The sequence below is a fragment of the Muscardinus avellanarius genome (assembly GCF_963383645.1).
Source record: "Muscardinus avellanarius genome assembly, chromosome: 18".
NCBI classification, from domain to species: domain Eukaryota; kingdom Metazoa; phylum Chordata; class Mammalia; order Rodentia; family Gliridae; genus Muscardinus; species Muscardinus avellanarius.
This window is the reverse complement of record NC_137804.1, coordinates 45,703,596-45,841,363: the sequence shown is the minus strand read 5'-3', so window position 1 is coordinate 45,841,363 and position 137,768 is coordinate 45,703,596. Positions and strand designations below refer to the sequence as shown.

Below are 137,768 nucleotides of genomic sequence, written 5' to 3'. Positions count from 1 at the left end.
TCTACCTCCGGGCTACACTCCCACGTAAACCTATTATTTATCTTTTATTTGGAAACAGGGTCCCACTAAGTTGCTGAGAGCCTCACTAAGTAGCTGAGGCTGGCTTCGAACCTGTGCGAGCCTCCTGTCTCAGCCTCCCAAGTTCTGAGATGACAGGTGTGCCCCACCACGCCTGGCTGCCCGGCATCTTTATCGTTTTATTTTGAGACAGGGCTTCCTGCCGATGGGCTGACTGTAAGCAAAAGAGATTCCAGAGGGCTTCAGAATGCCCACGGGGCTTTCCGGGCCGCCACTCACAGTAGACGGTGATGGAGGTCGACGCGGAGGTCTGCTGGCTGCCGCAGTTGGAGAAGCAGATGGGGTTGCTGTCTTCGGGCACGTCGCTCAGCTCAAACACCTGCCAGCTGGGCCCACTGGCCACCTCTCTCTTGATCAGCTGAGTCTCCAGGCCCAGCAGGGAGGGGTGCTCGCAGGCGGCGCTGCAGTTCACCTGCAGGGAGCCCCCGCGGGGCACGATGGCTTCTGGGGGGAACACTGACGTTCCCGCAACCCCAGGGCCTGCAAGGGGGAGACCGGGACAGGCGTGACAGGTCACAGCATCACACGGAGACCGAACCAAACAAACCCCCTGCCTGCCGTGTGGCGGCCAGAAAGAGGCAGACAGCCACTTAATGCCTGGTGTTGAGCCGGGTGGTGGGCACGGCTGGCATCCCAGTACTCGGGAGGCTGAGACAGGAGGATGGGGTTCGCAGCCAGCCTCAGCTACTTAGTGAGGCCCTTTGCAACTCAGTGAGACCCTGTTTCCAAATAATAAAAATAGGGCTGGGGTGTAGCTCGGAGGTAGAATGCCCCTGGGCTCCACTCCCAGTAACACACACACACACACACACACACACACACACACACACACACACAGATATTGGGCTGGATAAGAAATGGGAGGATTTTTTTTTTTCCAGTGCTGGGGATGGAACCCAGGGGCATTCTACCTCCAAGTTACAGCCCCAGCCCTATTTTTAATTCTTTATTTGAAAACACGGTCTCACCGAGTTGCAGAGGGCCTAAGTAGCTGAGGCTGTCCGGGAACCTGCCATCCTCCTGTCTCGGCCTCCCAAGGACCGGGATGACAGGCGTGCACCAACACTCCCGGCTCCTTGGGAGGATTCTAACAGTTGGAATTTCACGCGAGGTCAGTCCTCTCCTCCTTCCCCAGCAGGCCACCACCCGCTCTCCCTGGCTGGGCTCAAGAGGGAGGGCGGGCTGGGAGGTGCTGGGGCAGCCGCCGCTCAGTCCTTGGCCCCTGAGTAAGCAGCTCTGGAATTCCCCCCAGTGGAAGCAGCCTGGACTTCCCCAGGGGCAGAAGATGAGGAACAGAATATTCGTGGGAGGGGACAGGTCCCACACGGACCCTGAGAGTGTCCTCAGGCCACCGGCTGTGCTCCCAACACCACCCAGGCGCTATAAGGTTCCTGATTTTTCAGCTGAAAAGCTGGCTCCGAACCGTGCAGTAGTTCTGGCCACCCATCCCAGCAGGGAGCAGCCTGGATCTGCACTCACACATGGTGACTTTTGTTTTTTTCCCCCAGTACTGGGGATGGAACCCAGGGACATTTTCAACTTCCGAGCTACGCCCCAGCCCTATTATTTTATTTTTCTTCTTTTTGCAGGTTTGGGGATGAAACCCAGGGGCATTTGACGTCCGAGCTACACTCCCTGCCCTAGTTTTTATTCTTTATTTTGAAACAGGGTCTTACTAAATTGCAAAGGGCCTCACTAAGTAGCTGAGGCTGTCCGGGAACCGCGATCCTCTAGTCTCCGCCTCCCGAATGCTGGGAGAATGCTGGGATTACAAGCGTCCCTGTTTTTTATTCTTTATTTTGAAACAGGGTCTCACTAAGTCGCAGAGGGCCTCGCTAAGTAGCTGGGGCTGTCCGCGAACCTGCCATCCTCCTGTCTCAGCCTCCCGAATGCTGGGATGACAGCGTGTGCCACCGCGCCTGGTTTACCCACCCTCTCCTCCTCGGTGCTGGAGATTGAAGCCAGGGACATTCCACTTCTGAGACACACTCCCAGATCTTTTTACTTATTTTGAAACGCAGACACGCTAGGTTGCTGGGGTTGGCCTTGAGCCCAGGATCAAACGGTCTCAGCCTCTCAAATTCTTGGGTGATGGCTGGTGGCTGCTGACTTTTTTTTTCTTTGCTTACAGAGGATGGAACTCAGGGGCATTCTACCTCCGGATGACAGCCCCAGCCCTATTTTTTATTTTATTTATGTATTTATGTATTTATTTATTTATTTTCGTGGTACTGGGGGTGGAACCCAGGGGCTTTTCTACCTCCGGGCTATACTCCCAGGCCTATTTTATACTTTATTTGCAAACAGGGTCTCCCTAAGTAGCTGAGGCTGGCCTCGAACCTGTGGGGTCCTCCTGTCTCAGCCTCCCAAGCGCCCACCACACCCGGCTTGGTCTTCATTATTTGCAAACAGCGTCCCGCTGAGTCGCTGAGGGTGGCACTAAGTAGCCGAGGCTGGCCGCGAACCTGCGATAGCCTCCTGTCTCCGCCTCCCAAATTCTCCGATGACCTCACCCATGCGGCTAATGACTTTTAATCTGAGCCTCTAACTCCAGGTTCCCCAAAACTGCCCTCTGGGTGGGAAAGATGGGCTTCCCGGCTGGCAGGGGTCCCGTCCTCCGGCGGAGACCCCACCTCCTACTTACCCGGGAGCAGAGCCCGCAGCAGCGCCAGGATCAGGGGCAACGCGCCGGCGGGGGCCATGGCGAGCCGGGCGGGAGGGAGGCGGGCGGGCGGGCGGGGAGCCGCTCGGCCTTGCACCGCCCGGGCGCTCCCGCCTTTATAGCGCCGCGGCGGGGGCGGCGCCGCCTTCCCGGAAACCTCGCGCCTTCCCCTCCGGAACGAGGGCCCGCGCTTCCGGGCCGAGTGCCCGCTGGCCGGGGGGTCCTCCCTGTGGGGGGGGGTCCTCCCTGGCGGCCCCGGAGCAGGAATTTCCAGACCCGAGCCGGGGCGGCGGAGGGCGCGGCCGCCACTGAACGCCGCCACCGCCTGGGCCGTCGGGGCCCGTGGGTGTCCCTTGCACAGAGGGGTAAACTGAGGCTCGGAGCGGGGGAGGGATCTGGACCCACGTCTTCTTGGCTCTCCGGCTTATGCGGGCCTCTAATGCAGAGGACGAGCCGTCCAGGGCGTGGGGGTGCCCCGGGATCCTTTTTTTCTTTTTTTTGGTACTAGGGATTGAACCCAGAGGCATTCCACCTCCGAGCTGCACCCCCAGCCTATTTATCTAATTTATTTATTTATTTATTTATTTATTTATTTATTTATTTATTTATTTATTTTGCGGCAATGGGGATGGAACCCAGGGACATTCCACCTCCGAGCTGCACCCCCAGCCTATTTATCTATTTATTTATTTATTATTTCTTTATTTTGCGGTAGTGGGGATGGAACCCAGGGAATTCTACCTCCGAGCTGCACCCCCAGCCTATTTATCTATTTATTTATTTATTTATTTATTTATTTATTTATTTTGCGGCAATGGGGATGGAACCCAGGGACATTCCGCCTCCGAGCTGCACCCCCAGCCTCATTATGTATGTATGTATGTATGTATGTATGTATGTATGTATGTATTTATTTATTTATTTTGCGGTACTGGGGATGGAACCCAAGGACATTCTACCTCCGAGCTGCACCCCCAGCCCTATTTTTTATTCTTTCTTTTGAAACGGGGTCGCACTGAGTTGCAGAGGGCCTCACTAAGTAGCTGAGGCTGGGCTCCAACTGCGATCCTCCGGTCTCAGCCTCGGAGTGCAATCGTGCGCCACCCCGGCCGGCCCCGGGATCCCTTCGGGGGCCCCTCTCCACCTAATGGCGCCTCCCCCTGGGGCTCGCCCCCGCCCCGCAGACGCCGGCCCAGCAGGTCCAGACGCCTCCCGGCTCCCGCCCGGGTCTGAGGTCGCGCCCTCCCCCGCCGCCTGGCTTCCCCTTTCGGCCTGGATCCTGGGGGCGTCCACGGGGCTCCCAGAAAAAGGAAGGAAGCGCGTGGCTCTGACGGTGGAGCCCCCGCCCCGCTCCAGGTCCCGCAGGGAAACTGAGGCGACGGCGCAGACCTGGACGACGGAGAGGACCGGGGGCGCGGGAACGCTCGCGGGCGGCGGGGAAACTGAGGCAGCCCAGCCCCGAGCTGGCGCGGGGAGGGACCCGCACCTGGGCGAGCTGCGCGTGTGACCCTGAGACTCGCGTCCAGGCTACCGCTTCCTGTTGTGGGATGCTGGCGGCGTTGCCATGGCGACCAGCGAGGGGCCGAGGAGGTCGCGCCGCAGAAGGGGAAGGGAGAGGTCGGGAGGATGCGCGGGCCCTTCCTCCCCGACGCCGCGGCTGCGAGTCACTCTCCATCCCCAAAAACGTCCCCGCGCCCTGCCCGGGCCGGTCCCGAGGAATTCCCGCGGGGATCTTTTTTCTGGGGCTCCCGGGTCCCCGGCCCGGATCGACCTAGGCACAGTCACGAGGTGCGGTCAGGGGACCCCCGAGGTCTGGGAAAGTCCTGCGCCCGGTTCCGGCCGGGCTCGCCGGGTCCGCGGGTCCAGCCCGGTGCGCGGCCCGCCGGCGCCCCCGCGCGGCCAGAGCTGGACCTTCCGAGCTGGAGATGGCGGAAAAATCCCTGCCACCCTGCTACTTAGGGAGACCCTGTTTCCAAATAAAATCCAAAATAGGTCTGGGAGTGTAGCCCGGAGGTAGAAAAGCCCCTGGGTTTCACCCCCAGCACCGCCAAATAAATACATAAGGCTGGGGGTATAGCCTGGAGGTAGAATGCTCTCCTTGGTTCCATCCCTAGTACTGCAAAAAAAAAAAAAAAAAAAAAAAAAACAGGTTCTAAGGTGCGAAGCGTCTTACTAAATTGCCGAGGCTGGCTTCGAACCTGTGATCCTCCTGTCTCCCAAGTACTAGGATGGCAAGGGTGTGCCACCAAGCTCAGCTGAGAAATAGATATTTCTTTTTTTTTTTTTTTTTTTTTGTACTGGGAACTGAACCCAGAGGCATTCTACCTCCAAACTACACCCCCAGCCTGATTTTCTTTCTTATTGGAAACAGGGTCTCATTGGGTTGCTGAGAGCCTCACCAAATTGCCAAGGCTGGCTTCAAACCTGGGACCCTTCTGTCTCAGCCTCCCAAGCGCTGGGATGACCGGCGTGCACCACCACGCTCGCTCGGCTGGGAAACAGGTACTCATCAGCCTACTGCAGTGTCCAGGAAGGGCCAGGCTTCCTCCCCGCGGCGGGCAGTCTCAGGCAGCCAAGAGAACCCACTGCATACCAAAGCCCGATTTTTTATTCTTTATTTTAAAACCGGGTCTCACTGAGATGCAGAGGGCCTCACTAAGTAGCCGAGGCTGGCTGCGAACCGCGATCCTCCGGTGTCAGCCTCCCGAATGCTGGGATTACACGCGTGCGCCACCATGCCTGACACCCAGCCCTATTTTTTAATTTTTATTTTGAAACAGGATCTTACTAGGTTGATAAGAATCTTACTACTTGCTGAGGCTGTTTTTGAACCTGTGGTCCTCCTGTCTCAACCTCCCAAGTTCTGAGATTTCAAGTGTGCACCACCACCAAGCCCAGCTCTCCTCCCTCCTCCTCCTCCTCCTCCTCCTCCTCCTCCTCCTCCTCTTCTCCTCCTCCTCCTCCTCCTCCTCCTCTTCTTCTCCTCCTCCTCCTCCTCCTCCTCTTCCTCCCCTCCTCCTCCTCCTCCTCCTCTTCTTCTCCTCCTCCTCCTCCTCCTCCTCCTCCTCCTCCCCTCCTCCTCCTCCTCCTCCTCCTCTCCTCTTCTCCTCCTCCTCCTCCTCCTCCTCCTCCTCTTCTCCTCCTCCTCCTCCTCCTCCTCCTCCTCCTCCTCCTCTTCTTCTCCTCCTCCTCCTCCTCCTCCTCCTCCTCCTCCTCTTCTTCTCCTCCTCCTCCTCCTCCTCCCTCCTCCTCCTCCTCTCCTCCTCCTCCTCCTCCTCCTCCTCCTCCTCCTCTTCTCCTCCTCCTCCTCCTCCTCCTCCTCCTCCTCCTCTTCTTCTCCTCCTCCTCCTCCTCCTCCTCCTCCTCCTCCTCCTCCTCTTCTTCTCCTCCTCCTCCTCCTCCTCCTCCTCCTCCTCCTCCTCCTCCTCTCCTCCTCCTCCTCCTCCTCCTCCTCCTCCTCTTCTCCTCCTCCTCCTCCTCCTCCTCCTCCTCCTCCTCCTCCTCTTCTTCTCCTCCTCCTCCTCCTCCTCCTCCTCTTCTCCTCCTCCTCCTCCTCCTCCTCCTCCTCCTCCTCCTCTTCTCCTCCTCCTCCTCCTCCTCCTCCTCCTCCTCTTCTCCTCCTCCTCCTCCTCCTCCTCTCCTCCTCCTCCTCCTCCTCCTCCTCCTCCTCCTCCTCCTCTTCTCCTCCTCCTCCTCCTCCTCCTCCTCCTCCTCCTCCTCTTCTCCTCCTCCTCCTCCTCCTCCTCCTCCTCCTCTCCTCCTCCTCCTCCTCCTCCTCCTCCTCTCCTCCTCCTCCTCCTCCTCCTCCTCCTCTTCTTTTTCTGCTTCTTCTTCTTCTTCTTCTTCTTCTTCTTCTTCTTCTTCTTCTTCTTCTTCTTCTTCTTCTTCTTCTTCTTCTCTCTCTCTCTCTCTCTGTTTTAGGGATTGAGCCCAGGGCTTCTTTACCACTGAGCTACCCCTCTTTCTGTTTCTCATTTTCTGACAGGGTTTTGCTAACTTGCAGAGGGCCTCTCTAAATTGCTGAGCCTAGCCGGGCGTGGTGGCGCACGCTTGTCATCCCCGCGCTTGGGAGGCAGAGACAGGAGGATGGCACGGGTTTGAAGCCAGCCGCGCTGACTTAAGAGACCCTGTTTTCAAATAAAAATGTATAAAAATAGGTCTGGGAGTGTAGCCTGGAGGTAGAAGGGTTTCCAGGGACCCCGGTACCACAAAAAAATAAAATAAAATAAAAATAAAGAAAAGATAAAAATTGCTGAGGCTGTCCATGAACCTGCCACCCTCCTGTGTCGGCCTCCCAAGCGCTGGGGTAGCAGTGTGTGCTAGCAGGCCCAGGCCTTCTGCTTCTTATTTTGTGACAGGGTCTTGTTAAGGTGCTGAGGTCTGGCTAAACGGTTAGACTAACGCTAACTTTCCATCCTCCTACCCCGGCCTCCGGAGAAGCTGAGATGGCGGGCGCTCGCGCCAAGCCTGGCCACGTACCAATTGTTTGAAAGCACATTCTGGACACATTGTGTCTCGCGGAGGGCGCCCGGCCGAGGCAGCTGACTCATCCCTTGTGCCAGTCCGCGTGGGAGCGGCTGGCCTCACTTCCCTGAAAGTTCTGATGCGGAGCCAGGCGGGTGGCGCACGCTCGGCATCGCGTCCCTGGGAGGCTGAGACGGGAGGATCGCAGGTTCGCGGCCAGCCTCAGCTACGTAGTGAGGCCCTTTGCGACTCAATGAGACCCTGTTTCTGAATAAGAATAACAAATAGGGCTGGGGGTGTAGAATGCCCCTGGGTTCCGTCCCCAGACCTGCAAAAAAAAAAAAAAAAAAAAAAAAAAAAGAACTTTATTGTGGGGTGTGACTGTCCAGGCTGGGCTGTGTGGTGTCAGGACAATCGGGTCTTTTCTTGGGTCTTGATGCACCCCTGGGGCTGCTGATAGCAACTGCAGGGATGCTGATAACAGTTTGGCCTAGCAATTTTTTTTTTTTTTTTTTTTTTGCAGTACTGAGGATGGAACCCAGGGGCATCCTACCTCCGAGCTACACCACCAGCCCTATTTTTTATTCTTATTTGGAAACAGGGTCTCACTGAGTTGCAAACGGCCTAAGTAGCTGAAGCTGTCCATGAACCCCGATCCTTCTGTCTCAACCTCCCAAATGCTGGGATTACAAGCAGGCCCACCACGCCCGGCTCTGATTTTTTTTGCTTTTATGGTGCTGGGGATAGAACCCAGGGGCATCCTACCTCTGAGCTCCACCCCCAGCCCTATTTTTATTTTTTTATTTTGAAACAGGGTCTCTCTAGGTTGTGGAGGCTGGCCATGAATCTACAATCCTCCTGTCTCAGTCTCCCAAGTACTGGGATTACAAATGGGTGTCATCTGTATCGGCTCAATAGCTTTTCATGTGTGTGGCGCTGAGGATTAAACCCAGGGGTGCTCTACCCCCAAGCTACACCTCCAGCCCTATATTTTTCCCCCAATACTGGGGATTGAACTCCGCTGCATTCTACCTCTGAACTATAAGCCCAGCCTTTTTTTTTTTTTTTTTTTTTTTTTTTTTGCAGTACTGGGGATGGAACCCAGGGGCATTCTACCTTCAAGTGACACCCCCAGCCCTATTTTTTATTATTTTTGAAATAGGGTCTCACTGACTTGCAAAGGGCCTAAGTAGCTGAGGCTGTCCTTGAAGCACAATCCTCCTGTTTTAGCCTCCCACATGCTGGGATTACAAACATGTGCCACCACACCAAGTTTCCTATTATTTATTTATTTAGTTTTATTGGTGGTACTGGGGATGGAATCCTTCTACCTTTGGGCTACACTCCCAGACCTATTTTATATTTTTTATTTGGAAACAGGGTCTCTTAAGCCAGGAGGCTGGCTTCGAACCTGCGCAAGCCTCCTGTCTCCGCCTCCCAAGCGGGGGATTACAAACGTGCACCACCATGCCTGGCCTACTTTTTTATTTTGAAACAGGGTCTCACTAAATTTTGGAGGGCCTAAGTTGTGAGGCTGGCCGTGAACCTGTAATCCTCCTGTCTCAGCTTCCCAACTACTGGGATTTCAAGTGTACGCCGCCATGCCTGGCTTTATTTATTTGGAAATAAATTCTTGCTAAAATGCTGAGGCTCGCCTCAAACCTGAGGTCATCTCACTCTCCCAAGTACTTGGATTTCAGGCGCGCCTCCCTCTTTTGATTTGATCTCGTCTGAAGAGCAACAGGAAGGCATTCCAGAGCTGTTTCCCGGGCGGGGTGGGAGGCCCAGCAGTGGGGAGGGCACCACGCCCGTCGGCACAGCCCGGGCACCGTGCAGAAGGCGGCGCTCAACAGCTGTCTTAGTATTTATTTCTAGACACGCGATCTCCTTGTGTCTGGTACTAGGAACCGAAGCCATGGCTGTTTTACTTGGGAGCCACGTCCCGTCCCTTTTTGTGTGGCACTGGGGACGGAGCCCAGGGGCACTCTACCTCCTGGCTGTGCCCCAGCCCCAGTTTTATTCTTTATTTTGAAACGGGCTCACTGAGCTGCAAAGAACCTAAGTAGCTGAGGTTGGCTGCGAACCTCGATCCTCCTAACTCAGCCTCCAGAATGGTAGGATTACAAGCATGTGCCACCAGGACTGGCATTCTGCTCAGAGCTCCACCCCCAGAGCGTTTTCTTTCTGTCTCACTAGGTTGCTGAGGCTGGCCTCCCACCTGCGGCGAGCCTCCTGCCTGGGCCTCCACATACTGGGATTCCAGATGTGCCCGGGCACATTGGCTTTCCTGGGAGGGACGCGAGCCGGCGAGCCGTCGTGCGGAAGGCAGCCGCGCTCTGCCCACAGCGGCACAGCCGACCCTCAGGGCAGCACCAGCGCTCAGGAGGGCGCCGTGCCAGCAGGGCCGCATTCCTGCTCCAGTTCCAGGGTGACTCGCTGGGTAAGTTTATTCTGGCAATTTCCATAATCAGCCCCAGGCCGCCATCCAAGAGGCCCCTTGAGGAGAGGCTGGGAGCGGAGCCAGGGCTGGAGGGGCCCCGCAGGACAAGTGGCTCATTCCAAAACACAACAAGCTGTTCTGGACTCTTGCGTGAAAAATATAAATTTATTTACTTATTTTTTGTGGTGCTGAGGGTGGAGCCCAGGGCCGTCACCTCCAGGCTATACCCCCAGACCTACTTTCATATTTTATTTGGCAACAGGGTCTCACTAAGTTGCCGAGAGCCTCACTAAGTAGCTGAGGCTGGCTTCGAACCTGTGCGATCCTCCTGTCTCCGCCTCCCAAGCGCTGGGATGACAAGCGCGTGCCACCACGCCCGGCATAAAGTTTATTTTAAACCCAGCAAGAGAGCACTGGGGCAGGAGTCCAGGCGGCCGTGCAGAGCTGCTTCCGGGCGAGGCGGGCTCAGGGAAGGTCGCTGTGGGGCAGGCGCAGGGGGTAGAAGGGCGTGAAGCGCGCGTCCTGCCACAGCAGCTTGTCCTCCAGGAAGGCGGCGGCGGGCAGCGTGAGCACCAGGCTCTGGTGTTTCAGCATGCTGTGCACGTTCAGGCCTGCGGCGGGCGGGCGGTCAGGGGCCTGCGCTGCCCACAGCCCGGAGGCACAGGCTGGGGCCCAGGGGGAAGGGGAGCCCGAGGGCGGGCAGCAGGGCCTGGCCAGGTGAGGCTGGACGTGAACGGCGCTCCTCCCGTCTCGGCCTCCCAAGTGCTGGGATGACCAGCGTGCGCCGCCACGCCCGGCTGATTCTCTTATTAGAAACTGGGTCTCACTAGGGTTGATGGGCCTCACTGCTCGCTGACGCTGTCCTCCTACTCGCGACCCTCCTGTCTTGGCCTCCCAGGAATTGCGATTACAGGCGTGCGCCAACACGCTGGGCTGCAGCTCTATTCTTTGGGTACTGGGACTTGCAAAGGTGCTAAGGCTGACCTCAAACCTGCACCCCTCCCGCCTCAGCCTCCCAAGTCCTGGACTATATGGGTGTGCACCACCTGGCTCCAGCCCGCGAGCCCCGTAGCAGGACAGGCGTGCGCGTGTCCCGCGGGTCCGGGAGGTGGCCCAGGTCTTGGCTCACCGACAGCTGGGATCAGGTTGAAAGTCTTGAGCCTGGAGGTGGCCTCCGCGATGTTCTGCGGCGTCTGCTCGTGTGTCCTGCCAAGAGGCCCAGGTGAGGCTCGCTGGAGCCCAGGTGTCCCCGCCCCGCCCGGCCCAGTGCCTCACAGGTCCACGAAGAGGACGGAGTCTCCCCAGCGGCGGTAGCGGGCCAGCTCTGTCAGGTACTGGGGGTCTGTGGTCGGCAGATCCAGGGAGTCGACAATGTGCAGGTCATCCTGGAGAAGTAACGGAGCCCTGAGCCCGGGCCCGGCCCCGCTCCCCAGCCCCCGGCCATTCCTGGGTCCCGGCGGTGCGGGCAGTACCTGGGACAGCTTGACGGTCAGCGCCACCCTGAGGCCCAGTGCGCGCACCTTCATGGGTAGCATGTAGTAGTAGCTGGTGGGGCCGCGGGGGCCATGGGCAATGCCCCCTGCAGGAAGAGGCGGTGAGGAGGGGCCTCACTGGCTGGGAAGGGTGATGGGACAGCCTGGGACGGTCACCTCCCAGACCCACAGGACAGCAGCCCGCAGCACAGGCCCTGATGCCATAGTTCCAGGAGGCCAGTGCTGTGGGGCCAGCGAGGTGGGAAGGACACGCCATGACCGAGCAGGCCGAGCGTTCAGGGATCACCGGGGGCTGGGGAGCCCCAAGTGCAGCAGAAGACATGACAGACCACCCCACCCCCACGCCGCCTACATCCTCAGGGCGGACAGAGGCTGGACCACGGAGGGAGACAGGGCAGTGCCAGGTGCCATTAAAGGGCTGGTAGCACCCAAAAATGACTGGGTGGGCTTCTGGGAAAAGCAGACCCCTGAAAGGCGGGGAGGCGTGGCCAGGTACTCAGGAGCCAGAGCCTGAGCCGGCTATGTCCAGTCAGAGGGCATGGGGGCAGGATCGAGGGGTCTGTACCAGCAGGGCCTGGGGTGGCCCGGCAGGAGCTTGGCTCCATGCACCGGCAGTGGCAGCCAGGCAGGTGAGGAGGGTCCTCTAAGTGCCAGGACTGTGCCATGAGGGCGAGGCAGCCGGCGGGAAGGGCCGCAGCCATGGTCTTTCTGTGTGTGGTACCAGGCACTAAACCCAGGGATGTTCTTCCTCTGAGCTGCACCCCAAGCCCCCCTTTTTCTTAAAAAAAATTTTTTTTGCAGTACTGGGGATGGAAAACAGGGGCATTCTACCTCTGAGCTGCACCCCCAGCCCTATTTTTTATTCTTTATTTTAAAACAGGGCCTCACAGCCGGGCGTGGTGGCGCACGCTTGTAATCCCAGCATTTGGGAGGCTGAGACAGGAGGATTGCAGTTCACGGACAGCCTCAGCTACTTAGTGAGGCCTTCTGCAACTTAGTGAGACCCTGTTTCAAAATAAAGAATAAAAAACAGGACAGGGGATATAGCTTGGAGGTCAAATGCCCCTGGGTTCTATCCCCAGACCCGCAAAAAAAAAAAAAAACCCCGGGTCTCACAGAGTTGCAAAGGGCCTAAGTAGCTGAGGCCGTTTGCAAACCGCGATCCTCCTGTGTCAGCCCCCCAGATGCTGCGATTGCAGCGTGTGCCACCACACGGGCTTTTATTTTGAAACACGGTCTCGCTCAGTTGCAGAGCCTCACTAAGGTGCTGCGGCTGGCTGTGAACCCGCGGTCCCTCCGTCTCAGCCTCCCAGGTACTGGGTATCCAGGTAGGCGCTGCCAGGCTGTGGCCATGGCTTTGAGAGAGGACCAGCAGGACAGGACGGACCTCTCTCCTCCGGGGGGCCGGTGGGATCACAGCCTCCGTGGGCTGATGAGCTGGGGTCACGGGGCTGAGATGGACGGTGCCAGGTGTGGGCAGCTGTGCGTGCAGCGGCCAGCCCCCCACTCACCTCCTCGCCAGAGCGGAGAGCGGATGCTGCCGTGCCGGGCCCGCCCGCTGCCCTTCTGCGGCCACGGCTTCCTGCCGCCGCCACTCACCTCGGCCCTCGTCTTGGTCTTGGCGTAGCTCTGAGGGTACAGAGAGAGGGGGTCAGGGCCGGGCAGGTAGCACTGCGGACACCTGGCCAAGGAGTCTGGCGGGAGCTGGTGGCCGCTGGGGAACCGCACAGGAAAGAGACGGGGACTTCGGGGGGAGAGCGCTGGAGGGCGGGAGGGCAGCCGAGCGCCTCATCCCCCGGCCCCACGGCACTCTGGCAAGGCCCCGCCCGGCTCAGAACAGGAGCAGCTCGCCACGCCCCTGCGCACGACACTCACGATTCTCTTGAAGTTCTTCTGCCAGATGGCGACCTGGTGCAGGACGTCCAGCCTGGAAGCAGGGGGGGGGCGTGAGAAGCCACCTCTCGCCTATTTACTTACTGTACTACTGGGATTCGACCCAGAGGCATTCTGTCTCCAAGCTACACCCCAACCATATCTTATTTTCACTTTATCTTTATGGCACTGGAGATTGAACCTGGGGCATTCTACCTCTGAACTACACCCCCGAGCCCTGTTTTATTTTTATTTGGAAACAGGGTCTTGCTAGGTTGTTGAGAGTCTCACCACTGCGGAGGCTGGCCTTGAACCCGTGATCCTCCTGTCTCAGCCTCCCAAGCACTGGAATTACAAGCCTGTGTCACCACGCCCGGCCCTTATTTTATTTTTTGGTGTGTGTGTGTGTAGTGCTGGAGATTGAATCCAGGGACATTCTACCTCCAAGCTATGCCCCCAGCCCTATTTCTATTTTTTATTTTATTTTATTATTTTATTATTTTTGGTGGTTCTGGGGGTGGAACCCAGAGGCGTTCTACCTCCGGGCTACAGTCCCAGACCTATTTTCTATTTGGAAACAGGGTCTCATTAAGTTGCTGAGAGCCTCACTAAGCTGCTGAAGCTGGCTTCGAACCTGTGATCCTCCTGTCTCTGCCTCCCAAGTACTGGGATTACAAGCGTGCGCCACCACGCCCGGCTTCAGCCCCTGTTTGTTTGTTTTTGCTTTTTTTTTGGTGGTACTGGGGTTCCTGGAAGCCCGTCTATCTCCGGGCTACACTCCCAGACCTATTTTATTTTTGGAAACAGGGTCTCCTAAACCAGCGCGGCTGGCTTCGAACCTGCGCGATCCTCCTGTTTCTGCCTCCCAAGCGCGGGGATTACAAGCGTTTGCCACCACGCCCGGCTTCAGCCCCTGTTTTAAAACAAGGTCTCACTAAGTTGATAGGAGCCTCACTGAGTTGCTGAGGTTGGTCCTGAATCTGTAATTCTTTTTTTTTGGTGGTGCTGGGGGTGGAATCCAGGGGCTTTCTACCTCCGGGCTACACTCCCAGACCTATTTTTTACTTTATTTGGAAACAGGGTCTCACTAAGTTGCTGAGAGCCTCACTAAGTAGCTGAGGCTGGCTTCGAACCTGCGCCATCCTCCTGTCTCAGCCTCCCAAGTGCGGGGATTACAAGCGTGCGCCACCACGCCCGGCTTGAACCTGTAATTCTTTCTCCCAAGCACTACGATTACAGGTGTGCACCACCATCGCCAGCTTAAGGCATGGTTTTTAAGCCAGCCGGGCTCCAGGGTTGTGTATCTCTAACACCCTGAGGATGTCACCCTACTGCCCTCAACATCACACAGCCTTGGAGCAGGGTACACCAACATCCTTCTTTGGCAGGTGAAGACACAGGTTCAGGAGAAGGAACCCAGGTCATGCCATTCCTCAGCTGGGGCTCTCACCTGGTTCACCAGCCGCCCCCGCTCACCTGGGCGCTGTGGCGAAGACATCGGGGTGCAGCTCGGCCAGGCCCACACGCTCCAGCTCGTAGCCCCGCAGGGACTCGACCCAGGCCTGCACTGGGCGCCGAGACGCGGGTACCGGGAGTTGGCACTTGCGCAACACGGGCTCCTGGGAACCTGGGGCAATCAGAGGTCAGGGATCGGGGTTAAGGATCGGTGATCAGCCGGGCCCGGTGACGCAGACCTGTCATCCCAGTGCTCGGGACGCTGAGAAAGGAGGGTTGCAGGTTTGAGGATCGACTCGGCAAGTAACCCTGGCGACATGCTGTTTCAAAACAAAAAATAGAGCCGGGCGTGGTGGGCACGCTTGTCATCCCGGCGCTGGGGAGGCCGAGACCGGAGGATCGGGGTTCGCGGACAGCCTCAGCGACGTAGTGAGGCCCTCTGCAACTCAGCGAGACCCTGTTTGAAAATAAAGAATAAAAAATAGGGCAGGGGGTGCAGCTCGGAGATCGAACGTCCTCTGTACCCAAAAATAAAATACCCACCGGAGGCGCCCGGTCCCCGCCCGCCTGGAGGTGACCGCGGGCTCACCCGCACTGGCCCCGGGCTCCCGGGTCTCCGCCGGCCGCGCCGCCTCTCCCGCCAGCGAGCTCAGGGCCTGCCATCGGGGGCGAGAGTCAGAGCCGAGCCCACCTTGGTGCCCGCCCGCCCCCGGCCCCCGGCCCCCGGCCTCACCCTGCGCAGCGCCGGCCGCAGCCCGGCCCCGGCGCCTGCCCGCGCCATCCGCAGCATCGCGGCCGGCTCGGAGGTCGGCGCCCCGCGATGACGTCACACCGCCGCGACATCGCGCAGGCGCCGAGGTCGCGCATGCGCCGCCGCCCCGCGCGGGAAAGCGGGGTGTGTGCGAGCGAGGGGAGCCCGGCGCCGCCCAGCTGCCCCCGCCTCCGGCCCAGAATTATCCTCCAGCCCCTGCGCTGCGGCCCTACTAAGGACCCTCTGCGGGGCCCGGGAACGCGGCCCCTGGGCTAGAAGCCTCGCGCTCCCGGGGGCCTCTTCCGGATCGCTTCTAGACCAGCCAATGAGCGTGAAGCTTGCCGCCCGGGGGCGGGGATTTACAAGAATTCAGCCAATAACCATTGGGCTCTTAGTGTCGGTCACACCTGCCGGACCACACCGTCCGTTTAGGCGCCAAGAAGTTTTGGTGTTACTGTGGTTTGAACCCGGGTGTGTGTGTTTGTTACTGGGGATTGTGTGTGTGTGTTTGGAGGGGGATACTGGAGCTTGAGCCCGGGTTGTATGGTGTATGTGTGCCCAGTGGTGTTCCACCTCTGACTTACACCCCCAGGCTTTTTTTTTTTTTTTTTTTGGCGGGTCTGGGGATGGAACCCAGCGGCAGTCTACCTCCTATCGACACCCCCAGTCCTATTTTTTTGCAGTGTGTGGTACTAGGGGTGGAACCCAGGGGCTTTTCTTTTTTTTGGGGGGGGGAGGGTCTGGGGCTGGAACCCAGGGGCATTCCACCTCCGAGCGACAACCCCTGCCCTATTTGCTATTCTTTATTTTGAAACCGGGTCTCACTGAGTTGCAGAGGGCCTCACTAAGTAGCTGAGGCTGTCCTCGAAGCACGATCCTCCGGTTTCAGCTTTCCAAACGCTGGGATTACAAGTGTGGGCCACCACGCTGGGCCTTTATACTGTATTTGGGAACAGGGTCTCACTAAGTAGCCGAGGCTGGTTTCGACCTGTGCGATCCTCCTGTCTCAGCTTCCTGAGGACTGGTATGACAAATATGTGCCACCACGCCCGGCTTGTCCTTACTTATTTATTTACTTTGTGGTACTGGGAATGGACCCCCCAGCTGCATTCTACCTCCCATCGACACCCCCAGCCCTTTTTTTTCTTTTTCTTTTGGTGGTACTGGGGTGGAACCCAGGGGCTTTCTACTTCCGGGCTATACTCCCAGACCTATTTTATACTTTATTTGGAAACAGGGTCTCACTAAGTTACTGAGAGCCTCACTTAGTAACTGAGGCTGGCTTTGAACCTGCGCGATCCTCCTGTCTCAGCCTCCCAAGCGCGGGGATTACAAGCGTGCGCCTCCACGCCCAGTCCCCCAGCCCTATTTTTTATTCTTTATTCTTTTGAAACAGGCTCTCACTAAGTTGTGAAGGGCCCCAATAAGTAGCTGAGGCTGTCCGCAAACTGCGATCCTCCTGTCTCAACCTCCCAAATGTTGGGATGACAAGCGTGCGCCACCACCACGCCCGGCTCCTTTTTTTATTTTGAACAAATGTCTCCCTAAATTGCTGAGAGTCTAAATTGTTGAGGCTGATCTCCAACCATCGGCCTCCTGTCTCAGTCTCCCAAGAAATGGCATTACAGGCATGTGCCACTGCCCCTGACCCATTTTATTTTCCTTTGAGACAGGGTCTTCTGAGATTGTCCAGGGTGGCCTCCAATTTGCGAGGCGATCCTCCTACCTCAGTCTCCCAGGCAGCTGCAGTTAATTATTCCGCAGAAATCCTGTAGAGCCGGGCGTGGTGGCACCCCCTTGTCACCCCAGCATTTGGGAGGCTGAAAGAAGGATCGCAGTTCCCGGACAGCCTCAGCTAGTACTTAGGCCCTTTGCAACTCAGTGAGACCCTGTTTCCAAATAAAGAATTAAAAGTAGGGTTGGAGTTAGAATGCCCCTGGTTTCCATCCCCAGTACCAAAAAATGCTTAGATTCCCAGGGCTGGGGAAATGCCTCCGGAGACCGGAAGAGCAGGTGTGTGTCTCCCTCCTCTAGTCCGAGTTCTTGTTCTCACATCTAGGGCTCCGTGAAGCAGAGCAGCGTGGGGAGCCCCTCAAGCCCCCTCCCAAGTGCTCAGGTTTAGGTAGTTTTCCACATTCCCCACACGACCTCCAGGGGGCGCCGCGAGTCCACACTGGCCCGCGGCCCACTGGGCGGCTGTGCCCTTCTGCGGCTCTGCGTGGCCACCCGCGAGGACGCCGGGCAGCCCAACACCAGTTTCTTTCTTGTCTCCTCTCTTGTTTATTTACTTATTTTTTAAAGAATACTGAGAGTTGCACTCAGGAGCATTCTACCAACAAGCTGCACCCCCGCTTTTTAAATTTTCTTTTTTTTATCTATTTTTAATTTTAATTTCTTTTTTTGCAGTACTGAGGATGGAAGCCAGGGGCATTCTACCTCCGAGCTACAACCCCAGCCCTATTTTTTTTTTATCCTTTCTTTTGAAATGGTCTCACTGAGTTGCAGAGGGCCTCAGTAATAGCTGAGGCTGTCCATGAACCGCCATCCTCCTGTCTCAACCTCCTGAATGCTGGGATGACAAGCGTGTGCCACCACACCTGGCTGTCTATTTATTTATTTATTTATCGGTACTAGGGGGGCATTCTATCTCCAAGCTACACTCCTAGCCCTATTTTTAAATTTTTATTTTAGGATCTTGCTAGGTTGATGTCTCCCTACATGCTGAGGCTGTCCTCGAACTTGAGAGCTTACTGTCTAAGCCTCCCGAGTACTGGGGTGACAGGCCTGTGCTAATAGGTCGGGCTTAGTACTGTGTGGTATATATATTTGGGTTGATTTATTTATTTTACTTTATTTTACTTTTTGTATTGCTGGGGATGGAAGCCAGGGGCATTCTACATCTGAGCTACACCCACAGACCTATTTTTTTACTCTTTATTTTGAAACAGGGTCTCAATAAGTTGCAGAGGGCCTCACTAAGTAACTGAGGCTGACTTCAAACCTGTTCGATCCTCCTGTCTCAGCCTCCTAAGCCCTGGGGATCCAAGCATGCCCCACCGCGACCGGCTCCTGGCCTTATTTTTTATTGTTTTTTTTTTTTTTTTTTTTTTTTTTTTTTTTTTTTGCGGGTCTGGGGATGGAACCCAGGGGCATTCAACCTCCAAGCTACACCCCCTGCCCTATTTTTTTATTCTTTATCTTGAAACAGGATCTCACTAAGTTGCGGAGGGCCTCACTAAGTAGTTGAGGCTGACTGAGAACCGTGATCCTCCTGTCTCAGCCTCCCCAATGCTGGAATTACGAGCGTCAGCCACCATGCCTGGCCTATTTTTTTTTTTTTTTATTCTTTATTTACTTTTTTTTTTTTTGCAGTACTGGGAGTGGAACCCAGGGGCATTATACTTTGGAGCTACACTCCAGATTTACTTTTTTATTCTTTTTCCCCCCAATACTGGGGATGGAACCCAGAAGTATTCTACCTCTGAGCTAAACCCCTAGCCCTATTTTTTTTTTCTTTATTTTGAAACAAGGCCTCACTAAGTAGCATAAAGAAATGCTGGAAATAAATCTCTACTCTGTCTCAAGATGGGAGCTCAGCGAGACAGTTTTGCTGTCTGTTGAAAGGGTCTCAGCGGCAAGGGAGCCAGGTCTGCGAGGGCGCTACCTGAAGCCCGCCCAGTTTGGATATTCCTAAAGCAGATGTCTGCCCTGTGCACCTACTGGTGGGCGTGTGGCTTCAGAGTTTTGACAGATGGCTAATTCATCTAGAACAGGATGCTAGGGCACTGGTTAGCATTTGCAATTTTTGTGTGTGTGGAGGTCTGGGGATGGAGCCCAGGGGCATTCTACCTCCGAGCTACACCCCCAGCCCTATTTTTTTTTCTTTATTTTGAAACCGAGTCTCACTGAGTTGCAGAGGGCCTCACCAAGTAGCTGAGGCTGGCCGCGAACCACTCTCCTGAACCTCTAGCCTCCAGTCTCAGCCTCCCAAATGCTGGGATCACAAGAGTGCGCCGCCGCGCCCGTCTTTATTTTCTTTTTATTTATTTATTTTTTATTTTTTAATTTTTTGGTGGTACTGGGAGTGGAACCCAGGGGCTTTCTACCTCCGGGCTATATTCCCAGACCTATTTTCTATTTTATTTGGAAACAGGGTCTCACTGAGTTGCTGAGAGCCTCACTAAGTAGCTGAGGGTGGCTTCGAACCTGCGCAATCCTCCTGTCTCAGCCTCCCAAGCGCGGGGATCACAAGCGTGCGCCCCCACGCCCGGCTTTTTATTTTGAGGCAGGTGTTGCTTGCTTGGTGCGAGTCTTACTATTTCCTGAGGCTGTCCTCGAACCTGCGGTGCTCCTGTCAGCCTCCCAAGTCCTGGGATTACGACTAAGGTCGCCCACGCCTGGCTAATGCCCACCCTTTGGCTCCCACACAGATGGGATGACTTGTTCGCCTGGGATGCCATCCGGGCCCAGCTGCGTTTCTGCCAGGCAGGATTTCACTTGCTGCGCAGTGACCCGCAGCGGCTGCAGGCTTGGACCGCCATTGGCTGCGCGGCTCCGCGCGGCGGCTGCTGCTGTCACAGTAACGTGCAAGAGATGTCTTCCGACGGCCTTTGAGTTTGCTTCCTTTGGCAGTGTACCCAGTGCGGCGTCGCTGGATCATATGGCAGTTCTATTTTTAGTTTTTTGAGGAACCTACATACAGTTTTCCATAATTGCTGTAATAATTGTATTCTTTCGGGGCATAAGAGTTCCCTTTTCTCTAAATTTGTTTTTTTTTTTTTTTTTTTTGCTCTTTTTTTGCGGTACTGGGGATGGAACCCAGCGGCAGTCTACCTCCAAGGCACTCCCCACAGCCCTTGCAATTTTTTGTTTGGAAACAAGGTCCCAGTAGGTTGCTGTCTCCCTAAATTGCCGAGGCTAGTCTCTAACCTGCGATCCTCCTGTCTTGGCCTCCAAATACTGGGATCACAGGCTTGGGCCACCACACGGGGCTCAAGTCTATGATTCTACAGGCCCTTGTAGCTTTTAGCTTTTATGTGGTGAACAGTGGAACAGCCCTTACTTGCTTAGTCATTTATTAGGCGCCCACTGTGTACTGCCAGGGTTATCTCTGAGATACTCAGGTCCCCTGCAGAGGGGGAAGGGTCATCGAAATGGGGGGGCACTTGTAAGAGGAATTCCTGCAGGTAGGGGGTAGTTTTCAGAATGACAGCTACACCCTGAGGCGCAACCGGAATCCCCCAAGTCCCAGGGTCCCAGGCATAAACCCTGGGCCTTCTGCAGGAAGGGGGTAAGTGCTCTAACGCTGAGCCACACCCCCAGGCCTGAACCACACCCTCAGGCTGGGGTCTCTCAGGACTTTGACCAGGAGATAAAGTGTCAGGAAGAGAACACAGCAGTTGCAGAAGCCAGGCCGGGGGAGAGGCCCAGGGCTGTGGCTTTCCTGGCCAAGGCTTCCTCTGCAGTCCTGCCTCAGGGCCTTTTCACTGCCTTCCTGCTGCCTGGAACATACTTTGCCTGGCTCACCCCCTCACCTCCTTCGATTCATCAGTCAAATATCACCTCCAGGCTCCAGCACCAGCCCTGTGTATTTTTTTGTTTGTTTGTTTTAAAACAAGGTCTCACTAAATTGCCAAGGATATCCTCAAACCTGCAATCCTGTCTCAGCCGCCCAAATTACTGGGGTTACTGGAGCGCGCCAGCCAGCGTGCCCAGCTTTGTGTGTGTGTGTGTGTGTTTGTGTTACTGGAGTTTGAACCCCGGGGCATTTGCCTTTGAGCAATTTGCCTTATTGTATTCTTATTATTAATTTGTATTTATTTAGATTATTATTATTATTATTATTTTGCAGTACAGGGGATGGAACCCAGGGGCATTCTACCTAGGAGCTATACCCCAGCCTGATTTTTTATTCTTTTTTTTTTTATTTATTTTTTGGTGGTACTGGGGGTGGAACCCAGAGGCTTTCTACCTCTGAGCTATACTCCCAGACCTATTTTCTATTTTATTTCGACGCAGGGTCACACAAAGTTGCTGAGAGCCTCACTAGGTAGCTGAGGCCGGCTTTGAACCTGCGCGATCCTCCTGTCTCAGCCTCCCAAGCACGGGGATGACAAGCGTGCCCACCACGCCCGGCCTATTCTGTATTTTGAAACAGGATCACTCAGTTGCAAAGGGTCTAAGTAGCTGAGGCTGTCCAGGAACCTCCCAAATGCTGGGATGACAAGCGTGCCCACCACGCCCGGCTCGTATTTTTACTTGAAGAGGGTCTCACTAAGTTGCAGAAGGCCTCGCAATGCTGCTGAGGCTTTAAGTGAATTCCTCACTGGTTGTCTTGATTCAGTCTCAGAATCTCCACTCCAAGCCGGGTATGGTGATGCAGGCCTGTAATCCCAGCACTGGGGGGCTGAGACAGGAGGACCGCAGGTTGGAGGACAGCCTCAGCAAGTAGTGAGAACCTCACCAGCCCAAGGAGCCCCCATTTTCACATAAAACTAAAATAAAGCCAGGCATGGTGGCGCACGCTTGTAATCTTTTTTTTTTTGGTGGTACTGGGGGTGGAACCCAGAGGCTTTCTACCTCTGTGCTATACTCCCAGGCCTTTTTTAATATTTTATTTGGAAACAGGGTCTCACTAAGTTGCTGAAAGCTCACTAAGTAGCTGAGGCTGGCTTAGAACCCGTGCGATCCTCCTGTCTCAGCCTCCCAAACTTGGGGATTACAAGCATGTGCGCCACCACGCCTGGCTCACACGCTTGTAATCTAAGCATTCAGGAGGCTACAACAGGAGGATCCTGGCTTGCAGACAGCCTTAGCTATTAGTGAGACCCTTTGCAACTCAGTGAGATTCTGTTTAAAAATAAAGTATGAGCCGGGCGTGGTGGCGCACGCTTGTCATCCCAGCATTTAGGAGACTGAGACAGGAGGATCACGGTTCATGGACAGCCTCAGCTACCTAGGTCCTCTGCAACTTAGTGAGACCCTGTTTAAAAAATAGGGCAGGGAATGTAGCTCAGAGGTCAAATGCCCCTGGGTTCTACCCTCAGACCAGCCCCAAAATAGAAAGAATGGAAGGAGAAAAAGAGAAAGAAAAATAGGGCTAGGGATGTAGCTTAAGGGTAGAATGCCCCTGGGTTCCATCCCCAGGATGCCAAAAAAAAAAACCTAAAATGGTGCTATGGGGGTGGTTGCTTGGAGGTAGACCCCCCGCCCCCCACCTCCATCCCCAGTGCACACAGAAAGCTCAAAGCAAAAGCAAAGGCCATCCGGTGCTTCCCATCGCCGGCTGGGCCAAGCCGCCACAGGGGAGGTGCAGCCGCGTCTCAGATTCAAGAAATACATTCAGCCCAGCCATCCCTTGTTAGCTCACAGTTGCTGGGCACCAGTGCAGCCATCACCGCAGCCACAGAGGACGCCGGCAGCGACCTGAGCGCCGGGCCCTGCGGGGCGCGCCCCATCTGCACCTGCCCACTGTCGCCATTTTTATTTTTATTTATTTATTTATTTATTTTTTGGTGGTACTAGGGTTCCTGGAAGCCCTTCTACTTCCGGGCTACACTCCCAGACCTATTTTCACATTTTTTTTTTTTTATTTGGAAACAGGGTCTCCTAAGCCAGCGCGCGCGGCTGGCTTCGAACCTGCGCGATCCTCCTGTCTCTGCCTCCCAAGCGCGGGGATGACAAGCGTGCGCCACCACGCCCGGCAAGCCATTTTTATTTTTAATATGTTTTTTGGTCCTGGGGATGGGACCAATGGGCATTCTACCTCCAAGCCACACCCCCAGCCCTATTTTTTATTCTTTATGTTAAAACGGTCTCACTGAGTTGCAGAGGACCTCACCAAGTAGCTGAGGCTGGCTGCGAACCTTGATCCTCCTGTCTCTGCCTCCCGAATGCTGGGATTAACAAGTGTGCGCTGGGCTCCAAGTAAAACCTACCAAGCCGGGCGTGGTGGGCACGCTGGTGATCCCTGCGCTTGGGAGGCGGAGACAGGAGGATGGCGCAGGTTCGAAGCCAGCCGCGCTGGTTTAAAAGACCCTGTTTCTAAATAAAAAAGTATAAAATAGGTCTGGGAGTGTGGCCCAGAGGTAGAAGGGCTTCCAGGAACCCCAGTACCCCCCCCACACACACACCTATCAAGACCCTGGGCTCAATCCCCAGAGGCCCCAAAATAAATGTTCCTGGGTTTACTGTCTGTCTCTCTCTGTCCCCCTCTCTCTCTCTCTCTCTCTCTCTCTCTCTCTCTCTCTCTCTCTCTCACACACACACACACACACACACACACACACACACACACACACACACACGGCTAAGCCACCACCCCCTTTCCCGGCTTGGGACAGTAACCGGCCCCTTCCGCAGCACGAGCCAGCTGTTTCTGTTCCGCAAGCTTAGGAGGGGCCGCTGAGTCGCCCTCCCTCCCTCCCCGACTGGCTCCCCTCCCGGACCCTGGGGCAGCGCCTCCCCCAGGCTCCAGGGCCTCGCCAGCACCTGGCACCAGGCCTCCCCCAGGAGCCTCCCCACCGTCCCACCCACCCCGCAGCTGGAAGTGGGCCCCACGGGCAGCCGAGCCCAGGCAGCCGCCCCCAGCAGCTCCGGGCCTCTCTCCCCCTCTCTCCTCGCAGCTCCTGCAAAAGCAGAAAGGGGAGGGGGCAGCAAAAGTCTCTGGAGTTAGGGATCTGCAGGGGGCGTGGCTAGAGAGGTCGGAGGGCTCCCCTCGCCTGCATCACCGAGAACATTGAATCCCTTCATTAAGCTGGGCGTGGTGGGCACGCTAGTAATCCCTGCACTTGGGAGGCTGAGACTGGAGGCTCGCGATTTGCGGACAGCCTCAGCTACTGAGGTCCTCCACAACTTAGTGAGATCCTGTTTCAAAATAAAGAATGAAAAATAGGGCTAGGGGTGTTTTTCGGAGGTCGAATGCCCCTGGGTTCCGTCCCCAGTACTGCAGAAAAAGAAAAAGAAAGAAAGAAAGGAAAGGCGCTCCTCTTGGCTAAGGGTGGGTTCCAAGGCCAAGAGCCCCCCTTCTGGTAAGTAATGTCATTTGGGGGTTTTTCCTTCCTTCTCCCGCCCCCCAGTAATGTGAGATGAAATCTGGGCTTCACACATGCTAGTCAAGTGCTCTACCACTGAACTGCATCCCAGCGCTTTCTGTTTTTATTTTGAGACTGGTACTTGTGAAGTTGCCTGGCTGGTCCTGGACCTGGAATCCTGCTACCTCAGCCCCCTGCAAAGGCCCAGACCCTGCAGATAACCTGCTTGTCTGTGGTCTCTTCTTCTTTTTAATACTGGGGATGGAACCCGAGGGGCATTCTACCTGCAAGCTACAACCCCAGCCCTATTTTATTTTATTTTATTTTATTTTATTTTATTTTATTGCGGTACTGGGAATTGAACCCAGGAGCATTCTACCTCCAAGCTATACCCCCAGCCCTATTTTTATCCTTTTTTTTTTTTTTTTTTGGTGGTACTGGGGTGGAACCCAGAGGCTTTCTACCTCCGGGCTATACTCCCAGACCTATTTTATACTTTATTTGGAAACAGGGTCTCACTGAGTTGCTGAGAGCCTCACTAAGTAGCCGAGGCTGGCTTCGAACCCCCGCGATCCTCCTGTCTCAGCCTCCCAAGTGCGGGGATCACAAGCGTGCCCACCACGCCCCGCCCTATTTTTATCCCTTATTTTGAAACAGGGTCTCACTAAATTGCAGAGGGCCTCACTAAAGTAGCTGAGGCTGGCTGCAAACCTAAGACCCTCCTGTCTCAGCCTCCCACGGACGAGGATTACAAACACGCACCTCCACGCCAGCTTGTGACTCTCTTCCGACTTTCTTCCCCTTCCCTTGCAGTGAGGGGCCCCAGGCCTGTAGCAGCTGGGCCTCCATCTCGGCGCCCCCTCCGCTCCCAGCCCGCACTTCACAGAAAGCCACTAGATACTCATGAAGCGGGATCCACCCAGGTGACTTTATCACATCCTAACTACCACCAAGGCTCCACTTCCCCAGAAAAGTAGAGGACTGAGACCGAATTCAAGTTTGAGACCCTAATGGCAATTTAGCCAGACGGGGTCTCAAAAAAGGCAGCTGGGTGTTGGTGACACTTACCTGTCAGTTGGCTGAGACAGGAGGCTCTTGAGAGGTTCAAGGCCCGGGTGTGGTAATTTAGTAAGACTATTTCAAAATTAAAAATTACTGGGGTGTGGTGGTGCAGGCCTGCAATCCTGGTACTTGGGTAGCCGAGACAGGAGGATCACAGGTTCAAAGCCAGCCTTGGCAACTTAGTGAGGCTCTCAGCAACCTAGTGAGATCCTGTTTCTTTCCTTTTGGGATGGAACCCAGAAGCATCCTACCTCCGAGCTACGCCCCTGCCCTATTTTTTCATTCTTTGTTTTAAAACAGGGTCTCACTGAGCTGCAAAGGGCCTCACCATGTAGCTGAGGCTGATCCCAGCAGTACAAGGGAGGCCAGACTGGAAGGTAGTAAGTTCAAGGCCAGACTCAGCAACTCAGTCAGACCCTGTTTCAGAATAAGAGCTGTAAAAGGGCTGGCGTGTAGCTCAGAGGCAGAAGGCCCCGTTCCGCAGTATAGCTCAGTAGCAGAGCCCTTGCCTAGCATGCGTGAGGCCCTGAATTCTACCCCAAGCTCCACACCAAAAAAAAAAAAAGAAAAGAAAACCGTGGTGTGGGGAGCGACGACAGGACCAACACCTACCTCTTGGCCCCCGGGGCTCCTGGACTAGCGCCCAGCGCGCACATAGCTGGGCCTTGGCGCCAGCGCCACTAAGGAGGGCCCTCACTGGGAGCCTCTTCTATTTCTCCTGTCTGGGAGCCCTCCAAGAAAAAGGGGCCCCCCTTTCCTTCCTCAGCCACTGTTCCCTTACTGGGGGGCCCAGAGCGGGCCGCGCCCTCTCCTTGACCTCTCTGCATTACCAGGAAGTCCTGGCCCGGGGTCTCTCTGTGGACCTGCCAGGACCGCAGCGGCGCCCAGAGGTGGATGGGATGCGGAAGTCGCCTCCCCCGGGGACATCACCTTTGTCTGGGCCGCTTTCCCCTGGCAGACTCCGGATGTGTCTGTGGCCTTGAAACGGCCCCCACCCCCAGGTCCCAGGGGAGAGGGCAAATTGCTGAGCCAGCCAAGGCGGGCGTGGGGGGAGAGACTTCCTCCCCAGCCTCTAGGTCCCCACACGGGAGGTCTGAGATTTCCGCTCCACAGCTCCGTGCAGGGGAGGACCTGGTTGTCTTCGCGCCTCTTCCCCTGCGGGCTGAACACCTGGTTTCTACACGCTGTTCCGGCAATGTCTCGGCCTTGGCAGAGGGTGAGTCAGGCTGTGCTGAGGCCCAAAGGGACCCCAAGGTCTGGCCTACTACCAAATAGGCTCAGTTATCTAGCTCGGAAAAAAGAGTCAAGTCTCAAATCACCACATGGCCCAGCCCGGCATGGTGGCACACTCCTCACATCCCAGTCCTTGGGAGGCTGAGACGGGGGATCGCAGGTTGCAGGACAGTCTCAGCAAGTAGTGAGGCTCTCAGCAACCTAGTGAGACCCTGTTTCAAAACAGAAATAAAAGGCCGGGCGTGGCGGCGCACGCTCGTCATCCCCGCGCTTGGGAGGCTGAGACAGGAGGATCACACGGGTTCGAAGCCAGCCTCAGCTACTGAGTGAGGCTCTCGGCAACTTAGTGAGACCCTGTTTCCAAATAAAATAGAAAATAGGTCTGGGAGTATAGCCAGGAGGTGGAAAGCCTCTGGGTTCCACCGTCATTACCACACACATAAAAAAATAAAAAAATAAACCAAAATAAAATAAGGCTTGGAGCGTATCTTTGAATGCCTCTAGATTCAGCCTCCAATACCACAAGATAGATAGATAAATAAATTAATTAATTAAATGCATCACATGAGCAGTCACTCCGACTTCCCTTATCTCCCCCATAAAACCTCCAGGACCCTATATTAAAACCCTCTGGCGCTGTGTGTGGTGGTGCACGCTTGGAATCCCAGCATTTGGGAGGCTGAGACTGGAGGGTTGCACTTCTCGGATGGCCATGGCTACTACTTAGTGAGGCCCTTTGCAACTCAGACCCTGTTTCAAAATAATAAAAAATAGGGCAGAGGGGATAGCTCAGAGGTAGAGTGCCCCTGGATTCCATCCTCAGTACCAAAAAGAAAGAAAGAATGAGAAAGAAAGAAAGAAAGAAAGAAAGAAAGAAAGAAAGAGAGAAAGAGGGGATAGGGCTGGGGTATAGCTGGGATAGAATGCCCTATCCAAGGAATAGGGGATAGGATGAAACCCCAGTACCACAAAAAAAGAAAAGAATTAGCAATATAATCTAAATTTCCAAACAGTTGCCCAAGGTCCCCCTTGAAAAGCCAGATCCTTCTTATCAATTTCCCTGCCCGCAGGTTCTCGCCCTGTGGGTACCAACTGTGACTAGCGTCTCAGGCCACGTCCCAGAGACAGCCTGGAGGTCCACATGCAAATGTGTGTGTATTTATACAATCATAAATCATAAATCAGAGTGGCCCATAGCAGTAACAGCACGTGGTGTTTTCCGTTAATTACATTGAAGACAGTTTCGCATCAGTACACACATGTATTCTATATATATATATATATATATATTTGCAGGTCTGGGGATGGAACCCAGGGGCATTCAACCTCCTACACCCCCTGCCTTTTTTTTTTTTTTTTTTTTTGGTGGTACTGCGGATGGAATCCAGGGGCCTTCTACTTCTGGGCTACACTCACAGACCCATTTTATATTTTTAATTTGGAAACAGGGTATCTTAAGCCAGCCAAGGCTGGCTTCGAACCTGCGCGATCCTCCTGTCTCAGCCTCCCAAGCGCGGGGATTATAAGCGTGCGCCACCACACCCGGCATTCAATTTTTTTATTCTTTATTTTGAAACAGGGTTTCACTGAGTTGTGAAGGGCCTCACTAAGTAGCCAAGGCTGTCTGCGAACCAGGAGCCTCCCAAATGCTGGGATTACAAGCATGTGCCACCACGTCCGGCTTTATTCTTTATTTTCTGAAACAGGGTCTCACTGAGTTGTAAGGGGCCTCACCAAGTAGTAGTTGAGGCTGTGCACGAACCTGCGATCCTCCTGTCTCAGTCTCCCAAATGCTGGGATTACAAACGTGTGCCACCATGCCCAGCTAGGATAGGATTCTATTTTGCTTTAACTGTGTGTGTGTGTGCGCGCGCGCGCGTGTGCGCGTGTGTTATGCCAGGGATTGAACCCAAGGGGCATTCTACCCCTGAGCTACACCCCCAAGCCCTGTTTTTGACTCTTTATTTTGAAACAGGGTCTCACTAAGTTGCGGAGCGCCTCACTAAGTAGATGAGGCTGGCTATGAACCTGCGATCCTCCTGTCTCAGCCTCCCAAGTACTGGGATTACAGGTGTGCACCACCGCGGCTCTTTATGTTTTATTTTGAAAGGGGTCTCACTGAGTTGCAGAGGGCCTCGCTACATTGGTGAGGCTGGCTGGGAACCGCGATCCTGCTACCTCAGCCTCCCTCCCAAGTACTGGAAGTACTGGACTTGTGGTATGTGCCACCTTGCCAGGCTCTTTTTTGTTTTGAGACAGAGTCTTGCTAAATTGCCCAGGCTGACCTCAAACTCACGATCCTCCTGCCCCAGACTCCATAGTCACTGGGATGACCAGCGTGCACCACTGGGCCCAGCTTCAGTTCTAATTTTCTTTTTCTTGCTTTCAGACGTTTTGATGAAGGTACACTCTACCCCGAGAAGAGCGTTAACCAGCCGCTCCCTCCTTTTTATTGGTTACCCTGTCTGGGGATCCAGCAGCCTTAACTTTTTAATTTAGTTTATTGTTGGAATAGAACATGTAGAAACATGTCTCCATAGGCAAAAGTCCCAAGGATTCAGATGCTCGCAGCAGAGGGCCCCTCCTCGCATCCCGCCGTCCCCCTCTCAGGCCCTCTGCCAGCACATTTACAGTTTTTTTTTTTTTTTTTTTTTTTTGCGGTACTGGGGATGGAACCCAGGGGCATTCTACCTCCGAGTAACACTCCCAGCCCTATTCTTTAGTCTTTATTTTGAAACAGGGTCTCACTGAGTTGCAGAGGCCCTCACTAAGTAGCTGAGGCTGGCCGCGAACCACGATCCTTCTGTGTCGGCCTCCTGAGTGCTGGGATGACAAGTGTGCGCCACCACGCCCGGCTCAAGTTTCTTTTTCTTTACTGTTCTGGATATCCTTTGGGCACACAGACTATCTGCCCATGGAGACAGGAAGGTTCAGTTGGTTTCATGCCCACCTCTACTGTCTGGCACACAGTAGGTGTTTAATTAGAACATGAAGATATACGTATATAAGCAGATAACAAATATGCTAATAGAAATGGGTTTTTTTGGTCTCACTGGGAATGGAACCCAGGACCTTATTTGGGGGGGGTATTGAGAGGTTGAACTCATCCTACCTCTGAGCTGCGCCTCTAGCCCCCTTTCTTTTTTTACTACTTTTATTAATTTTTTATAATGTTATTGAATTATTTTGAAACAGGGTCTCAACATTGCCGAGGAGGCCGCTCTCCCATCTGCCATCCTCCGGTGGTCTCAGCCTCCCAAGTACTGAGATTACAGGCCTGCACCACCGCCTGGGGCTGAACGCAGGGCCTTCAGCATGCTGGGCGCCCTGCCGCTGAGTTACTCCCCGGTCCCTGGTACCCTTTTTTTTAATTTTTGCAGTACTAGGGATGAAACCCAGGGGCATTCTACCTCTGAGCTACACCCCAGCGCTTTTTTTTTTTTTTTTTGCCATACTGGGGATGGAACCCAGGTTCATTCGACCTCTGAGCCACACCCCTTGCCCTATTTTTTATTCTTTATTTTGAAATAGGGTCTCACTGAGTTGCAAAGGGTTTATGTAGCCGAGGCTGTCTGCCAACCCGATCCTCCTGTCTCAGCCTCCCACATGCTGGGATGACAGCCATGCTGGGCTCTCTGGTGCCCTCTTTTAAGGCTGAACAGGAGGTCCAAGAAAGGGAATGTTTTTCTCTTGTTTTGTTGACTGAGGAGCCAGTACGTGTATCTCTGCACTTGAAGGGATGAAGGGCTCCTCCCTTGTCAGACCCAGGTGCTTGCCTGTCTGTCTGTCTCTCTTACACGCGCACACACACCAGTAAGTGAAGACGATGTTTAGACGGGGTGGGCGGCTGTGAGTCCAGGTCCCCAGGAGAGAAAGGCGGCGCCTGGACTCTGGGCTCTTATCAGGGCAGAAGACAATCCCGTCTGGGGGCCGGGCGTGGCGCGCGGCGGGGCCTTAGCTGTGGCGAGGACACCCATGGGCGCCGACTGCCCGGGCGCGGTGGACGCTCGGGGGTGCTGGGGGCTCCCCGGGGGGCAGAGCCGGCGGGATTGGCGGGATTGGCGGGCGGCCGGTGCAGGTGGGGGCCACCTGGCTGGGGCGTGACGTCACGGGGGCGTGACGCCACGCCGGCGGTTCTCACGGGTGGGGGCGGGGCGGCGGACAAAGGGGCCCCGGCGGGCCGGCCACATCTGGACGCTCCGGAAAGGGGCGGGCGGGAGGCGGGGCGGGGGCGGCGCCGTCCGGGCCCCCAGCCCCGACTCCAGCCGCGGCGGCCTCCGGCCAGGCAGGGCAGGGACCCGGCCGGCCTAGCCAGGTGAGCGCGGGGGGCTGGGGGGGCCGGGCAGGGTCGGGGTCCCTGGGGACCCGGCCGCGCACCCCGGGGTGCCGGCAGGAAGTTGGCGCCGGGCAGCGGCGGACCCGGCGCCCGGCTGGGGGGCGCGGAGACCCGCGGGCGCGCCCTCCCAGCTCAGCCCCGGACGCCCGCGCCCCGCCGCTGCCTCAGTTTACCCGCGGGGGCGTGGCTTCGCCCGGGACCGAAAGGGGCGCGGGCGGGCTCCCGCCGGCCCTCGCCCCCCGGCCGGCTGACTCACCGGGGCTTTCCACGCCCGCCCTGCCGGGGCGCAGCTGCCGCGGGGGCGCCGGGCTGGGGGCCGGGGCGGGCGGGGGGCGCCCCCCGGGCGGCGCGGGGTCCGCGCGTGGACGTCCCGGGGCCCGAGGCGCCGCCCGCCGGGCCGGCCGGCGAGGATACCGCGCATTCCTGGGCCAGATAAGGCGGCCCGAGCGGCGGGGCGGGCGCCCGGTCTCCATGGAGACGGGGGGGGTCCGCGGCCGGGCATCTCCAGCCCCTCCGCTTGTGTTGGGTTCTGGGAAGGCCCACCCTGGGGAGCCCCCTGGGGTCCCCTTCCTCGGTGGGTCCATTCATTCCTTGGCCAGTTCCTTTTGTTTTTCTGGGTCCTGGGGGTTGAAGACAGGGACCTTCTACCCCTGAGCTACACCCCAGCCCACTGTGTGAGTGTGTGAGTGTGTGTGTGTGTGTGTGTGTGTGTGTGTGTGGTACTGGGGATGAGACCCTGGGGCATTCTACCTCCGAGCGACACCCCCAGCCCTCTTTCTTATTCTTCATTTTGAAACAGATCCCCACTGAGTTGCAAAGAGCCCATCCTCCAACCGCGACCCTCCTGGCTCAGCCTCCCAAACTCTGGGATGACAAGCGTGCCCACCACGCCCGGCTCCCCCCAGCCCCTTTAATTTTTTTTTTTTTAATTTATTATTACTGTCTTGAAACAGTCTGGCTCAGTTGCCGAAGCTGGCCTCCGAGCTGCGATCCTCTTGTCGGGCCTCCTAAGTGTTGGGATTTGGGGCCCAGTCTTTTTTTTTTCTTTGCACCCCCGCAGGCTGGCGATGGGGCTGAGGGCATTGGTCTCTAGTAATTTACGTGGTGCAGTGGACGCCAGACATAAAACAAGAGGATACTTTATTTTTCCAGTACTGGGGATTGAACCCAGGGCATTGAATCTGCTTCTGAGCTACACACCCCCAGCCCTTTTTTTTTTTTTAACTGGGAATGGAACCCAGAGGCATTCTACCTTTGAGCTACACCCCCAGCCCTATTTTTTTTTTATATATTCTTTATTTTGAAACAGGGTCTCACTAAGTTGCAAAGGGCCTAAGGAGTAGCTGAGGCTGGTCGCGAATCACCATCCTCCTGTCTCCACCTCCCAAATGCCGGGATTACAAGTGTGTCACGCCCAGCCCCCTTTTTTTTTTTTTTACGAAACAGGGTCTCCCTGCCGTTGCAGAGGGCCTTGCTAAGTTGCTGAGGACGGTGGGGAGCCTGCGATCCCCCTGTCCCAGCTTTCCAAGTACTGGGATTACAAACCTGTGGCCGCCACCCCACCTCCTCCGGCTAAAACAAGATCATTTCTGGTAGTGGCAAATGTTATGAAGATAAATGGACGGCCCTGCTGCGATCGCAAGGGGCTGGGCGAGGCTGGTGTTCAGACAGGCTCCTTGGAGTGAGTGACCTTTCCGTAGAATCCTGGGAGATGGGGCCGAGGCCCAGGATTTGGAGGAGGGTGCGGCGGATCCAATAGCAGCAGCAGCTGTTGGGTGCCAGTGGCCCTGTGAGGCCGTGTTCCCCTGCTCCCGCTCTCTCCAGGACGGAGTGGGAGGAGCCTCAGTGGCTGGAAACCCACGTTTTGGGCCCTAGGGAGCTGCGGGTGTGTTGTAGGGCTGGAGGTGACTACTCGTGGGGTTTGGTTTGGGTGGTTCTAGGGCTTGAACTGAGGGTCATTCTGCCTTTAAGCTACACCCGCAGCCCAGTTTTATTTTTTTTTATTTTATTTATTTATTTATTATTATTTTTTTTTTGGTGGTTCTGGGGTTCCTGGAAGCCCTTCTACCTCTGGGCTACACTCCCAGACCTATTTTATATTTTTGAGACAGGGTCTCTTACGCCAGCGCGGCTGGCTTCGAACCTGCGCGATCCTCCTGTCTCTGCCTCCCAAGCGCGGGGATTACAAGCGTGCGCCACCACGCCCGGCTTAGCCCAGTTTTATTTTACTTTTTAATTCTTTTGTGGTGCTGGGGATAGAACCCAGGGATACTCATACTCCAAGCTACGCCCTCAGCCCTATTTTTTATTCTTTCTTTCTTTATTTTTTTGGTGGTACTGGGGGTGGAACCCAGAGGCTTTCTACCTCTGGGCTATACTCCCAGACCTTTTTTTTTTAATTTGGAAACAGGGTCTCATTAAGTTGCCGAGAGCCTCACTAAGTAGCTGAGGCTGGCTTCGAACCCCATGCGATCCTCCTGTCTCAGCCTCCCAAGCCACGGGTGGGGATTACAAGTGTGAGCCACCAGCCTGGCTTTTATTCTTTATTTTGAAACAGTATCTCACTAAGTTGCAGAGGGCCTTGCTAAATTGCTGAGGCTGGTGGGGAACCTGTCTGAGCCTCCCAAGTACTAGGATTGCAAGGGTGCACCACCACGCCCGGCTCCCAGTTTTATTTTGAAACAGAGCCCACTAAATTGCTGAGGCTGGCCACAAACCCGTGATCCTCCTGTGTTAGCCTCCCGAGTCCTAGGTTTACAGGAATGGACCGCCACGCCGGGCTCAGTGTTAGGTAAGCGCTGCCTGAGCCCGGCGTGGCGGCACACACCTGTAATCCCAGCACTTGAGAGGTTGGAGGACAGACTCAGCAAGGTGTGAGACACTCGTCCACCTATGGAGACCATGTTTCAAAAAATAAAGAACAAAACGGGGCTGGAGAGTGCAGCTTAGAGGTAGAATGCTGGTGGGTTTAGTCCCTGAGTAAATAATAAAAAAGGGTGTGAGGGTGTAGGTTGGACATAGAATGCATCTGGGTTCAATCCCTTCCCAAGAACAGTCCCTCAGTAGAGAGGATGTAGAGGGCCTGAGAGCCAGGAAGAAACCAGAAGGACCCCATGGATCGCAGGACTTGGCGAGGGCCGCGCGATCTGTGGGTGGCTAGCCGGAACTGACCGCACCGTCTGCGTCTCTGGGACCAGAGGGGGTAGAGAGAAGTGGAGGCCACTGGGCCTCCCTCCAGCCTCCCTCTTGCTCATCTGCAGCCGCACAGCGGAGTCTGAACCTCTCTCTCTTCCCTTCTTTCCGAAGCCTGTCACTTGTACCGCTTGGCCCCTTTGCAGGCTGCACGTTGAATCCCCTGTTCTGAGCCCACCACGGTCTCTTCCTGAGTCTCGGGAAGGGAGTCAGCGCCACGCTGCGGAAGGGTAACAGGAGACGGGCTTGGAGGCTGGCGCAGGAGGCTGGCCTCTACTTGCCTGGAGAGTGACCCTTCTGCCAGCCCCAATTCCTGGACCTCCTTCCTCTTTGTGGTGGGTGCTGACTTGCCTGAATTCCTGCCTGAACGAAGTTCCAGTCGGGATTAGGGGAGCAAGAATACAGCATGGACCTCAGTGTCCCCTTGTTTTCTTGAGGGATATTGGAGTCAAGCCAGTTGGTACTCTACCACTAAGCAACACCTGCAACCTTTTTTTTTCTATTTTTTTTTCTACCTTATTTAATTGTATGCGGCACTAAGCATTGAACCTGGAGCATTCTACCTCTAAGCTGAACTCCTAGCCCTAATATATATATGTATATATGTATATGTATATGTACATATAATTGATTTATTTTTGCGGTACTGGGTACTGGGGATGGAACCCAGGGGCATCCTACCTCTGAGCTACACCCCTAGCCTGATTTTTTATTCTTTATTTTAAAACAAGGTCTCACTAAGTTGCGAGGGCCTCACTAAAGTAGCCGAGGCTGTCTGGGAACCGTGACCCTCCTGTCTCAGCCTCCCAAGTACTGGGATGACAAGCGTGCACCATGCCCGGCTTTATTTTTATTTGGAAATAGGGTCTTACTAGGTTGATGAGAGTCTCACTACTTGTTGAAGCTGTCCTGGAACCTGCAATCCTCCCTTCTCAGCCTCCTAAGTACTGGGATTACAGGTTCACACCCCCATGCCCGGCTTAATTTACTTAATTTTTCTTTTGGTACTGGAGTACTCCACCTCTGAGCTGCACTCCCAGCCCTACTTTATTTTCTTTCTTCCTTTTTTTCTGGTACTGAGGATTGAACCCAGGTGCTTTCTTCTACCTCTGAGCTATACTCTCAGCTCCCGCCCCTTTTTTTCTTTTGGGGTACTGGGGATGGAACCCACCGGCATTTTACTTCTGAGCTACACTCCCAACCCTATATTTTATTCTTTATTTTTGTTGTTGATGCTTTTTGTTTTGCAGGTCTGGGGATGGAACCCCAGGGGCATTCTACCTCTGAGCTATTTTTTATTCTTTGACCCCCTGCCCTATTTTTTATTTTTTATTTTGAAACAAGGTCTCACGGAGTTGCAGAGGGCCTCACTAAGTAGCTGAGGCTGTCCTCAAACCGTGATCCTCCTGTCTCAGCCTCCCGAATGCTGGGATGACAAGCTTGCACCATCACACCCGGCTTCCCCAGCCAACCCTATTTTAATTTTTGTTTTGTTTTGGGTATGGGGGATTGAACCCAACACTATTCTACCTCTGAGATAGTCCCCAGGCCTTTTTATTTTTTTATTCTTTGGTACTAGAGATTCTCAGCTGCATTCTCAACCCTATTTTATTTTTATTTTGAAACAGTGTCTTGCTAGGTTGATGAGTCTCATTACTTGTTAAGACTGCCCTAGAACCTGCGAGCCTCCGGTCTCAGCCTCCCAAGAACTGTAATGCAGGGGTGCAGCCAGCACCGCAGGGCTCTGCTTTTTAACCCTGAGATAGGATATTTCGCCAAGTGGCCCAGGCTGGCCTTGAACCTGCGATCTTCCTGCTTCACAACCTCCCGTGTCTTTGAGATGACAAGTATGCACCATCGCGCGGCCTCAGTTTACCCTTCTGCCTTCCCCCCACAGCCCCCTTGGCTTCCTGGGTCTGCCAGAGGTGGGAGGGGTAGAGACGACAGGCTTCCTCCCTAGGAAATAAGAGAGACTTTCTGATCAGTCCCCGGGGTGCGCGGGCTGGACACATTTCTTATTTCTCCAGGAAACGGCAGTAAATCTTGCTGGGCCAGGCTCCCACGTGAGCTGCAGAGAGGGCGGCCGCGGGACAAACCCTGGGCTTCTTGCCCACCGCCCCGCGCTTCCCAGGCTCGCTTCAGCGGGACCTTGATTCTCAATTATGAACCCCAGGAGGGGCCAGCGCCCCGGGGCAGCCCGGGGGCGTCCGATGGGGTGACGCAGCGGTCAGGCCGCGGTTCCACCCGCCCCCCCGAGGGACGTCCACTCTGCCCTGCGCCGTCGGAGAAAGAACGAGGCTCCAGCCGACTGTACAGGCGGGTAATAGGCTTAACCCTAGAGCGCCCCCCAATCGGGCCAATCAGAGGCCAAGGGCGGAAAGCTCCGGCCAATAGGCGGGTCGCTCGGTGCCCGGGATTGAAAATGAGCCAATGAGCGCGCGGGCTGCTTCCGGCCCGACGGCCGGTCGGGTTAGACGGCGCGGCCGCAGCGGGCAGAGGGCATCAGGGCGCCCGGGGCCCCGTCCGGCTGGGAACAAGGGACCTCTGTGTGGCCGGCGGGGCGGGGCGGCTGTCCCTGAGGACGCGCACAAGCTCTTCTCTGTTTCCAAACTAGGACGGATGTCCCTCCGCCCTGCAGGAGCAGCTGGCTCTCCGCGGGCAGGAGGCCAGGACGCCCCTCCGAGGGGCACCCGGGAAGTCGAGATGCCGGGGGACCCCCACAGCCCCCGTCACGCCCAGGCTGGCTGAGAACCGGCCCGACCGGCCAGCTCGGGAAGGCGCCCCGGCGCGCACGTGGCCCGGGCCCGGGCGCTTGCAGGGCCGGGGAGGAACCTTAGCCCTCCTCCCCGCCATTTAGCTCAGGGCTGGCCCCGGCCCCTCCTTGGAGGCCATCCCACCCCACCCCCAAGCTCCCCGGTCTGCGCCTCCCAGCCTCCCTTCCCAAACAGGTCTCCTCCCGCCCCCGCCCCCACCCAGGGCTCAGTTTTCCTTGGAAGGGGGGGAGTGGGCGGGTGAGTCAAGTTTTCATGGAAGCAAATGCCTTTCCCCCCTTCCCAGCGGGGCCGCGCACCCCCTCGCCGCTCACATGACGGCACAGCTGCCGCCCCATCTTCCCAGCCAGGACCTCCCAGACCGGGCTCTGGCGAGCCCCCTCCTCCGGCCCAGCTCCCCCACCCAGCTTTCCCCACACCGGATGTGACTAGGGCTCTACCCTCTTTGTTCCAGGGGCCTCCGCACATCTGGACTTAATCTTGGCCAGGGAGGGGGTGCCAGCGGCCGGCCCACCCCCCCCGGGACCCTCCGTTCCAGGGCAGAGCTCAGAGATGGTGCTGATGAGAACAGGCTGTTGGGAATCTCTTTCGGATGACTGAGCCGGCCAGCATCCTCTCCTGGGCGGAGGGCCACCGGCCCAGACCCTGTGTGCGCGCAGGGAACTGCAGGGCTGTAGGGTTAGCCGCCGCCTGTTGACAGCTTACTATACACCCAGCCAGCCTCAGGCTTTTTTGTTTTATTTATTCATTTTTTTAGGGTACCCAGGGGCATTCTACCTCCAAGTGACACCCGCAGCCCTATTTTTTATTCTTTACTTTTGAAACAGGGTCTCACTCGGTTGCAAAGGGCCTCACTTAATAGCTGAGGCTGTCAGCGAACTGTGATCCTCCTGTCTCAGCCTCCCCAGTGCTGGGATTACACGTGTGTGGCACCATGTTCGGCTTTTTATATTACTTTTAATGTACTTTTTTGAGATGGGGCCTTGCAGTGTTACCCAGGCTGGTCCTGAAAGCCCAAGCTTAAGCAGTCCTCCTGTCTCAGCGTCCCAAGTATTGGAACTCCAAGTGTGCACCATGGTGTCCAGCTTCCTGATTGATTGATTGATTGATTGAGTGGTGCTGGGAGTGGAACCCCGGAGTATTCTACTTCTGAGCTACACCCCCAGCCCTATTTTTTATTCTTTATTTTGAAACAGGGTCTCATTGAGCTGCAGAGGGCCTCGCTAAGTTGCCGAGGCTGTCCTCGAATCACTGTCCTCCTGTCTCAGCCTCCCAAATGCTGGGATTACAAGCATGCATCATCATGCCCAGCTTCCTGCACCCTTTAGAAGGACTTTTCCTAGCTGGGTGAGAGAGTGCACACCTAAAATACCAGCTTCAGAGGCTGAGACAGGAGAATCGTAGGTTTGAGACCAGCCTCAGGAATTTAGTGACATCCTATTTCAAAATGAACAAGGCTGGGGAGCTGAGCGCGGTGGCGCACGCTTGTCATCCTAGCATTCGGGAGGCTGACACCAGAGGATCGCGGTACGCGGACAGCCTCAGCTACTTAGTGAGGCCCTTTGCAACTTAGTGAGACCCTGTTTCAAAATAAAGAATAAAGCATAGGACGGGGGTGGTGTAGCTCGAAGGTCAAATGCCCATGGGTTTTAGCCCCAGATCGTCAAAAAAAAAAGGCTGTGGGTACAGTTTGAAGGTAAAATGCCCCTGGGTTCAATCACCATTACCAAATAAATAAGTAAATAAAAAGCTTGTGCCCTCTTCCTGACCAAGATGAAGTCTCTTGCCTATAATTCCAGCAAGTTGGGAGACTGAGGCGGGAGGATTCAAGTTTGAGGCAGCCTCAGCAACTTAGTGAGACTGTTTCCAAATAACAGTTTAAAAACAGGAGCCAGGCGTGGTGGCGCACGCTTGTAATTCCAGTACTTGGGAGGCTGAGACAGGAGGATCTGGGTTTGCAGACAGACAGTCTCAGCTACTTAGTGAGGCCCTCTGCAACTCAGTGAGATCTTGTTTCAAAATAAAGAATAAAAAATCGTGCTAGGGGTGTGGCTTGGAGGTAGAATGCCCCTGGGTTCAATCCTCAGTACTGCAAAAAGAAGGAAGGAAGGAAGGATGGATGGGTGGGTGGAAGGATGGATGGATGGGTGGAAGGATGGATGGATGGATGGATGGGTGGATGGATGGGGTGTGTGGCTCAGTGATCGTATACTCCTGGGTTCAATCCCAGTACCAGAAAGAAAACAGAATAAATTTTAAAAGTATAAGGTATTCCTGGCAGCGAAAGCAGGCCTCGTCCACCCAGCACAGCTATACTGGCAGCGTCTGGAGTGTTAGGCAACCCGGCCGCAGGTCAGAGTTGGGGTGGAAGCAGACTCGCTCCGCATTGCCCCCAGGGTCCGTGACCTTGAAGACAGTGTGACCTCTGGAGTGCTTGAAGCTCAGGGCCGCCCGCCCCGGTGTCTCCCAAGTTCTTATCTTGGGAGCACCCGTGGCCCGAGGGCTCAGACCCAGCCGGGAGTAGGGCCAGTGGGCGGTAATGAGCAGGGCTTGGCACTATCGCACAGGCCTCTCCCTGGACCCGGTCAGCAGTGGCCGAGCGCTCCTCAGCGAGCGACCCTCGGGGCCTACCCTCGGCTTGTTCTTTGGGTAGGTGACAGTTTCCAGAAGTTTCTTCTACACCCTTCATGCCATTTGGGGGAGCTTCTGTTGTTTTCTGTTTTTGTGTGGTCCTGGGGATTGAACCCAGAAGGGTTCCAGCTCTGAGCTACCCACCCTCCAAAGTATTTGTTTGCAGTACTGGGGATGGAACCCAGGAGCATTCTACCTCCAAGCTACACCCCCAGCCCTATATTTTATTCTATTCTATTTATTTAATTAATATTTTTGAGGGTCTGGGGATGGAACCCAGGAGCATTTGACCTCCGAGCTACACCCCTTCCCCTGTTTTTTATTCTTTATTTTGAAACCGAGTCTCCCTGAGTTGCGGAGGGCCTCGCTAAGTGGCTGAGGCTGTCCGGAACGGTGATCCTCGGTCTCAGCCGCCCAAATCCTGGGATTGCAAGTGTGCGCCACCACGCCCGGGTTTATTCTTTTTGTTTTGAAACAGGGTCTGAGTTGCCAAGGGCCTCGCTAAGTAGCTGAGGCTGTCCGCCATCCTTCAATCTCAGCCTCTCTGGTGTTGGGATCACAAGCTTGCGCCATGTCTGGCTCTCCAGTCTCTTTTTTTAATTATTAGCTTTTCCTCAAAACAGGGTGTCACGAGGTTGTTAAGAGTCTCACTGAATTGCTGATGGTGGTAATAAATCTGTGACCAACCCATCTCTGCTTCTTGAGGACTAGGATTACAGGTGCGCACCACTGTGCGGAACCAGTTATTTTTTGTGTGGTGTTGTACGATGCATTGAACCCAGGAGTGTTCTACATCTGTGCTACACCCCCAGCCACTTTTTAAATTAATGTTCTTTTGTCTTGAAATAGGGTCTCCTGGAGCCGGGCATGGTGACACACACCTGTAATCCCAGTGCTTGGGACGCTGAGACAGGAGGACGGCAGGTTCAAAGCCAGGCTTAGCAACTTACTGATGCTCTTACAATTTCTTGAGACCCTGTTTCAAAATAAAAAACAAAGCTAGAGCCGGGCGTGGTGGCGCACGCTTGTCATCCCAGCATTCGGGAGGCTGAGACCAGAGGATCGCGGTTCGTGGACAGCCTCAGCTACTTAGTGAGGCCCTCTGCAACTCAGTGAGACCCCGTTTCAAAATAAAGAATAAAAAATAGGGCAGGGGGTGTAGCTCGGAGGTCGAATGCCCCTGGGTTCCATCCTCAGACCCGCAACAAAAAAAAAGGGGGGGGGCTGGGGATGTTGCTTGGAGGTAGAACGCCCTCAGGTTCCATCCCTCGTACTTAGAAAAAAAAAGTTCTCCCTAGGTTGTTGAGAGTCTCACTACTGGTGGAGGCCGTCCTCGAGCCTGCAGTCCTCCTGTCTCAGCCTCCCAAGGACTGGGAGGACAGGCCGGCTCCACGTGGGGCTCGGTCTGACCTGGAGGACCACTCCAAGAGGCTCACGGCACTGGCCCAGGGCCCCTAACCTGCCCACCCTGCGTGTTTCTCTCTGCAGTCCCGACAGCCCCATGGCCCCGGCGGGCCTCTGAGCCCCAGCATGGGCGGCCTGTACTCCGAGTACCTCAACTCCAGCAAGGTCCGGGAGCACTACAATTACACCAAGGAGACGCTGGACACGCAGGAGACGCCGGCGCGCCAGGTGGCGTCGGCCTTCATCGTGCTCCTGTGCTGCGCCATCGTGGTGGAGAACCTGCTGGTGCTGGTGGCCGTGGCGCGGAACAGCAAGCTGCACTCGGCCATGTACCTGTTCCTGGGCAACCTGGCGGCCTCCGACCTCCTGGCCGGCGTGGCCTTCGTGGCCAACACCCTGCTCTCGGGGCCCGTCACGCTGGGGCTGACGCCCGTGCAGTGGTTCGCCCGCGAGGGCTCGGCCTTCATCACGCTCTCTGCCTCGGTCTTCAGCCTCCTGGCCATCGCCATTGAGAGGCAGGTGGCCATCGCCAAGGTCAAGGTGTACGGCGGCGACAAGAGCTGCCGCATGGGGCTGCTCATCGGGGCCTCGTGGCTCATCTCGCTGGTCCTGGGCGGCCTGCCCATCCTGGGCTGGAACTGCCTGGGCCAGCTGGAGGCCTGCTCCACCGTGCTCCCGCTCTACGCCAAGCCCTACGTGCTGTGCGTCGTCACCATCTTCTCGGTCATCCTCCTGGCCATCGTGGCGCTGTACGTGCGCATCTACTGCGTGGTCCGCGCCAGCCACGACGACGTGGCCCTGCTCAAGACGGTCACCATCGTCCTGGGCGTCTTTATCGCCTGCTGGCTGCCGGCTTTCAGCATCCTCCTGGTGGACTACTCCTGCCCGGTGCGGGCCTGCCCGGTCCTCTACAAGGCCCACTACTTCTTTGCCTTCGCCACGCTCAACTCCTTGCTGAACCCGGTCATCTACACGTGGCGCAGCCGGGACCTGCGGCGGGAGGTGCTGCGGCCCCTGCGGTGCTGGCAGCGGGGGCCCGGGGGGGCCCGGCGGGGACGCGGGGCCCCTGATCACCGCCTGCTGCCCCTCCGCAGCAACAGCTCTCTGGAGCGGGGCACGCACATGCCCACGTCGCCCACTTACCTGGAGGGCAACACGGTGGTCTGAACCGAGGGTGGGCGCCAGGCGGCCAGCCAGGGCCGCGCTGGTGAGCTCAGCCCGTGGCCGGGGCGCCCGGCACCCTGTCCCCGCACACCTGGCGAGGCGTTCCTGCCAGGTGACCAAAGGGCAGTGCCACGCGGGGATGGTGCCGGGGCCGCCGCAGTGACGGACACCTTGAAAGGACCAGCAATATAGCAGGGGGGGGCTCAGTACAGGAGCAGCTTAGCAGTCGGTACAAACGATCCCCCACCCCTGCAACTCTGAATTTGTGTGTGTGTGTGTGTGTGTGTGCGCGCGCGCGCGCGCGCGTGTCTAAATTTGTATGTGTGTTTGTGTGTGTGTGTGTTACTGGGGAATGAACCCAGGGGCGCTCTACCTCTGAGCTACACCCCCTACCCCCCCCCCCGGCCCTATTTTGCCTTTCTTCTTTGGAAACAGGGTCTTGCTGAGTTGCTGAGGCTATCCTCCAGACTTCCATCCTCCTGTCGTCTCAGCCTCCCGAGTACTGGGATGGTTTACAGGGGCGTGCCATGGCGCCCGGCCGGATTCACAATTTCCCTCCGCTGCTGCCTTCTCTAGACAAGCCCAATGGCCTTCTCTAGACAAGCTCTTTGGCACCAATGGCCTCCACCTGGCCCTCCCGGTCCTACGTCCACAGCTTGCCCGGGCTGACCAGCTGCCGGAGGACACTGCGCCCCTCAGCTCTCCTGTGCCGGGGGAGGAAGCCGCGTGGAGTCGGGGCTGGGAGGGGCCAGGGCGCACCCCCATTCTCAGTTCCGTTGGCCAGTTGCACTATTTGGGGTGCAGAGAAAGCCCTCAGCCCTGGAAACACCAGTTTGGAGGGGTGCTGGAGAGGACCTTGGGCTTCTGGTAGGGCAGGGTAGAACTTGAGGAAATTCTACGGGAGATGTTTGCGCATTTTCTTAAAACCACTTTCCCTAAGCGGGTCCTGGCCCCCCTCCCTCCCCAGCCCAGGTTCCTCGGGGCCCTGGGGCCTCCTTCAGTTCTCTGGTCTGGGGCACGGGACGGGGGGTGACCGAGGACTTTTCCGAGGGGTGCTGTCCGCTCCTGGCCCGGAAGGACTTTCTGAATCCTGTGGAGAGATACAAGAGCTGTTTCCTGTGTTGCGGTACGAACTCTATTTATGTGTGTCTGGGCCAGCGAGGCCGCCGTGCGCGGCTCCCCCTGCAGGGGTCCGAGTCTGTCTCCTGTCCACGGCTGCCCAAGGGCGCTCTGGCCCTGCCAAGACCCCTTCGGGACTGCCGGCTCCTGCCTTAAATCAGTATGTGAATGCGGAGGCTGGGAAGGAAGGACTTCTGGGGGGCAAGGAGCCATCGGGCTCGCCTCCCCTCAGGCTGCCCCCCAGATACCTCCCCCCATGCCAGAGACCCGGACCTGGGCCAATAAACGGTTCAATTTTTCTTCCTGGTGGTGGTGGTGTCTTTTGAGGCCTTAAGGTGACTGAGTCCACATCGGGGACGCACTCGGCTGGTCCGGGCGGGCCAGGGAAGGTGGCTGCGACTCCGGCCGGTCATCCTCTCTGGGTCTTCCCCATTCCTCGCCCCCAGGCTGGAAGAGCGGCCGGCCTCTGAGGTAACAAAGCTTGTGATCCCAGTGCCTGGGAGACAGAGACAGGAGGATCCGGGTTCTTGGCCAGGCTCAGCTACTTAGTCTCTCTGCAACTTAGTGAGACCCTGTTTCAAAAATAAAGAACAAAAAATCAGTCCAGGAGCCGGGCGTGATGGCGCACGCTTGTCATCCCAGCATTCGGGAGGGAGACCAGAGGACCGCGGTTCGAGGCCAGCCTCAGCTACTTGGTGAGGCCCTCTGCAACTCAGTGAGACCCTGTTTCAAGATAAAGAATTAAAAAAAAAAAAATAGGGCTGGGGGTGGGGCTTGGAGGGAGAATGCCTCTGGGTTCCATCCTCAGGAACACACACAAAATAAGCTTATGATGTGAGTTCAGGGGAATTACGTGAGCGGTTTAGGATACAACTGCAGTTCCAGGCCGGATTCGCCCCCCACAGGGCTAGGAATTAACTCAGGGCATTCTACCTTCAGGGTATACCCCAAGTCTATATTTTTTTTTGGGGGGTGGGGGTACTGGGGCTTAAACCTAGAGGCATTCTATCTCCAAGGTATACCCCCAGTCCAATTTTTATTTTTTCTTATTTGAAAATGGTCTCACTAGATTTCTGAGAGCCTCACTACACTGCTAAGGTTGGCTTAGAATACGCGACCCTCCTGTTTCAGCCTCCCAAGTACTGGAATTACAAGCATGCGCCACCATGCCCAGCTCTATATTTATTTTTGTGGTATTGGGCATGGAACTCAGGGCCATTCTACTTCCGAGATACATCCCCAGCTCTGTTTTATCCTTTTATTTTGAAACAGGGTCTCGCTAAGTTGCCGAGGGCCTCGCTAAGTAGTTGAAGCTGGCCTCAAACCTGCAATCCTCCTGTCTCAGGGTTTTATTTTTTTAATTTTATTTGGAAACAGGGTCTCACTCAGTTGTTGAGAGCCTTTCTAAGTTGTTAAAGCTGACCTCAAAATGTGATCCTCTTGACTCAGCTTCCTAAGAACGAATATTACAGACATGTCCCGTCACACCTGGCTGCCTGTCTGGGTTTCTTTGGTGGGGGCACTGGGAACTGAATCCGAGGGCATCCTACCTCTGAGCAACACCCCCAGCCCGATTTTCTATTCTTTGTTTTGAAACAGGGTCTCACTGAGTTGCAAAGGGCCTCACTAAGTAGTAGCTGAGTCCGGCCACGAACCTGGATCCTCCTGTCTCCGCCTCCCGAATGCTGGGATGACAAGCGTGCGCCAGCAGGCCCGGCTCAGGTCTGGGACTTTGACGAGAGTCCAGGCTCCCAAGCTGCAAGCCCAACGGGAAACACCGGCTTTCTAGGACAGCGGTGGAGAAGAGGCGTCCAGGGGACAGAGGCCAAGGGACAGCCCCCCATGGGAAGCCCCCTCCTCCAGCACTTCAGAGAGGACCTCTGTGTGGCCACAGCGCTGAGGAAGTGCCAGAGTCCACCCGGAGTCAACAAACCCTCCACAAATGTCTCCTCTTCTGGGGGAGCTGTCTGCGACACCAGCTTCTCACCCCAGCTCTTCACCGGCTTATCTGATAGCCATAAATTATATATATAATTATATATACAAATTATATATCAATTTACTCGTCTCCCCATTAAAATATGAGCCATTTAAGTATAGGCCTGCGCGGCTGTCTTACAAGTGTGTCTCTGGTGTCCCTTTTGTTTCCTTTTTGCTGCACTAGGCATTGAACCCAGAGACGTTCTACCTCTGAGCTAAACCCACGGCCCGATTTTATTTCTTATTTGGAAACAGGGTCTCACTAAGTTGTCAAGGCTGGCTTCGAACCTGCAATCCTCCCTTCTCAGCCTCCCAAGTACTGGGGGTACAAGCTTGTGCCCCTATGCTGGGCTCTAGTATCTTTTTTTATTTGGTAGCTCTGGAGATTCAACCCAGCAATGATCTACTTCTGAGTCACACACCCAGCCCAGGGTTTTTTTTTTTTTCTGATACTGGGGATGGAACCTAGGGGCATTCTACCTGTAAGCTACACCTCCAGCCCTAGTTTTTATTCTTTATTTTGAAACAGGGTCTCATTGAGTTGGAGAGGGCCTCACTAAGTAGCTGAGGCTGGCCTCAAACCTTGATCTTCCTGTCTCAGCCTCCCAAATGCTGGGATTACAAGCATGTGCTGCCACGCCCAGCCCTATTTTTTATTCTTTATGTTGAAACAAGGTCTCACTAAGTTTTGGAGGGCCTCATTAAGTAGCTGAGTCTGGCTGAGAACCACAATCTTCCCGTCTCAGCCTCCCAAGTACTGGAATTACAAGTGTGTGGAACTCTGCTCAGCTCCCCAAACCAGTTTAATTTTATTTATTTTTTTGTGTGGTACTTGGGATGAAATTCAGGAATATTCTACCTAAAAGCTACATATCAAGCCCTATTTTATTCTTTATCTTGAATCAATATCTCACTAAATTGCTGAGGACTTCACTAAGTTACTGAGGCTGGCCACGAACCTGCAATCCTCCTGTCTCAGCCTCCCAAATACTGGGATTACAAGTGTGGGCCACCACACCCAGCTAGTTTCTGGCATCTTAAACAGTATTGAGGAGCTGGGCGTGGTGCACACTTGTAATCCCAGTATTTGGGAGGCTGAGACAGGGGAACCACAGGTTTAAGGTCAGGTTGACAACTTACTGAAACCCTGTTTCAAAAAAAAAAAAAAATTAAATAGGGGTGGGATTGTAGCTCGGAGGCAGAGTGCCTGTGGGTTCAATCTCCAGTACCGTGGAAATAAATAAATAAATAAATAAATATTAAAAGGATGGTGGGTGGGCCAAGTATGGGGTGATGCTTGTCATCCCAGCACTTGGTTAGGCTGAGACAGGAGAATCATAGTTTGCGGCCAGCCTCAGCTACTTAGGCCCTTTGCAACTCAGTGAGACCCTGTTTCAAAATAATAAAAAATAGATGCGCCGGGCGTGGTGGCGCACGCTTGTAATCCCAGCACTCGGGAGGCGGAGACAGGAGGATCGCGCTGGTTCGGAGTCAGCCACGCAGGCTTAAGAGACCCTGTTTCCAAATAAAAAAGTTAAAAAATAGGTCTGGGAGTGTAGCCCGTGGGAGTGTAGTCCGGAGGTAAAAGGGCTTCCAGGAACCCCAGTACCACCAAAAAAAAAAAAAAAAAAATAGGGCCGGGGGTGTAGCTCGGAGGCAGAATGCCCCTGGGTTCCATCCCCAGTACAAAAAAAAAAAAAAAGAAAAAAAGAAAAGAAAAAAATGGATGCTGGGCACAGTGGAATATACCTATAATTGCAGTACTTGGGAGTCTGAGACAGGAGGATCGCAGGTTCGAGGACACCCTCAGTAAGTAGTGAGACTCTTATCAACTAAGCCAGACCCCCTTTCAAAATAAAAATAAAATAGAACTGGGGTGTAGCTCAGAGATAGACCACCCATGGATTAAAACACTAGTACCAAAGAGAAAACCGCTTGATTACTAGGGCAGCTGGCCGGCCTTGGGCCAGGTGTGGCCCAGTGGTCAGCGCTTGCATAGTATGCCTGAGGCCCTGGGTTCCGCCCCAGCACCGCACAGCAAACAAAAACAGAATCGAGTTGAAAGTGTGGTCCTGGTGTCATGGGCAGCACGGGAACTTCTGTGGGTTTTAGGCTCCAAATTATTATTATTATTATTTGGTGGTACTGGGGTTCCTGGAAACCCTTCTACTTCCGGGCTACACTCCCAGACCTATTTTTATTTTTTATTTGGAAACAGGGTCTCTTAAGCCAGCACAGCTGGCTTCGAACCTGCGTTATCCTCCTGTCTCTGCCTCCCAAGCGTGGGGATGACAAGCGTGCGCCACCACGCACGGCTAGGCTCCCGAATTTTAACGTGCCATTCAGAGAAAAAGGGAAAGATATTTATTTATTTATTTATTGTGTGTGGTGCTAGGGATAAAATCCAGGGGTTTTCTACCTCCAGTCTATACTCCCAGACCTATTTTATATATTATTTGGAAACAGGGTCTTACTAAGTTGCTGAGAGCCTCCCTAAGTAGCTGAGGCTGGCTTCAAACCTATGCGATCCTCCTGTGTCAGCCTCCCAAGTGCTGGGATTACAAGCGTGCGCTACCAGGCCCGGCTTTACTCTTTATTTTGAAACAGGGTCTCACTAAGTTGTGGAAGGCCTCACTAAGTTGCTGAGGCTGGCTGTACTGCGATCCTCCGACTCAGCCTCCCAAATCCTGGGATTACAAGCAGCGTGCGCCACCACGCATGGCTTATTCTTTATTCTGAAACAGGGTCTCACAGAGTTGCAAAGGGCCTCACTCATTAGCTGAGGCTGGCCATGAACTGTGATCTTCCTGTCTCAGCCTTTCAAATGCTGGGAATACAAGTCTGCACCACCATGCCTGGCTCCCATCTTATTATTTATTTTGAAACAGGGTTTTCCTAAATTGCTGAGTCTCAATACATTGTTGAGGCTGGTCTGGAACATGGGATCCTCCTGTTTCTGTCTCCCAGATACTGGGATTAATGACTGGTGTGTAGCTTTTAATAACCTGAGTGCCTTGGAGAACCAGGTGGGGCCCACTGGCAGTCACTTGAGGGCTGGGAGCTCAGCAGGTGAAACTCTTAGGGTGAGTTGGTCAGAGCAGGCCCGGCCCCTATTTATACCCTCTGTGGGCGGAGGGCAGGGCTTTCTTCTGTGGTTCCTCGGTGGACCTGGTGTGCCTTGACACCCTTCTCCACAGGTAGGCAGCCCCGGAGACCTGACTCCTCTAATTTTCTAGGCTAAGATGGCCTGGGGCCCCAGACCCACCAGAGGAGGCAGGGACAGTGGGAGCGGCCTGGGGAAAGAAGTCCACCCTGGACCTGGCAGATAAAAGTGGGGAGAAAGCTGCGCGTGGTGGCATACGCTGGTCATCCCAGTACTTGGGAGGCTGAGACAGGAGGATCTCAGGTTTGGGCCCAGCCTCAGGTACTTAGTGAGGTCCTCCACAATTTATGAGACCCTGTTTCAAAATAAAGAAAAAGTGGGCCTGGGGGGTGTATCTCGGTGGTAAATACCCCTGGGTTCCATCCCCAGCACCACACACACACAAGGCGGGGAGAAGTACTGGTGACTTGTCTACACAGTTCCCAGTCTGTGCTCTCTACTTATTTATTTAGTGGGACCGGAAATGGAAGCCAGGGCCTTTCTACTCCGAGCTCCACCCCCAGACCCATATTTTCTTCCCAGCCCCATTTTTTTTTTTTTTCAGTGCTAGGGATGAAACCCAGGGGCATTCTACCCTCAAGCTATACTCCCTGAACTAGTTTTTTATTCTTTATTTAGAAACAGGGCCTCACTAGGTTGCAAAGGGCCTTATTAAGTAGCTGAGGCTGGCTGCAAACTGATTCTCTGATCTCAGCCTCCCGAATGCTGGGATTACAAGCTTTTACCACCACGCCCAGCTGCCCCCCCTTTTTTTTTTTTTTCTTCGGGTCTGGGGATGGAGCCCAGGGGCATTTGACCTCTGAGATACACCCCCTGCCCTATTTTTTTTTTTATTCTTTATTTTGAAGCCAGGTCTCACTGAGTTGCAGAGGGCCTCACTAAATAGCTGAGGCTGTCCGCGAACCGCGATCCTCTGGTCTCAGCCTCCCGAATGACCCATTTTTATTTATTTTTTAATCTTTTTTTTTTTTTTTACTTATTTTTCTACCTCTGGGCTATACTCCCAGGCCTATTTTATACTTTATTTGGAAACGGCCTCACTAAGTAGCTGAGGCTGGCTTTGAACCTGTGCAATCCTCCTGTCTGTGCCTCCCAAGCGCTGGAGTTAGAAGTGTGCGCCACCACACCTGGCTTTATTCTTTATTTTGAAATAAGGTCTCATGAAGTTGTGAAGGGCCTAAGGCCTCACTAAGCGGCTGAGGCCAGCTGCTATTTTTTTTTTAATTCATTATTTTTTGAGGTACTGGGGATGAAACCCAGGTGCATCCTATCTCCAAGCTACACCCCTGCCCTATTGTTGTATTCTTTATATTTTGTGTCTCAGGGCCTCACTGAGTTGCAGAGGGCCTCACTAAGTGGCTGAGGCTGTCCACGAACCATGATCCTCCTGTCTCAGCCTCTTTATTTTGAAACATGGTCTCACTCAATTGCAGAAGGCCTCACTAAGTAGCTTCTCCTGTCTCAGCCTCCCGAATGCTGGGATTAGAAGGTGGGCCACCACGTCTGACCCAGCTTTTTTTCTTTTTTGGTACTAGGCATGGAACCCAGGGGCATTCTTCCTCCAAGCTACACCCCAAGCCCTATTTTTTATTCTTTATTTTTGAAACAGGATCTCACTGAGTTGCAAAGGGCCTCGCTAAATAGCCGAGGCTGGCTGCTAACTGCGATTCTCATGTCTCAGCCTCCCGAATGCTGGGATAACAAGTGTGCGCCCCCATGCCCGGCTCCCAGCTTTATTTTTATGTATGCATACATTTATTTGTGGTACTGGGGATGGAACCCAGGGGCATTCTACCTCGGGCTACAGGCCAGCCCTGTTCTATTTTTGTTTGGAAAAGAGGTCTTGCCAGATTGAGAATCTTACTACTTTTGAGGCTGGTTCATTCTGCAATCCTCCTGTCTCAGCCTCCCAAGTACTGGGATGACAGGTGTGTATGCTCTGTCTGCTCTGGCTTCCGGAGAGTTCTTGAGGCCCTCTGGGGTCGCTGTAACAGCGTCCCTGTTGGATTCTGAGCCGGGCAGCTGCTGCCCAGAGCTCCCGCAGGGCCGGGTCAGGATTCCTCTGGCCCGCGGTGACTCAGCTTTGGCCTAATGACTGACTGGGGCTCAGGACGCTTGGCCGCGCCTCCACCAGCCCCCATGCCAAATTTGGCCTCCTGGACCTTGGTCTGGCTGACTGCTGGGCCTAGGGAGGGGTGCTCTTGCTGGAGGCTGGCATTGGCTTGCAAGGTTTTTTTTGGGAGCGGTTTGCAAACAGCACTTCAGACTCTGAGAAGTGGGAGCTGAGTATGTCCCCACAAAAACAAAGGGCTCCTGAGTTCGCTTTTTGTGTGTGTGGTACTGGGGTAGAACTCAGGGCTTTCTACCTTCGAGCTACACTCCCAGACCTATTTCATATTTTATTTGGAAATAGGGTCTCACTAAGTTGCTGAGAGCCTAAGTACCTGAAGCTGGCTTTGAACCTGTGAGATCCTCCTGTCTCAGCCTCCCAGTTACTGGGGTTGCAAGCGTGCACCACCATGCCCTGCTGGCTCCTGAGTTCTTAAGGGGGCTCCCTGTGGGTTCTCTCAGGGGACAGCCCTGATTATTCTAGACTGGGCGGGGACAATGGTCCCAGCACCTGCCCCAGAGGATTCTGGAAGCTCCTGGAACCCTCCCCATGGCTTTGCCTTTTTTTTTTTTTTTTTTTTTTGGTGCTGGAAACGGATGGAACCCAGGGGCATTCTCTCTCCAAGCTACACCCCCAGCCGGATTTTCTTACTCTTTATTTTGAAACAGGGTCCCACTGAGTTGCAAAGGCTTCAGTAAGTAGCTGAGGCCTCGATCAAACCTCGATCCTCTGGTCTCTGCCTCCGGATTGCTGGGATTACAAGGGTGTGCCACCACGCCCAGCTGACCCTATTTCCAAATAAAAAATAAAATGGGCTGGGAGTCCAGCTCAGACTTAGGCCCTCTGCAACTCAGTGAGACCCTGTTTCAAAATAAGGAATACAAAATAGGGCTGGGGGGTGTAGCTTGGAGGTAGAATGCCCCTGGTTCCATCCCCAGTACTGCAAAAAAAAAAAAAAAAGTACAATTCAGGAGTTAAGTACATGCATATTGTCGTCTAACAGGTTTCTGGAACTCTCATCTTGTGAAACTGAAACTGCATCTTCATTGAATAATATCCTCTTTTCCTTCCTCCCTCATATCTGGTGACTGGCATTCTCCTTTTTCTATGTTTGTTTGTTTTTGCCTCTTGCAATGCTCAAAATGGAACCCGGGGGCCTCCGTGCCTGAGCTCCGACTCCAGGTCTCCGTTGGCCTCAGACCTGTGACCCCCCTTCCCCAGCCTTCAGAGCAGCTCGGGTCACAGGTGTTTGCCAAAACCTGACTGTCTCTAACATTGGGGCCACTTTAGATACTACATATTAGTGGAATTGGGTAAAATTTGTCTTTTATAACTGATTTCACATCGTAGCAATGAGATTCCTTTTTCCTTGTCATCGGTTGAATAATATCCCATTGCATCAGCCGTTTTTTCTTCCTCTTTTAATTTTTTTTTTTTTTTACTGGGGATGGAAACCAGGGGCATTCTATCTCTGTCTCCGAGCTCTACCCTCAGCCCTCTTTTTTATTCTTTATTTTGAAACCGGGTCTCACAGAGTTGCAGAGGGCCTCACTAAGTAGCTGAGGCTGGCCGCGAACCGCGATCCTCCCGGTCTCAGCCTCCCACAGGCTGGGATGACGAGCGTGCCCACCGCGCCTGGCTGCTGAGTCTGTTCTTGAACCTGTGACCCTCAGCCTCCCAACTCCCAGGATTACAAGCGTGTGCTACCAGGCCCAGGTTTAACTCTATTTTCAGTGTTTTTGAGGAAGTCTTGTACTGTTTTCCAGTGTCTACGCCATTTTCTAGATCTGCCAACTCTGCACAAGTATTGTACTTTCTCTACACCCTCAAGAACACTTGTTATAATTATTTTGTGGTACGTGGAACTGTCTCGGCTTCAAAAAAACTTTGATGACAAATTATGTACCACCATGGCCGGCTCCATTTAGTATTATTTATTTGTTATTTTTATTTATTTATTTTTATTTATTTATTTTTTGGTGGCACTGGGGTTCCTGGAAGCCCTTCTACCGCCAGGCTACACTCCCAGACCTATTTTATATTTTTGAAACAGGGTCTTTTAACGCCAGCGCGGCTGGCTTCGAACCTGCGCGATCCTCCTGTCTCCGCCTCCCAGGCGCGGGGATTACAAGCGTGCGCCACCACGCCCGGCTCCTATTTTATATTTTTGAAACAGGGTCTCTTACGCCAGCGCAGCTGGCTTCGAACCTGCGCGATCCTCCTGTCTCCGCCTCCCAAGCGCGGGGATGACAAGCATGCACCACCACGCCCGGCTTTATTTTTTATTTTTTAATATTTTTTGTGTGGTCTGGGGATGGAACCCAGGGGCATTCGACCTCTGAGCCACACCCCTGGCCCTATTTATTTATTTTGAAACCGGGTCTAACTGAGTTGCAGAGGGCCTCGCTAAGTAGCTGAGGCTGTTCCTGAACCTGTGATTATCCTGTCTCAGCCTCCCAAGTGCTGGGATTACAAGCGTGCCCACCATGTCTGGCTCTATTATTCTATTATTATTATTACTACTACTAGTACACCACTACTATTACTACTACTATTTTTTTTTTTGCAGTACTGGGGATGGAATCCATGGGCATTCTACCTCTGAGCTCCACCCCCAGACATATTTATTTTTTTATTTTTGGTGGTACTGGGGGTGGAACCCAGAGGCTTTCTACCTCTGGGCTATACTCCCAGACCCTTTTTTATATTTTATTTGGAAACAGGGTCTCTCTAAGTTGCTGAAAGCCTCACTAAGCATCTGAGGCTGGCTTCAAACCTGCGTGATTCTCCTGTCTCAGCCTCCCAAGCGCTGGGATTACAAGCGTGCGCCACCACGCCTGGCTCTGACCTATTTTTTGATTCTTCATTTTGAAACAGGGTCTAGCTGAGTTGCAAAGGACCTCACTAAATAGCTAAGGCTGGCTTTGAATTTGCACAATTCTGTCTCCCAAGTGCTGGGATGACAACCATGCACCACCATGCCAGACTACTACTATTATCATTATTGTGAGGCCGGGCGTGGTGGCGCACGCTTGTCATCCCAGCATTTGGGAGGCCGAGACAGGAGGATCACGTAGGTTCGAAGCCAGCCTCAGCTACTTAGTGAGACCATATTTCCAAACAAATATAAATTAGGTTTGGGAGTGTAGCCTGAAGGTACAAAGCCCCTGGGTTCCATCCCCAGTACCAAAAAAAAAAAAAAAAAAAAAGTAAATTCTCGTGCTGGGGTATTCTACTTCAGAACTACACCGCAGCCCTGTTTCAGTTTTTAGATTGAAACAGGCTATCCCTAAGCCTTAGTGGTGCAGGAAACGGCACGGTGTTTATTGTCGCCTGGGTGCAGTGATCCTAAGAGGCGCACGGTGGCATTTCACTGTGGTTATCTGCAATTCTCCCATTAGTGATAAGCAACCATCTTTTCATAGGGATTGAACTCGGGGGTGGGGCGGCTTCTATCTCTGGGCTACACCTCTAGATCTATTTTATTTTGAAACAGGCTAGCCAGGCACAGCGGGGTATGCTTGCAATCCCAGAATTTGGGAAGGCGAGACCAGAGGATCACAGGTTCAAAGCCAGTCTTGGCTACTTAATGAGGCCCTCTGCAACTTAGTGAGACCCTGTTTTAAAATAAAGAATTAAAAAAAAAAAAAAAAAGCCGGGCGTGGTGGCGCATGCTTCAGGCTGAGACCTGAAGATCGCGGCTCATGGCCAGCCTCAGCTACTTAGTGAGGCCCTCTGCAACTCGGTGAGACCGTTTCAAAATAAAGAATAAAAAAATAGGGCTGGGGTATAGCTTGGAGGTAGGATGCCGCTACTTACTGAGGCCCTCTGCAACTTAGTGAAACCCTGTTTCAATATAAAAAATAGGGCTGAGGGTGTATCTTGGAGGCAGAATGCCCCTGGGTCCAATCCCCAGATCCCCCCCCCCAAAAAGGAAACGGTCTTGCTAGGTTGATGAATCTCACGACTTGCAGAGGCTGACATGGAATCTGTGATCTTCCCGTCTCTGCCTCCAAAGTATTGGGATTACAGGCATCTGCTACTGCGCTCGGCTCAGCAGTCTGAATAGTAACCCCTTGTGAGGTGCAGCTTTCAGGTCTCTCCTCCCTTCCTGTAGCTTTGTGTGCGTGTGACTTCAGCTGGATGAGACCTGCGTTGTCTGTCGTTTTTTTTGTTTGTGCCTTTGGTGTCATCGGCAAATCCAGTATCATGAAGCTCTTCCTAATTTCCTCTAGTTCTATGGTTTCTCGTCTTGCATTGAGGTCTTTAAACCGTCTGGACACTTCTTTTTTTTTTTTTTTTTTTTTGGTGGTACTGGGGGTGGAACCAGAGGCTTTCTACCTCCGGGCTACACTCCCAGACCTATTTTATATTTTATTTGGAAACAGGGTCTCACTAAGTTGCCGAGAGCCTCTCACTAAGTAGCTGAGGCTGGCTTCGAACCCGTGCCATCCTCCTGTTTCAGCCTCCCAAGTGCGGGGATTACAAGCGTGCGCCATCACCCCCGGCTGGACGCTTCTTGTATACCGTGTAAGTGGGTATATGCGTTCGTGTTAAGTTCCTCCTTGACACGTGGCTATCCAGTTTCTCCAACACTAGTTCTCTAAGGGGCTACCCTCTCCTGGAGTCCGGTGTTATCTTAACCCCCCACCGTGGAAGTGGCCTTTCTGCAGAGCCAAACCTTCGGCGCTAACCACGCATCCCGCGTATTCTCCAGCCTTCCTGGGCTCGGTGCTATTAGCCCCGATTCACTGCGGAGGACGCGGAGGCCAGGCGAGCAGCCTACAGCGGGGCAGCCGGGTGGACACTGGACCGGACCTGGGCACGCAGGAAGAATGAATGGAGGCTGCCCTGGTGGCCCCGCCCCGCCCCGCGCATGCGCAGCTCGCGCCCGGCGCCGGCCCGCCCCGCGCATGCGCAGCTCGCACCCAGCCCGGCCCGCCCCGCGCATGCGCCCTCCCCCGCCCGGCCGCGGTGGTACGCGCCGCCCCTCCCCGCCGCTTTCCGCGCGAAAAGCCGCGGCCGCCTGCGCCCGTAGCCGCCTCTGCTGCTGCAGCTTCCGACCATGCCCGCCCGCACCGCCCCGGCCCGGGTGCCCGCGCTGGCCGTCCCGGCCGTCTCGCTGCCCGACGATGTCCGCCGGCGGTAGGTGCCGCGGGGCCGGGGGGCCGCGGCTGGGGCGGCGGGTGGGGGTCGCGTCCCGCGGCCGCCCGGGCCGCGCTGACAGCCGCTTGCGCATGCGCGGGCCGCCGTGGCGCGGCGGGCGGCACTTCCGGTCGCGCTCCCCGGGCCGTTTGGCGCCAAAACGGGCCGAGGTCCGCGGCGGCCGCCCGGCGGCCCGGTGGGGGCTCCGCCTCGGGCGCCCGCGTAGAGGACGCGCCAGGGCCGGCGGGGTCCGCCCTTCCCGAGGCCGCCCGCGGGGTGGCGAGGAGGCGGGCAGCCCGCACGCCCCCGGCCCGCCCCGGCCTCCACTTCCGGTGCCCGGCCGGCGCGCTGGGCTCCGCGGGCGCCGCCTCCGTCCCGCGGCCGGGCATCCCATGGCGGCCCCGGGGACGCGGCCGGCCCAGGTGGCGCGCCGGGTCCTCCCGGGGGCTCGCCATGGCGGGCTGCGCGGTCCCCGCCCGCCGGGAGCCCCGCTCGGGAAGGAGCTCGGCGCGCAGCGCGCGGGCCGGGGGTCCTCCCTGCCGCCCATCGGCGCCCGCGAGCGCCCTGGGCAGCAGGGACCCGCTGGCCGGCGCCCCCGGCCCTCTGGAGGGTGGCAGGGGGAACTGCGGGAGCCCTGGTGCCGGGGTCCCGCGCCCGCCGAATTCGCCCTCCCTGGGGCTCCCTGTTGGCGGGAAGACGCGCGCCCCCGTCGCAGGACATCAGTTCCTTCCTGCACACTTGGTCCAGGGCGGGTGTGCGCTGGGCGCGGGGACCCTGGCCAGGCCTGGACTTCTCCAGTCGCCACCGGGAACCCTTCTGTGCCGTTCCTCTATTCTCATGGCGTCGTTCATCGTGGCAGTGCCAGACTGCTGCTGATTGTGGTTTTGGGGGGACAGGGTGGGGAGGAGAGGGTGTTAAATTCACATTAACTCACAGTCGGCATACCTCTTTGTGTGTGTGTGTGTGTGTGTGTGTGTGTGTGGTGGTGGGGATTAAATCCAGGGGCAGTCTGCCGGGCGTGGTGGCGCACGCTTGTCATCCCCGTGCTCGGGAGGCTGAAACAGGAGGACCGCACAGGTTCAAAGCCAGCCTCAGCTACTTAGTGAGGCTCTCAGCAACTTAGTGAGACCCTGTTTCCAAATAAAATAGAAAATAGGTCTGGGAGTATAGCCAGGAGGTGGAAAGCCTCTGGGTTCCACCCCCAGTACCACCAAAAAAAAAAGTAAATCCAGGGGCATTTTATCTTTTGAGCTACCCCCAGGATTTAAATTTTTTAAATTTAGAAGCAAGTTCTCACTAAGTTGCTGAGGGCCTGCTAAATTGCTGAAGCTGGCCGCGAACCTTCCACCCTCTTGCCTCAGAGGCCTCCCAATCCCTGGGATCACAGGTGTGTGCCACCATGCCCAGCTCGGGCCCACTCTTGATAAGTCCCCCTCCACTGGCACGATGAATCGGACAAGCAAGATGCTGCTTCTACACGCGGGTTAAAAGTAGTAGTACAGCTTCCAAGTGGTACTGGGTTAAGTGAGAATGCGCCTGGCGCTTAAGGCTCACCTGTGGCCTTTATTTTTTCCTGCAGGAACCCAGACCCTCTCCCATACCAAGCGTCCAAATGGCCCTTTAAACGTAGATTTGTAAACAGGTATAACTTTTCTGATTTAAGAAAGTTCATGGAGAAACGCTGACTAGAAGAGCGGCACCTCAGCATGGTAGAATGCTAGCCCAGTGGGGCGTGGTTCTCATTCATGGGGCGTCTCCCATTTTTGCTAGCTTGTTTCTGTGCCTACTCTTGGGCATTGGGGATCGAGCCCAGGGGCATCCTGTGAGCTATACCCCCAACCCTTTCTACTTTTGGGGGAGTTACTGGAGATTGAGCCCAGAGGGCTTCTGTCTCAGCTGCACCTTCAGGCCTATTTTAGTTTGTTTTGAAATAGGTTCTCAGTGCTGGGCTTGGTGGCGCACGCTTGTCATCCCCGCGCTTGGGAGGCGGAGACAGGGGGATCGCGCAGGTTCGAAGCCAGCCGTGCTGGCTTAAGAGACCCTGTTTCCAAATAAAAAAGTATAAAAAAAATAGGTCTGGGAGTGTAGCCCAGAGGTAGAAGGGCTTCCAGGAGTCTCAGTACCACCAAAAAGAAAAAAGAAATAGGGTCTCCGTTGTGGAGGCACCTTCCTAAGTTGCTAAGACTGGCCTCCAACCTGCAATCCTCATGTGTCAGCCTCTCAAGTATTGGGGTTACAAGTGTGCACCGCCATGCCCAATGTGGTAGCTTCTTTTTTTTTATTGTGGTACTGGGGATGGAACCCAGGGGCAAATGACCTCTGAGCTCCACCCCCAGTCCTATTTTTTATTCTTTTATTTATTTATTTTTTTTGTGGTACTGGGGCTGGAATCCAGAGGCTTTCTACCTCCGGGCTACACTCCCAGACCTATTTTTGGAAACAGGGTCTCACTAAGTTACTGGAGCCTTACTAAGTAGCTGAGGCTGGCTTCGAACCTGCGCGATCCTCCTGTCTCAGCCTCCCAAGCGCAGGGATTACAAGTGTGCGCCACCACGCCTGGCTTTTTTATTCTTTATTTTGAAGTAGGGTCTCACTGAGTTGCAAAGGGCCTCCCTAAGTAGCTGAGGCTGTCCGCGAACCGCGATCCTCCTGTCTCAGCCTCCAAATGCTGGGCTTACAAGCGTGAGCCACCACGTCTGGCTGGTAACTTTTTAAAAAACTCATAGCTCGCCGGGCGTGGTGGCGCACGCTTGTAATCCCGGTGCTTGGGAGGCAGAGACAGGAGGATCGTGCAGGTTCGAAGCCAGCCTTGCTGGCTTAAGAGGCCCAGTTTCCAAATAAAAAAATATAAAAAAGGTCTGGGAGTGTAGCCCGGAGGGAGAAGCGTTTTCAGGAACCCCAGTAACACTAAAAAAAAAAAAAAGAAAACATAGCTCAGTCAAGTTTTATACTACTAAAAAAAAAATACTACTAAAAAAAATTTTTTTTTTTTTTTGTGGTACTGGGGATGGAACTCAGGGGCCTTCTACCTCTGAGCCTATTTTATATTTTATTTGGAAACAGGTTCTCACCAAGTTGCTGAGAGCCTCACTAAGCTACTGAGGCTGGCTTCAAACTTGTGATCTTGTCTCTGCCTCTCAAGCACTGGGATTACAAGCATGCACCACCACGCCCGGCCTAAAGTGTTTTTAGTGTTTGGGTTTTGAAGTTTTGGACTTTTCTTTATGTATGTTTGTGTGTGGTACTAGGAATTAAACCCAGGGGTGCTCAACTTTGTGTGTGTGTAATACTGGGGGTTGAAGCAAGGTGCATTCTACATTTGTGCTAACCCCCAGCCCTATTTTATTTTTATTTACTTTTATTTTTAATTTTTTTGCAGTACTGGGGATGGAACCCAGGGCCATTCGACCTCCAAGCTACACCCCAGCACAATTTTTTTTTTTAGATTAAAAATATTTTTTTTGGGGGGGCAGGTCTAAGGATGGAACCCAGGGGCATTTGACCTCCGAGCTACACCCCCTGCCCTATTTTTTATTTATTTTGAAATGGTCTCACTAAGTTGCGGAGAGGCTCACTAAGTAGCTGAGGCTGTCTGCAAACTGCGATCCTCTGGTCTGTTTCCTGAATGCTGGGATTTCAAGTGTGCACCACCACCCAGATTTTTAATTTTTTATTTTGAAACGGTTTCACTAAGTAGTTGAAGCTATTCACCAACCTGACACTCCTGTGTCAGCCTCCCAAGTACTGGGATTACAAGCATGCACTACCATGTCCGGCTATTTTATTTTCATTTGGAAACAGGCTCTCACTAAGTTGCTGAGCCTGACCAGGAGCCTTTGCTCCTTGTCTTGGTCCCCTAAGATTGTAAGCATGTGTCGCCATGCCCGGCAGCCCCAGCCGTTTTTGTATTTTGTATTTTAAAGAGGGTCTAAGCTGCCGAGTAGAATTCCGTTGTGTAGCCATCCATCATTTTGTTTTCCACCCGTCTGCTGGGCACCTCGGAGGGTTCCACAGTTGGGCGGCTGTGCGTTGTGCTGCTTTGAACGTGGCTCTTCACGCATTCCTGTAAGTTTGCGCTCAGTCCCCTTGGAGAGACCCCAGGAGTGCTGGGGTGCTGAGTGATTAGGCCTCCTACCTGCTGCCGCTCTTCATCAGCCAGGCATTCGCTGATCAGATCGAGCTTCTGGGATGAGGTGAGTCCGGCCTTAGCTCGCGTTCTGTGGCCGCAGCTGACTTACCTGGTTCTTTCCTGTGGTGGGTTCCAGCTGTGCAGACTGCTGGGGTTCTAGTCCCTTCCAGCTGTGGGCTGAGTCACCTGCCGCCTTGTGCCCTCTCTGAAGTGGGAGTGGGGAGGACATCCCTACAGTGGATATGCAGACCAGCGGAGCGCGTAGGGGCCTGCCGTAGATCCCCCTGCCTGGAGGCGCTCATGCCCTGTTCCCACGTGGTCAGCTATCTATTTCCTCGATTTTAGGGGAGCAGGACGTAAGCCAGAGGGTACAGATGTCCTAGTACTTGGGAGGCTGGATGGGAGGATCCTGGGTTTGAGGCCAGCCTCAGCAACTTCGAGTCTTAGCAACCTAGAGAGGGTGTTTTCAAACAAAAAATAAAAAGGGTGGAGGGTGTGGCTTGGAGGCAGCACGCCCCGGGGTTCAGGCCCCTGCCCAGCGCACACAGGAGTGGCCGAGCAGTGGGTGTGGGGGGAAGGACGAGTTGCTTGCTTGCTTGTTCCAGCCGCGTTCTTTGGCTGGCTTCTTGGAGGATGACCTGGACTGCGTCTCCTGGTGCCTGGGCCCCGCCCCATCTGATCTCTGCCTCTTTGGCTTGGCCAGTGTCTAGTCACCTTTTTTCTTAATGTGGGGGTGCTCTACCACTGAGCTACACCCCATCCATCCCCTCGTGGGTGCGTGTACTGGGGATCGAACCCCAGGGCATTCTGCCTCTGAGCTACACCCCAGCCCTTGTATGTTTTCATTTTGAAACAGGGTCTTGCTATATTGCAGAGGGTCTTGGTGTGTTGCTGAGGCTGTCCTCAAACTTGCCATCCTCCTGTCTCAGCCTCTTGTGTACTGAGATCCAGGTGTGTGCCATCATGTCTGGCTCCTTCCTTCATCTTTTTTGTGGTACTGGGGATTGGACCCAAGAGCATTCTACCTGTAAGCTGTACCCTTGGCCCTAATTTTACTTATTTATTTTTTGCGGTACTGGGATGGAACCCAGAAGCATTCTACCTCTGAGCTACGCCTCCAGTCCTATTTATTCTTTATTTTGAAACCGGGTCTCACTGAGTTGCAGAGGGCCTCACTAAGTAGCTGAGGCTGTCCCCGAACCGCGATCCTCCAGGTCTCAGCCTCCCTAATGCTGGGATGACAAGCGTGCCCACCACGCCCGGCTTCATTCTTTATTTTGAAACAGGGTCTCACTAGGTAGCTGACTTGGCCTTAAACCTGCAGTCCTCCTGTCTCTCAAATTCTGGGATTATAAGCATGTACCACCATGCCTGGCTTTTTTTTATTTTGAATCGGGATCTCACCAAATTGTAGAGGGCCTCACTAAGTTGTTGAGGCCGATGGTGAACCTTTGATTGTCCTGTCTCAGCCTCCCAACAACTGGGGATCACAAGTGTGCACCACCATGCCGAGCTTGACTTTTTAATTCTGAAACAGGGAGCCAGGCATGGTGGCACATGCCTGTAGTCCCAGTACTTGGGAGGCTGAAGCAGTTTGGAGGCCAGCCTCAGCAATTTTGCAAGGCCCTCTTTCCAAATTCAAAAGTGTCGGTAGTATAGCTGCGAGGTACAAGGCCCCTGGGTTCAGTCCCCAGTACCAAACAAAACAAATGAACACAAACAGGGTCTTGGTAGCGGAAGCCGGCCTTGTCTGTCTCCCTGGGAGAGCACTCGGGTTCGCACTGTGGTTCCTGCCTTGGTGGTGGTTATGCTATCTTGCCTCCCTGGTAGGACTCCTTCAGGGAGGCCATTAGGAATGAATCCCTGCTGTTGTACGAGTGTCTTCCCCGGGGTCCTGGTCGGCTTCCTTGTTCTTGTTTTGTGGTGCCGGGGTGGAAGCCAGGGCCCTGCTGTTAGGCCTGCCCCTCCTGCTGCCTCCCGCTGGCACGAGCTGGGGCCCTCAGTTGGGGTGCTCTCAAGCAAATCCCTGGGCAGGATCGCCGCATCTCCAGGGAGCTTCGTTGCCGGCTAAAACTGCGGTGCCCGGCCGTCTTGTGCCCAGGGGCAGAGGCGCAGGCCTTTGAAGGGCACCTTGAGGGCTGCTCGGCCACCTGAGCCTTGTCCGCAACCTGAGGGGCCTCTGCTCGTAGGCACTGCCAGCTGCTGCCTGGAAGCTTCTTTTTGTGGTCCTAAGGATTGAACTAAGGTGTCCTGCCTCTGAGCCCTACCCTTAGTCATTTATGTATTTATGTATGTATTTATTTATTTTTGTGGTGCTGGGGGTGGAACCCAGGGGCATTCTACCTCCGTGCTACACCCTCAGCCTTATTTTTTTTTTTTATTCTTTATTTTTGGAACAGGGTCTTGCTGAGTTGCAAAGGGCCTCACTAAGTAGCCGAGGCTGTCTGCTAACTGCCATCCTGTCTCAGCCTCCCAAATGCTGGGATTACAAGCATGCGCCACCATGTTGGCTTTGTTTTTTTCTTTTTTTCCCCCCTGATACTGGAGATGGAACCTACGGGCTTTGTACCTCTGAGCTACACCCTTAGCCCCAATTTTTAGTCTTTTTTTTTTTTTGGTGGTACTGGGGTTCCTGGAAACCCTTCTACCTCCGGACTACACTCCCAGACACCTATTTTTTATATTTTTATTTGGAAACAGGGTCTCTTAAGCCAGAGAGGCTGGCTTCGAACCTGCGCGATCCTCCTGTCTCTGCCTCCCAAGCGCGGGATTACAAGCGTGCGCCACCATGCCTGGCTAGCCTTTTTATTTTTGAAACAGTCTCTGTGAGTTGCAAGGGGCCTCACTAAGTAGCTGAGGCTGTCTGCAAACCGTGATCCTCTGGTCTCAGCCTCCCAAATGCTGGATTACAAGCGTGCGCCACCACGCCAGCTTTAAACCTGAGATCCGCCTGTCTTGGCCTCCCAAGTTTTGGGACCATAGACCTGCATTCCCCTGTCACTAATCGTCTTCACAATGCTAAGTCCTTTCCCGGCCGCCCATGGAGCTAGAATGTCTGCCTGCCGGCAGCCACGTCCAGCCACCCGTCTGGTTGCCTACAACAGGGCCTGGCATACAGTAGGCGCCCAGATGTGAGCGGAGCTTGAAGTAGGAAGCGGGTCCCCTGGCCAGAGCAGCTGCTGCTTGGCAGTGGTCCTGCGGTGCCCGTCGGAGGTGTTTCTGGCTTCCTCGCCTGTTCTTGGCTTGGTGGAGGCCGTGGGAACGCTGTCCTTGGGCTGCCGGGCCTTGAGTGCCTGGGCTGCCGCTGGGAGAGTCTGGGATGGCAGCGGCTGCCGGCCCGGCTGGTTAGACCTGTTCTGCCCACGGTGCCGCAGCAGCGCTCCTCTCCCCGCTCTACCCTGGTGTCTTCTGCTTCCCTTCTGCTTTTCCTCCTACCTCCACAAGAGGCGAGCCACTGCCCTTCCATAATCGGACTGACTTTCCAGCCAAACTGAAGACAGTTCTGCGCTTTGAACAATTAGGTGCAAATACCCTGGAGACGGGCTCTTGGAGGACCCAGCCAACTTAACTGTGTGTGTGTGTGTGTGTGTGTGCGTGCGCGCGCGCGCACTCAACACGCACTCCTGGGGGTGGGACCCAGGGGCCTTCTACCTCTGAGCTACACCCTCTTGGGGGTGGGACCCAGAGGCCTTCTACCTCTGAGCTACACCCTCCAACCCTTTTTTATTTTATTTTTTTGCGGGTTTGGGGATGGAACCCAGGGGCATTCGGCCTCCAAGCTATACCCCTTCCCTATTTTTTATTCTTTATTTTGAAACCGGGTTTCACTGAGTTGCAAATGGCCTCACTAAGTGGCTGAGGCTGTCCAGGAACCGTGATCCTCCAGGTCTCCCGAATGCTGGGATTACAAGTGTGCGCCACCATGCCCAGCCCTATTTTTTATTTTTATTATTATTATTTTTTTTGGTGGTACTGGGGTTCCTGGAAACCCTTCTACCTCCGGGCTACACTGCCAGACCATATATATATATATATATATATTTTTTTTTTTTTAAATTTGGAAACAGGGTCTCTTAAGCCAGCGCGGCTGGCTTCGAACCTGTGTGATCTTCCTGTCTCCGCCTCCCAAGCGCGGGGATTATAAGTGTGCGCCACCACGCCTGGCAGATACCTGTTTTCTTTTTTCTTTTTAATGCTTTTATTGGTGCATTATAATTATACATCATGAGATTAAACATGCACCTGCTGTATCATCTCCTGTATTTCTCTGTCCGATAGAGGTATTTGTGTTCTATACCTCTGTTAGTGCATTGTAAGCGTACATCATAGTGGTGTGCTTTGCAAACATATCCAAGTTAGTCAGGAAGCCAGTCAGGAGAAGGGACGATGGAAAGCATGAGATGGAAAAGGTCTAGATGAGCGATGTGGACATACATGCCTCTACCGTCTTGTGTCAGTCAAGGTGTATGACCACATAGATTCCTTTTTATTTGTTTTTTAAATTTATTTTTATTTTTTAAAAATTTTTGTGGGTCTGGGGATGGAATCCAGGGGCATTCGACCTCCGAGCAACACCCCCTGCTCAATTTTTTATTTATTTTGAAACCGGGTCTCACTGAGTGGCAGAGGGCCTCACTAAGTAGCTGAGGCTGTCCGCGAACCGCCATCCTCCGGTCTCAGCCTCCCGAATGCTGGGATGACAAGCGTGCCCACCGCGCCTGGCCATAGATACCTTTTTAAAAAATATCTGCCCTGCTGTGGAATCCGTGTTCTCTTTCGTCATCACCAGACAACTGGACTCTCAGAGGGGGCCTCGTCCGGTTCACAATTGACTTCTCGGTGTAGGCGCTGCGGAAGGTCAGGCTGGACGTGAGGGGCAGGCCGCCGGGTTTAACACTTGGGTATTGAGCTGGGTTTTCACATGCCTTAAAACAAGCCGGGCGTGGTGGTGCGCGCTCGTCATCCCAGTGCTTGCGAGGCCGAGACAGGAGGATCACAGGTTTGCTGCCGGCCTCAGCTACTTAATGAGGCCCTCGGCAACTTAGTGAGACCCTGTCTCAAAATGAAAAATGCAAAATGGGGCTGCGGATGTTGCTGGGAGGCAGAGTGCCCGGGGCTCCATCCTCGGTACCACACACAGGAGTCACGTGCTGATTCTTAGTCAGCGGAGCTCCTCCGGGAGTGCTTCATTCTTCTCTTTTCTTTCTTTCCACCAGACTCAAAGACTTGGAAAGAGACGGCCTAACAGAGAAGGTAATCTCTGGTGTATTTTTTTGGGAGGGGGGGAGGATGATATTGTGGATTCAACAGAGGTATTCTACCACCAGGCTAACCCCCAGACCTATTTCTTACTCTTTTTTTTTTTTTTTTTGGTGGTACTGGGGGTGGAACCCAGGGCCTTTCTACCTCCGGGCTATACTCCCAGACCTATTTTATACTTTATTTGGAAACAGGGTCTCACTAAGTTGCTGAGAGCCTCACTAAGTAGCTGAGGCCGGCTTCGAACCTGTGCGATCCTCCTGTCTCAGCCTCCAAAGCGCTGGGATTACAAGTGTGCGCCACCATGCCCGGCTCTATTTCTTACTCTTTTATTTTGAAATAAATTCTCACTAATTTGCAGGGGGCTTCAGTATGTAGTGGAGGCTGGCCGCAAACATGCAATCCTCCTGTCTCAGCCTCCCAAGTACTGGGATTACAACTGTGTGCCACCACGCCTGGCTTCCTATTTTGTTTATTTGGAAACAGGGTCTTACTAAGTGGCTGAGACTAGCTTCAAACCTGCGAGCCTCCTGTCTCCGCCTCCCAAGTACTGGGATTATTTTTTATTTTTATGTTTTTTGGGTGGTACTGGGGTTCCTGGAAGCCCTTCTACTTCCGAGTTACACTCCCAGACCTATTTTTATATTTTTTTGTTTTTTATTTTTTATTTTTTTGGTGGTACTGGGGCAGAACCCAGGGGCTTTCTACCTTCAGGCTGTACTCCCAGACCTATTTTTTATGTTTTATTTGGAAACAGGGTTTCACTAGTTGCTGAGAGCCTCACTAAGTAGTCGAGGCTGGCTTCGAACCTGTGTGATCCTCCTGTCTCAGCCTCTCAAGCGCAGATATTACAGAAGTTCGGAGCCAGCCACACTGGCTTAAGAGACCCTGTTTCGAATTTGTGTGATCCTCCTGTCTCCACCTCCCAAACGCAGGGATTACAAGCGTGCGCCGCCACGCCTGGCCAAGTACTGGGATTATAAGCATGTGCCACCACACCTGGCTATCGCTGGTGTTTTATTTTTTATTTTTTGCGGTACTGGGGATGGAACCAAGGAGCATTCTATCTCCGAGCTATACCGCTGCCCTATATTTTATTTTTTTTTCTGTGGGTCTGGGGATGGAACCCAGAGGCAGTCGACCTCCGAGCTACACCCCCTGCCCTAATTTTTATTCTTTATTTTGAAACAGGTTCTCACTGAGTTGCAGAGGGCCTCACTAAGTAGCTGATGCTGTCTGTGAACCGTGATCCTCTGGTCTCAGCCTCCTGAATGCTGGGATTATAAGTGTGTGTCACCATGCCTGGTTTTATTCTTTATTTTGAAACAGGGTCCCACTGAGTTGCAAAGGGCCGCGCTCAGTAGTAGCTGAGGCTGTCTGTGAACTGCATTCGTCCTGTCTCAGCCTCCCAAAATACTGGGCTTACAAGCATGGGCCACCATGCCTGACTTTTAGTGTTTTAAATTATTTATTTATTTTTGGTGCTACTGGGGGTGGAACTCGGGCTTTTCTACCTCCAAGCTATACTTCTAGACCTATTTTTATATTTTTAAAATTTGGAAACAGGGTCTCACTAAGTTGCTGAGAGCCCCACTAAGTAGATGAGGCTGGCTTCTGACCTGCACAATCTTCCTGTGTCAGCCTCCCAAATGCTGGGATTACAACAAGCGTGCGCCACCGCGCCCGGCTGCTTCCATGCCTGGCTGCTTGTAGTGTTTTAAAAAACGTGTTTTCATATTTTAATTTTCGGTAGGTCTCTAGGTTCCCCAGGCTGGTGTGAGCTTTGGGCTGCCATGATTCTCTGCCTTAGCCTCTGGGGCAGCTGGAACTGCGCGCTCACAGCACTCCACCCTGCTTCCGCTTTAGGTTTTTGTGGTGCTGGGGGTTGAATCCAGGGGCATTCTACTTCTGAGCTACACCCCAGCCCTTTGTGTGTGTGTGTGTGTGTGTGTGTGTGTGTGTGTGTGTGTGTGTGTGTGTGTGTTACTGGGGATGGAAGCCTTCTACCGGGCTACACTCCCAGACCTATTTATTTATTTATTTATTTATTTATTTATTTATTTTGTGGGTCTGGGGATGGAACCCTAGGGGCATTTGACCTCCGAGCTACACCCCCTGCTCTATTTTTTATTATTTATTTTGAAACTGGGTCTCTGAGTTGCAGAGGGCCTCGCTAAGTAGCTGAGGCTGTCTGTGAACCACGATCCTCCAGGTCTCGGCCTCCTGAATGGTGGGATGACAAGCGTGCGCCACCACGCCCGGCTGGGTCTTTTTTTTTTTTATTCTTTATTTCTTTTGGGGTACTGGGGATGGAGCCCAGGGGCATTCTACCTCAAGCTGTGCCCCAGCTCTATTTTGTAGTCTTTATTTTGAAACAGGGTCTCACTCAGTTGCAAAGGGCCTAAGTAGTAGTATTTTTTCATTTTTGAAACAAGGTCCCGCTAATTTGTTGAGGGTCTTGCTAAATTGAGACTAGCCTCAAACTTTCAGTCCTCTTGTCTCAGTCTCCCCAGCTGGAATTGTCTAAGCACATTTTTTGTCTGAGGTTGGCGAGTCCTTAGGTGGGGAACCCGAGGCCACTGCGTTTAGCGTTTCGGGAGGGACAGCCCTGCCCGGCTTCCAGCCGTCATGTGCCCCGGCGGCTTAATTCCTGGTGTCAGTCCATTAGTTAGTAGCATGGAGATCTGGAGACTGCTAAACATTTATCCTTTCCTTAGGAGTGTGTGAAGGAGAAGTTGAATCTCTTGCACGAATTTCTGCAAACAGACATTAAGAATCAGTTATGTGACTTGGAAACCAAACTGCATAAAGAAGAGTTATCCGAGGTCAGTCGGCCCCCAGCCCCGCGGGAGGCCGCCGTGCCTGTGGCCGCGCAGGAAGCACGCGCGTCTCCTTGTCTCTCGCCGCTGGTTTCCATTCACTGCTCCTTAAATTATCCTTTCCCGCTGTAGGAGGGCTACCTGGCTAAAGTCAAATCCCTTTTAAATAAAGATCTGTCCTTGGGGAATGGCGCGCATGCGCTCAATGGAGAAACGAACGGCTGTGTAGAGAATGGGCGCCAGGCGGGCGGCGGAGACCGCACGGTGGGGACGGCAGAGCGGAGCAGACCCACGCCCGGCGCCAGGCCGCGCGCGCCCCGGAGAAGCAAGTGCGGCGGCCAGACTAAGCGTAAGCACCTCGACCCGGGCCGCGCCCACGGAGGCCGGTGCCCCGCGTGGACCGGCACCCACGGCTGCCGAGCCCCTGGGCCCGAATTGGGGGTTGAGCTCGGGGGCATTCCACCTCCGAGCTCCACTCCGAGCCCCGTCTTATTTTTGTTTTGAAATGGCCTCGCTAGGTTGATCAGAGTCTCACTACTTGCTGAGGCTGTCATCAGAACTGTGGTCCTCCTTTCTCAGTCTCCTAAGTATCGGGATTAGAGGTGTGCACACTGTACCCAGCTCAAATGTGCTTTTTTTTTTTGGTACTGGGATCGAACCCAGGGGCATTTTACCTCCGAGCTATACCCTCAGTCCTATTTATTCTTTGTTTTGAAACTGGGTCTCACTAAGTTGCGGAAGGCCTCACTAAGTAGCTGAGGCTGGCCGTGAACCTGTGGTCCTCCTGTCTCAGCCTCCCAAGTCCTGGGATGACAAGTGTGCACCACCACGCTCAGTTTCTGTATGCTTTTTTACTCTTCTACCTCCGGGCTACACCCCCAGACCTATTTGATATTTTTATTTGGAAACAGCGTCTCCTAAGCCAGCGCAGCCGGCTTTGAACCTACGCGGTCCTCCTGTCTCCGCCTCCCCAGCGCGGGGATGGCAGGCGTGCCCGCCGCGCCCGGCCCTCTATGTGTGCTGTTTAACTAGGTCATATTCACGGAGTTACTTGACCCCCGAGGGAACTTTTCACCTTTCCAGTGCTCTGAAGGTGATCTGCATTCTCCGAAATTTGGCTTTTGGCCTTCTCCCGGGCTGTACGACATTCTCTCGAGTTGCTGGGCGGTGGCAGCTCCCTTTGGCCACGGTCAGCAGGTGTTAAATCTTGGCATCAGCGGCGGACGAGCTGGCTGCTGACTAGGGTGAAGGCCCAGAGGCGCTCCATTCTTGGCCTGCAGCTGTCTGCGGGGCTTTGGTCATATTGAAGGGGCCGGGGCTGTGGGCTCAGCTACTCATGTCGGCTTTTTCTTGTTTTCTTTTTCTTCCCCTTGTTAAACAGCCAAAGCTGCACCTAGTCCCAAGGTCACAAGGAGAGCAACCAGGCAGACTACCATCATGTCTCATTTCAAGAAGGGGTCAGTATGTGGCCAGCGGACCGCTGCCTTTTCTCAGGGCGAGGGTTTGGGGAAACATGAGCAGCATTGGATTGGTAGGGAGTTGTTTGGTGCCTCTGACTTCTGTGTTGCGGAGCTTCCCCTCCCAGGATGAAGCCCAGGGCCCGGCCTGTGCCCGGCGAGGGCTGCAGCTGTGCCATGGCGCTGGCTGGCAGAGGGCTTCACCTTTACCTTCTGTTGACTGGCCATCCACAAGCCCCTGCTTTTTTTTTTTTTTTTTTTTTTTTTTTTTTTTTTTTGCGCGAGTCTGGGGATGGAACCCAGGGGCATTTGACCACCGAGCTATAGCCCCTGCCCTATTTTTATTTTGAAACCAGGTCTCACTGAGTTGCAGAGGGCCTCACTACGTAGCTGAGGCTGTCCATGAACTGCGATCCTCTGGTCTCAGCCTCCCAAATGCTGGGATGACAAGTGTGTGCCACCACGCCCAGCTTCCCCGGCCCTGATTTTTTGTTTTTATTTTGAAACAGGGCCTCGCTAAGTAGCTGAGGCTGTCTGAACCACGATCCTCCTGTCTCTGCCTCCCAAATGCTGGGATTACAAACATGCACCACCACACCTGGCTCACAAGCCCCCTTCAGAAGGCCTCATCTGGCCCTCAATTTTTTCTTTTTTTTCTTTTTGCTAATAGAGGTTGAACCCAGATGCATTCTACGTCCAACCTATACCCCTATCTCTTTATTTTGAAACAGGATCTCACTGAAGTGTTGCTGAGGCTGGCCTCCAGCCTGTGGTCCTCCCATCTTAGCCTCTCATGTACTAGAATGGTAGACATGCCCACCATGCCCAGCCATCTTTTTTCTTGTAGTGCTGGGATTTGAACTCAGTAGCACTCTACCTCTGAGCTGTACCCGAGCCTTATTTTTATTTGGACAAAGGTCTTACTAAGTTGTGGAGGGCCTCACTATGTATCCTTGGCTGGCTGTGAACCTGCAATCCTCCTGTCTCAGCCTCTCAGGAACTGGGATTACGAGCATGCAGCACCATGCCTGTCCAGATTTCTTTTGTGTATAGTGTTGGGGATGGAATCACGGACCTCAGGCATGCTAAGCTACTCTAGCACTAAGCTGCACCCCAAGCCCCAGCTCTTTTTTGGGGGATGAATTCTTCAGAGATGAATTCTTCAGAGATGGTGCTGTGTCTCAGAGGTGTCTATTGGCTTTTCGGGACATTAACAGGCATCCTTCAAAATTAGATGCTTGATTGCTTAGGGTGGGCAAAATGGCGACAGTCTGAGTCCGTTATTCAAAGAAACCTTACATTTAAGCCTCTCAACATGCCGGCAAGGAGGGCCTCTCCTGGGCGGGGAGGGGCGCTCAAGGCTGGTGTGGGGCCCTGAGAGTGTCTCTGGGAAGGAGGAGCGCAGGGCATGGGCCAGCGTCTTCCGGAACTAACTCGCTTCGTCCTCCGTCACAGCCTCGTCAAACGGAAGCCTCAGGAGGAGCCTCAAAGGAACCGCGACAGCTCTGAGGACGACAGGGACCAGGTGCGCTCGCTCACGGCCCTCTGCCTTCCGCCTGAGGGTTGCGTGGGCCTCTGTGGTCTGTCTAAAGGAAGCTGACGAGTCAGGGCTCCCCAAGTAGGAGAGAGAGAGGGAGAGAGAGGAGAGAGAGAGAGAGAGAGAGAGAGAGAGAGAGAGAGAGAGTGAGTGTGTGTGTGTGTGTGTGTGTGTGGTTACACACATACTATACATGTATGGGAAGCATGTAGAAAGCTTTTCTTTTTTTGTGCAGTACTGGGATGGAACTCACGCATTCTACCTCTGAGCTATACCTCGAGCCCTTTTTTTTTTTTTTTTTTTTTCGGTACTGGAGATGGAACCCAGTGGCATTCTACCTCCGACCAACATTCCAGTCCTGTGTTTTATTCTTTATTTTGAAACATGGTGTCACTTGAGTTGTAAAAGGCCTCACTAAGTAGCTGAGGCTGTCCGTAAACCGCGATTCTCCTGTCTCAGCCTCCTGAATGCTAGGAGTACAGTCGGTCCTATTTTTTATTCCTTATTTTGAAGCAGGGCCTCACTAGTAGCTGAGGCTGCCCTTGAACCTGCGATCCTGTCTCAGTCTCCCAAGTACTGGAATTACGAGTGCCACCACACCCAGCATCTGGAGAGAGAGAGAGAGAGAGAGTGAGTGAGTGTGTGTGTGTGTGTGTGTGTGTGTGTGTGTGTGTGTGTTTACTGTGGATGGAACCCAGGGGCCTTCTACCTCTGAGGTACACTCCTAGACTTTGTTTTTTATATGGCATAATTGCTGAGAGCCTCACTAAGTTGCTGAGACTGGCTTTGAACCTGTGAACATCCTGTCTTGGTCTCCCAAGAACTGGGATTACAAGTGTATGCAACCGTGCCTAGCTAAAATTTTGTTTTGAAACAGGGTCTACGGGCCGGCCATGGTGGCGCATGCCTGTAATCCCCGTGCTTGGGAGGCTGAGACAGGAGGATCGCACAGGTTCGAAGCCAGCCTCACCTACTTAGTGAGGCTCTCAGCAACTTAGTGAGACCCTGTTTCCAAATAAAGTATAAAATAGGTCTGAGAGTATAGCTCAGAGGTAGAAAGCCCCCCTGGGTTCCATTCCCAGTACCACCAAAAAAAAAAAAAAAAAAAAAATAGAAGAAAAAGAAAAGAAACAGGGTCTTGCTGGGTTGGCTGGCCTCAAACCTACAATTCTCCTGTTTCAGCCTTCCAAATACTAGCAGTATAGGTATGCACCACCATTTCTGGCTTTTACTTCTGTGTTACTGAGAATTTTTTTTTCTTTCGGGTCTGGGGATGGAACCCAGGGGCATTTGACCTCCGAGCTATACCCCCTGCCTTATTTTTTATTATTTATTTTGAAACCGGGTCTCACTGAGTTGCAGAGGGCCTCACTAAGTAGCTGAGGCTGTCCGCGAACCGTGATCCTCCAGGTCTCAGCCTCCCGAATGCTGGGATGACAAGTGTGCGCCACCGCGCCCGGCTTACTGAGAATTTAACCCAGAGGCATTCTACCTCCGAGCTACACCTCCAGGTTGATTTTCTTATTTTGAAGCAGGGTCTCCCTAGGTTGATGAGTCTCACAACTTGCTCAGGCTGTCCTCGAACCTATGATCCTGTCTCAGCCTCCCAAATACTAGGATTACAAGCGTGCACCACCATGACCTGCTTACTACCTTTTTATTTAATTTTTTTGTGGTACTGGGGGTGGAACCCAGGAGTTTTCTACCTCCAGGCAATACTCTCAGACCTTTTTTTTTTTTTGGAAACAGGGTCTCACTAATTTGCTGAAAGTCTCACTAAATAGCTGAGGCTGGCTTCGAACCTGTGCGATTTTCCTGTTACAGCCTCCCAAGCCCAGGGATTACGAGTGTGTGCCACCACGCCCAGCTTACTATGATGTTTTTGTACCCCCCCCTTTTTTTTTTCTTTCAGGGTACTGGGGATTGAACCCAGAGGTGTTCTACTTCTTAGCTATTCCCCCCAAGTCCTTTTTTAATTTTTCTTGTGGTGCTGGGGGTTGAACCCAGGGGCATTGTACCTCCAAGCTACACCCCTAGCCTCATTTTTTATTTTTATTTGGAAACAGTCTCATTTGGCTGCTGAGAGTCTATTTGCTGAGACTGTCTCCAACCTGCAATCCTCCTGGCTCAGCCTCCTTAGTCCTGAGAGTATGAGCAAGTGCCACCACACACAGCTTATTTTTATCCCTTTTAGGGTCGGTAAACATGGTAGTCTGGAGATGGAAAATGTGGGAACTCAGGTGTGGCGGTGCATGCCTGGAATCCCAGTGCTTGGGAGGCTGAGTTGCAGAGGGCCTCACTAAGTAGCTGAGGCTGTCCTTCAACTGTGATCCTCCTGTCTCAGCCTCCCAAGTGCGGGGGTTACAAGCATACGCCACCACGCCTGGCTTCCCAGACCTATTTTTTATTCTTTATTTAGAAACGGTCTCACTGAGGTTGCAGAGGGCCTCACTCAGTAGCTGAGGCTGGCCACGAACTGCGATCCTCCGGTCTCAGCCTCCCACATGCTGGGATGACGAGCGTGCCCACCGCGCCCAGCTTGGTTCTCTTTTGAAGCTAACATTTTGTCCTCTTGTTTCCCACATGCAGATGGAGAAGAGACGGAGAGTTGCATCCAGTCGGCCGTAAGCATAGTTCCTGTGCCTTGACTTCGTCCCAAGCACCATCACGATGCTGGAGAATTAATTACTTTCCTGCAGAGTTTTAAAAGACCTTTTATACTGTGTTTCCCGGCAACAAGAGCTGGGTTAGGGATGCAGAATTTGGGGTCAGATTATCAGCTACTAAGTCAGGTAGAATTCGCCACCTTCAGTGGAAAGAATGAGTGGAGGGCGCCTGGCATTTTTCTTTCCTTTAATTGGAGCCTGATTTAAAGGCTCTGGTGCAGCCGGGCGTGGGGGCACGCTTGTCATCCCTGCGCTTGGGAGGCTGAGACAGGAGGATCGCACGGGTTCGAAGCCAGCCTCAGCTACTTAGTGAGGCTCTCAGCAACTCAGTGAGACCCTGTTTCCAAATAAAGTATAAAATAGGTCTGAGAGTGTAGCCTGGAGGTAGAAAGCCCCTGGGTTCCACCCCAGTACCACCAAAATAAATAAATGCTCTGGTGCTAGACACGGCGCGATGCGGTCTTCGGCCGCTCTGTAGCCGGGGCCTGCTCTGGGCGGAGGCCGGCCTCGGGACTCTTGGTCTCGGGAGGGAGCCTGTGCGAGGCCCACACAGGTACCTCTGGTTTTGCTCCACAGAGTTGGCGAGGGTTCTTCAGCAGAGCCAGGAAGCGTGACGCCGCGAAGCCGCACGGTGAGCGAGGCCGGGAGGAGTGAGGAAGCACAGCCTGCCCTCCAGCCGGGCGCACGGGCAGGGAAGGGCAGTGCGGAGGGCAGAGCGCCTGGCACGTGGGAACGGGCTTCGCTGTGCAGGCGCGCTGGCGCATGCCTGCCATCCTAATACTTGGGCGGCTGAGGTGGGAGGATCGTGGGCTCGAGGCAGCCGTGGCAGCCGAGCGAGAACTCAACTTAGTGAGACCTTGTTTTATGTGTTTAAGTTTTAAAAATTTTGTTAGTGGTCCTGTGGATGCAACCCAGGGCTTTCTACCTCCCGGCTGTACTCCCAGACCTATTTTCTATTTTATTTGGAAACAGGGTCTCACTAAGTTGCTGAGAGCCTCACTAAGCAGCTGAGGCTGGCTTCGAACTTAGGAGATTTTCCTGTCACAGCCTCCCCAGGGTTGGGATTACAAGTGTGCCCCACCATGCCCGACTGACCCTGTTTTAAAATAAATCTGATGTGGCGGCGTACCTGTATTTTCTGTATTTGGCAGGCGGAAACAGGATCACAGGCTGAGTCCAGCCTCAGCAACTTTGTATAAGGTTCTTAGTAACTTGGTAGAACTCCAATTCCAAGTAAAAAATGGACTGGGGAGGTAGCTCAGAGGTAGAATGCCCCTGGGCTCGATGTCCAGAATAAAATAAAAGCAGAAGTGGCCTGAGCTTGGCTCACCCACCGAGCCTTCCCAGGCCTCGGTCTTGGTGCTTCTCCCAGGGAGGGGAGGTGGGTGATGGACGCTGGGAGGCCGGTCGCAGGCCTGCGGCCGGCTCCTGCTGCTTGGCCTCTGTGGCATTGTCCTGACGGAGTGCTGCCCTCCAGAGGGGATGGCAGGCACGGCTGGCGTCCCAGTCCTTGGGGGCCGCGGAGGAGGAACGAGGGTTTGAGGCCAGCCCCTGCAACACAGCAAGACCCTGTTTTCGAAGAAAAAGGGCTTGGGTTCCAGTCCAAGGTGGACTGCTCCTGGGTTCAATCTCTGCTACTTTCCGGAAAACAAAAAGGCTGCAGTGTGTTTTTTGGGCTTTTTTTCTTCCTTCGGTACTGGGAATGGAACCCAGGAGCATTCTACCTCTGAGCTACAGCCTGAGCCCCATTTTTTTTCCTTTATTTTGAAATAGGGTCTCACTGAGTTCAAAGGGCCTCACTAAGTAGTAGCTCAGGCTACTACTGATTGGGAGGTCTCGGCCCCGAGTGCTGGGATGACAAGCGCGCCACCACGCCTGGCTTTTGGGTTTTTTTTTTTTTTTTTTTTTTGCGGGTTTGGGGATGGAACCCAGGGGCATTTGACCTTCATACACTTTTTAAAAATTTGGAAACAGAGTCTCTCTCTTTTTTTTTTTTTTTTTAAAATGGTGGTACTGGGGTTCCTGGAAGCCCTTCTACCTCCGGGCTACACTCCCAGACCTATTTTTTTAATATTTTATTTGGAAACAGGGTCTCTTAAGCCAGCGCGGCTGGCTTCGAACCTGCGCGATCCTCCTGTCTCCGCCTCCCAAGCGCGGGGATTACAAGCGTGCCCACCATGCCCGGCCTTATTGTTATATTTTGAGACAGGGTCTCACTAAGTTGCGGAGGGCCTCACTAAGTAGCTGAGGCTGGTTGTGAACCGAGATCCTCCTGTCTCAGCCTCCAGAATGCTGGGATTACAAGTGTGCACACCACGCCCGGCTTGGTTTGTTTCGAGGCTGGTCAGGCTCCTGACTTCTGAGTGGTTGGCACTGGAGGCTCACCCCAGCATGCCTAGCTTGAACTCGAGTGTTTTTAGAGCAGTTTTTAAGAATTTCCCTATTCTCTTGTCTACTGACCCTACCAAAGAAGACAGTTGTTGTCTTGAAGGTAGACAGTCTGTACTCCCTCCAACGAGAGCACAGGTTCAGGTTGGGTATGGTATCACTCCAGAATGCTTTCCTAGAGAGAGCAGGACCACACACACAGTAACTAGTCTTGTTTTTCCCTTTTTCAGGAAGACAGGCGACTCAGGAGTCAAACCAAAGAACTGTAAGTATCGTTGGCCTGCCCGGCGGCTCTACGTGGCGCTCGATTGCTCGCTGGGCGCGTGGGGTCGCGGGTGGGCTCCGAGCGAGCCCGGTGTGTGATGGCTCTCGGAGCACAAGGGCGAGCGCCGCCCGTGAGAGGCCGCTGCGAAGCCTGTGCTGACCGCAGCTCCTTTTTGCCACTAAAGATTGAGCCCAGGTACGTCCTGCCTCTGAGCTACACCCCAGGCCCTGTTTTATTTTTTAATTTTTTAATTTTTAACTTTTATTTTTTTTGATACTGGGGATGGAACCCAGGGGCATTTTACCTCCAAGCTACACCTCCTGCCCTACTTTTTATTTTTTGAAACAGAGTCTCACTGAGTTGCAAAGGGCCTCACTAATTAGCTGAGGCTGTCCGCGAACCGCGATCCTCCAGTCTCAGCCTCCCGAATGCTGGGATTACACAAGTGTGCACACCATGCCTTGCTTAGTTTTTTTTTTAATATTTGAAACAGGGTCTCACTAAGCTGCTGAGGGCTTTGCTAAGTTGCTGAGGCTGGCCTCCAATCTGTGATCCTCTTATCTTAGCCTCCCAAGCACTGGCACAACAGGTGTGTGCCACCACGGCTGGCTGACACGGTTCCACTGGTCCAGCCCTCGCTCGGGGCAGTAGGGCGATCTCTTCTGTGTTGTGCGGGGACTTGAGGCTGTGTACTGCGCAGCTGCATCTGGTTCTATGCATGCCAGGCGCAGGCCTCCAGAGAACTCGGGGGCTTTAGGCAGGTTTATCCAGCTCACCAGCTTGTGCCTCTGTGGCCTACGTGATCATGGCAGGGACCCATGGGGCTGGCACACCTACCCCACTGCGGGGCAGCAGAGGTCGTGGGTGCAGTTGGAACTGAGTGCTTCCCCAGGCCTCTGCTCACATCCTGGTGGTCGGAGCTGAGATGGAAGGCTGAGACTCCAGCAGAGGCCCTGGCGCGGGGGAGGTATAGCCTCGGCCCTGTCTGAGCCAGCCCACGGGTCCTGGTGCAGCCACACTCAGCCCCGCTCCCAGGAGCCCACCCGGGCCAGGTGTTCCTCCTTGTTCACCCACTGGGATCTGGACAGTTGCTGGAACCCCGTCTGTTTTTTATTGTAAACCGTTGGCATCTCTACGCAGCGTGCATGTGAAGGGCTGGGACTGAGCGTGAAGGTTGAACGTGGCTCGGCATGCCTGACGCCCAGGGCTCCATTCCCAGCTACACCCCAGCCCTATTTTTTAGTCTTTTTATTTTTATTTACTCATTTTTTGTGGTACTGAGGGTAGAACCTAGAGGCTTTTCTACCTCCGTGCTACACTCCCAGACTTATTTTTATACTTTATTTGGAAACAGGGTCTCACTAAGTTGCTGAGAGCCTCACTAAGTAGCTGAGGCTGGCTTCGAGCCTGTGTGATCCTCCTGTCTCGGCCTCCCAAGCGCTGGGTTTACAAGTGTGCGCCACTGCACCTGCCTGCCTTTTTTTATTTTTTGAAACAAGGTCTCACTGAGTTGCGAAGGCCTCGCTCAGTAGCTGAGGCTGGCTGCAGATCTTGATCCTCGGTTTCCACCTCCCGCGTGCTGGGATTACAAGTGTGTGCCACCATGCCCGATTGAACCCAAGAGCATTTTTAACCCCCCCCTTTTTTTTTTTGTGGTAGTGGGGGGTGGAACCCAGGAGCTTTCTACCTCCGGGTTATACTCCCAGACCTATTTTCTGTTTTATTTGGAATCAGGGTCTCGCTAAGTTGCTGAGAGCCTCACTAAGTAGCTGAGGCTGGCTTTGAACCTGCGCGATCCTCCTGTCTCAGCCTCCCAAGCGCGGGGATTACAAGCGTGCGCCACCACGCCCGGCTTATTTTTTGTTTTTGAAATATGATCTGGCTAAGCTGCTAACGCTGGTCTAGACCCTGCCATGCTCCTGGTCCAGCCTCACAAGTCCTGGACTTAAGTGTGGCCCGTGGGCTGGCTCGCTGGTATTTCTGAAGCTCCTGCAACGTAAAGTGATGAATGCCCTCTGGGTTTCCTGCAGGGCATTGAGGCGAGGTGGCCTGTGCCCTGAGTCTGAGCAGGAGGCCACGTGTGCCCTCAGTGGGAGCGGGGCGCTGCTCCCGCTGTGTTTTTCTTTTTTCCTTTGGTGGTACTGGTGATTGAACCCAGGGCCATTCTACTTCTGAGCTACACTTTCAGTCCTGCTTTTATTTTGAAACAGGGTCTCGCCATATAGATGAGCCTTGCTATCTGTTGAGGCCATCCTTGAACCTACGCTCCTCCTGTCCCAGCCTCACAAGCACTGGGGTCACAAGCGTGCGCCCATGCCCGGCTCTGATGCCTGTCTTGTGTTCTGTGGCAGGACACCTAAGCTGGAACCGAAGGAGGAGGAGTCGGCCAGCGAAGCAGAGCCGGGTACTCGGACGGAAGAGGACGAAGAGGACGAGCGGGTAGGGGCGCACCTTCCCTCTGCCTTGCTCCCGACTTGCCGTTGCCTGGGAGCAGTGGCGCAGGGCCGCCTGGGGACTCGGAGATGGTCTGATTTCTGGGTGGGGGGATGGCAGCCATAGCTCCATGACTGCGCCGGGAGCACGGTGACTGCTGAGTCAGTCTCTTTCTGTCTCGTCGGAGGCCTGTGTGTGGCTGGACTGCGATTGTCGCAAACCCTGCCTCCCTGTGGCCACCACCTCTGCCCGCTCATCTGTGTAACGCTCCGAATCCAGCTCTCCCCGGCCTCCCCGCCTCAGGGCTCCCTGCTCAGCCAAGGGCCCATAAAATCTGACAGGCCCGCCTGGGCGGGGCACACTTGTAATCCCAGTACTTGGGAGGCTGAAACTGGAGGGTCGCAGGTTTGCAGTCAGCCTCTGGGGAGAAAGCCATGTCAGGATAGCCGGGCGCCGGGCGCATGCCTGTCACCCCAGCACCACAGTTCCGAGGCCAACCTCAGCAAACTAGTGAAATCGTGTTTCAAAAGAAAGAAAATGGGGCTTGGGTGGAGCATTGAGGCAGAATGTCCCTGGGCTCCATCCCCGGTGCCAGAACCAAAATGATACCCCCAGCCCTATTTTCTATTCTTTATTTTGAAACGGGGTCTCATTGTGTTGCAAAGGACTTCACTAAGTAGCTGAAGCTGTCCTCGAACTGTGATCCTCCTGTCTGACTCCCAAATGCTGGGATTCAAGCATGTGCCAATACTCCTGGCATAAATATTTTTTTTGTTGTTCTGGCGGTTGAACCCAGGAGCATTCAATTTCCAGGCTACACCCCTTCCCTATTTATTTATTTATTTATTTATTTATTTATTTATTTTGCGGGTCTGGGGATGGAACCCAGGGCATTTGACCTCCAAGCTAAACCCTCAGCCCTATTTTTTTATTCTTTGTTTTGAAACAGGGTCTCACTGAGTTGCAGAGGGCCTCACTAAGTAGCTGAGCCTGTCCGCGAACCACGATCCTCAGTCTTAGTCTCTTGAATGCTGGGATGACAAGTGTGCGCCCCCACACCCGGCTCTAAATTACTTTTGGGGAGAGTGTCTCGCTAAGTTGCAGAGGGCCTGGCTTTTTTTTTTTTTTTTTTTTTTTTTTTGGTGGTACTGTGGTTTCTGGAAACCCTTCTACCTCCGGGCTACTCCCAGACCTATTTTACAGTTTTTATGTGGAAACAGGTCCCTTAAGCCAGAGCGTCTGGATTCCAACCTGCGAGACCCTCCTCTCTCCGCCTCCCAAGCGCGGGGATGACAAGCGTGCCCACCACCCCTGGCTTCTGGCTATGTTTTTGAGGCTGTTAGTGAGCCCACGATCCTGTCTTGACCTCCCAAGTGCTGGGATTACAGGCTGCGCTGGTGCGCTGGAGTGGTTTACATTTTATCTTGCTCTATCTCACAAACTGATCTTCCCTTTCTCTCTGTCCCTCTTTGTTCCCCTGCCAGGATGAAAGGAGGCCCAGAAGTCAACCCAAAGATCCGTGAGTGGCTGGCACTCTGCCTTTGTGCCCCTGGGTGCTGGGGAGGATGCAGGGTGCGCGGGAGTGGCAGTGGTGTGCGGTGGTCATAGCAGGGTGAGCTGGTCCCGACTCCTGCGCGTCCGCCCGCCCAGAGCGTGTACGGGAGGCCGGGGCCCTTCGGGGTGCCCGGCGAGTGGCCTGCCGTCACAGTCCCCGTGAACACTTCGCTCTGGCAGGGACGGAGGCGTAAGTTTGTTGTTTTTGGCACAAGCTGTCAGTAGAATTGGTTTTCCTGATTTAATTTTTTTTTAATTTTTAATTTTTTGGTGGTTCTGGGGTTCCTGGAAGCCCTTTTACCTCCGGGCTACACTCCCAGACCCATTTTATTTTTGGAAACGGTCCCTTAAGCCAGCGTGGCTGGCTTCGAACCTGCGCGATCCTCCTGTCTCCCGCCTCCCAGGCGCAGGGATGACAAGCGTGCGCCACCACGCCCGGCTGATTTAATATTTGATCGGTATCATTCTCCCAACAGAGCTGCCAAACGGAGACCAGAGGAAAAAGAGATGGAGAGGGTGTTCTCGCAGAGCTCCGAGGAAGCGGACGAGGATGAGAAGGTAAAGACGGCTTCAGGCCAGGGCCCTCCTGGCGCCCATTTGCCCAGATGTTTGGCACTGTCTTAGGGCTGAGCGAGGAATTCAGTGGCAGGGCACTTGGCTAGCCTGTGCCAGGCCCTGGCTATGAGCCCCAGCGCTGTGTTAAAAAAAATTTAGCTGGGCACAGTGGTACATACCTGTCATCCCGGCGCCGGGGAGGCTGAGATGGGAAGATCTCGCATTCGAGGCCAGCCTTTAGCACGACCCATGGCAACTTTGGAAGACCATGTTTCAACATACAATTGGGCTGGGGGTGTACCATGGAGGTAGAACGCCCTGTGTTCAGTCCCCATCTTTAAAGTAACATTTTATTATGGAAACATACCAAAAGCAGGGAGGGGTAAACCGCCTCGTGCCTCTCGCCTTCAGCCAGTACCCGCGGTGGCCGCCCGTCTCCGCTCGCTCCACCCGTCCTCACCGGAGCGTGTCCTGGGCGATTGGGTACAGATGAGGCGTGTGCCTGAAACGAGCGGGGCAGGGATCTCGGGGGCAGGGCTCCTTTACACACGGCCTGGGCGCCACCCGGCGCGGAGCTCCGCCTCCGGCCTGCACTCCTGCTCCCCAGGTCGTCTCATACTCGGTCATGGACCCCAACCTGATTGTAGAGCGGGGCTAGCTACTGTTCACTTTCCGCTGAACAGCGGGACACGTTTTGGGAAATGAGCTGGGCTGGCTTTGTCAGGTGAACCGCACAAAACTATTCACACAAACGAAGATGGCTGCATCACCTGGGACCGCTGTCCACCGATGGCGTTCGGTCACGTTAGTCCTGGAGAGTGCTAGTTTTCCTGCTTCACACAAACTTTTTCTCTTTTTAATGGTATTAGAAATGGAACCCGGGGGCATTCTACCTCCGAGCTCCACCCCAGCCCTAATTTTTATTCTTCATTTTGAAACAGGGTCTCACTGAGTTGCAAAGGGCCTCACTAAGTAGCTGAGGCTGTCCGCCAACCACCATCCTCCTGTTTCAGCCTCCCGAATGCTGGGATTACAGGCGTATGCCACCATGCCTTGTTTTTATTTAATTAAATTAATTAATTAATTTATTGGTGGTACTGGGGTTCCTGGAAACCCTTCCACCTCTGGGCTACACTTCCAGACCTATTTTATCTTTTTTTAAAATTTGGAAACAGGGTCTCCTAAGCCAGCACAGTCCTCCTGTCTCCGCCTCCCAAGCACGGGGATTACAAGCGTGCGCCACCACACCCGGAGCTTGTTTTTATTTTAAAACGGGGTTTTGCCAAATTGTAGAGGGCCTCACTGTGTTGTTGAGGCTGGCCTCCTCTCTCAGCTGCCCAAGTACTGGGATTATAGGTGTGCTCCACTATGCCTGGCTGTGTGTGTGTGTGTGTGTGTGTGTGTGTGTGTGTGTGTGTGTGTGAGACTGGGATTTGGACCTAGGAGCATTCTACCTTTGAGCGGTGCCCCCCCCACCCCCGCCTCCCCTTTTTTTCGATCTCGGGGTAGAACCCAGGGATATTCTACCTTTGAGTGACACCCCTAGTTTTATTTTTATTTATTTTGAAAGAGTCTCACTGAATTGTGGAGGGCCTCATTAAGCAGCTGAACTTGGCCACGAGCCTGTGGTCTTTCTCTTTGAGCCTGGCAAGTACTGGGATTACAAGTGTACACCCCCACGCTTGGCTTCTATTTTGCAGTAGGGTCTTGCTAGGTTGCTGCAGCTGGGCTTGAACCTGTTACATATTAGGATTACAGATGTGCGCTACCAAATGTGCTGTGTAATTTTTTTTTTTTTTTTCCGGGTCTGGGGATGGAACCCAGGGGCATTCTACCTCCGAGCTACACCCCCAGCCCTATTTTTTATTCTTTATTTTGAAACAGGTTCTCACTAAGTAGCTGAGGCTGTCTGCGAACCCCGATCCTCCTGTCTCAGCCTCTCGAATGCTGGGATAACTAGCGTGTGCCACCATGGCCTGGCTTTGTGTATTTTATTTAATTGTCCATTCTTGTGACTCTTCTAAGAAAATCCTTGATTTTCAGATTTTGGGCACTAGGATTAGTTGGATTTGACCTGGTTCCCTGACTGGCTTCCTCCATATTTCCAAATTTTGTGATATTAACAGGTGGGGAATTCTTAACTTGGAAGATGTAAAAATATTTTATTGCCTACATGGTGGCGCACGCTTGTAATCCCCGTGCTTGGGAGGCAGAGACAGGAGGATTGTCTAGGTTCGAAGCCAGCTGCACTGGCTTAAGAGACCCTGTTTCCAAATAAAAATATAAAATAGGTCTGGGAGTGTAGCCTGGAGGTAGAAGGGTTTCCAGGAACCCCAGTACCACCAAAAAAAAAAAAAAGAATGAAAAATTGCCAGGCGTGGTGGCGCACACTTGTAATCCCAGCTCTTGGGAGGCTGAGACAGGAGGATCGCACAGGTTTGAAGCCAGCCTCAGCTACTTGGTGAGGCTCCTTTTTTTTTTTTGTTTTTGTTTTTTGTGGTACTGGGGTTCCTGGAAGCCCTTCTACCTCCAGGCTACACTCCCAGACCTATTTTTACATTTTTATTTGGAAACAGGGTCTCCTAAGCCAGCGCACGTGGCTGGCTTCGAACCTGCGCGATCCTCCTGTCTCCGCCTCCCAAGCGCGGGGATGACAAGCGTGTGCCACCACGCCTGGCTAGTGAGACCCTGTTTTCTAATAAAATATAAAATAGGTCTGGGAGGATAGCTCGGAGGTAGAAAAGCCCCTGGGTTCCATCCCCAGTACCACCAAAAATAAATAAAAAATCGGAGTGCGGTTGTAACTCAGAGGCAAAAGGCCCCTAGGGTTTCATCTCCAGGACTGCCCAAAACAACAAAAGAATAGAACGTGTCCCTCATCCTGCTGTTGTTTTTGTATTTAGGAGGAGAAGAGACGCAAAACGACACCTAAAGAACAGTAAGTACACGAGATTGCAAAGCCTTCTGAATGTTCTAGAAGACGCAGGCCTTCCCAGGCGCTGCCGGTGCGCTCGGCTTTGCCGCGGGGTGGGCGGTGCACAGCGGGCTTCTCCAGGCGCCAGGAGCGGCTGTGCATTGATACCTGGACCCCTGGCTGTACGGCTGGCCGCCGTGCGCCCACGCGGGCCGGGCGTCAGTGTGCCGGGTGGATTTGATAGCTTCTCAGTTGATTCAAGGATGAACAGTCTTGTACTTTGTCCCCAGACCTGAGAAGAAAGCGTTTCGGGTGAAGGCGTTTGTGAACTCCAAGGTGAGTCGTCGGGGAAGGAGGCTGCGGGGCGGGGCGGCCTGTGCTGCTCGCGGCTGGAGACTGTCCCTGTCCCCAGGCCCAGCCCCCCAAGTGCGACGAATGCGGGCAGTACCTGGATGACGTGGACCTCAAGTACGAGCAGCACCCGCCTGATGCCGTAAGTCCCCCCCAGTTGTCCGCCTTGCGCCCCTGCCTTGTGTGCTTCTGCCTGATGGCCCCGTGCCCCGCAGCTGGACGAGCCCCAGATGCTGACCAACGAGAAGCTGTCCATCTTTGACGAGAGCGGCTCCGGCTTCGAGAGCTACGAGGCGCCTCCGCAGCACAAGCTGACCTGCTTCAGGTGAGCGGCGCGCGCTCGCTCGCTCTCCGGGAGCAGGGTCTGCCCCGCCGGTGCCCCGGCCCTCGCCCTGCTCCCCGGGCACCAGGCTGCGGCCCTGCTCAAGCTGGTCGGTGACCCTCGCGGCAGGGGCCGCGGAGCTGGCGGCGGTGTGGTAGTCCTGCCTGGGTCTGATTCTTTGTTCCCATCGCTGTGCGTCCACGTGTGCCGGGCATGTGGGCAGGCCTGGAATCGTGGTGCTTGGAGTTTCGAGGTCAGCCTCAGCAATTACCAAGACCCTGTTTCAGAGTGGAAAGCAAAGGGTTGGGGCGTTTCTCAGTGTAGAATGCCCCTGGGTTCCGCCCCTGGTACAGATCTTCGGTGCTGACCGTCCCGAAGGTCCTGCGGTAAGTGAGGTGCCGCCTTGCCCTGGTGCTAAGCAAGCGCCGTGGATCCATCCTTCATGGAGACCAACTTAGCATGTGACGCGGAGGCGCACTGGGGGCCGAGGGCCCTCATCTCGCTGCTTAGGACCAGTGCTGGAGGCTTGGGATTTTTCTCGGGTTTTGGGACATTTGCGGGTACACATGAACTCCTGGGGGGCCACACTGGCTGCAGGATTCCTTCGTCGCTCCACGCCCTGTTTATTCGCCCGTGGCTGGAGGCTCGGGAGTGGGTTTTCCTCGTGGCCTGAGGTCGGCGCTCCTGCGCCCCATTTTGGAGCGTCTTGGGTTTCGGTGTTCATCATGATGCACACGCTCCTAACTCGCGGTGCTCTGACGGGTTTCCATCCTCTGGGGGACAGAGATGGGGGTCAAGACTCGGACTCAGAGGGGCCGCACAGTGAAGGCTAGGGTGTGAAACGGCTGGCGAATGCAAGAAATAGCAGATGGGCGATTGCCGGGGGGCTGGGGGGTGATTGCTGATGGGCAGGAGGTATTGTGCGGGCTGATAGCGGTGTGGGAAGGACGGCGCTGTGCACGGTGAGCCGTCTGCTCTAGAGGCCAGCTGCCTCCCTTTGAGTCTCGCTCACCTGTCACTTCGCAGACCATGACCTTTGACACCTAGGCGGGAGGATTGGGTGGTGGACGCGGTTTGGGTGACAGAACCATTGACCCAGGGTTCCCAGCAGATAGCCTAGTCCTGATCCAGCTCCGTGCCGGGGCCCGCCTTCCTGGGCGGCTGCTCACCCTCGTTTGCCCCCTAGCGTCTACTGCAAGCGAGGCCATCTGTGCCCGATCGACACTGGCCTCATCGAGAAGAACATTGAGCTCTTCTTCTCGGGTTCTGCAAAGGCGATCTACGAGGACAACCCGTCTCTGGAAGGTGAGCAGGGTGTTCCGGGGTGCTGGTTGGGACCAGTAGTTTACAACCAAACTGGTAGCGCTCCCTGCAAAGCAGGTTAGTCCCCGGGTTCGCCGCCTCGCCACGCGAGCATGCGAGGCTCTGCAGGGACAGCTGTCAGCTGGGACGGGAGGCCACAGGCTGGCCTCCGGGCCTGCCATGCCCCTGTGCTTACTCTGTTTCCTTTTGAAGATTCTCCTTTCCATTTGTAGGTGGTGTTAATGGCAAGAACCTCGGTCCCATAAACGAATGGTGGATCACTGGCTACGATGGCGGTGAAAAGGCGCTCATTGGCTTTAGCACCTGTAAGTGGCCAGTCACATGCCCTGGAACCCAGAAAGGGGCGGTGCCTCCCACCCTTCCCCACCATTGGTTGGGCCTGTGTGAACTCTCAGTGGGCGCTGTTACAGTGTGATCTCAGTACTGGGGGGACTGAGGTTTGAGGATCACAGGATAGAAGACAGCCTCATCAACTTAGACCCTGTTTCACAATAAGAGTAAGATAGGCTAGGGTGGTAGCCCAGAGGTGGAACTCCCCTTAGTTCAATTCCTAGTGCCCCCAGAAGCCCCATGACCATGGCTAGTGGGGTGGCCTCGCCATAGCTGGTCGCGTTTGGCCAGGGAGCTGACCCTCCAGTTTGTTTTTTTTTTTTTTTTTGTATTTTATTTTATTTTTTATTTTATTTTATTTTTTTAATTTTTTTTATTGGTGCATTATATTCATAAAACTTATTGGGGTAAAAAACTTGTGTGTATAAACATGTACTCATCGCTGATTTAACCCCTGACCCTCCAGTTTTAAGGGCAGGTCATGTTGGTTTAACTGGGACTCGGGCTGAGTTCCAAAAGCCAGGGGTGAGCGCAGTGCACGCCCACCTGCCTCATCTGTTGTCCAGCAGCGCTGTTGAGGACCAGCTCACCGGTGTGCTGCTTGGGAGTTCTTCGTCCTTTGGGTGTAGGGTGACTTCTAGGCTGTCAGCGAAGCTTGGTAGACTCAGCGCTGTCGCGTGTTTCTTCAGCGTTTGCCGAGTACATTCTGATGGACCCCAGCCCGGAGTACGCGCCGATATTCGGGCTGATGCAGGAGAAGATCTACATTAGCAAGATAGTGGTGGAGTTCCTGCAGGGCAACCCTGACGCGACCTACGAAGACCTGATCAACAAGATCGAGGTGAGGGCCCCGGCTCGTGCCGTGCCACGCGGCCTGGGCTGCAGAGAACTCGGGCCCGGGCCCGCAGCCGGCAGAACGGGATGCTTTGCGACTTCCATTGAGACAGTTCACCGGGCGTGGGGCGCACGCTTTGTCATCCCCGCGCTTGGGAGGCTGAGACAGGAGGATCGCGCAGGTTCGAAGCCAGCCTCGGCTATTTAGTGGGGCTCTCAGCAACGTAGTGAGACCCTGTTTCCAAATAAAACACAAAATAGGTCTGGGAGTGTAATAGCCCAAAGGTAGAAAGCCTCTGGGTTCTATCACTAGCACCACAAAAAAAAAGAGAAAAGACAGTTTAAGCCAGGCATGGTGCATGCCTGCAGTCCCAGTATTTGGGAGGCGGAGACAGGAGGATTGCAGGTTTGCATCCAGCCTCAACTGCTTAGTGAGGCCCTCTGCAACTTAGTGAGACCCCATTTCAAAATAAAGAATTAAAAATGGGGCTGAGGATGTAGCTCGGAGGGAAAACGATCCTGGGTTCAATCCCCAGTACCGGCACCAAAACAAGAAAATTCCAGCTTAGGTTAAATGTAAGAGAAAGAGGGCCGGGAGGCAGCTCAGTGGCTGCCTACTTTGTGCAAGGCCCTGACTCCGTCCCCAGCACCACGAGAACAAAATACATTCGAGAGACATCTGACTTTTTTCTTCCTCTCTCCACGTTTGTTCCAAGACCACTGTCCCCCCCTCTGCGATCAACTTGAATCGGTTCACGGAGGATTCCCTGCTCCGCTACGCCCAGTTTGTGGTGGGCCAGGTCGAGAGCTACGACGAGGCCAAGGACAGCGACGAGCAGCCCGTCTTCCTGAGCCCCTGCATGAGGGACCTCATCAAGCTGGCCGGGGTCACGCTGGGACAGAGGCAAGGGCGCGGCGCAGTCCAGCTGGAGATGAGACCGCAGAGCGGGTCCCTGCGCCCCGTTCCGGTCCCCTAACTCGGCGGTGCTCTCTCCCAGGCGGGCCGAGAGACGCCAGAGTGTCAGACATTCGGCCAAGGAGAAGGACCGCGGGCCCACGAAAGCCACCACCACCAAGCTGGTCTACGAGATTTTCGACACTTTCTTCGCAGAGCAGATTGAGAAGGACGAGAAGGAGGACAAGGAGAACGCCTTCAAACGGCGGCGGTGTGGCGTCTGCGAGGTAGTCTGGGCCCCCGGGCGTCCCCGGCGTCTGCGGCTCCCGAAGCAGGAGAGAGATGTGGGAGTGTCGGGGGACCCATGCAACTCCCAGATACATGGCTTGATAGGACAGGCAGAGAGGCGAGTTCCTGGGCGTGGCTCTGGGCAGGGATGGCTGTGCACAGATGTGGGGCCTCCGCCCAGGGCGACATGCTTCTCCCCGGAGCCGCCCTGCCTCAGACCATCCCTGCCAGAGAGGTGCTTGTTCCTACCTAGAAGGGATCTTGTGGTGTGTGTGTGTGTGTGTGTGTGTGTGTGTGGTGTGTGTGTGTGTGTGGTGTGTGTGTGTGTGTGTGTGTGGTGTGTGTGTGTGGTGTGTGTGTGGTGTGTGTGTGTGGTGTGTGTGTGTGGTGTGTGTGTGTGGTGTGTGTGTGTGGTGTGTGGTGTGTGTGTGGTGTGTGTGTGTGTGTGTGTGGTGTGTGTGTGGTGTGTGTGTGTGTGTGGTGTGTGTGTGTGTGTGGTGTGTGTGTGTGGTGTGTGTGTGTGTGTGGTGTGTGGGGTACTGAGGATTGAACCCAGGGGCATTATTCCTCCAAGCTATATCCCAAGCCGTATTTTATTTGGAAACAGGGTCTTGCTAAGTTTGTACCAGCCTCACTGAGTCGCTGAGGCTGATTTTGAACCTTTGATCCTCCTCTCTCAGCCTCCCAAGTACTGAGATGACAGGCACGCACCACTACACCTGGCTTTTATTTTGCATTTTGTTTTATTTTATTTTGTGGTACTGGGTGTAGAACCAGGGGCATTTCTACCTCTGGGCTATACTCCCAGCCCTATTTTATATTTTATTTGGAAACAGGGCCTCACTAAGTTGCCGAGAGCCTCGCTAAGTAGCTGAGGCTGGCTTCGAACCTGTGCAATCCTCTTGTCTCAGCCTCCCAAGCGTTGGGATTACAAGTGTGCCCACCACAGCTATTTTGCATTTTGAGCTCGGGCACTAAGTTACCGAGGCTGGCCTTGCACCTGTGGTCCTCTGGCCTCAGCCTTGATTTTCTTTAACGATATTTTTCAGGTTTGTCAGCAGCCGGAGTGTGGGAAGTGCAAAGCGTGTAAGGACATGGTGAAGTTCGGCGGTAGCGGACGGAGCAAGCAGGCTTGCCAAAAGAGGAGGTAGGCTGGGCCTGTCCTGTAGCGGGCGGGCACGGCTTGGCTCACAGAGAGCCTGCCTGGCGTGCAGGGCAGGCGGCGTCCTCGCGGGCACCAGGCCTGTCCCCTGACCTGACTAGAACAGCCTCAGGTGGTTTTGCTCGTAAACCTTACTTGTCGCGGATGTGGGGCGCGCACTTATGATCCCAGTACATGAGAGGTTGAGAGGGGGATCACAGGTTTGAGGATAGCCTTGGCAAGCCGTGAGACTCCTCAGCCTGTTTCAGAATTGAGGTAAACCAGGTGTGGGGTGTAGGTTGGTAGTAGTACGTCCCTGGGTCCAGTCCTCAGGGCCTCGTGAACCCCGGTCATGACGGGACGTTGCAGGTGTCCCAACTTGGCCATGAAGGAGGCGGATGATGACGAGGAGGTGGAGGATGTCCCCCTCCCTGAGGAGATGCCGTCCCCCAAGAAAATGCACCAGGGGAAGAAGAAGAAGCAGAACAAGAGCCGCATCTCTTGGGTTGGGGACTCCATCAAGGTGAGCCCCGGGGCCCACTCGCAGCGCGGGCCTGGGCTGGGAGCCCTCCTGTGTGGCATGGCGGCAGCAGGCCTGGCCGAGGGGAGAACGGAGTTTCTGGCCTGGTGTGGGGTGCTTGCAGACAGGACGGTCGCAGGTGCTAAGCAAGCCTCAGGCTAGTTGGCGGCGCACCTGTCAGCCCAGGGCTTGGGAGCCTGAGCTGGGACGAGCGCAGGTCTGAAGCCAGCCTCGGCAATACCCAGGGAGACCCTTTTCCAAAACAAAAAAGTGAACCAGGCCTGGTGGCACGTGTTTGTAATCTCAGTGCTTGGGAGGCTGAGATGGGGGTCGTCGGTTCAAAGTCAGCCTCAGCAACTTGGTGAGACTGTCTGCAACCTTGACCCTGTTTCCAAATAAGAAATAAAATCTAGCTAGGGGTATAACTTGAAGGTAGAATGCGTTTGGACTCAATCCCCAGTATATATATTAAAAAAAAAAACCTCAACAAAAAAATAAAAGGTGGGGCTAGGGGTATAGCTGTGAGGTAGAGTGCCTCTGGGTTGAATCTCCAGTATTACAGGCAGGGTGGGGGTGTGTGCGCACCCATCAGCCTGTTTTCCTGACTTTCCCAGTGCGCACTGGTTGCAATTCTAGGGGTGCCTTGAAAGCTGTTTCCAACAGAGTCGGGGAGCCCTCTGTGGCTTGAATGGCCTTTGGGCTCTAGCCAGTTGCCGCGCCTGGCTGTCGGCCGAGGGTCAGTCCCTTCGGCAAGCTCGCAGCTGCAGTGATGGCCCAGCCCTGGGCGAGGCTGCCACCTGCAGGTGACACTGGGTGACAAGTGTCACCACTTGCCGGGCTCCTCCAAGCTGCCCTCTCCTCTTTTCTTTTGGCCTTCAAGGGCTGGGGTTACAGGTGAGGGCCCGCACCTGGCTCCCAGGTGTACCTGCGCGGTTTCCGAGGGACGCCTGACCAGGACTGTGGAGACGACTCTCCTGCACTTCCTGTGTGTGTGTGTGCCGGGGCTGGAACCCTGGGAAATATGAGCTACACTCCAGCCATTCTTGTTGCGAAACAGTGTCTCACCAGGTTGCTGAGCGCCTAGCTGAGTTGTTGGGCTTGGCCTGGAACCTGCGGCCGTCCTGTCGGCCTCGCACGTTCTGGCGGGTGCTAGCACACCCACCGGGCTGAGCCTCTCTTGTTTGCAGACCGACGGGAAGAGGACTTACTATCAGAAGGTGTGCATTGACGGGGAGACCCTGGAGGTGGGGGACTGCGTCTCTGTCATCCCCGATGACCCGTCTACGCCACTCTACCTGGCAAGGTGTGTACCCTCTGCCTTGACCGGCACGCAGTCTCCTGAGCGAGTCATGATGCCCGTGGAGCCAGTTCAAGAGGAGGCCCGGTCCCCCGGGGCCTGGGTGACGGTCTCCCCTCCCCAGGGTCACGGCGCTGTGGGAGGAGAACGGCTACGGGCAGATGTTCCACGCCCACTGGTTCTGCAGCGGCATCGACACGGTACTGGGGGCCACCTCGGACCCCCTCGAGCTGTTCCTCGTGGATGAGTGTGAGGACATGCAGCTCTCCTACATCCACAGCAAGGTCAAGGTCGTCCACAAGCCGCCCTCGGAGAACTGGGCCCTGGAGGTGAGAGCTCGTGCCCGCCTGCCGCCCGCCCGCCGCCCAGGCGGGCCTCAGGCTGACGGCCTTCTCTCCCTAGGGGGGCGTGGACCCCGAGCCCCTGCCGTCGCCAGCTGCTGATGACGACGGCACCACCTACTTCTACCAGCTGTGGTACGATCCAATCTACGCGAGGTTCGAATCCCCTTCGAACCCCCAGCCGGCGGAGGACAGCAAGTACAAGTGAGTGTGGCCGCGGAGGGCCGGGCCCAGGCGCGGGCACCGTGTGGGTGCTCGTGTCGGGCAGGGCGCGGCCTGGCGGAGGGCTGGGCCCAGTGCCCCTCTGCACCCTAGTCCTGCATTTTTCCTTCCACGTCTTGGGTATTTTCTCCCATAAACAAGGTCTTTAATCCCATTTTGTCCTAATGGTGACTGCTTTTAGGGAAGTCAGGTCCCCCCCCCCCCAGCCCTCTTTTCTTTAGGTTTTTTTCTTCTGGTACTGGGATTGAACTCGGGGCTTCGCCAGGTGAAGCCTGCCTTCTACCCCTTAGCCGCACTCCAGCCTCTTGATGTTTGTTTATTTTGGGGTCCTGGTGATTGAAAGTGGGGGCATTCTGCCTCTCAGCTACACCCGAGTCTAATTTATTTTGAAACAGGCTCTTGGAGTTCCTCAGGACCTGGCTAAATTGCTAAGGCTGTCCTTGGAACTCTGATCCTCTTGTCTCAGCCTCCCAGGTACTACTGGGATGCGCCACCACATGCAGCTTTGATATTTTTTTTGTGGTACTGAGGATGGAATCCAGGGCCATTCTACCTCTTAGTGACACCCCAGCCCTGTATTTTATTCTTTTTTTTTTTTTTTTTTTTTTTTTTGGTGGGTCTCCAAGCTATATCCCCTGCCCTATTTTTTATTCTTTATTTTGAGACAGGGTCTCACTAAGTAGCTGAGGCTGGCTGTGAACCTGAATTCCCCCAACCTGCAATCCCAGTCTCAGCCTCCCAAGTCCTGGGATTCCAAGCATGCGCCACCACGGCCGGCTTGGTATTTATTTTTAAGGCAATCTCCAACTCCTCTTAAGGACTTATTAGTGAAGAATGAGGTTTCCAGGCAAGGTAGCGGATGCCTGTCATCCTAGCAGTTTGGGAGAACGAGGGCAGAAAACCACAGGGTTCAAGCCAACCTGAGCGACTTGGTGAAACTGTGTCTCGATAAAAGACAGCTAGGTGGGTGCAGCTCAGTGGTAGAGTACTGCCTGGCATGTGGGAGTTCTCTGCTCACACCCTAGTACTGCCAAGAAAGCCCTACACAGCTTGAATTCTCGGGAACGCCTCCTCAGCCTTTCCCAAGAGAACCCGTGAGGCCTGCGGCAGAGCCGAGTGCGCGGGCACCCACCACGCCTGTGCTTTTCCCGTCGGCAGCGTCAGCCGCGGTCCAGGTGTTTTAGTGTCCTCGGGTTTTGTCTTGATGACTCCGAGGTGGCCTTGGCTTCTCAGTTTCTTGGGTCATTTTCTATCTCTGGGATCTAGTCGCAAATAAGTGCCTTCGACATTTAAATATAAAAGTCGAAAGAAGTTGGGCACAGTGGCACACACCTGTCATCCCAGAACTTGGGAGGCTGAGACAGGAGGATCGCCGGTGTGAGGACAGTCTCAGCAAATAGTGAGACTCTCATCAACCTAGTGAGACCCTGTTTCAAAATAAAAATATGTATGGGGCTGGGCAAGGTGATGCGCACTTATAATCCTAGTACTTGGGACGCTAAGACAGGAGGATCTCAGGTTTGAGGCCAGCCTCAGCAACTTAGTGAGACCTTGTTTCAAAATACGGAGTTCTGGGTATAGCTCAGAGGCGTAACACCAATGGGTTCGATATGCAATACAAAAAAATAAGTAAAAGGTCAAGGATGTGGCTGTGGTGGCACACATCTGTAATCCCAGTTCTTGGGAGGCAGAGAAAAGAGGATCGTGGGTTGGAGGATAGCCTCAGCAAGAAGTGAGACTCCTACCAACCTAGCAAGACCCTGCTTCAAAATAAAAATGGGGCTGAGTGTAGCTCAGAGTTGGAATGTCCCTGGGTTCAATTCCGAGTACCAAAAAGAAAAACGGGGCAAGGGAGCAGGGGCCAGCGCCTCTGGAGATCTGCAAACACAACCCCTTCTCTCCTGGGTCGGGCAGAGGCTGTTAGAGCAGCTGCCGCGGTCGCCGACAGCTACCGCACGGCTTCGCGTTCCTGCCCTTTGCACCCTCAGGTTCTGTGCCAGCTGTGCCCGTCTGGCTGAAATGTTGCAGAAAGAAGTCCCCAGGGTCCTGGACCAGCTCGCCGACCAGGAAAGCCAGGTCCTCTACGGCTCTGTTACCCGGAACGGCGTCACGTACCGGGTCGGCGACGGCGTGTATCTGCTTCCTGACGCCTTCACGTTCAAGTGAGTGTCCCCTGCGCACACGGCCCTCAGGACCGGCCAGTGCCCGAGCCATCCCATCAGCGTCCGGGGACAGAGGACCCCGGCCACTCGTCAGTGACTGCGGCCCCATTGCGGAGCTTTCCGTCACTACAGCGAAGTGCCCACGATAATTAACATGAAGACAAAGGTTTAGCTGGGCGTGGTGCTGCACCCCGTAATCCCAGTACCTGGGAGGCTGGACGGGAGGATTCGAGGCCGGCCCCAGCAAGGTGGCATGACTCGGCAACCCAGTGAGATCCTGTCTCAAAGAGTAATACGGACTGGGAGTAGCTCAGGTAGAACGCCCCCGGGTTCAATCCCTAATACCACACACACACACACACACACACACACACCAGAGGCACAGGTCGTTTGCACACTCAGATGATCATTTGTCCCTTGAGAAGGAGCTCAGCCTCAGAGTCTGTGGCTCTGGTCTCGCGCTCCCGTCCCCCAGCCTCGCTCCTGTGCGGTGACCTGTGGGGCGCGGGGAGCTGTGCCGGTCTGAGTGCCCGGGGTGGCTCGATGCTGTTGCTTCTTCTGCTTGTGTTCACTGGGGAGGCCAGAGGCTGCACGACCCAGAGGCAGCAAGCCAACTGGCAGTTTTGGGGTTTTACTCGTGTGTGCGTGCGTGTGGTACTGGGTTTCGAAGCCAGGGGCATACATCTCTGAGCTGTACCCCAGCCCCTTTTTAATTTTTGTTTAGAAACAGTGTCTTGCTAGGTTGCCAAGGGTCTGGCTGCGTTGCTGTGGCTACCCGCATTCAAACCTGTGATCCTTCTGACTCAGCCGCCCGAGTACTGGGATTTTGAGTACTGGCGTGTGGCACCAGACCCGGCCTTGGGCCGCCTTCTGAACTGCGAAGGAGAGTCTTGACCCTGGCCTCTTCAGGGTGTTTTCTGTGGTAGCTGGTGGAGGTTGGACTTGAAGTGGCAGCTGTCCGGTCACATCCGGCTGACAGCTCCGGCTTCACCGCCGGCCTGATGGCTGGTTCTCTGCAGCATCGTGCTATCCGCGCCTGCGAAGCGCTCCAAGAAGGAGGCTGTGGACGAGGACCTGTACCCGGAGCACTACCGGAAGTCCTCCGAGTACATCAAAGGCAGCAACCTGGACGCCCCCGAGCCCTACCGCATCGGCCGGATCAAAGAGATCTTCTGCCTCAAGAAGACCAACGGCAAGCCGAACGAGGCGGACATCAAGATGAAGCTGAACAAGTTCTACAGGTCGGTGGAGGCCGAGCGCCTTGGGAGCCAGGCCTCCACGAGGTCCGTGGGGCCAGGTCGCGGCCCAGCGCGCGGGCACATGACGGGTAGTGCACGCCTGTCATCTCAGTACTTGGGAGGCTTAGACGGGAGGATCACAGGTTCAAGACCAGACTCGGCAACTTAGCGAAACCCTGTTTCGAAATGAAATAGGGCTGGGGGTGTAGCTTGGAGGTAAGATGGCCCTGGCCATCCCCAATATAAAAAAAAAAAAAAGTAAACTAGGCGTGGGGGCGCATACCTGTAATCTCATTACTTGGGAGGCTGAAACAAGAGGATTCCAGGTTTGAGGCCAGCCTCATCAACTTAGCAAGACTCATCAACCTAGAGAGACCCTGTTTCAAAATAAGACTGGAGTTGTTTTTTTCTTTTTTTGCGGGGGGGCGTACTCAGGGGCGTTCTACCTCTAAGCTACACCCCCAGCACTGTTTATTCTGTATTTTTAAACAGGATCTCATTCAGTTGTAGAGGGCCTCACTAAGTACCTGAGGCTGGCCACAGACTGCGATCCTCCTGTCTCGGCCTCCCAAGTGCTGGCTTGGAGTTGTTTCTTGAAGGTAGAATGCCCCCCAAATTCAATCCCCAATACCATAAAAGAATGGATTTCTTTTTTTTTTTTTTTTTTTTTTGGTGGTACTGTGGTTCCTGGAAATCCGGGCTACACTCCCAGACTTAGCTTTTTATATTTTTATTTGGAAACAGCTTCTCTTAAGCCAGTGAGGCTGGCTTCGAACCTGCGCCATCCTCCTGTCTCCGCCTCCCAAGGGCGGGGATGACAAGCGTGCGCCACCGCGCCCGGCTTAATTGTTTTATTCTTTATATTTTGAAACATGGTCTCACTAAGTTGCTGAGAGCCTCACTGAGTAGCAGGCTGGCTTCCAAACTGCGCCATCCTCCTGTCTCTGCCTCCCAAGCGTGGGGATTACAAGTGTGCGCCACCGCGCCCGGCAAAAGAATGGCTAAAATTTTAAAGTAGGGAGCAGAGTGTCTTTAAAGAAGGTAGAAAGGTAACGGTGGCAGAGCTATTGCCTAGCACTCCGGGGTGTGGTGTCCTTTATGGGTTGTGTTTCCCTTATTTTCACATGTAGCCAGGTGTGGAGGCGCACATCCGTAATCCCAGTACTGGTGGGCTGAGACAGGAGGATCGCAGGTTCGAGAATAGCCTCATAAGTAGCGAGGTTCTCATCAACCTAGGGAGACCGTTTCCAAATAAGTAGTACAGGGCTGGGGATATAACTTAGAGATAGAACGCCCCTGGCTCAATCCCCTGTGCCACAAAAATAAATAAAAATAGTGTAGCTCAGAGGTAGAATGCTCCTGGGTTCAATCCCTACTACCAAAATAATTATCTTTAGGGTCTGTATAAATGGTATATCCGAGATAAAAGACAATCCTGTTTAGTCTCAGATTTCATCCTGTATATGAAAATATTCTGTAACCCGCAAAACTCCACAATGCGCCTGGTCCCTGCGTTGTGGTGGAGCGGTACCGTTGGCATCGGTGAGTTGGCAGCAGTCGAGAGCCCCTCACCAGGCTGCTTCGCCCACAGGCCGGAGAACACGCACAAGTCCACGCCGGCCAGCTACCACGCGGACATCAACCTGCTGTACTGGAGCGACGAGGAGGCCGTGGTGGACTTCAAGGTCGTGCAGGGCCGCTGCAGCGTGGTGTACGGGGAGGACCTGGCGGAGTCCGTCCAGGAGTACTCGGAGGGCGGCCCCGACCGCTTCTACTTCTTGGAGGTGGTACCCGGGCTCTGGGGGGGGCGTCGGGTCAAACCTGGGAGGCCTGTGTGTCGAAAGGGGCGACGTTGCGTTAGATCGAGGAGTGTTTGCAGTAGGGTTCTGGTTTTTAAGGGAACTGGGGTGCTGGCCACCAGAACCCAGCTCCTTGGGAGCTTTTGGGGTACAGCTTACAAAGCCTTGGTCAGGACAGCATTCTTCCCAGCAGTGGCCTGTGATGGCCAGGTTATCCTGCAGTTCACCACTCTCGGTGGCTTTTTATTTTCAATTTTTGTACTAGGGATCAAACCCAGGGCCATTCTACCTAAGCTCTACCCTCCAGTCTTATTTTTTTATTTTGAAAAAATAAGGATCTCATTACATTGTGGACGGCGTCACTAAGTTGCTGAGACTGGTCTCAAACCTGCAACCCACCTGTCTCGTAATCCCGGTACCGGGAAGGCTGACGCGGAAGGTCACAAGTTAGAAGCCAGTCTCAGCAATTAGTAGTCTTCAGCAGCTTAGAGAAGCACCGCTTACAAATTTACTTATTTAAGCCGGGCGTGGTGGTGCACACTTGTAATCCCCGCGCTTGGGAGGCTGAGACAGGAGGATCGCATGGGTTCGAAGTCAGCCTCAGCTGCTTAGTGAGGCTCTCAGCAACTTAGACCCTGTTTCCAAATAAAATATAAAAAAGGCCTGGAAGTATAGCCCGGAGGTAGAAAGCCTCTGGGTTCCACCCCCCCCCCCCAAAAAAAAATAAATTTACTTTTTTTTTTTTTTTTTTTTGGTGGTACTGGGAATGAAACCCAGGGGATTTCTACATCTGGGCTATATTCTCAGACCTGTTTTTATATTTTACTTGGAACCAGTGTCTCACTAAGTTGCTGAGAGCCTCAATAAGTAGCTGAGGCTGGCTTTGAACCTGTGTGATCCTCCTGTCTCAGCCTCCCAGGTACTGAGATTACAAGGATGTGCCACCACGCCCGGCTACCCAGCCTCTAAATTTATTTATTTATTATTTATTTTTTGCAAGTTTGGGGATGGAACCCAGGGGCATTCTACCTCCGAGCTACAGCCCCTGCCCTATTTTTTATTCTTTATTTTGAAACCGGGTCTCACTGAGTTGCAGAGGGCCTCGCTAAGTAGCTGAGGCTGTCTGCAAACCCCGATCCTCAGGTCTCAGCCTCCCAAATGCTAGGACTGCAAGCGTGCACCACCACGCCCGGCTCCAGCCTCTAAATTTAAAAAAGTAAAATAGGTCTGGTTGTATAGCCCAGAGATAGGCCCTAGGTTTCAACCCCAGTGACACACACACACACGATGATGTACCATTTTAACGTCTTGATTCAACTTAGATTTATCTGAGGACTTGGGCAGCCTCTAATCACCCAACCGGCGTCTCCTTGTGAGTTGGGCAGGTGCCCCTTCCCCAGGCGACATCTGGGCTCTCCCTTGTTTGCACCAGCCAGGGGCGGGTCCAGCCCAGCCCATGGGCCCTTACATGTGACCGTGGTCAGGGACAGGGCCCAGGAGCCTGTCACGAAGCTAGTCACTTTTAAATTGCGGGTGATTGACCCTTTTGTGTTGGGTTACCTTAAAACGGTACACATCCCAGGGTACAGAGCTCCTATAACTGAAGTACAGCAGGTTTACAAGTTCCCAGCCAGCCTCGGCAATTCAGCGGCACCTCCAGCACTCAGTGAGATCCTGTTTCCAAGCAATAAAAGGCCTAGAGGTGTAGCTCTGAGGCAGAATGCCCCTGGGCTCAATTCCTAGCTCCAAGAAAACCAAAACCAAACCCCAGTAATCATGTCTTGGCTGGGGTGGCTATCCTGAGCAGACGGTACGCCCTTCCCTGAGACTTCCTTTTCTTACAGTGATAAGGTGCTTACGATACGGCAGGCGTGTTAGTGTCGGCCCGGTGTTTGCACCCCTCTTTTGGAAAGCTTCCCGTGTGGCAAAGTCAGAGTGCTCTCTTGGTGCCAACGAGCTGTGGGTCTGTTCAGGGGGAAATGGAGCGACCGTCACCAAGCTACGTCTTGGTTGGCTAGAGAGCGGATCGTGCAGCTGTCTTAGCGTTGCGCGTCTCCTTTTCAGGCCTACAACGCCAAGAGCAAGAGCTTCGAGGACCCTCCTAACCACGCGCGGAGCCCCGGCGGCAAGGGCAAGGGCAAGGGCAAAGGTAGGCGGGGCTGCCCGCTCCGGCCTGCGCTGCCCAGTGTCCTCGTGGGCTGGATGGGCCGCCCGCTCTGGGCGTCCTGCTGAACTGAGGAGCTGTGAGCGGGTGGGCTCTGACTGTCAGCTGAGTTTGTGGCCCGTTTCCCCTCTGACGGTCGGCTGGGTTTGTGGCCCGTCTCCCCTGACGGTCGGCTGGGTTTGTGGCCCGTCTCCCCTCTGACGGTCGGCTGGGTTTGTGGCCCGTCTCCCAGGGAAAGGCAAGACGAAGTCCCCGATGTCCGAGCCCAGTGAGCCCCAGGCGGCCGTCAGTCCGCCCAAGCTGCGGACCCTGGACGTGTTTTCTGGCTGCGGGGGGCTGTCGGAGGGATTCCACCAGGCAGGTAAGCTCCGGCCGGCTTCCTCCCCCAGCCGGGGGCACCGGGCCTGGCGGCTTGGGGTGCAGGACCTTGTAAGCCCGGCCCTGGCCAATGTCTGAGCCGCCTGTGTCCCGCTTTGCCAGGGGTCTCCGAGACGCTGTGGGCCGTGGAGATGTGGGAGCCTGCGGCCCAGGCCTTCCGGCTGAACAACCCTGGCTCCACGGTGTTCACGGAGGACTGCAACGTCCTGCTCAAGCTGGTCATGGCCGGCGAGAAGACCAACTCGCTGGGCCAGCGGCTGCCCCAGAAGGGCGACGTGGAGCTGCTGTGTGGCGGGCCTCCCTGCCAGGGCTTCAGCGGCATGAACCGCTTCAACTCGCGAACCTACTCCAAGTTCAAGAACTCCCTGGTGGTGTCCTTCCTCAGGTGGGTGCCGCGGCCTCGCAGCGGGGAGAGAGCCGTCCGCGGGCTGACCCGTGCTCTCCCGCCCGCAGCTACTGTGACTACTACCGGCCGCGGTTCTTCCTCCTGGAGAACGTCAGGAACTTTGTCTCCTTCAAGCGCTCCATGGTGCTGAAGCTCACGCTGCGCTGCCTGGTCCGCATGGGCTACCAGTGCACCTTTGGGGTGCTGCAGGTGGGCTGGCTTCCCTAGGGAGGGAGGGTGCGCCCGCCCCGGCCAGGCACGGAGCCAGCGTGGACGTCGGCGTGCCGGAAGGGGGGGGACGGGTATGCTCGCCGGCATCCCCAGAGCCTGCTCAGAATGTGGGCGACGCAGAGCCGGCGCCCAGCAGCTGGCCTTCGTGTCCACTCGCGGGCCCTGTCCTTGGCGCCCAGGAGGGACGGCGCCAGGGCGCCCGCGCCGCGTCTTCAGCTGCTTGCCTGCGATGGAGGAGCCCGGGCCGGCCGTCGAGCCCCAGGGCAGCTCCCTCCGGGAGGGAGGGTACAGCTGGGTAGCTATTGGTCCTGCTTCCCTCTGGTGCATGCGCACGGACCCTGCAGAGGCGGAGGCGGCCCCATGGCCGCATCTACACAGACTGGGTAGGGATGCAGGACCAGACGGGGCACGAGGGAGGAGGGCTGTTCCAAGACGACCTGCTCTGCGTGCCTCCATCCGGGACGTGAAGGTGTAGTTAAAGTGAAATCCTTCGAGCCGGGCGCGGGGCGCACGCTTGTCATCCCAGCATTCGGAGGCTGAGACAGGAGGATCGCGGTTCAAGGACAGCCTCGGCTACTTAGTGAGGCCCTCTGCAGCCTCTCTCAGTGAGACCCGGTTTCAAAATAAAGAATAGAATGTGCTTGTAATCTCAGCGCTTGGGAGGCTGAGACAGGAGGATCGCACGGGTTCGAAGCCAGCCTCAGCTACTTGTGAGGTCCTGTTCTACTGAGCTGGGGTGAAGCTCAGTAGGCTGCCCCTGGTTCCATGTCCATCGTCACCCAGCCGGGGAGGAGGCGGGGCGGGGCCGGGTGGGGCCTCAGCTGTCGCTATGATCCGGGGCGGGCCCCTGGTCTCCTGCGATCACCAGCTCGTCTCCATCTTCTCTGGTGGCCGCTCAGTGGGGACCCCCTTTTCTTGGCATAAACCCGCAGGGTCAGTTAGGTATCCTCCAGGGGAGCTTCGCCCCTGGCACCTCGGGCCCCTGCCCCGAGCTCAGCTGTTTGGGTGCCCAGATGACCCTGTGCTCGTCACCCCACACACAGGCCGGTCAGTACGGAGTGGCCCAGACACGGAGGCGGGCCATCATCCTGGCTGCGGCCCCCGGGGAGAAGCTGCCCCTCTTCCCGGAGCCCCTGCACGTGTTCGCCCCCCGTGCCTGCCAGCTCACCGTCCTGGTAGACGACAGGAAATTCGTCAGCAACATCACCAGGTACTGGGCCTCTGCGTTTGGCTGGGGGGCTCGGTGTTGGGGTCTCGGTCCAGAGGCCTGAGCCGAGGAGCGGTTGTCCAGCCCGGCCTGCCTCAGGTGTCCTGTGCCACTTGGGCCTTCGCGGCTTCCTCGGGTGTGGGCCCATGGCCTCAAGCCTGTCCTGGTCACAGCTGCCCCGTGGGCTGAGTCCAGCTGAGGAGGTTGCCCTGTGGCCCTAGAGGCCAGTGCTGGGCCAGAGCACCGACTGTGGCAAGGGGCAGTGGCGTATGTCCGCAATAACATCAAGTGTACCCCCGTAGGTTGTCATCCTGTCCCTTCCGAACTATCACCGTGCGGGACACCATGTCCGACCTCCCCGAGATCCGGAACGGCGCCTCCGCGCAGGAGATCTCCTATAACGGGGAGCCGCAGTCTTGGTTCCAGAGGCAGCTCCGCGGCTCGCACTACCAGCCCATCCTCAGGGACCACATCTGCAAGGTAGAGCCGTGGCAGTGGGAGGTGTGCGCTGGGGCTGACCCAGGCTGCCCAAGTGCACACCCCTCGGGCCTCTGCAAACCCTCAGCTGCCGGCCCTGCCCACCCCACCCGGCAGCCGGGCTGGGGACCCGAGGCCGCGCGTCTCCCCGGTGCCCCCTGGGCTGGCTGACGGCCCCTGCTCTCCCAGGACATGAGCGCCCTGGTGGCTGCCCGCATGCGGCATATACCCCTGGCCCCGGGCTCGGACTGGCGCGACCTGCCCAACATCGAGGTGCGGCTCTCAGACGGGACCCTGGCCAAGAAGCTACGCTACACCTACCGGGACAAGAAGAATGGCCGCAGCAGCTCCGGCGCCTTCCGCGGGGTCTGCTCCTGCGCCGAAGGAGGTGACCTGGCTGGGCTCCCAGGGCCGCGGGAGGAGGGCTGCTTCCCAGGACCCCTCTGGGCTGTGGCGGGGGGCACCTGGCGCCATCCCCGCCCTCCCCGTACCCCACACCACCACCTTGCAGCTGGTGGTCCTCTCTTGCAGCCGGCAAGGACTGCGACCCCTTGGCTCGGCAGTTCAACACCCTCATCCCCTGGTGCCTGCCCCACACTGGCAACAGGCACAACCACTGGGCCGGCCTCTACGGGCGGCTGGAGTGGGATGGCTTCTTCAGCACCACCGTCACTAACCCCGAGCCCATGGGCAAGCAGGTGAGCGCGCAATGGGCGCTGGGTGCTTGGCCCCTGACCCCGCCCCACCCCTTGACTCCGCCTCCTACTGGCCCCTACTGGCCTGCCCTTTGACCCCACCCATTCACCCCCCAACCCCACATCTGCCCTGCTTTTTGACCCCGCCTCCCGCCCCCTGGCCCCACTTGACTTGGCCCTGGATGCCGCCCCTGACCCCACCCCTTGACCCACCTCTCGTCCCCAGGGCCGGGTGCTGCATCCAGAGCAGCACCGCGTGGTGAGCGTGCGGGAGTGCGCCCGCTCTCAGGGCTTCCCCGACACCTACCGGCTGTTCGGCAACATCCTGGACCGGCACCGGCAGGTCAGTGTGAGCCCAGCCGCCTGGACTCTGCGCCTAGCTGCGGGGGCTCTGGGAGGCCGAGGTCCAGCCCAGAGGTCCCCTCCCAGGAGCGGGCAGCACGGGCCCAGCGCGCTGCGTGGTGGCCAAGTGGGCGGCTTCTCGGGTCCAGCTAGCCGGCCCTTAGTTACCTGGGGGTCGTGAGTGAGGGCACCCTCGGCCTGCCCACAGGCCCGCGTGGCTTTGCCCCTCCGGTCTGCTAAAGCCCCTGGGAGCCTCGTCTCTGCTATGCATGTGGTGTGGGGAAGGACCCCCGGGTCTGGTCCAGGTGCTATCTGGTGGGAGGGATGGGGCCACGTGGGCCGAGGACCCTCCCCAGGAGCACTCTGCCCACCAGGCATCCTGCTTGCCTCCCGCAGGTGGGGAACGCGGTGCCGCCCCCCCTGGCCAAAGCCATCGGCCTGGAGATCAAGCTCTGTGTGCTGGCCAGGGCTGGAGAGAGTGCCTCAGGTGCGTGGCGCTGGGAACCCGCGGGCCTCCCGCCTCAGCCTCCCGAGCAGGGATTACAGGGTTACAGGCCTGCCGCCGCCCCGCCTCGCCCCTGACCTCCTCTTTGCCGTCCCTCCAGTTGCAGTCAAGGAGGAGGCGGCGGCCAAGGACTAGTGCTGCCTCCTGTGCCCCTGCCCGCCCGGGGACCCCGCCACACTGATGTCCTGTCTGAGCGTCGGAGTCTGTGGGTTCGGATGTGTCGTGCAGGCCGTGGCCTGGCTGACACGAGGCTGTGTGTGAGGTTCGTTTACCAGTGATGACTCGTGATGAAACTGTGCAGTCCTTTGTGCATTCTGGATTTTAAAGGTTTTTATTATGCATTATATCAGATTACCACTGTAGGAGTGGATATTAAGACTTTATGTAGTTTTTATATGTTGTAATATTTCTTCAAATAAATCTCCTATAAACCACGCTGGCCGTGAGTCTGTGTTCCCCGGGGTGCCTGCGCATGTGTTTGGGGTGGGGCTCGGCACTTGGTTCCCCCAGTGAGATGCCAGTGAGCTTGCTGGGCCCTGGGAAGGCCCGCTGGGAGCCCGCTTGCTCCAGACCCCTGCTCGCCTGGAGGCGACTGTGACGCCTGGTGGCGCAGCAGCCACGTCGTGACCGTGAGGACACGAGGCCCACGCAGTGGCTAGTGGAGCGAGAGGAAGACTGGCCACCGAGTGCCCTCCAGGCCGGGCCTGCCCACCCCAGGCAGAGCGCCGTGCTTGCCGAACTCTGCCAGCTGGGCTTTCTGTCCTCCCAGCATAACTACTAGGTCCTACTGAACTCCTCAGAGGAACAGTCCTTCGTTTTGACTGCTGAGGAACGCACGCCCGTCCTCTGTGCTGCCCTCAGGCGCCCACTAGGGGGCACTGCCACTCCAGTCAGGAGACTAAAGGCTAAAAGGCTGGACCGCCAGGCCTGGCCGAGCGCTCCGGAGCCTCCCTCTTGCAGCTGCTCACTTCGTGGTTCTAGAGATGGAACCCAGGGTCCTCCGACCGCTGGGCTCTTCCTCCTGCCCTATTTTGTTTGGAAACAGTCTTGTTAAGTTGCCGAGGCTGGCTTTGAACCTGTGGTCCTGTCTCAGCCTCCCAAGTACTGGGACGGAAGTCTTGTGCCACCACTCCCGGCTTTGCTTGCTTTTTGGTGATGCTTGGAGTGGTACACCTACCTCGAAACACCCCAGCCAAGTATCTTGAAACAGGGTCTCACCAAGTTGCTGAGGCTGGCCTCGAGCCTTTGATCCTCCTGCCTGAGCCTCCCAGTGCCTACCGCTCTCTGCTCTTAGAAACTGTACCACACTTGAGAAAACAGCGCTGAGCTACCTTTGGGAAGCCTAACCTGTCCCACCAGGTGTGGTGGCGCACACTTGTCATCCCAGGACTTGGGAGGCTGAGACAGGAGGTTCACAGCCAGCCCCTTACTTAGGGAGACCCTATGCAACTTTGTAAGACTTTCAAAAATAAAGAATATAAAATACAGCTGAGGGGTGTATCCTGGAGGTAGAATGCTCCTGGGTTCAATATTCAGTTCCACAGGGTAAAAAAAACAGGGCCGGGGGTGCAGCTTGGAGGTAGAATCCCCCTGGGATCCATCTTCAGTCCCACCATAATAAAAGTTTAAGAAACGGGTGTAAGCCGGGCATGGTGGCGCACGCATATAATCCCAGCATTTGGGAGGCTGAGACCAGAGGATCACAGTTAATGGACAGCCTCAGCTACTTAGGCCTTCCACAACGTAGTGAGACGCTGTTTCTAAAAAAAAATAGGGCAGGGTATGTAGCTTGGAGGTTGAATGGCCCTGCGTTCCATCCCCAGGCCCCTCCCCCCCAAAAAAACCGGGGATGTAAGGCAGGTGAAAGGTGGTTGGCGGTGACCAGTGGTCTGCATGGCTCTTCATGGGACGCATTCGGAAGAGGCCCCGGGGCCAGCAGCAGGACCTGCGGTGGCCTTCCAGCCCCGACGTCACGAGGTCAGCACGCCGCCCACTTGAGCAGCCCCAGTGCAGAGCTGACGGTTAACACACTGGCCTCCAGGGCCCTGAGAAGCCATCCCTCCTCCCGGCCGCAGGCGGCGGTGCTCCCCAGCAAGGCCAGCCGCAAGCCGGACGCCCCAGCTTCCACCGGAGGCCTTGAAGTCAACTGAAAGGAGAGCCGACGCAGGAGAAGCCAGAGGTCTATTTACATCCCGTAATTTCTTTCTCTTTTTTTTTTTTTTTGCAGGTCTGGGGATGGAACCCAGGGGCATTGTATCTCTGAGCTTCAGCACCCAGCCCTATTTTTTATTCTTTATTTTGAAACAGGGTCTCACTGAGTTGCAGAGGGCCTCGCTAAGTAGCTGAGGCTGGCCATGAACCATGATCCTCCTGTCTCAGCCTCCCGAACGCTGGGATTACAAGCCTGTGCCACCACACCTGGCTAGCCCCTCAATTTTAATACTTAAACATTAAGCCGAAAAACATTAAGCTGGGCGTGGTGGTCATGCTTGTAATCCCAGTGCTTGGGAGGCTAATACAGGAGATAAAGGAGAATCCTGGTTCACAGGTGGCCTCTGCGACTTAGGCCCTTTTATTTTATTTTTTGGTGGCACTGGGGGTGGAACCCAGAGGCTTTCTACCTCCGGGCTATACTCCCAGACCTATTTTATATATTATTTGGAAACAGGGTCTCACTAAGTTGCCGAGAGCCTCACTAAGTAGCTGAGGCTGGCTTCGAACCTGTGCGATCCTCCTGTCTCAGCCTCCCAAGTGCGGGGATTACAAGTGTGCGCCACCACGCCCGGCTGACTTAGGCCCTTTGCAACTCAGGGAGACCCTGTTTCAAAATGAAGAATAAAAAATAGGGCAGGGGGTGTATTTTGGAGGTAGCATGGCCCTGGGTTCCATCCTCAGTACTGCAAGAAAAAAAAACATTGTTAAGCCGGGCATGGTGGAGCACGCTTGTAATCCCCTGGGGTGTGTCTCAGAAGTCCTTGCCCCTGGGTCCAACTCACAGGCCCATACAAAAATAAAATTTAAAAACTGAAGAAAGCGTTTTAGGATACACCCTGAGGCCCCCTTTTTTTTTTTTTTTTTTTTTTCAGGTCTCACTGAGACCGGGTCTCACTGAGTTGCAGAGGCCCTCGCTAAGTAGCTGAGGCTGTCCGCGGATGCTGGGATGACAAGCGTGCGCCACCACGCCCGGCCAACCCACCTGCGTCCCCGCCTCCGGCCGCAGGGGGCGCTGTGGCGCGCCGGCCGCTCTAGGCGGCGGTCCCGGAAGTCTTGTTGCCCGCCACTTCCGCTCTCTGTGGCGCGCCGGCCGCTCTAGGCGGCGGCCCCGGAAGTCTCGTTGCCCGCCACTTCCGCTCCCTCTGGCCCGCGCCCGGGCTGCGTGGATAAGGCTCGCAATGCCGACCGGAGACTTCGAGTGAGTCCGGGCCGGCGGAGGGCGCGCGTGGGGGCGGCCCGGGGGCGCGGGGCGCCTGGGGGGCGCGGGGGGCGCCGGCCGGGCCCCGCTGACCCCGCCAACTTGTCCCCGCAGCTCGAAGCCCAGCTGGGCCGACCAGGTGGAGGAGGAGGGGGAGGACGGTGAGTGAGCGCCGGGGCGCAGCCCCCGCCCGCGCCGTCGCCCGCCCCCATGGCTGCCCAGCACGCCCCGCTGCTCCCCAGGGCGGGCAGGAAGGCGCGTTGGTGGTCCCTGGTAACTCTAGGGCCCCCGGTCATGGCGGGGTCCCCTCCGGTGGTCTGGGCTGGAGGGCGCCACCCCAGCCCGCAATGCCCGGCCAGCCCGCGGCCCGGAGCTGACCCTGCCTCCCCGCACCCCCCTGCCAGACAAATGCGTCACCAGCGAACTCCTCAAAGGCCTCCCCCTGGCCACCGGGGACACCAGCCCGGAGCCCGAGCTGGTGCCAGGAGGTGAGTGACCGCTGGGCTGCCCACCCGGGTCTCCTTTTGTTCGGGGCTCAGTTTCCCCTCTCTTCTCCCGCTGTCCCAGCCCCGCTGCCGCCTCCCAAGGAGGTCATCAACGGGAACATCAAGACCGTGACCGAATACAAGATCGAAGAAGACGGCAGCAAGTTCAAGGTGAGGCTGGGGCGGAGGCCGGGCACCTTGGGCGGGCACCGGCGTCCACTGGGCGCGATGTTGGCAGAGACGCCCTGGTCCCGGGAGCTGTAACGCGCAGGAAGCCTGACCCCCTCCCTTGCCACCCACAGATTGTGCGTACCTTCAGGATCGAGACTCGGAAGGCTTCGAAGGCTGTCGCCAGGCGGAAGGTGAGATCCTCCTTCCCCTCTTTGAAGGTCCATCCCGGACTGACCCACCGTCGTCGTGGGATCCCTGTTGGCGGGAAGTTCAGCTGTCCCCGTTTTGTGGAGGCAGAATTGAAGCGTGGGTGTTGGCAGTCCTGTGGGGCCTGACGAGTCTTAAGGGACAGATAAGATCATATCTTGTGAGGGGGGGGTACTGGAGGTTGAAGCCAAGGCCTTCTGCCTCTGAGCCACACTCCTAGTGCGTTTAATTAATTTGGAGAGTACTGGATATTAAATTCAGGGCCGTTTTACCTCCAAGCTACACCCCAGCCCCAGCCTTTTTTATTTTGAAACAGGGTCTTGCCGCATTGCTGAGTCTGGATAAATTTCTGTAGCTGTGACTTCAAACTTTCCATCCTTCTGTCTCAGACTCCCAAGTGCTGGGGTGACAGATATATGCCACCGTACCTCAAAACTTCAATCCTAGCCAAGCGTGGTGGCGCACGCTTGTCATCCCAGCATTTGGGAGGCTGAGACAGGAGGATCATGGTTCATGGACAGCCTCAGCTGCTTAGTGAGGCCCTCTAAAACTTAATGAGACCCTGTATCAAAATTAAAAATACACTGGGCGTGGTGGCACATGCTTGTAATCCCTGCGCTTGGGAGGCTGAGACAGGAGGATCGCGCAGGTTCGAAGCCAGCCTCAGCTACTTAGTGAGGCTCTCAGCAACTTAGTGAGACCCTGTTTCCAAATAAAATAGAAAACAGGTCTGGGGGTATAGCCTAGAGGTAGAAAGCCTCTGGGTTCCGCCCCCAGTGCCACCAAAAAAATAATAATAATAAGTAAATAAGTAAAAGAACCAGATATGGTAGTGTGCCTCTGTGCCTTAGTGCTTGGGAGACTGAGACAGGAAGATGGAAGGTTTGAGGCCAGCCTCCGCTGGACTACTTAGGCCCTCCGAAAAGACCGTGTTTCCAAATTAAAAATAAAATAGGGCTGGGGATGTAGTTCCGAGATAGAATGCTCCTGGTTTCAATCTTCAGTAACACACATACAAAAAACAAACCACGACTGTGGGCATAATTCAGAGGTAGAGTGCACCTGGGTTCAATCGGCAGTACCGCAAAAAAAATCAAAAAAGTAACTACAATGCAGTTCAGTCCCTAGTACTGTAAAAGTAAATACTAAATCGGCAGGCCTCCTGTCTCAGCCGTCAAGTGCTGAGATGGCAGGCGTGTGTGGGATAGGGCTTGAACCCCAGGGGTATTCTGATTCTGAGCCACCCTCCCACCCTGCTTTCACTGTGGTGCTGTGGACTGCACAGTACCAGGTATTAACCCAGGGCTCAGCAGTGCTGAGCAGGCTCTCAGCCACAGCCACAGCCCTTTCTGTTTTATTTTGAGACAGGGTGTCATTAAATTGCTTGGGCTAGCTGGGCGTGGTGGTGCACATTTTTTTTTTTCTTTTTTCTTTTTGGTGGTACTGGGGATGGAACCCAAGGGCATTCTACCTCTGCACCCAGCCCTATTTTTTAGTTTTTCTTATTTTTGAAATGGTCTCAGTGAGTTATGAAGAGCCTCCCTAAGTAGCTTAGGCTGTCCATGAGCTGTGATCCTTACAAGCCTATGCCACCGCGCCCGGCTTGGCGCACACTTGTCATCCCGGTACTTGAGAGGCTGAGATGGGAGGATAACAGGTTTGCCGCCAGCCTCAGCTACTTAATGAGGCCCTCTGCAATTTAGTGAGACCCTGTTTCAAAAATCAAAAATCAAAAGCTGGGCCTGGTGGCACACATTTGTAACGCCAGCATTTGGGAGGCTGAGACAGGATGATCGTGATTCACAGACAGCCTCGGCTACTTAGCGAGGCCCTTTGCAGCTCAGACCGTGTTTCAAAATAATAAAAATAAGGCTGGGGGCGTAGCTTAAAGGTAGAATGCCCCAGGGTTCCATTCCTAGTATCGCCCAAAAAGGAAAGAGAGAAAGAAAGAAAGCTGGGGTGTGTGTAGCTTGGAGGTAGAGTACCCCTGGGCTCTATCCTCAGTACTGCAAAAATAAATAAGTAGATAGGTAGGTAGGTAGGTAGCTTGTGCTGGCCTTGAATTTTCAGCCCTCCTGCCTCAGCTTCCCACAGTGGCTGGGGCAGCAGGCCTGTGCAGCGCCTGGCCTGAGTTAGAGGCGTGGCCCCTGGGCCTGTCTACCCTGGGCCAGGCGCCCTCTTGAGGTCACAGCAGCTGCATGCAGGCGGCCCACTGCGGGGGCCTTGTTGGTGCCAGGCGCCACACAGGCAACACGGGTCGAGGCCCAGGTTGCGGGCTTGGTTTCAGGTCTGGGATTCCCAGCCTCTGCCCTCTTCCTTCCTGAGCCCAGAACTGGAAGAAGTTTGGAAACTCGGAGTTTGACCCACCGGGGCCCAACGTGGCCACCACGACCGTCAGTGACGACGTGTCCATGACGTTCATCACCAGCAAAGAGGTAGGGGGCTGGGGGCGGGGCGGGCGGGGGCGGGGCGGGCGGCCCACTGAGCTGCTCCGCTTGCCCCCCAGGACCTGAACTGCCAGGAGGAGGAAGACCCCATGAACAAGCTCAAGGGCCAGAAGATCGTGTCCTGCCGCATCTGCAAGGGCGACCACTGGACCACCCGCTGCCCCTACAAGGACACGCTGGGGCCCATGCAGAAGGAGCTGGCCGAGCAGCTGGGGCTGTCCACCGGCGAGAAGGAGAAGCTGCCCGGAGGTGCGGCCTGGGCCCCCGTGCTGTCTGCGTGTGCGTGTGTGTGCGTGACTGCCAGGCGACACCCGCGTGTGCAATGCCTGGGTGCCGTCCCCGCGGGACTCCCTGGCCAGCGCTGTCTGTCCGTGGGGCCCGAGTCCTTCAGACTCGCTCGCTGGTGGCAGCTGTGAGTCCGGCCTGACCTGTCGCCCGCCGCGCATGCTCGCTTCGCGTGTCCTGGGGAGGCTGTTGCTCCCTGCGTGTGTCCCTGGTGCTGGCCTGACCTGACCGCGCTTGGTCCCTAGAGCTGGAGCCGGTGCAGGCCGCCCAGAACAAGACCGGGAAGTATGTGCCGCCGAGCTTGCGCGACGGAGCCAGCCGCCGCGGGGAGTCCATGCAGCCCAACCGCAGAGGTGAGGCCTCCCCGCCCCCCCAGCACCCCCCACCCCCCGGGCCAGCGGCCGGGACTGTCCTCACTGCCGTCCACCCACAGCCGACGACAACGCCACCATCCGCGTCACCAACCTGTCGGAGGACACGCGCGAGACCGACCTGCAGGAGCTCTTCAGGCCGTTTGGCTCCATCTCCCGCATCTACCTGGCCAAGGACAAGACCACCGGCCAGTCCAAGGTGGGTGGACGGCAGGCGATGGCGGGGGCGCCAGCCCTGACCTGCCTTCTCCATGGGGCCCTGGGTGGGCGCCGGCGCTGACCTGCCTTCTCCACAGGGCTTTGCCTTCATAAGCTTTCACCGCCGCGAGGACGCTGCGCGTGCCATCGCCGGGGTGTCTGGCTTCGGCTACGACCACCTCATCCTCAACGTGGAATGGGCCAAGTAAGACCCTCCCCCAACCCTGTCCCGCGTGTCACCCAAGGAGCAGGGGTCACAGGTTCACGGCAGCAACTCAGGGCGTTTAAAATAGAAATAGGGCCGGGCATGGTGGCTTCACCCCCGGCACCACCAAAATAAATAAATAATAAATATAGAAATAGGGCTGGGGGTAGCTCAGAGGTAGAATGCCCCTGGGTTCAATTCCCAGTATCTCCCTCAAAAAAAAGGTGGAGCGGCCAGGCATGGTGGCGCACGCCTGTAATCCCCGCGCTTGGGAGGCAGAGAGGATCGCGCAGGTTCGAAGCCAGCCGCGCGTGCTGGCTTAGGAGACTCTGTTTCCAAATAAAAATATAAAATAGGTCTGGGAGTGTAGCCCAGAGATAGAAGGGCTTCCAGGAACCCCAGTACCACCAAAAAAAAAAGTGGAGCGGAGCGTGGTGCTCTTGTAACCCCAGTACTTGGGAGGCTGAGACAGGATCACAGGATTGCTGCCCGCCTCAGCTACTTAGTGAGGCCCTGTTTCAAAATACAGAGTATAAAATGGGGCTGGAGATGTAGTTTCGAGTAAGTGCCCCTGGGCGCAGTGGTGCAGGCCTGTCATCCTAGTGCTTGAGAAGCAGGTAACAGTGCAGCCCTCATCTGCTTAGTAACGCCTTTACAGAGGTAAGCGCTCCTAGGTAGAGTCCCCAGTCCCACACACACAGGAGCGCGGGCTGTGGCCGAAGTAGAAGTCCTGGGCGCTGTCCTAACAAACCCAGCGCCCCTTCCCCATCACCGGCCTGCCTGGCCTGCGGCACTGTCACCAAGCTCTCTGGGGGCGACAGGCCTTGTCCCTTTTCAAAGCCATGCGGAGGCAGGCCGGCCTGGGCCCCAGCAGCTGTCACCCACACCGCGGAGGCCCTGCGGGGAGCCTCCGCCTCACTGCCGTCCCTCCTCCTCCTCTCTAGGCCGTCCACCAACTAGGCCCGCTGTCCAGCTGCCGCTGTCGGGCTCTCGGGCCCCCAGGTGTGATGGGGGGCCTCCAGGGGCAGTAAACCAGCTTGAAGCACCTGCTCGTCCAGTCTGTGTGTTCTCGCGTCCCCTTCCAACGGGCGTGCCACTGTGCGGTGGGGAGAAGGTGGCGCCCTCACGGTCCCTACCCCATGAGCGCTCTGCGGGCCCCTCCAGTCACAGGCTGAGGCCCTCCTGGCGGCCATGGAGACCGGGTGTGGGTAGATGTTTGGCCAGGGGCACCGCCTGTTAGCACGCAGGGCCCGAGCTCCAGCCCTCCTCAGGCTGGGGAAGCGGGCAGCATGTGGACGGATTGAGTAGGGGCTGGAGGGTGTATGGGCCCCACCATGCCGGGGCAGAGTGGGTTGCTGACCGCCAGCTGTGCCGAGAAGACCGTGGCGGGCTCCAGGGCCGCTGCTCCTGGGTGCAGGAGTGAGAGTGTCAGCTCGCTCCCCGCCACAGCCACCAGGACAGCCATGGGAAGCTGCAGTGGGCCGCTGAGGTGTTGGCTGGGTAGGCCCCAGGCGCCTGCAGGAGGCACACGGCCAGGTCCTCAGGGGTCCCGGCCTGTCCCTACTGCCCCCTTGTGAGGCTGCAGCTTCCTGGCTCTGCACCAGCAGAGGGCGCCGTTGAGCAGCCAGGTCCCTGGGCAAGCCCCTCCAGGCTCAGGGGCAGAGTAGTTTGGCCCAAGCCTGTGGGCAGTTCTAGCCAGAGCCATTCCAGTCGGCAGGCCTGGGGCCTTTGTGCTGCCTGTTCTCAGCCGTCACCAGCCAGCGTCACAGACGGCTCCCTGTTCATGCCGCCACCCCAGGCCCGCGGCAGTCCAGAAAGCCTGGCCCTAACCCAGCTGCAGCCCTCAGCACCCTGCCCAGGAGTACTTCCATCAGAAGATCCTCACAAGCACGGCCCCATTCACTAGCAGATGCTAGTCCCCGCCTGAGCGCTGGGCTCTCAGCCGGTTTCCCAGCTCACGGCTCACCCCTCGACTTGGGAGGCTGAGAACAGACTCAGCAGCAGTAAGACTTGTGTCAACCTTGTTTGTGAATGGAGATTAAAATGGGGCTGGGGGTAGAGTGTGAGATGGAATCCTCCCGGGCCCAACACCTAGTACCACAAAAGCCCGTTCTCCACACAGGCAACTGGTACCAGACGCAGGCCACAAGTCTCCAGGAAAGCTTCAGCCCCCTTGCCTCCGCCCTGGCCCTGACAGCTCCCACTGTATGGGGTATCCCCTAGCACCCGCAGAGCAGGCCAGGCCTCCTCGCTTCCTTCCGTGCTACCAAGAGGTGGTGGCTGCCACCCCAAACCAGGATCAGACACAGGAAAGGTTGAGTCATTTACTGTTTTGCTGGGGTTGGGGGACAGCTCCTTTATGAAAGGAAGCCGAGGCCTACACCTGGGAGCCCCAGGGTGGCTCTCGGGCCCCAATCTGGGGTGTTGCATCCACAGGGAGGCGCAGGCTCAAGCCCCCCTCCTTGGCCGCCCCTTGCCCTGGCCCCGGGCCGTGCCCCTTGGCCCCAGAGTGGCCCGGGCTATGCGGGGCCTGGCCTTGGCCGGCCTCCCATCACCGCCCTGACGCTGGCCAGGCCTCCGCTCCTTGACCCGCTGCTTCTGCTTCTTGTGAGGAGGCCCGGGCAGCCGTCTTCTCTTAGTGGCTCTGGGGAACATATCTATGGGAGAGACCACGTTAGGCCTGGGACAGGCCAGGTGCGGGGAGCCCCACCACGGGCCGCAACGCACCCTCGTCAGGCTCCGCGCCCACGGCCTGGCGGAAATACTCGGCTTCGTCCTCCTCCTCCTCCTCCTCGGGGGGCGCCCCCGGGTACTCTGCGTCACTGTCCCCATCAGCCCCAGCCCGTGCCCTCTTGATACCCGCCAGGCTCTTCTTCCTGAAAGAGGTGGCCGTCAGCTGGCTGCAGCAGGCCCGCAGTCCGCCCGCCGCCCTGTCGCGGCCCCAGCGCACCTGTGGGCCTCCCGCTGCTCGCGCTTGCGCTGCACGTTCTGGGCCTGCTGGTCCTGCCGCTGGGCCTTGAGCCGCAGCCGCTCCTCCTTGGCTGCCAGGATGGCCTGCAGCTCCTCCTCTGTTTTGTGCACTGGCGGGAGACAGACACGGTCCACGTGGGGCCTGCGCCGCTGCCCTGCCACTGTGCCGGGCCGTCCCCTTACCGAAACTGTGGAACAGCACGTTGCCCTCGCCGACACCCTCCTGGATCTTGATGAGCCGCAGCGTCATGCGGGGGCCGATCTGGGGAGAAGCCGGGAGTGAGCCTGCCACAGCGGCCAGGGCGCGGGAGGCACCGCCCCACCAGCCTCGCCCTCACCTCGGTGAGCCGCACGGCGCTCTGCTGGGCCCGCATGTTGCCGCGGCCCGCGATGGCCTGGGGCAGCTCCGTGATGTTGTGCTCCCCATCGGGCTCCGCCTCGCTCTCCGACAGCCCCGCGCCGCTGAGTGGGGACACGGGGTCAGAGGCTCAGGCCCGGCTCCAGGGCGCTCGCGGGGCTGCCCAGCCTCACCTGCTGGCTCGGGGCTGCCCAGCCTCACCTGGCCAGCAGCTCGCTGATGTCCTGCAGGCGGCTCATGTTGGGGAATTTCTCCTGGAGGAGCTTCTTCATCCCGCGACTGGCGCCCACGGGGACGACCTTGATGCTGCTGCAGGGGAGGAGCGGTCAGCGCTGTGCCCGCTGTGCCCGCCTCCCCGCCTGCGGTGCGTCAGGGCGTTTACTTTGAACCTGAGCATCACGGGCTCAGCAGCAGCGCTGTCATCAGCCGCACCAGGCCCCCCGCACCCCACACCCCGCTCACTAGTGGCGGAAATCCAGCTCCTGCGAGTCGGGCTTGTAGTTGATGAGGAGGCAGCGCTTAATGGTGTTCAGGTTCACCTGGGGGGAGGGGAGAGCGCACCGTGAGCTGCCCGTGTCCGTGTGGAGCCACAGGACGACACAAAAGGGCTGGGCCGTGGCTCCCAAAGACAAGTCTGTAGGGTTCGGGGACAAGATCTTGCTTTTAAAGCACGGAGAGTGACCTCCACCATGAGATTCTCCTGCCTTAGCCCCTGCGCAGCTGGGGTTATCTGTGTGACATCACTCCAGGCTGGAAAAACAGACACTTTATGCCTCACTTGAGCGCCACCGGTGCTAGGGATTAGGAGCTGGGCGCCCTGGCCGGACTTTAAACTCCCGTCTTTTGCTTGGAATGAACAAGGCCGTGGGTTTAACCCCCAGCATGGGGGGGAGCACCCTACAAAAAGCAGCTCTAGGTCAGACCCCGGGGTCTACCTCCCCTCAGGCCCCTGACTTCACCTCTGCGGGGCCTGACCCCTGCACCCCGCGCCCGCCAGAGGGCCGGCCCACCTTGTGCACGTTGATGGAGGGGAACAGGTTCTGGAACATGGTCGCCATAAGCTTCACGTGCATCCCGTGGGGGCCGAAGCTGTTGAGCACCAGCAGGGGCGGGTGGGCAAACTGCTGCTCGTGCATGCGGTGGCGGCGCAGGGAGGAGACCACGTCGCGCACCAGGGTGTACTGCGGGACAGGGCGAGGGGCGGGCGGGTGAGCAGCGCTCACCCAGCCCCGGCCGCCCAAGGCCCGCGGCCACCTCCCCAGCTCACCTGGCTGATCTGGAAGGTCAGGGTGGGGCCTCCTGGGAGCCGCATCAACTTCTGCAGAAAGGAGGGCTGGTGAGCGAGGCGCCCCGCCGAGGCCCGGGGGCTGGGGGGCGCGGCCCTCTCTTCAGAGCGTTTACTTTGAAGCCGGCATCACGGCGGCTCAGGGGCACAGGGGTTCATCACGAGAGGGGGGCGGCGGGCCGGGGAGGCGAAGGGGGCCGGGGGGGCACTCACGAAGTAGACGCTGTTGTCTGTTCTGCTCAGGATCAGGAAGTGCGTGACGCCCAGGGGCCCGGCCACCGCCACGCAGTCCTTCAGCGAGTTCTTCCTGCGGACCTGGAGTTGGCGTCATCGGGCAGCAAGCTTGGCCTCGAGACCCCCGGGGACGGGGCCCGCCTCGGCCCGATCCCTGCGCACCCCGCCCGGGGCCCCGCGGCGCACACCTGCAGGCGGGTGGCGGTGAGCGGCTCCATGACGCGCCGCACGTCCAGGCTGAGCTGGCGGACGCTGCGCCCCGCGCGGCCCCGCGCGAACACGAACGAGTGCGGCTGCGCGGCGTAGGCCTCGAGGTTGCGGAGCTGCGCCTGGGCGCGCGCGCGCTTCTGGTGCCGGGACTGCGGGGAACGACAGGCCGACGCTGAGCGCCGCGGCCTCGCCGGGCCCCGGCCCGCCGCCCGCCGCCCGCCGCGCCCCGCGCCCCGCGCCTCACCCGCCCCGTCTGCCCCATGCCGCCCGCTCCTCCACGAGGCCGCCTCTGCCGCCGCTTCCGGTGGCTCGCGGCTCACTTCCGGTCCGCGCGGCGCACTTCCGGCTCCGCGCGGCTCACTTCCGGCGCGCCAGCCGGTGACGTAATAGGGCGGGCAGGCGCAGTAGATGGCTTTGTACTGGAATGCGGTGTGTGTGTGTGTGTGTGGGAGGAGGGGAATAACTGAAGGGGTTGCCATGGCGACCCCGGGAGTCAGTCTGTTGCCGTGGCCACCCCGAGGCGGGAAAGCTGCGCCAGGCGAGGGAGACGCGGATCTGCGGGTTCGAATCCCGCTTCGTGCCTCTTCCTGAAGCGGTGCCAACTTGATAATCGCCCTAAGCATGCCAAAGTGGGGATGATAACATCCCGCCTGAACTGCGGATTAAGAAGAGAATGCATGTGCCGGCTCACGCCTGTATCCCTGGTGTTTGGGAGACTAACACGGGAGGATCGCAGGTTCGAGGCCAACCTCAGCAGTTTAGCACGATTCCCAGCTGTAAGATGATCTGCGCAACCAAGAGACCCCAGAGGTCGTTCCATTTAAGGAAAGCTGACTGCAGGCAGGTTAGCTGCCGCTGCCATCCCGCGGGAGAGCAGCAGTACCAGGGGGAGCAAGGATTTGTTTTTTCGGTACTGGGGATGGAGCCCAGGGGCCTTCGACCTCCGAGTTGCACCCCCTGCCCTAGTTTTTATTCTTGATTTTGAAGCAGGGTCTCACTGAGTTGCAGAGGGCCTCACTAAGTAGCTGAGGCGGTCCGCGAACCGCGATCCTCTGGTCTCGGGATGACGAGCGTGCGCCGCCACGCCCGGCCTATTACTTTTTTTTTTTTTTTGCAGTAGTGGGGATGGAACCCAGGGTTGTTCTAGCTCTGAGTTACACCCCAGCTCCCCCCTTTAATCCTTTATTTTGAAAGGGTCTCGTTGGCTTGTGAAGGGCCTAAGTAGAGGAGGCTGTCAGAACCTGCAATCCTCTGTTCTCAGCCTCCCGAATGCCGGGATTACAAGCGTGCGCCAACATCCTGGCTTGATTTGACTTTGTGAAAATGTGACCCCGCAGCGCCCGGAGAGGTGCGGGGAGGGCTGCGACGGTGGGCGGGCCTCCGGGCTGCTGTGTACCTGCGGGGTGTCTCTGTGCCAGCCTGGAGTCGCCCTCCAAGTGTGCAGTGAGTCCGGGCGCCTGTGTGGCCACGGTTTGCGGGCGCAGCTGTTGGGTGGCGCCGGGGTAGCCGGCAGGACCCTGGCCGGGGAAGGCCGAGCTGGAGGACGGAAGGGCTGTCCCGGGCACTGACCTGCCTTATCAGGCTCCGATGGCCTGGGAAGGGTGTCTGGCAATTCTGCCTCAGTTCCCACGCGGAAAATGCTAAATATTTACAGTTTCTGCGCTCCAGGCTCTGGGGCTGGGGGGGGGGGCAAGGGGCGGTGTCCAAGCCTCCTCCTCCACCGGCCCCCGCTCCCCCAGCTCCGGCCCTGCTGGACCCTCGGCTCCGACTCCCCATACCTGCGTGAGCCTCGCTGGATCCAGGGACCTGGTGAGACCAGGGAGAGGTGGGAGTGGGTGGGGCCGCTCTATTTGGGGGGGGGTCCCCGCAGGTTCCCTGCCCCAGGCGAACCGTGAATGCACCGTGCACACATCCTAACTCCGGGGGTGGTGTCAGTTCCTGTCCTGGGGGGCCCAGCTCTGGCAGAGGTCGTACCCGGCCCACCCCACCCTTGGCAGATCCTGCTGGCCACTGTGCTGGTCTTTAGCTCAGAGCAAAACCCCCAGGGCTCCCTCTGGCCGCGCCCAGGGCCTGCCTCCCCCCCTCTCCTCTCTGTTCCAAGCGCCCGGACCACCCGGCTGCCCCTCGGCTGCTCGGCCACAGCCAGGTGCAGCCTCCGGGCCTCTGCGGAGTCCGGCTGCCGGCTCTCTGCCTTCAGGTCTTGCTCAAGCGATACCATCTTTTCTTTCTTCCCTGCGGTACTGGGGTTGGCACCCAGGGGCATTCTGCTTTTGAGCTACACCCCCTGCCCTATTTTGTATTCTTTATTTTGAAACAGGGTCTCACTGAGTTGCAGAGGGCCTAAGTAGCTGAGGCTGTCCGCGAACCGCGATCCTCCTGTCTCAGCCTCCTAAATGCTGGGGTTACAAGTGTGCGCCGCCACGCCCCGCCAGATTTTCATTTTCTATCTGAAAACGGGGTCTCACTAGGTTTCTTTTTGGTAATACCGGGGGTGGAACCCAGGGGCTTTTCTACCTCCGGCTACACTCCCAGACCTATTTTATACTTTATTTGGAAACAGGGTCTCACTAAGTTGCTGAGAGCCTCACTAAGTAGCTGAGGCTGATATCCCAGGCCTGTGCCCCACGCCTGTATTTCTGTATTTTGTTCCCAGTTGTATTCCCAGAGCTTAGAACAATCTGGCAATCAACCCGCACCCCAAACACGCTTGAGAGCCCGGGCATGGTGGCGCGCTCGCAATCGCAGTACTTGGGAGGCTGAGACAGGAGCATCGCAGGTTCCCGGGCAGCCTCAGCAAGTAGTGAGGCTCTCGCCGCCCTAAAGCGAGCGAGTCCGTGTTTCAAAATAAAAATAAAACGGGGCTGGGAGATAGCTCAGAGGTGGAGTGCCTCGGGGCTCAAATCCACAGTACCACCCAACCCTCCCCCAAACAAAAAAACACCCCCGGCAGGCTGCAGGGCTGCGGGGCGCGCCGCTGGGCCAGGGGAGGCCCTCCCGGCCGGGGAGGGTGACGCCGCGCCCCTTCCCTTGCAGGCCGCCATGCGCGCGCCCGGGCTGCGCGCGCTCCCGCTGCTGCTCCTGCTGGGCGCGTGGCCGGCGCGGGCGGGCGCGCCGCGCTGCGCCTACACCTTCGTGCTGCCGCCGCAGAAGGCCGCGGGCGCCGTGTGCTGGAGCGGCCCGGCGGCCAACGCCAGCGAGCTGGCGGCGCTGCGCACGCGCCTGGGCCGCCACGAGGAGCTGCTGCGGGAGCTGCGGGGCCGGGCGGCGGCCGACGGCGCGCTGGCCCGCGAGGTGCGCGCGCTGCGCCAGGAGAGCCGCGGCCTGAGCGCGCGCCTGGGCCAGCTGCGCGCGCAGCTGCGGCAGGGGGCGGAGCCCGACGTCACGCCGAGGGCGGAGCCCGACGCCGCGCCGGAGCAAGGGGCCGGGCCTGACGTCACGTCGAGGGCGGAGCCTGACGCCGCGCCAGAGCAGGGGGCCGGACCTGACGTCACGCCGAGGGCGGAGCCTAAGGCCGCTCCGGAACAGGGAGTGGGGCCTGGCGTCACGTCGAGGGCGGGGCCTGCCGCGCTGGGGGCGGGGCCTGCCGCCGCGCCGGGACCAGGGGCGGGGCCTGCCGCGCTGGGGGCGGAGCCTGCCGCCGCGCTGGCGCTGCTCGCGGAGCGCGTGCTCAACGCGTCCGCCGAGGCGCAGCTGGCCGCCGCCCGCTTCCAGCAGCTGGATGCGCGGTTCCGCGAGCTGGCGCGGCTGGTCAGCCAGCAGGGCGGCCTCCTCGCCCGCCTGGAGCGCCTGTGCCCCGGGGCCGCGGCCGGGCAGCAGCAGCAGCCGCAGCAGGTAACCACCTCGGCTGAGAACCGGGCCTCTCTGCCCGCCCCGGTCTCCCATCGCAGCTCTGAAATCCGAAAGCATCCTCAGAACAGATGGCGACCCGCCGCCTCTCACTGCTCATCCCGATCAGAGCGCGGTTAGGGGCCGTCCAGTCTCGACTTACCCGCTTACGGGGAATAGCCAGAGGATCCCGCACCCAAGCAGACCCTTGGCTTATTAATTATCTCCAGTGCCAGGGCTGGAGCCAAGGGGCATTCTCCCACCGAGCTACACCCCCTACCCGGTTTTTCTAAGTCTTTATTTTGAAGCAGGGTCTCGCTAAGTTGCGGCGTGCCCTCACTGAGTAGCTGCGAACCTCTGATCCTGCTGTCTCAGCTTCCCGGGTACCAGGATTATAAGCAGGCGCCACCATGCCCAGCTTTTAATTTTTTTTTTTCTTTTGAGAACAGGGTCTTACAAAGTTGCTGAGAGCCTCACTAAGTTGCCGAGGTTGTCTTTGAACTGTGATCCTCCTGTCTCAGCCTCCCAAGCGAGGGCTCAGGGTTTTGGACAGAGACGGTGGCTCTGAGACTGCGTCTGCGTCCATGACTCGGTTGACTGAGGGATCTGGGGGTTGGACATCCGCGCTGGGATGTTCTCCTGTTATTACTGCTGTACAGGAAAGGACACAGGCTCAGATGAGCCCCGTCTGCTCTGGGGAGCCAAGAGTGAGGCTTGGGGAGGGCCGGCCCGGGCCTGGTGTGCCTGTCTGACTGGCTGCTGTCTTGGCTGTGTCCCCTGACTGTCGCCCAGGTCCTGCCGCCGCCCCTGGTGCCCGCGAGCCTGGTGGCTGGAGTGGGCAGCGACAGCGAGAGGCCGGGCCCGGAGCCCCAGACAGCCCGGACCCCGAGGCGGCAGGAGCCCTCGGCCTCGCCCGCTGCCGCAGAGCGCTCTGTTGCCCCCACCAAGCCGGCGGGTAAGTCGAGGCAGGGCTGCGGGGAGTGGGCCTCTTGGAGGTTCCTGGTGCCATGTGGCGGGGAAGACGGCAGTGTTTTTTTTTTTCTTCAGTACTGGGGATGGAACCCAGGGGCATTCGACCTCCGAGCTACACCCCCTGCCCTATTTTTTATTCTTTATTTGGAAACAGGGTCTCATTGAGTTGCAGAGGGCCTCACTAAGTAGCTGAGGCTGCCCAAGAACGGTGATCCTCCGGTCTCAGCCTCCCAAGTACTGGGATTGATGACAGGCGTGCGCCACCACGCCCAGAGTCACAGAGAGCTTTCATAGGGCCAGGAGGGGTGTGGTGGAAGACACATGTCATCCCAGTACTGGGAGGCTGAGACAGAAGGATCCTAGGTCAGAGAAGGGCCTCAGGTATTTAGTGAGGCACTCAGCAACCTGGTGAGACCCTGTTTCCAAATAAAAAATACAAAATAGGGTTGGGGTGAATCTGGGTTCAGTTCTTAGTGCCACCAAAAAAAAAAAAAAAAAAAAGCTAGGTATGGTGGCGCACACTTGTAATCTCAGCATTCTGGAGGCTGAGACTGGAGAATCGCTGTCCAGGGACAGCCTCAGCTACTTAGGGAGGGTCTTTTCAACTCAGTGAGACCCTGTTTCAAAATAAAAAAAATTAAGTCAGGCGTGGTGGCGCACACTTGTCATCCCCACGCTTGGGAGGCTGAGACAGGAGGATCGCACAGGTTCGAAGCCAGCCTCAGCTACTTAGTGAGACCCTGTTTCCAAATAAAGTATAAAATAGGTCTGGGAGTATAGCCCAGAGGTAGAAAAGCCCCTGGGTTCCACCCCCAGTATCCCCCCCCCCCACACACAAAAGAGAATAAAAAATAGGGCTGGGGTGTATCTCGGATGTAGAATGCCCCTGGGTTCACTCACGGTACTGCAAAAAAAAAAAGTGGGGGGGAGGGCTGGGAGGGTAGTTAAGAGGTAAAAAGTGCCTGAGTTCAATCACACACACACACACACACACACACACACACACACACACACACACACGTCTTACTGAGATAAGGAAATGACCATTGGATGAGGGAGAGACGGCACTCTTACTTTGGTGAGGGGACGGGCGATAACGAGGGCTTCTACCGCAGTAGGGGGCGGGTGGGGCGGCCGATCCCTCCCGGGTCTGTGTCCCCAGGCCCATGGCGGGACTGTGCGGAGGCCCACCGCGCAGGCCACCGGCGGAGCGGCGTGTACGAGCTGCGGCCGGGCCGGCGCGTGGTGGCGGCCTGGTGCGAGCAGGAGCTGGAGGGCGGAGGCTGGACGGTGATCCAGCGGCGCCAGGACGGCTCGGTGAACTTCTTCACGTCCTGGCAGCAGTACAAGGTGGGCGCGGGGGCCGGGGGGCCTGGGGGGGGCCAGGCCGGCCCTGACCCCTCCCTCCCGGCCCGCGCAGGCCGGCTTCGGCCGCCCCGACGGGGAGTACTGGCTGGGCCTGGAGCCTGTGCACCTGCTGACCAGCCGCGCCGACCACGAGCTGCTGGTGCTGCTGGAGGACTGGGGCGGCCGCGGGGCGCGCGCCCGCTACGACGGCTTCTCCCTGGAGCCCGAGAGTGACCACTACCGCCTGCGCCTGGGCCAGTACCGCGGGGACGCCGGCGACTCGCTGTCCTGGCACGGCGACAAGCCCTTCAGCACCGTGGACAGGGACCGGGACTCCTATTCTGGTGAGGCGCCCCGGGAGGGCTCCTCTGGCGCTGGGCTCCTGTCGTAGCACCAGGTCGAGGGACAGGACTTTTGTTTTGATGAGGGGGTGGAAAGTCCAGGTTCCTTCTCTAAGGAGGCAAGAGTTAGTAATCCCGTGCCAGGCTACACTCCCAGACCTATTTTATTTAATTTATTTGTTTATTTATTTATATATTGGTGGTACTGGGGTTCCCGGAAGCCCTTCTACCTCCAGGCTACACTCCCAGACCTATTTAATTTAATTTATTTATTTATTTATTGGTGGTACTGGGGTTCCCGGAAGCTCTTCTACCTCCGGGCTACACTCCCAGACCTATTTAATATTTTTTAAAATTTGGAGACAGGGTCTCTTAAACCAGCGCGGCTGGCTTCGAACCTGTGCGATCCTCCTGTCTCCGCCTCCCAAGCGCTGGGATTACAAGCGTGCGCCACCACGTCCGGCTTGGGTTTTTTATTTATTTATTTATTTATTGGTGGTACTGGGGTTCCCGGAAGCCCTTCTACCTCCGGGCTACACTCCCAGACCTATTTTATTTATTTATTTATTTATTTATTTATTTATTTATTTATTTGTGGTACTGGGGTTCCTGGAAGCCCTTCTACCTCCGGGCTACACTCCCAGACCTATTTTATATTTTTGAAACAGGGTCTCTCAAACCAGCACGGCTGGCTTTGAACCTGCGCTATCCTCCTGTCTCCGCCTCCCAAGCGCTGGGATTACAAGCGTGCGCCACCACGCCCGGCTTGGGTTTTTTTATTTTTTGGTAGTACTGGGGATGGAACCCAGGGGTATTCTACCTCCAAGTGATACCCCCAGCCCTCTTTTTTTTTCTTTCTTTCTTTTTTTTTTTTAAGATTCTGGGAATGGAACCCAGGGGCATTCTACCTCGGAGCTACACCCTCAGCCCTATTTTTTACCCTTTATTTTGAAACAGGTCTCATTGAGTTGCAAAGGGCCTAAGTAGCTGAGGCTGGCCAGGAACCGTGATCCTCCGGTCTCAGCCTCCCAAGCGCTGGGATGACAAGCGTGCGCCCCCACGCCCGGCTTTTGAGGTGTACCCTGAGCCCTATTTCTTTATTAAGAAACAGGCTCCCATTCCGCTGCTGAGGCTGGCCTCAAACCTGTGATCCTCCCATTCGAGGCAGCGGGCCACCACGCCTGGCGTCTCTCTTCAGGCATAGTGCTGTGGACTAAGTCCAGGGCCTTGTGCACGCTAAGAAAGCTCTTTTTCTTTTTGTGGTCCTGGGCATTGAACCCTGGGGCATTCTACCTCCCAGTTACACTCCCAGCTTGGTTATTTATTTATTTATTACAGTATTGGGGATGGAACCCAGGGGCATTCTGCCTCTGAGCTACACCCCCAGCCCGATTTTTTATTCTTTATTTGGAAACAGGCTCTAAGTTGCGGAGGGCCCAAGTGGCTGAGGCTGGCCTCGAACCAGTATCCTGTCTCAGCCTTCTAAGTACTGGGATTATAGCTGTGCGCCACCACACTTAGCTTTTTCTTTTCTTTTTTTTTTTTTTTTGTGATAGTATAAATTGAACCCAGAGGCATTCTACCTCCGGGCTACACCCCCAGCCCTATTTTATGTTTTTCATTTAGAAGCAGGGTCTCACTGAGTTGTGGAGGGCTTCACTACATAGCTGATGCTGTCCTCCAACCCGGGGTCCTCGGCTCAGCCTCCCAGGTACTGGGATGACGGGTGTGCACTGTGCACCGCCACACCGGCAACTCTGAGAAAGCGCGCTCTGGCTGAGCCTCAGCCCCACCCCAGGCTCTGAATTCTAGAAAGGAGTGTTTTTTTTTTTTTTTTTAATCCCGATAAAGAAATAAGCAGTAGACTCCTACTTTTGCAGAAAAAGAGGAAACAGACGCCTAATTTCCAGAAAAGTATGGCTCGTACTTAGGTAAGGAGACAGGGCCAGAATTAAGGCGCTCACTCTGAAGAAGAAAGTGGGCAGCCAGGGCTTTTATTTTGGTGAGGAGATGGAGCAACAGGGATTATATTCCATAAGACCGGGAAGAGGCAGGCCTTGCCTGGCATACGGCTGCTTTGTTCTGGTGTGGACCCCGACTCTCTCCCTCCTCAGGTAACTGTGCCCTGTACCAGCGCGGCGGCTGGTGGTACCACGCCTGCGCCCACTCCAACCTCAACGGCGTGTGGCACCGTGGGGGCCACTACCGAAGCCGATACCAGGACGGCGTCTACTGGGCCGAGTTTCGCGGCGGGGCGTACTCTCTCAAGAAGGTGGCCATGCTGATCCGGCCCCTGGAGCCCTGACCGCCCTCCCCGGGGCCCTGCCTCTCCCCCCGGGGCGCCTGCCTCGGGGCTCCCCAGGGGCACTTCCAGGTCATTCTGAGCTCGATTTTTATAACCACACAAAGTATCCACACACCCGTGTGCTTTGGTCTGCGCGTGCGGGGCCTGGGGTCACGCCCTGGGCCCACCCCCCTCCTCCTGGTCCTCCTCCTGGTCCTCCTCGTCCTCCTCCTTCAGGTCCTCCAAGATGAGGTTGTCCAGGTCTTCCAGGAGGCCGCCCTGGCTCAGGCAGGTGGCCACGGTGGACCCGCTGCTGATGTGGGGGTTGCTGGGGTGCAGGACCTTGGGCAGGTGGTTCTGCTTGCGGCTTTTGGGGTGCGCGCAGGAGGTCCCCGGCACGTAGGGCTCTGGGGAGGGAGGGGGGAACGCCGGTATCACCGGCGAGAGAAGGGAGGCCACCGTGGCGGAGGCCTGGGAGGCGCGGAGGCCACCGGGTACAGGGGCAGAGAAGCGGGCGACCCGGGGCCAAAGGGGTCCCCTGAGGCCCCAGGGAGCCGCAGGGCAGCTGAGCCCCGGGCAGGGTGGGCAGGGGTGGGCCTCACCTCTCCGGTTGTAGCAGTCGGCGGCCGAGCAGGAGTGGGTGTGTGCGCTGCGGCGCTCCGTGGCCCGGTCCCAGCGCGGGGGGATGATCCGTGTGGGGTACACGGAGAAGCCACACCCGTAGCACGGGGACAGGGACCCCATCTGTGCCCAGCCCCTGGGGGCGGGCAGGGCCGTGAGGCCGGGCGGGGGAGGGCGGGCGGGGGAGGGGCGGGCAGGGGGGCGGCCCTCACCGGAAGTTGTGGCGACACTTGGGGCAGTGGAACTCGGCCAGCCCCCACATCTTGTCCAGCGGCACGGGCTCGTAGCGCTTGTGGCACTTCCGACACCGGGACACCTGGGGCGGGCGGGCGGCCTGGCCTTAGCGGCCCATACCCGGGGGCGGGCAGGCCCTGGAGACCCCAGAGGCTGCAGAGCCCAGAAGCCAGGCTGGGGTGGGGGTGGGGGTCAGGTTTGATTTCTGCAAGGCTGTCAAAAGAGTCAAAGTTCTTCGGGAGCCGTCAAAGTTGGAAAACAGAGCCCGGCGTGATGGAGCGGGCTCGTAATCCCAGCATTCGGGAGGCTGAGACAGGAGGATCCCGGTTCGCGGACAGCCTCAGCTACTTAGCGAGGCCCTCTGCAACTCAGTGAGACCCGGTTTCAAAATAAAGAATAAAAAGTAGAGCAGGGGGTGTGGGTTGGAGGTAAAACGCCGGGGGGTTCCATCCCCAGTATCGCAAAAATAAAAATAAATAGGCTTACCATACCTCCTTTTCATGTGGCGTGGGGGCATTTTACCTCCAAGCTATACCCTTATTTATTTTTATTTTGAAACAGGGTCTCAGTAAGTTGTGGATGGCCTCACTGTAAGTTGCTGAGGCTGGCCACGAACCTGCGGTCCTCCTGTCTCAGCCTCCCAAGTACTTGGGATAAAAGCGTGCCACCACGCCCTGCTCGGCTTCTTTTTTGTATTTTTTGATGGCACTGGGGGTGGAACCCAGAGGCTTTCTACCTCCGGGCTATCCTCCCAGACCTGTTTTCTATTTTATTTGGAATCAGGGTCTCACTAAGTTGCCGAGAGCCTCACTAAGTAGCCGAGGCTGGCTTCGAACCTGCGCGATCCTCCTGTCTCCGCCTCCCAAGCGCGGGGATGACAAGCGTGCGCCACCATGCCCGGCTCGGCTTCTGATTTTTAATTTGAAACAGGGTCTCCCCAATTTGCCGAGGGCCTCGCCGAGAGGCTGAGGTTGGCCGCGAGCCTGCGATCCTCCCCAGCCTCCCAGTTCCGGTCCCTCTCAGGCTCCCCAGGGCCGGCCGGGGCGGAGGCCGCGTGGGGCGTCACCTCCTTCCTCTGGGGCACGCGGCGCCACCAGACGTGGTCGCAGGACGAGCAGGCGAACTGGCGGTCCACCGCGGGGATGAGGTCGTCCTGGGCGCGCTGGAACATGCGCAGGTTGGCTTGGGTCAGCGGCAGGAGGGAGGTGGCCACCGCCTGCGGAGCCGGGGACAAGAGGGCGTCAGCCCCGTCCTCCAAAGGCGCGCCCACCCCGGCTGCTGCCGCAACACACCTGAATATCCCGGTCCTGCTTCATGTCCTCAGGTGGGTCCTGGAAGGAGACGGCAGGGGAAGTGGGGGAGGCCCCTGCGGGGGACCCCGGGACGGAGGCGGAGGGCCCCGGGGCCACAGACGTGGCCAGGAGGCGTGAGAGCTGGCGCAGGGTCTCGGTGGTCCTCCGGCAGGCCCGGGGGTGGACGCCTATTTTCCCATTGCTCAGATGGGGACACTGACCCGGACCTTTTACTCCTCCCCTGGCACACATCACACACTTGTGGCACAAGTTTGGTGTGTGTGTGTGTGTCGGAACTCGGGCGCACCCGGCTACAGACCTATATGCCCGCCCTTTATTTATTTATTTATTTATTTATTTTTATTTATATATTTTTTGAGATACCGGGGATGGAACCCAGGGGCATTCTACTTCCGAGCTACACCCCCAGCCCTAGTTTTTCTTCTTTCTTTCTTTCTTTATTATTATTATTATTATTATTATTATTTTTTTTTTTTTTTTTTTTTTTTTGGTGGTACTGGGGTTCCTGGAAGCCCTTCTACCTCCGGGCTACACTCCCAGACCTATGTTTACATTTTTATTTGGAAACAGGGTCTCCTAAGCCAGCGCGCGCGGCTGGCTTCGAACCTGCGCGATCCTCCTGTCTCTGCCTCCCAAGCGCGGGGATGACAAGCCTGCACCACCACGCCCGGCTTCTTTATTTTTTGAAATAAGAGTCTCACTGAGTTGCAAAGGGCCTCACTTAAGCAGCTGAGGCTGGCTTCGAACCTGCGCGATCCTCCTGTCTCAGCGTCCCAAGCGCTGGGATGACAAGCGTGCGCCGCCACGCCTGGCTCCAGCCCTGCTTTTCTCTTTAGGATACTGGGGAATGAACCTGGATTGATTCTACCCAACCTGCATCCCCACCCGGCCCGGTTTTCTTTTCTTTCTTTTCTTTTCTTTCTTTTGAAACAGGGTCTCACTGAGTTGCAGAGGGCCTCACTAAGTAGCTGAGGCCGTCTGCAAACCGCGATCCTCCTGTCTCAGCCTCCCGAATGCTGGGATGACAAGCGTGCCCTTATTCCTTATTTTGAGACCGCGTCCCGCTAAGTTACCCAGGCTGGCCTCCCACCTAGGTCTTCCTGCCTCAGCCCCCCAAGTTGCTGGGATGATGGGCGTGTGCCCTGGTCCCTGGCTTGTGGGTCAGGCCGCTTTAGGCTAAGTCCTGGGGATGTGGAGTCTGACCCGCAGGTGCCACCCCTAGCTCTACGGCTCCCAGCTGTGGAGATGGGCGGCCACCCCCTCCCCCAGCCTTTGAGGGACAGCCCGGGGCTCAGGTGCTGATTATAGTCAGTGTTCAAGGCCCAGCAGCTGCAGAGCTGGCATGTGGCCCGGAGCAGGGTGCTTGTCTTGCAAGCGTGAGGCCAGGGTTCTCAGTACAGCGCGCAACACGCGCACGGGTTTATCTTAGCGGGGCGTGGTGGCTCACGCTTGTAATCCCAGTACTGGGGAGACTGAGACAGGAGGACCGCAGGATTGAGGACGGCCTCAGCAACTTAGTGAGGCCCTCTCAATTTGGCGAAACCCTGTTTCAAAATAAAAAATAAAATAGGGCCGGGGAGGTAGCTCGGAGGTAGAATGCCCCTGGCTTCCATCCCCAGTGCCCCACAAAAGAAAACAAGTCCCCCCAAATCCCAGCTGCCACCTGCCTGCTGCGTGAGCCTAGCGGTGACATCGCCACGCTGGGCCTCAGCTCCTTCGTAAGTGGGACAAGAATTAAGACTACCTGTCTCGGGGGTGGCCAAGAAGCCCACCCAGGACCCCGCCACCCGGGCAGTGCTCAGTCTAAGTCCTCCCGTCTACCATTTAAATGACCTGTACGTGTAAAACAGTACAACGTATTTCCTTATACTGTGTGTGTGTGAGAGAGAGGGGCGCAGCGGGGATTGAACCCAGATGCACTCCACCGCCCAGCCAGACCCCAGCCCTGGAGATGGGGGGGCCCGCGGCCTCCAGCCTAGGGACCCCCCTCGCTCAGCCCTTTTTATTTAAAACTCGCTCTGTCACTCCCTCCTGGGTCCTCCGGCCCCTGGGACTGCGCTGTGGGCCACCTGGCCCAGCTACCGGATTACACTCTGTGATAACTCTGTGAACGGCTTCTCAGGCGAGTGAAATTCACTTTACCAGCCACCGCACCTGTCTAGAGGCGGGCCCGGCCAGCCGACCAGCCATCTCCCCCCGCCCCGCTCCTCCCCGGGGCCGGTGGTGCCCACCTGAAGCCGGGTCACCCCTGCGGCCTGCCCAGGGCCCCTGCCCAGCCCTGCGGCCTCCAAGCCCACGGCCATCTCTCCCCCGCCCGGTGGGACGCACCTGGTGGGACCCAGGCCCTCGACAATCTCTCCCCCACCCGGTGGGACCCTGCACGGCCTCGGCCATCTCTCCCCCGCCTGGTGGGACCCTGCGCAGCCTCCTCAGCCCCTTGGCCACCTCTCTCCCACCCGGTGGGACCCTGCGCGGCTTCCCCAGGCCCCCGGCCACCTCTCCCCCACCCGGTGGGACCCTGCATGGCCTCGGCCATCTCTCCCCCACCCAGTGGGATGCACCCATGGGACCCTGCGCGGCCTCCCCAGGCCCCCGGCCACCTCTCCCCCACCCGGTGGGACCCTGCATGGCCTCGGCCATCTCTCCCCCACCCAGTGGGATGCACCCATGGGACCCTGCGCGGCCTCCCCAGGCCCCCGGCCACCTCTCCCCCACCCGGTGGGACCCTGCATGGCCTCGGCCATCTCTCCCCCACCCAGTGGGATGCACCCATGGGACCCTGCGCGGCCTCCCCAGGCCCTCGGCCACCTCTCCCCAGCCTGGTGGGACACATCGGTGGGACTCAGGCACTTGGGCATCTCTCCCCCGCCTGGTGGGACCCTGCGCAGCCTCCTCAACCCCTTGGCCATCTCTCCCTCGCCCGGTGGGCCCCTGCGCGGCCTCCCCAGGCCCCCGGCCACCTCTCCCCCGCCCGGTGGGCCCCTGCGCGGCCTCCCCAGGCCCTCGGCCACCTCTCCCCCGCCCGGTGGGATGCACCCATGGGCCCCTGCGCGGCCTCCCCAGGCCCCCGGCCACCTCTCCCCCGCCCGGTGGGCCCCTGCATGGCCTCGGCCATCTCTCCCCCGCCTGGTGGGAAGCATCGGTGGGACTCAGGCACTTGGGCATCTCTCCCCCGCCCGGTGGGCCCCTGTCTGGCCTCCCCAGGCCCCCAGCCACCTCTCCCCCGCCCGGTGGGATGCACCCATGGGACCCTGCGCGGCCTCCCCAGGCCCCGGCCACCTCTCCCCCGCCCCGTACCTGGGCGTCCAGGCTGTGGCTCAGCTCCTGGCCGTCCTTCTGCTTGACCCCTGCGGACAGAGGCGTCGGTGGGCGCCGCGGGGGGCGGGCGGGGCGGGCCGGGGGCGCTCACCGTACACGATGCAGCGGCCCACGCCGGCGTGGTCGCTGTCGAACCTCCGCATGAGCGCCCCGGCCTTCTTGCTGGACACCTTGCCGTGGAACTTCTCCCGCAGGCGCCGCACGCTCTTCTCCAGCTGCGTGGACAGCGGCCGGGAGGAGGGCGCCATGGCTCCCCTCGCCGGCTGCCCACGCCCGCCCGGCCCTTCGCGGGGAAGCCGCGGCCCGGGGGCCCGGGGTGGGGGCGCCGGCCCGCGTCCTACCTCCACGCCATCCTGAGCCATGGCGGCGGCGGCGCTCCCCGCGGCCCCTTTCGCTTTCGGTTCTCGGGGGCCCGGGCGCCCCGCCCCGCGCACCCTCGGCGTCCGCAGCCGGTCACATGTCCCCGCGCGGCGGGGTCCGCGGCTGCGCGCCCCCGGGGGGCGGGGCCAAGCGCGCCCCGCCCCGCCCGGCCTCAGTTTACCGCTCTGCGAAACGGGAGGGCGGCGCCCTGGGAGGCCGAGACCGGAGGATCGCGGGTTTAGAGGCCGGCCTCGGCTACTGAGTGAGGCCCTCTGCAACGCAGGGAGACCCCGTTTCCAAATAAAGAATAAAATATAGGGCTGGGGGTGTGGCTCGGAGGTAGAATGGCCCCTGGGTTCCATCCTCAGTACTGCTAAATAAATAAATAAATTAATTAATTAATTAAAATATAGACCTAGGGGTGTAGCTACATCCAGGGTGTAGAATGACCCTGGGTTCCATCACCTGCACAAAACATAAAGTTGAAAAGGGCTGGAGGCATAGCTCCAAAATGGAGTAACCCTAGGTTCGCAGCCAGCCAGCCCCAGCTCCGTACCGAGGCCCTCCGCAACTCAGTGAGACCCCGTTTCAAAATAAAGAATAAAATAGGGCTGGGGGTGTGGCTCGGAGGTAGAATGGCCCCTGGGTTCCATCCCGGATACCGCCAAAAATAAATAAATGAATAAATAAATAAATAAATAATAGGGCTGGGAGCATAGCTAGCTCAGAGGTGGAATGCCCTGGGCTCCATCCCGGGCCACATGCACACACACGCACACACACGCGCACACACGCGCACACACACGCACACACGCACGCGCACACACGCGCACACGCGCACACACGCGCACACACGCGCACACACACGCCCCAGGGATGCCCACGGGAGCCCGGACACACTCCGAGAGTCGCTGACCCCGCAGCGCGGCCGCAGTCCGGGCAGGGGTTGGGGGTCCAGAAAAATCAGGTTCCAGGTTCCCGGCCTTGCAGTCAAGGGGAATCTGGCTGTCTGGGGCTCCGGGGAATCTGCATGCCCTCAAAAAAGAAAAAAAAAAGAAAAAAAATGATAGTATTTAAGGTCAGGAGTGGACTTTAACACCATGTATATATGTAGCAGACACCACACTGGAGCCATAAACCTGAGCGATTATGTGGCGATCAATGAAAATATCCCACATAAACGTGAAGCCAACATTGTACAGCAGCCACACACGTAATTATGTGTCAGGCGGAAATCAAAAGAACACAATGAATGAATAAGGTACAAATGCAATTATAATTAGGGGTCTGGGGGTGTAGCTCAGTGCAGGGCCTTTGCCTACCATGCATGAAGCCTTGGTTTCTTAGGACTAGAGGGGATAAAAAGACAATTATACCAATATATTCTGTGAATATATATATATATATATATATATATATATATATATATATACGCACATATATATATATACACACACACATCCATACACATATATGCATGCATACATACATAAATACATATATATACTGTGGACTGAGCCCAGGGGTGTTCTGCTTCTGAGCTATAACCCAGCCCTATTTTTTATTTTTTTATTTTGAAACAGTTTCACTAGGTTGATGAGAGTCTCACTACTTGCTGAGGCTGGCTTTGAACCTATGATACTGTCCCAGTCTCCCAAGTACTGGGATTAGTGGGGTGAGCCACCACGCCCAGCCTGTAGTAATATATTCATTATATGAATTATATAGTACTTATGATACTGGGGCTTGAGCCCAGGGGTACTCTACCTCTGAACTACAACCTCAGCCCTTTTTACTTTTTATTTTGAAATAGGGTCTTGCTAAATTGCTGAGGGTTGAACTAAATTGCTGAGGCTGGCCTCATGACCGACTCTCCTGTCCCAGCTTCCTAAGTACTGGGATTACTGGTGCAGCACCGTGGCTGGCTCCCAGTCCTTTTTTTTTTTTTTTTTAATTTAGAGATGGGTCTTTTTAAAGATGTTTAAGCTGGATATGATGGCACACCCTTTGTAATCCCAGTACTTGAGAGGCTGAGACAGGAGGATTGCAAGTTTACAGCCAGCCTCAGCAATTTAGTGAGGCCCTCTGCAACTTAGTAAGACCCCGTTTCAAAATAAAGAATAAAAGCCGGGCGTGGTGGCGCACACGTGTAATCCCAGCATTCAGGAGGCTGAGACCGGAGGATGGCGGTTCGCGGACAGCCTCAGCTACTTAGTGAGGCCCTCTGCAACTCAGTGAGACCCTGTTTCAAAACAAAGAATAAAATATAGGGCTGGGGGTATAGCTTGGAGGTTAGATGTCCTGGGTTCCAACACCATTATTGCAGGAGGAGGAGGAGGAGGAGGAGGAGGAGGAGGAGGAGGAGGAGGAGGAGGAGGACTGGGTTTGTAGCCCAGAGGTAAAATGTCCCTGAATTCATTCCCCAGTACCACAAAAACAATTTAAAAATTTTTGTAGTACTGCTAATTGAACCCAGGGTATTCTACCTCCGAGCTAGACCCCCAGCCTTTTTTTTTTTTAATTCTTTATTTTGAAACAGGGTCTCACTGAGTTGCAGAGGGCCTCACTAAGTAGCTGAGGCTGTCCGTCCTCCGGTCTCAGCCTCCTGAACGCTGGGATGACAAGCCCAGGCCTCCAGTCCTCCCCTGTGGGCCTGTGCGCGCCCCGCCTGGCCTGGGCAGCAGGGCCACGGGTTCAGAAAGCCTCTCCTAGGCCACAGACGCAGAATGCACCCAGCCCTGAATGGTGGCGTTTGCAGATAAACCCGAAAAACAAAATTCCAACAAAAAGCCCGGCATCGCGGCGGCCACACGGGGGCGCTGCGGGCCGCCGAGCTGGAGCCGGGCTCCGCTCGCACAGATCAATTGTATCTGGGGTGGATCTCAGAGGAGCCACGAGGAAGGACTGACCGGCCAGGCGGTCAGTGGTCAGGTGCCCTCAAGCTGCGGCCTTGACGCTGTTTTTTCTTTTTGTTTGTTTGTTTTCCTGGTCCTGGGGCATTTGATCTCCAAGCTCCACCCCCAGCCCTATTTTTATTTTTTTTATTTTTATTTTTGGTGGTACTGGGGATGGAACCCAGGGGCCTTCTACCTCCGGGATACACTCCCAACCCTATTTTATATTTTATATAAAATTTATATTTTGGAAACAGGGTCTCTTAAGCCAGCTGAGGCTGGCTTCGAACTTGCGCGATCCTCCTGTCTCCGCCTCCCTATCCGGGGATTACAAGCGTGCGCCACCACGCCCGGTTTTTTATTATTTATTTGGAAACAGGGTCTCACTGAGTTGCAAAGGGCCTCGCTAAGTAGCTGAGGCTGGCCGCGAACCCGGATCCTCCTGTCTCCGTCTCCCAAAGGCTGGGATTACAAGCGTGCCCACCACACCCGGCCACACTTTTTTTTTTTTTTAATAACATGCACGAAACCCTGGACAGACAGGTGCGCCCGACGGAGGGGGCGGCGAGGTGGGATCATGTCGTGTTTGCCCTCAGCCGGGAGCGCACGTCTGTGGCACAGAAAATTATAGAAAAGAAAGAGTTTTGGGCAATCAGTTTTGTTAAGCTATTCCAGGAATCCATTTTACGCAATAATTGAGTAATTTGTTAAGAAGCTTTGCTCTGACTGTGCGTGGGGCAGTGAACACCCCAAGCCGGGGATAGGTCAGGGGAAAGCGCTTGCCCAGTGGGCGTGAGGTCCTGGCTTCCAGCCCAGCTGCAAAACCCAGAGCCCAGCAAACAAGGAAAAGGGCTCTGCACCGCCAGCTTTTATTTATTTACTTTTCCTGATTCTGGGAATTGAACCCAGGAGCATTCTATCTCTGAGCTATACCTCCAGCCCTTTGTAATTTTTAATTTTAAAGTTTGGGGCGGGTCTGGAGATGGAACCCAGGGCATTCTACCTCCGACCCTATGGTTTTTAATTCTTTATTTTGTAACAGGGTCTCACTGAGTTGCAGAGGGCCTCACTAGAATTCCTTTTTTTTTTTTTTTTTTGGTGGTGGTGGTGGTACTGGGGTTCCAGGAAGCCCTTCTACCTCCGGGCTATACTCCCAGACACCTACTTTTATATTTTTGTTGGAAACAGGGTCTCTTAAGCCAGCGCAGCTGGCTTCGAACCTGCGCGATCCTCCTGTCTCCGCCTCCCAAGCGCGGGGATTACAAGCGTGGCCACCACGCCTGGCCCAAGGGCCTCACTAAATAGCTGAGGCTGTCGGTGAACCACGATCCTCCTGTCTCAGCCTCCCGAATGCCGGGATCACGAGCGCGCGCCACCACGCCCGGCTTCCCAATTTCTTTTTGAAACAGGGCCTTGCTAAGTTGTTGAGGCTGACTAAACCTGTGAGATAGAATCTATCTCAGCTTCTCAAGTACCGGGGTTAAGGTATGTGCCAGCTCACCCAGCTACCAGACTTATTTTTAATTTTTTTTACATGAAAACAGGGCCCCATTAAGTTGTGGAGGGTCTTACCAAGTTGCTGAGGCTGTTCTTGAACCTGGGATCCTCCTGCCTCAGTCTCCCAAGTACTGAGATTACAGATGTGGGTCACTACACCCGGCTCCTTTTTTTTTTTTTTTTTTTTTTTAATGTGGTACTGGGGTGGAACTCAGAGGCTTTTCTGCCTTCGGGCTACACTCCCAGACCTATTTTATACTTTATTTGGAAACAGGGTCTCACTGAGTTGCAGAGGGCCTCACTAAGTAGCTAAGGCTGTCCGCGAACCGTAATCTTCCAGTCTCAGCCTCCCGAATGCTGGGATTACAAGCATGTGCCACCACGCCCGGCTCTTATTTTATTTATTTTTTTGTGGTGGAACCGAGGGACATTCAACCTCCAAACTACACCCCAGCCCTATTTAATTAAATTTATTTATTTATTTATTTATTTTTGGAGGTACTGGGGTTCCTGGAAACCCTCCTACCTCCGGGCTACACTCCCAGACCTATTTTATATTTTATTTGGGAACAGGGTCTCCTAAGCCAGCACGCGTCTGGCTTCGGACCTGCGCGATCCTCCTGTCTCCGCCTCCCAGGCGCGGGGATGACAAGCGTGCGCCGCCACGCCCGGCCAGTCCTATTTTATTTTTATTTTGAAACAGTCTCACTAGGTCGATGGGAATCTCACTACTCGTTGGGGCTGTCCTCAGCCTCCCAGGAACTGGATTATGAACATGGGCTTCCACACCTGCTTTATTATTTCTTATTACTTCTGGTATTATTTCTATTTTGAAACGGAGTCTTGTTACGCTGCTGAGGCTGGTCCTGAACCCCTGGCCTCCGGCATCCTCCCAGCCGGGGTGGCAGCAGTCACCACTGCACTCAGGGTGTTTTCCTCACACTCTCTGCACTGTATCCAAAATATCACGTCAGTACCCTACCCTCTTTCTACTTAATTTTTTTTCCCTATAGCACTGACCACTGCTTAACACACCAAGTATTTTTTTTTGAGAGTCTGGGGATGGAACCCAGGGGCATTTGACCTCTAAGCTACACCCCCTGCCCTATTTTCATTCTTTATTTTGAAACAGGGTCTCACTGAGTTGCAGAGGGCCTCACTAAGTAGCTGAGGCTGGCCGCGAACCGCGACCCTCCTGTCTCAGCCTCCCAAGTCCTGGGGTTACAAGCGAGGGCCACCGCGCCCGGCTGGGAGGGGGCCTCTGATCTGGATGGCCCCCCGAAAGCACAGCGTCAGTGAAGCGGACCCTTGGGGGCTGCGTGCGGGGCTCGGTCAGCACCGCGGACAGCGCCGGGGCCTCAGCACCGCGGACAGCGCCGGGCGCCCGGGCTTCAGCACCGCGGACAGCGGCCGCCGCCCCTCCTCCGGCCTCTCCAGGGGTCACCTCGGGGCGGCCTGGGCTCCGCGCCACGCACAGGGAGTCCTCGTCCAGGTCACCCACCGGTCAGGGGGGTGCTGTCCAGAAGAGAGACGCTGCCCTGTCACCCAGAGCTGGCCGCCCACCTCCACCACCCTCCGCTGGGTCATACGGCGCCATTTCTCAGCTGCTTTAATATTTATTTATTTATTTATTTATTTATTTATTTATTTATTTATTTATTTATGTGGTACTGGGGATGGAACCCAGGGGCATTCTACCTCTGAGCTACACCCCCAGCCCTATGATTCTTTCTTTCTTTCTTTCTTTCTTTCTTTCGTGGTACTGGGTTGGAACCCAGAGGCTTTCTACCTCCAGGCTACACTCCCAGACCTATTTTATATTTTATTTGGAAACACGGTCTCACTAAGTTGCTGAGAGCCTCACTAAGTAGCTGAGGCTGGCTTTGAACCCGCGCGATCCTCCTGTCTCAGCCTCCCAAGAGGGGAGATTACAAGCGTGCGCCCCCACGCCTGGCCTTATTCTTTATTTTGAAACAGAGTCTCAGTAAGTTGTGGAGGGCTTCACTAAGTAGCTGAAGCTGGCCGCAAACCTGCGCTCCTCCTGTCTCAGCCTCCCAAGTACTGGCATTACAGGCGTGAGCCACCACACCTGGCTTCATTTTTTATTTTATTTTATTTTATTTTTTTCGGGTCTGGGAATGGAACCCAGAGGCATTTGACCTCTGAGCTACACCCCCTGCCCTATTTTTTATTCTTTTATTTTTGAAACCAGGTCTCACTGAGTTGCAGAGGGCCTCACTAGGTATCTGAGGCCATCTGCGAACCGCGATCCTCCGGTCTCAGCCTCCCGAGTGCTGGGATGACAAGCGTGCCCACCACGCCCGGCTTCATCGTTGTTTTTAGTTACTAGGCACTACTGAGAACGTTTTCTACTCTCCCACGTCCCAAGGCTGTGCCTGGGCACCCATCTATCTGCGGCTGTCCACGTATCCAGTGTACGACCAGGGGTTGGGCTACTGGGGGTCAGTAGGCACTCTGCCATGGCCGACCTCTGACTACGTATGCTGGCCGCCCAGAGCTCATGACGGTGGGAACGCCTTGCCTCGGCTGTTTTAGGTTTATGTTAATATTAGCTGGAAAGCACCTGGGGAGGATAAGGTGCCTTTAAGGCTTGCTCTGATTGTATTTGTCTGAGTCTTTATAGAATTTTTTTGTTAGCTTGGTCATTTGGAATTTAATCGCAACCCGTACATAAATGTTAAAGCTTCAGGGGGTAAATCTTAAACCGATTTAGACAATTTGGGGCCATTAATAACATAAGGCTCAAGTACCTTTTTGGTAACAAGGCCAATTTCAAAAAATCCCCAAATGCCATTACCTGATACGGTTCCCCAAAAAGAGAAGTCGTGCACCATCCTGAAAACGTCTGCCGTGCAGCATTCCTGCCTTGCTCAATTTTAGACTAGGGTAAAGCACGGCATGGGGGTAATAGCCTGGAGGTAGA

General features: G+C 56.0%; 8 protein-coding genes across 8 annotated transcripts in view; 4 read left to right on the top strand and 4 right to left on the bottom strand.

The window, feature by feature from the left end:
• LOC308276689 (intercellular adhesion molecule 5-like) overlaps positions 1-2,780 on the bottom strand; it is a gene marked incomplete at both ends in the record, with an annotated part of 18,315 nt that extends 15,535 nt beyond the window's left edge. The window contains 2 exons of the mRNA XM_080715515.1: positions 298-558; positions 2,723-2,780. Coding sequence (XP_080571641.1) covers positions 298-558; positions 2,723-2,780 — 319 coding nt within the window. The remainder of the gene's footprint in view (positions 1-297; positions 559-2,722) is intronic.
• A 1,487-nt stretch (positions 2,781-4,267) lies between these two features.
• On the bottom strand, positions 4,268-15,254 carry MRPL4 (mitochondrial ribosomal protein L4; the record flags this gene model as incomplete). Its single annotated transcript, XM_080715514.1, is given in 12 exon segments — positions 4,268-4,511; positions 4,590-4,659; positions 10,059-10,110; positions 10,113-10,255; positions 10,774-10,850; positions 10,920-11,029; positions 11,117-11,223; positions 12,649-12,766; positions 13,013-13,064; positions 14,486-14,625; positions 15,043-15,120; positions 15,198-15,254. Coding segments are annotated over 12 exon segments (1,248 nt in total).
• Positions 15,255-41,002: 25,748 nt separating this feature from the next.
• On the top strand, positions 41,003-42,043 carry S1PR2 (sphingosine-1-phosphate receptor 2; the record flags this gene model as incomplete). Its single annotated transcript, XM_080715106.1, has 1 exon — positions 41,003-42,043. The coding sequence occupies one exon, from the start codon at positions 41,003-41,005 to the stop codon at positions 42,041-42,043; it is 1,041 nt and encodes a 346-aa protein (XP_080571232.1).
• A 13,434-nt stretch (positions 42,044-55,477) lies between these two features.
• DNMT1 (DNA methyltransferase 1) lies at positions 55,478-103,115 on the top strand (the record flags this gene model as incomplete). The annotated part of the gene is made up of 38 exons (XM_080715513.1): positions 55,478-55,557; positions 64,903-64,939; positions 67,663-67,770; positions 67,897-68,146; positions 69,146-69,221; positions 70,677-70,788; positions 76,262-76,272; positions 78,429-78,516; positions 79,995-80,029; positions 80,541-80,622; positions 83,523-83,557; positions 83,824-83,869; positions 83,946-84,026; positions 84,100-84,209; positions 85,393-85,511; positions 85,742-85,834; positions 86,549-86,700; positions 87,410-87,597; positions 87,692-87,875; positions 88,926-89,023; positions 89,387-89,540; positions 90,725-90,840; positions 90,959-91,163; positions 91,237-91,379; positions 93,386-93,559; positions 94,579-94,800; positions 96,389-96,581; positions 98,661-98,745; positions 98,993-99,121; positions 99,241-99,523; positions 99,592-99,733; positions 100,798-100,964; positions 101,264-101,441; positions 101,628-101,826; positions 101,970-102,136; positions 102,360-102,476; positions 102,872-102,962; positions 103,081-103,115. 38 exons carry the CDS (start codon positions 55,478-55,480, stop codon positions 103,113-103,115), a joined length of 4,785 nt encoding a protein of 1,594 aa, XP_080571639.1.
• Positions 103,116-106,372: 3,257 nt separating this feature from the next.
• On the top strand, positions 106,373-110,765 carry EIF3G (eukaryotic translation initiation factor 3 subunit G; the record flags this gene model as incomplete). Its single annotated transcript, XM_080715129.1, has 10 exons — positions 106,373-106,392; positions 106,507-106,553; positions 106,797-106,880; positions 106,960-107,048; positions 107,180-107,239; positions 109,586-109,690; positions 109,762-109,951; positions 110,233-110,340; positions 110,421-110,557; positions 110,655-110,765. 10 exons carry the CDS (start codon positions 106,373-106,375, stop codon positions 110,763-110,765), a joined length of 951 nt encoding a protein of 316 aa, XP_080571255.1.
• A 936-nt stretch (positions 110,766-111,701) lies between these two features.
• LOC308276686 (suppressor of SWI4 1 homolog) lies at positions 111,702-115,961 on the bottom strand (the record flags this gene model as incomplete). Its single annotated transcript, XM_080715512.1, has 13 exons — positions 115,797-115,961; positions 115,588-115,689; positions 115,357-115,407; positions 115,100-115,270; positions 114,552-114,628; positions 114,291-114,398; positions 114,070-114,193; positions 113,915-113,993; positions 113,712-113,841; positions 113,489-113,637; positions 113,239-113,418; positions 112,095-112,276; positions 111,702-111,857 (listed from the first exon to the last, which is right to left on the bottom strand). Exons 1-13 carry the CDS (start codon positions 115,824-115,826, stop codon positions 111,702-111,704), a joined length of 1,539 nt encoding a protein of 512 aa, XP_080571638.1. The 5' UTR covers positions 115,827-115,961.
• Positions 115,962-118,857: 2,896 nt separating this feature from the next.
• On the top strand, positions 118,858-124,608 carry ANGPTL6 (angiopoietin like 6; the record flags this gene model as incomplete). The annotated part of the gene is made up of 6 exons (XM_080715511.1): positions 118,858-119,196; positions 119,422-119,649; positions 120,436-120,598; positions 121,778-121,965; positions 122,036-122,306; positions 124,418-124,608. 6 exons carry the CDS (start codon positions 118,858-118,860, stop codon positions 124,606-124,608), a joined length of 1,380 nt encoding a protein of 459 aa, XP_080571637.1.
• A 150-nt stretch (positions 124,609-124,758) lies between these two features.
• On the bottom strand, positions 124,759-130,435 carry SHFL (shiftless antiviral inhibitor of ribosomal frameshifting; the record flags this gene model as incomplete). Its single annotated transcript, XM_080715510.1, has 8 exons — positions 124,759-124,994; positions 125,190-125,344; positions 125,421-125,524; positions 126,509-126,658; positions 126,735-126,773; positions 130,053-130,102; positions 130,165-130,288; positions 130,415-130,435. The coding sequence occupies 8 exons, from the start codon at positions 130,433-130,435 to the stop codon at positions 124,759-124,761; spliced, it is 879 nt and encodes a 292-aa protein (XP_080571636.1).
• Between the last annotated feature and the right edge of the window lie 7,333 nt (positions 130,436-137,768).